We start from the raw sequence: 141,651 nt of genomic DNA, 5'->3' as shown, positions 1-141,651 counted from the left end.
CTTGTATTGCGGTACTTTCTAAAGCGAGGAGTTGGGTTGGTGCTCCACTGGGTGCGTTTGCCTACCGTCTGGGTAAATCTGAGAGTTGTAGCTGGAAAGACAAGTTGTGTGCTGGCATAGGCGTATAATCAATAAGTAAATTATGTGTGTGAAAAAGGACGTAGCTTTATTAAGTTTTATTTCTGAAATCTAAGCAAGCTGGGAAGAAGAACAGGAAAGGGGAAGAAGGAACATGTCATGTATTGAGTCTGTGTCTACAGAAGTGTTTTGAAACCAAATAGAGTTATAAGTCTCAGTTGTATCAGGGAGTCTTTCCATACCACAAAAAGAGTGGTTGAGGAGAAAATATGACGAAGCCTTGGGGGGACAAGTTGGCTGTTGTGTGATGAAGGTTGTGAATTTGGGAATAAAGCCAAAGCTTATCTGAGTTTCTGCTCTTATGGCCTGAATGCTCTTGATTACAAACCTGTCTGGTCTGTTGCTTTCATTTCGCTTCCTATCTTTTTGCTCTGAGGTTAGGTGAGCATAGGCAGGACACAGGTGTTGCTGGTTGGACTGTTGACTTCTGTGGACAACAAAGTTATCCAGGTTAACAGCAACTTCAAGTAATTCCGGACCGAGGTGTCAAGCCATGAGTGTATTAATACAGGGTATGTGTAGTGACTGTATGACTGTCTTTTAGTGGAAGAGTAGGTGTGTAGTTGCTCAGAGAGAAAAGGAATGACTTAGAAAACGGAACTTGTAAGCTTAGAAAGAATTTTGGCTTTTTTTTTTTTTTGTCATGGCAACAGCTCTTTTTACCCTCTGGATGATATACATGTGAAATGCAGCGGAAAACTGAAAATGTTAAAGGAGTCTTATTGGAATTGGTTTCTAGTAAAAGCAACTCTGAATTAAAAACATTAGTTCTGTTAAATGGGTTTATAATGGTTGTATGTTTCAGAAGTATGGAATGGTAATTTCCCAAGTTTTCCTGGTTTGTATGAGGCAGAGGGGTAGCATTTGGATCCTGTGAGCTGAGAAAAGTTTTCTGAGTTCATTCCCAGAATGAGTCGGCATTAGTTTAGGAGCATATGAAAAGCCTGTGCAGAGCGCAGTGGAAAACTAGGCCGTTTCAGGAGCTTCTAGGTGGTAAATGGCAGTGTTAAAATCGGGAAACGTTGTTGGAAGACCGTATGTACAAATGGAGAAGATTCATTTGGCGCCAGTTGAACAACGGAAACAATCTTAGAAGAGAAAGAAGTTGGAAGCGACACTTGAACTTTGGCTAATTGTGCAGCAAGCTGTGTAGCGTATTTCTGCTTCCCTCATAACAGTCCTCAAGACTTGGAGCAGCAAGAATTGGAACAATCAAAGCGCTTGCGATAGTCCTTCGAGTAGGAGAGAAGACTGGAAATTTGATTTGATTTAGAGGGAATCTGAAACAGGAAATGACAGTGGTCTAAATTGCTCCGGGTGCTTCTAAGATTAGAATTCTCGTGAGCAAGATGAAAGGTAAATTGTGGAGCAGGTCGCCAGGCAGAGTAGTGGCAACAAGTGCTTGATAGGGGAGAGGAGAAACCTTTGGGGCTTTGGGGTTTGGTTATTTTTCCCCACCTCTGGGGGTAAAAATAGAAGATAAAAAATGGACTACCTTGTGAAGTTCACTCCCTTGCTTTATTTTCCTGTAACAGTTTGTTGTTGATGTAAAGCTTCCTGTTTGCATTGGGTTGCATTTTGTGAGAGGGCTAAACGATAGCCTGTGTCCTTCTGTTGTATAGCTTCAGTGCAGGAGTCTTCCTGTGCTTGTGCTCTGCTCTGGCAGTGGGTATTGTCCTGGGACGTGTTGCAACACGTGCTGAAAAATCTGTCCTCACCTTGTAATAGAGGTACATGCCGACTGCTTGGCATGTTAGAGAGCAGCGCGCGCTTCTTCCTTCCGTAGTTCATTATTTCTAAGTAGGAAATGGAAGTTGGTAAGCTGTAATAATAGACTGCACCTTTTCAGCTGAAGTTAATTCCGTGAAATAGCTGTAGGAAATACAGTAAAGGGAAGGCAATAAGAGATTTTTGTACAGGGCTGTTTTCTTTTTCTTTTTCCTTGATAGAATCGGAAACCATGCTTTGTTTTTAAGTCTTATGCTCCTGTATTTACTTTCTTGTTTGTGATGTGCCAGTTCTGGCTTCCCTTTTGAATGATTTCGACTTGGGTTGTCAAACAGCTGAAATATTAACTTGTAGTTTTCCTGCAGGTAACTGCTATAGAGCCCATAACGAGTCACGGAGGAGCCAGTGTGAGCACTCAGCACCTTCATCAGAGCCTGCAATGGCTCTTTGGAGTGGCAGCAGTGGCTACAGATGTTGGTCATCTACTTCTGGTTGACCTTTGTTTGGATGATTTGTCTTGCAGTGAGAACGATATCGAAGCATTGGGTAAGCTTCAGTTTTTAAACATGAATTGAGGTGTAAGAAAATGTGTGTCTTTTAAAGAAGCAGTATGCATCCCGCTTTGAAGATACTAGTGTGCAGACATTTGTGAGTACTGACTGCAGGTGGCGGTCTGACATTGTATAGTCCTGAACTGATTAAAGCTAGGAGTGGCTGATTACTCCTCCTAGTGTTATAAATGCCCCCTCCCACCGAGATCGCTGTGTCACTATGGTTCTTGCCAGTGAGGTGTGGGAGTTTTACCATCTGAGTCGGTGCAGCTGCCTGGTAGGAAGTTGTGTCGGAGGTGCCCTATTTCTTGGGAACGTTCTTTGGCTCGTCTTAAGTGACCTGGGGCAAATTCTAGGCTTGTTTTCTAAAAAAAATCCAACTTGTCAAAACCCCTGCATTTGGATGAATGAAATCTCTGATTGGTGTATTCAGATTGCATCCACTGTTTCAACTATTACAACAGTGGCTTCAGGAGTTGGTGTCACTTCAAATAGCTTCACTGTGAGGCCCAAACTCCTGATGTATGGAGTCCAAGAGGAATTTGTCTATGAAGGTTACGCTTCTACTTGATTTTTGCCTACGAGTGAGAATGCGTGTCCGATCAGAGAGTTCTTATGTTCTTTGAAGACGTACAAAATGGAAATGGCAAAAAAAGTGCTGCATAAATTGGTATTTTGCCTGGGACGGTCGACTTAGATTATGGGTTTTGTGACGTCAGCGTATAAAATGCACGCTAAATGGCATCACGCATTCCTTGTTTTGTGTGTGTAGATCTGGAAGTTGTCACTAGAAGTCCTGCTCAAGTCCCACAGAGGAGAGAAGCTGTGACCAGAGAAGGGAGACGTCTCTGTTTTTATTTAGAAAATCCTTCCGGAACAGCAGTGTCAACGCTGTGCTACATAAGCAGAAGCAATCAGCTCGCTGTGGGTTTTTCAGACGGCTACCTGTCACTGTGGAACATGAAGACTTTGAAGAGGGAGTAAGTAGGCCTTTACCCTTGGCCACGCCTGGAGGGGCAGCGGTCTCCATTTTTTGCCTAAGGAAGTATGTGAATTTAAAGAGGACTTTTTCAGGGACTGAACCCAGTATGAGTACAATCTTGGAATGTGTAGAAATCCTCTTCTGCAATACCTTTTAAGTCACACCTGCATTAAGTGGATGGCCTTCTCCTGCGTGCACTGGGATTGTTTTCCTTATTGTGCCTGTGGATTGAGGAATTGTAACCCAAAGAAGCATGCTTTCCACGTCAAGCAGCTGGGATGCGATAGAGCCGATTTTTATCAGACAGTCTGTTCTACCAGTAGTATTCAGTGAAACCGTTGTTTCCCTGTGTGCGCATTTTGATGAAACTGATTTGAGGAACTCTTTTTCAGATCCAGTAACTGCACCTAGGGCATACTTTGAAAGGCTGAAGTATGTTAGTGGTGTGATTTTGGTGATGCTAGTCGTTAAAATGTGCAGGAGGAAACAAGTGAGAGACGAAAAATCAGTAGCTGATCTGTGTCTGAAAATATATTCTTTCCTCCACGTCAGCTTTGGCTGAAATCAGAGATTGACCCATTCCGAGGCAACGATGCATGTGAATGAAAGTTTGCTTGCAACACTTGGCGGTGAGAATAAGGGAGGTGTAAATTTATAAGTAAGAAAAATTAAGAGGTGATTTAAGATCTGCCAAAGAGCAATCTCACTTGAAATATTTGGCCAGCTTCAGACAGGGATTCACTTCAGCACGTCTGCAGCGACTCACCAGAAGCTGTTGGATGCATAGCCAGTGGAGGAATAATTAGGTGGCAAGAATGGACTGTGAAGGTACCAATAAGATTCACAAGTCTGGAAGAAAAATGCTTTGTGTAGTCCAAGAAATGAGAAGCTACTTGTGTTTGGCACTGTTTTAAATTTGTTCAGAAGATATGCTGCATCTGAAGTTCAATATTGAAGTAGGCTACAACAGTAGGAGCAATCTTTTGCCTGGCTGCTGAAGTAATCCTTTATGATGTTCCTCCTCCTGAGGCAGGGGAGGACATAAGCCCAGGTTATTGCGTTTGCTGGACAGGAGTTTCCTCACCTCTTGACTGTTGCATATACAGTTGTCTCTTCCTTGACTCACTTTTTGAGATGTATGACTTTCTGTACTTTGAGGATAAGCTCGTAAGGTCTTCTTTTCATGGAAGAAGCTGCTACCCTTCTACAAACAGTTAGGGCCGGTAGGCTCACCTTTTCTTTTTTCTTTTTCTTTTTTTCTTTTTCTTTTTTTTTTTTTTTTAACGTTGTAGGCACCACTCTCAGCTTGAAGGAGGAAGGATTCCTGTCTATGCTGTCACTTTTCAAGAGCCTGAGAATGATCCTCTCAATTGTTGCTACTTGTGGGCTGTTCAGTCTACACAGGAAAGGTGAATAAACACTTCAGTGTCACTTCAGTGAGCCACTGAATTTTATTTTTTTTTTAATATGTTTGTCGGCATACAGTCGATACAGGTATATTTGTTTTGTTTCTTGAGCTATGCAGGAGATTCGGTCAGGTAGGGAAGGTTTTAAGCTGACAATGCCATTTTTACAGGCTTTAAGAGATGTGAAGAGGGACCCGGTAGTTCCCGCCTTCGGAAAGAAGGCAAAGCAACTGTGGCTGCATTTTTGCGCTTGCATTCTTAAATGATTTCCTTTTGTTTCTTGCTGACTGCTTCACGGTTTGTTTGATGCTCCCAGCATGGTATTAAAATACCGTTAAAAGCAGCTGAGGCTGCAGATCTAGAAGACTAAAGGTGCCGATACAACAGCCCGCTGCCCCTAAAGGAGGGCGGTGACAGTATTGGCGATTGCCTTGTGCCAGCTTCGGCAGTCGTGAGCCAGTGAGCCTTCGTGAGCCAGTTCAGCTCACCTGGAGGGAAGGATTCAGCAGAGAAGTCAACGGTTTCCTGCTGGATGACTGCATCACATCAGAATGCGGGAGGGTGCAGTGGGTGCAGGAGAGGGACCGGAACTTTGGTGGGAAGGGAAGGGGAGAAAGATCTCTCTCTCTTTCAGCATCATCTCAGCCGTTCCGAGAGCGACAGTCTTTTTAAGTTTGACTTTAAAGCAGTTGTGATCGAGACCTCTTGGCTGTGAAGAAGTCTATCCAACAAGTTTTAGTCCATGCAACGTATTAAAGCTTTCAAAATGTATGGTTAGCATTTGCCCTTGGAGCTTTTAGTGCCAAAATGTCCTCTTATGTATTTTAGTGGCTAAATGTGGCCAGTTACCGTGTTTTGGGAAGCGGTGTTTTTCTTGTCAGCAAGAGCGTGCTATTAAGAAAACGTCGGTCTAGAACTAATGAAATGATTATGAGGATTATAAAGCATCTTTGTAATCTAATTTCCTCATTGATACCCTTTTCAGCGAAGGTGATGCGCTGAGTTTACATCTGTTGCAGTTAACATTTGGTGACAGAAAGTGCTTGGCATCAGGACAAGTCATGTATGAGGTAAGATGTGCACGCGTGTGAAAAGAAGTTATTTTCTGTGGGTGAGCATCAGCTGAGTTCGCAGGGCTAATATTGACCATCAAAATTCAGAGCTGACTGGAAAAAAAGTAGTCTTTTGCTGAGTCTTCTTGGGCCTGGCCTTTGTGCATGCTTTTTGAAAACAAGGCGTACAGTTTTGTGCTGCAGTGTCGTGTGTTGCAACTAGATTCGTCTGCAAAGAGCCCCTATCAATTCAATTCCTGAAGAGGAAGCAGCTTTTACAAATAAAATTATTCTTAAACAGCAAATTGAGGGCATGTAGGAAAAGACAGGGCCTCGAATAGCTTTGTTTAACCAACCTGCAGACTTGAATAAGCTTCCCTCTGTCTCCCTTTCTCCAAAGACGGTCATCTATACCTGTTTCTTCTTTGCTGATCTTTGGGTTTAGTTTCTTGGTTTCCTTTTGAGCTCTGTCAGCTGTACTTCACATGAAATGTACCTACAGCGTCTCTTACGTGGTGATGATCCTGAAACCTTGTAGCTGTAAAGATAACTTGTTCTTCTCTTGGGCTGGGTTACCTATTGAATCCACTCTCAGAGCCAGCAAAATATGTAAATACAGTAAACAGTGGGATGACTCGTTCAGAAGAGAATACAGCAATGTACAAGCTGGCTCCAAAGGTGGTGCGTTTAAAATGCAGGTGAGGTATCATTATATCTCTGGTATGTAACAGATATAGGGCGCATCTGTGTAATGTAGAATTCTATTCAGTAGTATGCTCGGAAGTCTTCCAAAACCTTTTTGAGGGGAAAGTAATCTTAATTCAGAGCAAGCCTTTCCTCCTATTTTGATCCTTTGTCTTGCATATTCTCAACAGGACAAACCCCAAAAGGTGCATTAGGCCAGGATCTGTACTCTACCGTGGGCACTTTTAGTCCCAGAACACTTCCTTGGAATCACAGCTTGGTCGGTACCACATGACTGTCTGCCTACACGGCTGTCTGAGACAAGTTTCTTTCCATCCTCAGTGGCAGAAAAGCGTCTACTTTCATATCGGAGTGTGACCAGTGCATCTCATTTGAAAACTCTCTTCCTGTTTTACTGGTCAATAAAGTCCCTCCTTCATCACTTCCATACAATGGAGTTCCTTAAGTGGGATTTGCTTGCCCCAGTGTGGGAAGTTTCAAATAGACTGCTTTGCTTCAGAAGTTGTCTTAGGCAGGAATTGTTTTGGTATTATTTTGCCCTTTCCCTCTGCGCCCTCTTTGTGGAGGACTGGCTCTTCATATATGAACGAAAGTCTAAATTTCTAGCTCTTAAAATTAGTCTCTGACAGGTTTCTGGAGTTTTAGTACTTTACCTGATGAAACTGTCTTTTGGAGTGGTGGATGTCTCGTTCAGGACAACATCTTTTATTAAAATTGGGTGTAGTGATCATTCATTCTGTACCAAAAATGAGGCTCTTTGCCTATGCTTCACATCAGTTTTTCAAAGAGATGGTTTTCATTTTCCTCATCTCCTCTGCACGTCTGTTATTTTTTTTAGGAGTGAAAACCATAATTTTTTGTAATTATTACTGGTTTTAGACAGCCTTGATATTTATTTGAAACATTTCCTGGAACTATGAAGAGAAAGCTTGCCTCTTCTCAGGTGAATTAGATGTATGTTATGAGATCATATGGGAATGTGTTGTTTCATGCTAATTTAGGAAAGTTTTAGGAAACTTGGGTAGAACGTGGTGTGATCCGTTTCTGGGTTGGCTTTTGTTTGGTGGTGGTGGATTTTTGTTGTTTTTTTGTTTGGTGTCCACAGTACGCCCAGTCTTGCACCGTACAGCAGACAGTTCGAAGCAATGCTGTGTTTGGAAAGACGGTTCATTTTAGTTAATGCTTACTTAGCAACTGGTGGCATCAGGGGTTGAACACAATCCTGCCGGGGTTTCAGTGTATCTCAAAGCAGTTTGCTTACTCTGTAGTGCTTTGTGATCCTAAATGCCTTGGCCACGTGCATCCCATGTCCTCTCTGTTTTCCTCTTTTGCTGTTGGCTGTGCTCGGTGAAGGACCTGAGGGCCATTCACCCATTTCACCCAATTCACCCATTAATCAGTCTCTGACAAGATGAGAAGAGGAGGTGGCAGGAGCTTATGTGGTTTGAAAGAAGATTGTTCATCAGTAAGAAGTTCTCGTAGTTCCCAGCGAGGGATGTGCGTTCACTCTGGCGATGTGCCTCTAGATCATACCTCTCGACAGAGCTTTAGCTGCTGCGATGGCGTGACTTCTCTGACTTCATCAGTTCTGTGACCAAGACACGGAGGAAAGAGCTTTGTGTGCATGCGTGCTGCGTTATTTCAGATATCTCTTTGTAGATATATATTTAGGTTTATAAAGAAACCTTGACATTGCAAGGAAGTCTGCAAAACACATTTAGATCTGAATGATGTTAGGGAAATGCTAGAGTTTGAAAACGTGCCTGGTCTGTACCGCCAAACTTAGCTGTTGGGGTTTGACACTGAATTCTCTTGCATGTCATTTGTAGTTTCTATTTATTGTCACAAATAAGCTCATGGGAAATATACACGGTAAAATATGCTTATTATATGATATATAGAGCGTCTTTCATATTTAGCTATAATGTATGTTTTTATCTCAAAATGACCCTTTGTCTCTTCTGTTGTTTCCCCAGGGTTTGAAAAACTGTGACGAGAGGTACACTTTAGATCTCACGGGAGGAGTCTTTCCCTTGAGAGGGCAGATCAGCAGTATTAAACTACTCAGCTGTCAGACCGTAGAAAAATTTCTCAGCCCTGTTGACAGAGAGGATAGCATTATTGAAGGTTTGTTCTGATGCCTGTGTTTGATTATTTTAAAATACGTGGGTTTGGAATGTAAGCAATGGATGCTGTTCTGGCCACAGGGTCTGAAAGCCTTAAATATCTGTACAGACTGGATTGTTGGGATTATTGAAAAAGACAAACCGTGTGCTTAAGTTATGTGAGACTTCTTTAAGGTAAAAACTAGGTGAGTTTTCACGCTTGCTGACATGCTCTAGCGATGTATGGTGGGGTCATCTGTATACTGCTGGTCAGGCATTTTATTCCTTCAGCTGTCACCTTGGAACAATAAGATCATTCTCTCCACTGCTTTGGAATGTTATCTGAATCTCTTTTTGCCCTGTTTAAACCTGTTTGCGTGTCTACTTCCAGATGGTAGTCCCTCACAGGTGGTGTTCCCCAGGGCTCAGTACTGGGGCCTGATGTCTTTAATACCTACCTTTATTAATGATCTGGACAGGGGAATGGAGCGCACCCTCAAGAATTTTTCAGAGGACACCAAGCTGAGTGGGAGCCTTGATCCGCTTGAGGGTAGGAAGGCTCCACAGAGGGATGTGGACAGGCTGGCTGGCTGGACTGAGGCCAATGGTCTGAGGTCCAACAAAGGCCAAGTGCCAGATCCTACGCTTGTGTCATAACAACCCCATGCAACAGTACAAGCTTGGGGAAGAAGTTCTCAGGATCACAGCCATCGAGGGGAGAGAGAGCACTTCACAGCAAAGTTTCTAATTGATATCGAATGTGATGTTCGTTGTATGAAATCGACTTGTTGGCCAGGTCGGGTCAAGTGCCCGGGTGTCGCTCCTCTATGATTCTAAGAGTGGCTGGAAAGCTGCCTGGTGGAAAAGGACCTGGGGGTGCTGGTCGACAGGCATCTGAATAGGAGCCGACAGTGTGCCCAGGTGGCCAAGAAGAGCAATAGCATCCTGGCATGTCTTAGAAATAGTGTGACCGGCAGGAGTCAGGAAGGGATTGTCCTGCTGTACTCGGCACTGGTGAGGCCACAGCTTGAAGACCGTGTTCAGTTTTGGGCCCCTCCCTGGAAGAAAGACCTTGAGGTGCTGGAGCATGTCCAAAGAAGGGCAATGAAGCTGGTGAGAGGTGGAGAGCACAAGTCTTGCGATGAGCGGCTGAGGGAACCGGGGTTGTTTAGCCTGCAGAAAAGAAGGCTGAGGGGAGAGCTTCTTGCTCTCTTCAGCTACCTGAAAGGAGGCTGTAGTGAGGTGGGGGTCAGTCTCTTGTCCCAAGTAACAGGATGAGAGGAAATGAGCTCAAGTTGTGCCAGGTCTGGTTTAGAATGAGTATTAGAAACAAATTCTTCACGGGAAAGGTTGTAAAGCGTTGGAACAGGCTGCCCAGGGAAATGGTTGAGTCACCATCCCTGGAGGTATGTAAGAGACCTGTCGCTGTTAGGTTAATGGTTGGACTCAACAATCTTAAGGGGCTTTGATCTTAAGGGTCTTCATCTGAAATGCCTTTGGATTAAGAGAACTGGTGTTGTGTGTGTAAGTGTGGAGGTGTGAATGTTGTGAATAGTTTATGTTAAAATCTCTATTCCAATTTCTGGTTTGTCAGGGTTTCTTTGTTTATTTGGTGTGATAATTGTGGTCTTTCGTTCGGAATATGCATGGAAAGGAGCTATTCTTAAAACTCGTCATTGAGTCAAAGCTGGAAGTGAATAATGCCAGCTGTGTGAGACAAGCATATACGATCGAAAAGTGGTGTTTTAAAAATATCGGATCTACCCTATTTTCTGCAAATAAAACAATGTCTTCTCTTTTACAGCAATATATCCTGACATCAGTGTAGCAGTCTTCAGTTGGCAAGTGCAAACATACGGTCAAGGCAAACCATCTACTTATTTGGGCGTATTTGACATTAACAGCTGGTATCATGCTCAAATGCCAGACTCGCTAAGGTAGATTTTTATTAAGTTGCTTTCAATATCCCTGCAAATAATTCATTTGAATGTCGGCGTTTAGCTGACGCCCTTGTTTTCTTTAAGGCCAGAAGAGTTCCTTCATGATTGCCCCTATTTTGCTTTGTGGTCACTGGAGACTGTGACAAGCATGACTTCTCCCGAGCTCCTTTTGGATATTCTGGTACATGAGCGCAGTCTACGTCGGGAAGTTCCTCCTTTTTATCCACCACCGGAGCAGTTTTTTAATCCGAGTGCCTGTACTTTTGGTAGGTATTTCAGTGCTTTTAAGAGCGATAAGCTTAAAATGAGATGCTATTTCTCGGTTCTCTTGTTCATTGTCTGTCACACAAAAACCAAACCCAACCCCCCACACCCCCAACCCAACTCTGATGACGTTGTACTAACGAGGTATTTCCTCTTGTGAAATATATCTGGCAGTCTGCGGAGTTTTGCTGCTTTTGTGACGTAGCCTGTGAAGTGGTGCTGGTTATAGAAGGAAATGACTTGGAACTGAAGCTCAAAGTACTCAGTTCTATCTTTCCAGATACTGCTATGTAAACAATGTAAACTGGTCATAACATAACTGAGAGAGTCTGGAAGGTTGTCAAACGTTTGTTGTTTCTGCAGATGGCACGTGCTTGCTGAACTCCGGAGTTGTTCACATGACTTGCACCAGCTTCCAGAAGGAGGTGACCTTTTATTCTGTCTCTGTTGAGAATGTCACGAGGTGGACATTTTCTAAGCTTTCTGTTGCACTGCTTTCAGTGTCTGAGACCATTTAATGCTCCTCCTGCCCATCCACACGCGTAATTGCAATTGTAGCCTGTCACCAGATTTATGCAAATGCTCATGCTTTAGGTCCGCTCTTGGGACTGTAAAACCACCACGGTCTCCTGTGGAAGCATGATCAGGGATTGGATGTCTAGAAAGGAATGCAATGTTGCTCTAGGAGCAAGAACAGAAATGTTGTGGAAGTCGGGGAAAGCTGTTACTTCTTTACGAGCCATCGGTCAAACTGCCTGCATAGTCTTGAGTTAGAGTTTTTATCCCCGATTAACTTGAAAAAAGGGAGCCAGAATGGAGAAAATGAGAAATTACTTAACTGTTTGAGAAGAACGGAAACTTTTTTTCTCCCAAACTTGGCCCAATTGCAACTTCCGAGCCACTGCCCAGATTGTGACAAATAATGTTGACTTAAGTTTCAGCTCGCTAAATATTTCCAACATAGATCAGCTTCTGCACAAACAAGCATCGAAAGGATCTTCCAAAGCGTGGTTTACAGTTGTGTGTTAGTTTAGCTGCTATAGAATGCATTTTGTGTCAGTGGTCAGGGAAAAAGAAAGGCGTGTGTATCGAGAGAGAAGCTAGAAAATACTCAATCATTGCAAGGGCTGCTCTTTTCTTTCACAGGATTTTTAAAATAAACTGTAACTGTTAGTTTGGCTGCCGTCTTTAAGACTCGGCATAGTAACGCTTACTCAGATGGCTAAGCCAAAGCACATTCCTGATGCAGGCTTTCTGACAGTTTAAGGGGACGTTTCTATAATTTCTCTTAGCGGTTACCCAGGCCCTTAGTGACTGACTAACAATGCGGCCTCTATCAGTAGTTTTGGATTGATGTTTCAGACCTTGAATTTTTTGAAGAAATCTGTCCCTTCAATGACTGAAGCCATTGGTGAGAGCTACCACAGGTGTCTGGTAGCTGGCTTGCTGTCTCCAAGACTCGTCGATGTCCAGCCATCCAGTTTGAGCCAGGTGAGCGCATATGAGGGAATCAAGGGGGAGATACAGCCCTCTGGTTTGGCGGGGCTGGAGAGGCTACAAGACATGATAACGTGGTTTTCGTATTATTTGCCAGTTGCCCTGAAATACGAGTGTTTGCTGGAGTTAGCAGAAGAAATAGTATGCTTAGCCGCAAACTATGGAGTTTGACTGGGAACAGCCCTAAGAGATTTGTCTTTAGAGACCCGTCTCTTAATTCTGGGCCACAGACACGCACAAGGAAGCGTGCGCTCAGTGCTGGTCACGCGCAACATCAAGCCTCTTTCCCTCAGAGCAACCTTCATCCCCATCATTTTCTCGAAGCATGAAGTTTAGTGCAGTAGCTGACGATGGGGGTGTCTCTCTGGGATGCGAGCTGTTGCAAACGTCAGCTTGCTGCACTACACACGACCGTTTGCTTCCAAGGAAGAGAGCTGTGGTAAAGGATTACTGGTGTCAGGTGAAAGCAGATCTTCACCTCTGCGGCCTTTGCCTCGTGCTTCAGTAGCCCAACGTACTCCTCTTAGACTGCCCTCTTGTTGCTGCGACACCGTCATCACCTTTATCTCATGACGCTCACTGCCTTCTGTCTCCTTTATCTCGCCATAGTGACTTCACCCCCTCTGTCACAGGTTTTCCTTTGGCACCGACCGTTCTCTCTCATCTGAAGAGTTTCATGAGAGATGGAGTCTTTGTGATGAACAGCCCGTCTGTTTTTTAATAGCCTTTGCTGGATTGTGACTGTGCCGTTCGGAGACTTGTTATGCATTTGAGCAGGGATTCCTTTGGAATGTTAGTGAGACAAATTGCAGCAGTAGGGTCGAGAAGCTTGGTTTGCAGTTTTGTTTGCCACTGTGAATAGCATTTGGTGTGTTTCCTTGCCTGCAACCAGTTTTCAGAAAAAGATGGAAATATCACATGTGTGTTCCACTGTGTAGAAATCCCTTGGAATGTAACGATTTTGCCTAGAAGGGAAAATGCTTTTGAATGTCTTTAAAAAAACCCAACTAAACAAAACCCCCAAAAGAACAAAGTAAAAGTTTATGGAGGAACCTTTCACCCTTCCTGCACTCCTGATGGCAACCTTACACGCACGGAATGCGTAATGGGGAGTGGCAGAGGATGTTACAGAAAAGAGCTAATTGGAAGTCAGTGCATGAAGCCTGTACTGCAGAGGCATGGATCTAAAGATCAGAATTAGCCTTCAGTAAGTTGAAATGTCAGAGGAAAAGTTACTGTGCTCCTCAGACCAAGGAGCAGTCCAGCCTGTGGCTCAAATTAAGACAAAGAGTGTGGAATGACTCGCATGTCTCCGAATTGACTTTGTGATGTCTGACTGAGTATACAGCTAGAAACAAACATTCACTGCTGATGGTTCAGGTGCTGAAAGTAAGTAAGATTCTCATTTTATTCTGTCTGTTATGTTTAGGAGGAGCAGGTGGAAGCAGTATTGTCAGCTGCTGTCCAGACAGGTTCTGCAGAACTTCTGAGAGGATGGACATCTGAAGGTAATACTTCTTGCCTTCTTTTAAGGTGACGTATTTTTTGAGTTTGAAATTTTTGATTCATTTCTGTTTTGTTCTCTTTTTTTCTAAAGTTGCCAGAAGTTCTGCAGTAGCCCAATCTGGCAAGATCCTTCCTCGAATTGAAAGGAAGCGGGCTGTTGAGAGAGCCAAGCCTTACCGTTTGCCTTCATTGGTATTAAGAGAAGGTAACTTTTAGGAGAGGGAATATAGCGGACAACTCACTGTCACTTTGATTACACAAGGCTGATATGTTTCCCTTCTTGCTTTACAGACTCAAGACCAAAGCCATTATCAACAATAACGAAACAAGCTCATGTGGGAAATGTGTGTAAAAGAGAAAATTTCCTCAGTCACGTATTGGCCAATATCAGAAAATTCTGGGAAGGAAATGAGCAGAAACCCAGTTTCTCCCAACGCGATGGGTAAGCAGCCTTTTGTCACAGTCTTGAGCTACATGTGTGGAGAGAGAGAGAAAAATCCATTTGCATTATGTGAGTGTTTTGGAGGGAAGGTGCACCTGCACAAAACTTTGGCTTTTTTGCACGTACAATATAGAACACTTGAGAAACTGTCCTTCATAAGGAGTATTTAGAGAGAGAGTTCTGCTATGAAAATCTCACTTATGCAAATACATATAGATATATGAATATATACACACACACATACATACCACATTGCCATTATGGTGAATGTGTTTACAGAATTTAAGAGGGCTGACACAAAAACTTTGATTACCACTAAGGTACCGTTGTACAGATTTTGATAGACTTGCTCGTGGGATCGAATAGTAATCTTTTACCGCTTCCTGCCCAGTTGCTGCTTCGTTTCTGTCTCTTTTACATCAACTTAAGCAGAATTCTAATGAGCAGGAAAGAGGCTTGCGGTTGTCCGATGATTTTCCTACGGGTGGCACGGTCAAATAAACTTGAATTCTGGTATGTGTGGACTTCAGGGGAATGGGAGTCAGTTACATTTTCCTTGTAATTCTAGTCCTAGAGCTACAGAACCGCCAGCCACAACATCAACTCCCCGTGATGCAGAGTTGTGCGATGCGTTTGCTGGGACACCAATTACAAAATCTTCACAAAAATGTTCCAGGAATAGTGGATCTAGCATGAATTTTTCCAAAAGGTGTTGCTTCTCGTATGTGGATGGATGGATGTGTGTGTGTAGACTTTCTGTGTTTTCCAAGTGCTTGCATTCCGCTTTGTCTCTGTGAAAGAAAAGGTCAACTTGGGCACACAAGTGAGGGGAGAATGTGAAGTGGTGCCAGTGTTGCAATGTAGATGATATTTCTTCTGGCGTGAGACTGACCTGACTTGCGCAATTTGCAAGGGATTCCTCTCTCCTCAGTGGCAGTGGTTTGGGAAATTAAGCATGAGATGTACCAAAATACTTGAGAAACTAGAAGATGCCTGTAGCTTGTTCTTGGGCCTGATACATCACCTGAACAGGGAGGGTTCACCTGTATTTCTTGTTCCTGGAATGTTTTTGTTATGTGTCGTGTCAGATTTCTTGACCGCAGCGTGATTTTTTCCCCCCATTTATTTATTACTTTTCATCTTTTAAATTGTGAATCTTCCAGATTGCTGGATTTGGTGGGCCGTCCCGTTCCTTCGTGTTCTCCCGTGCGGGCTTGTAGCTGGCAGTTCCCATGCAGACCACCTACTTCATCCGTGGCATCCAGCCCCTTTGGATCAAATATGTGTGGTCCCATCTCACACAAGAAATTCGCGGGAGCATCAGAGCTGAATGTACCTGAGACTCCTCCTGCGGTTAAGGTTTGTATTTTAAAAAAGCCAGCAACAACAACCGACCACACCAGACGCCGGTAAACTTGGTGTGAAATGAAACCACCAAAGAATTTAACGGAAACACTGTTGCGTTCACCTTGTGGAATATTTTCAGTGTGCGCGTGAGTATTGCATATACAGTCCTTTTGGAAGCAGCGCGTTAGGACCAGTCTTGAAGAGGGGAAGCTTAGTTCTAATTAAATTGCCGTGTGCCCATTGTCCCATAGCTTTGGGAAATACACTTCTTTATATTGCATGGAAGAAAGTGAGTTAACACTGGCATGTGGTCAGTACTCATTCAGGAAATCGCCTTGAGGAGAAGTGTATGGATTTCCCCAAGAATGTAGGCAGGAAGCAGCTGAAGTTGAAGGAAATATTCCTTTTCCGCAGGAAGAAATAACTGTTTCTAACAATTTTCCTAAAACTGAGGAAATTAATGTAAGTCAGCTATGTTCCCATTTTCGACAAAACAGAAAAACTCTTTGCAAATGGAGGACAGTCCTGTCTTACTGACAATTGGAAGGCACCCAAAACGGTCTCAGTTTCTTTAGCTGGTGAACGCAAGTTAAAGCCTCATTACATAAGGGCAGTTCTGTTTTTCTCCTATGCGTTTTGTGGACCTCTAACACCGAATAGAACCCGTCAAGACTGGGGCCTTTGAGGGCTGTAGTAGGAAAAACAAAAGTGCCTAAACTATTTTTTAAAATAACCATACATTCGTTTGGTTTGTTAGAACTTAAAAGTTTCTTAGTTGACTTAATAAAAGAAGTCGTTTAATTGTTAAAGACAACACAAAAAGTTGGGGAGTGCAGCTTTTCGATACTGGGGGCCGTTTACCAAATGACAAAATGCTGTGGGAACCAAACTCATTGTCGGAATGATTTAGGTGCTGAGATCGTTTACTCTCTGTTCCTTATTAACATAAACAGAATTCCCCATAATGAGTTAATTTCAGCATCAAGATACTTCAAGCTACTTAAAAGTCTTTTTTTTTTTTCTTAAACTACATTTTTTTACCATCTGAACTTTGTAAAATATGAATTTTGAAAGGTTGTTCACATGGACTGAAAATTAGAACTAGTGATTCTCCAGTTGTCCCAGGTTCTTCCCCATTGTTTTCACTTCTGCTGGCGCTGATGAGTTCTTCAGAAGACATCCACCATGAATCGTTAGTAACAGTTAGGAGTGAAATGCAAACTGAAGGGAAGGCGTACCACAAATAGATCGGTCTTAAGTAAGAGAAAGTGCTTTTCAGTGTCCCACATTTGAGATGAAGTTAAATGGGCAGTCACTTATTTAGCTGTCTCGGCTTTGGGATTTAGGATGACACTGTAGAGAAGAGGGTTACGGACTTGGGAATACGTAAATCCCTTATGGTGTAGACGGGAAATTTGTGATGGGAAGAAGGCAGCGGGTACATGAGACAGTCACAAAGCTTCTGCAGTCATTCGTGTGGCAGTACGGGGAAGGTTTTTCTGCTTTCGTTATAACTGTTTTGTCCTGATTTAGATGTAAACACCTGCTTTTGGCTCGTCTGCCTTCACTGAATTGAGGACAAAGTAGTCCCTGCTCTCTTGTTTGTAGATTTGTAAGCATGAAAGGAAAGCTTATGGCAGACTAGTATGTCTTGAGTTTAGTTGTGAAGCATGGTGTGTTGCTATCATAGGATGCTTTGGCAACTTTGGACAAGGCAGGAGGCAAGAAAACGAGCCGGTTCTATGGAGACTGCTGCAGAGGGGCTTCTTCCTTCTGCCATCGTTGGCTAGCACGATAACGTAGAGGGCTGGGCAAAGGTGCTTACACAGGGGTTAAATTCTCTTGAGCATCGGAGTCACTGGAAATAAGTCACAGATACTACTTTTGTTCTCACCATAAAAGCCTGAGTATCTCACTCAGGATCGTCAGATCTGAGGATCTAGAAGGAAAGAAGAATTGCTCCGTACAGGGAACTAGAAAGCACGAGGTGGAGGTAGTTAAAATATACGTGTTGTCTCGTGTAATCCAAGTGATTCCTGAAAGCGCAGTGTCGAGATGCCGAATGTGATACCTGGCCAGTTTGGCGCAGTGTTGCGGTCACACCTCTCATGACTGAAACTTCAGACGTTGGGGACATTTTGCCCCATTAGGTGCAGAGTCGGTCACTCCGTGTGGGTTAGTAATCGGTCCAGAAGGTACTGCAATGGGATGATTACTGGCAGTTGTGTATGCAGCTTGTATTGTAAAGCCGCTCACTTTGTCCACGAGTGGGGACAAATCGTTACTCGTGAAGAGGAACACCAGAAATGGAGCACTGAATGCTCTCTTCTATCCCTTCAACACATGAACTGTTATCTGTAGCAGAGAGTACCTTATACGTGTCTTAACTTTTTACACCCAGTGGTGATCTGAAAGGAAAAGCAGCATTTCACTGTCCTCGGTTTCATCTAGCTCGACTTGAAGTTAGTCTGTTTGGTAATGAATATTGCCTTAACGGACCTTTTTTAACTTCAGGGGATTGAAGATAGTGCAGCACTGGGAGCATCTCCGTGTCAAGGAATGGGCCAGATTGACACTGCTCATGAGATAAAAACGGCAGTCACTCCCAGAAGAAGTGCAAGAAAACGGAAAAACCTTAAGGTACAATTTGCTGAAAATACAGTCAGGGATGAAGAGGCGCAGCCTAGTGACCAACCTCTCTTAGCTGGGGAAGCAGACCATCCTGGGCAGCTTCAGGATTTAGACCCGGACTTGTCTTGCCAACCTGTCTTTTTGCCCCCTCTTTTGAGGTCGAGGGGAAAAAAATGTGTCTAGCATTTCCCGAATTGTGAAAGAACCAGTAAGCAAACCTCTGGTTGTCTCACGTTCTTGACTTTTGCTCTGTACCGCTTTTTCAAATCATACTTAGCAAGGCCTTGCCTTTTTCCTTGAAAGTATATCGAAAGAGAGCTTGAAATTAATCAGCTAAATGATTTGATTATTTTTTTCCTTCATGGAAACTAGCGACAAAAATCACCGTTGAATCTGTGTAAGTCAAGAATTAGGAAGCGTTGCTTTGCCTTTAACAAAAGGCAGAGTAGCTTTCTTTAAACTTACTTGGTGGGCTACCTCTTAATTGCAGACTTTCAGCTTGTAGGATGGTAGGAGAATTTGAGAGGGAAGGTTTGTTTTTGTGGAGAGAAACTGTCATGCTTTTGGGAATCACTCTGTCATGACTTCTTCATGAAAGAAACATTCATTTGTGTTCTGTAGAAGTGTAAGAACTTGTGCACGAGTAATGTTTTTGTTGCCTTGACACAGGAGCTTCCAACTCAAGAGGAGGAGGATACCAACTCCCGAGAGTCTGTAGGAAAGCCAAAACTCAAGAGAGGGAGAGCTGCAAAATCAAAAATGAAGCAAGCAAGCAAGTATGAAATTCTTTTTGAGCACTTATTTGCATTCCTTTGTCGTGCTAGCGATTCAGCTTTTAGCCACCGAACTGCCTCTTCCTCACTTGGCTCTACAGTTCTGCTCTGACTTTCTGAGCCTGTGCAGCTTGCTGGTCTGCTGGGCACCGTTTTCCCCACTTAGGGGTTTAGTTTTCTAATGGAAACAGAAGAGGGATGGGAGAGAAAAGGGCAAGTGGGCACTACTCTTTGCAACGATGGCACACTCTTCTATCCGTCTGTCTGTCTATCTGCCTATCTAAGGTCTTATTCCACCTTATGAAACCACACTCTTATGGTCTTTAGTTCCCTATAGAATGCAGGAGAAGGTCAGACAACGAGTAAAGAGAACTGCTTGTTTCTGGCCATGTTGTCCGGTTCCCTCTGGAAAACCGTTTGAGGACGGTTGCCTCTTAAAACCTGGGAGGTGGGAGGGGCTCTAAAAGCTCCTGCGAATAGTGACTGAGAATGCTCGGGGCAGTCTGGCAAGGAATGACAGCAGAAGGAAGCTTCTTGATGTACCTTTTCTGCCTTGATCCTGTCTACAAAGAAGGCCATAAATAATTCCTTGGCATTGATTTTGTAACTCCACGGGGTTTCTTTTCCTCTACTAAATACTGTTGGTAATAAAAGAATCAATTTGATACTTTTCTGTCTTTGCAGAACCACAAGAAAAGAAGGTCCTTGGTCACCTCCCCCAGTGGAAACAAGATTCACCTCTCCTTTTGGAAGCACACTAGCTAGAGCAATGGATCGTTTGGCAAGAACACGCCCAGTGTGCATGTCCGCAGCCAACCAAGTAGTTTAATTCCCCTTCAGAACTTCCTCTCGTAGAAGACTGCTCTCAGGGTTGTTACTGCATTACATTTATTTCCTGCCATTTCTTCAGTTCTCATGTAACTACCCCTAAATAGCTTTGTAGTTGATTTTAGAGGGGGTGGGGGGGTAGAAGCCAATCCATAGTTTCTCGTGAGTCGTTGCCTTTTAATTCTTATCCATAGTCTTGCTGTTAGAGAACAGGGTTTTTTTGGAGTTAGTTGGTCACCTCCACCAGTGGAAATCAAATTCATCTCTCCGTTTGGAAGTCCAGTGGATGGAACAAAAAGCAAACAGAAAGAAACCGCAGACATGGCAGAGAACACTCTGAAAGAACAAAAAAAGACTGTCTCATTTTCCACAGCCACTTGTGCGCCAGAAGATGCTGTAACTGTTTTTTAAGTTTATAATGAACACCACTGTTTGTAAAGTCATCCAAATGGTGTGGATTAGGAGAAAAGAAAAAAATCGTCTAATTTGGAAGAGATCATTTATAGAAATGACTGTAAAATTTCATAAACAAAAGGTCTTCGATCAGTAACTCCATATGGACTTTGATTTCCTCTGTCAATGCAGTTTTCTATTTTATATTAAGACTTCATTCATTTATGTAGTATGTAGATACAACTTATTTTAGGAATGTTAAATAAACATGTGTACTTCACCATATGCTTACTGCCTGATAGCTTTTTTAGGGAACAGTGGGTTGAACGGTCTGTATAGGTCAGAAATATTAATGTTGGTTTGCAGGAGTGTTTGGAGCCCTCAAAAGTGAGGCCAACAGCTTTTTAAGCTTTTTAAAGTTTGCTTACAAGTCCTGTAACAAGTTGACATTTAAAACATCCAGGTTTAAATTTTCTATGTGATGTTTGACCTTCTGCCACAAATAATTTGGCTCACAATGCAAAATGTTAATTCCTTACATTCACAGTTAAGCTGTACTGTACTGAAGTCAGAACGTAAACAATTGTATTTTAAGCTGTGCAATATTATTTGGTACTTGTCCTAAACTTTGGGAAAGCTGCTCTTCAGTTCCTAAAACTACATCACACCTCAGAGGTTTCCCTATTTTTTACAATTTGTTGTCAGCAAAAAATTGACTGTGTAGAGGGTGTGCTGCTTACAATAGCATATCAAATTTAAAGGGATACTGCCCACAGACTTTGGAATTTGAGTTCAAGAGTTGATTCTGATACAATATGTAGATGATTTACTAATTGCTGGAAAAACTCAAGAAGATGTTAGAACTGAAAGGATTAAGTTGCTAAATTTTCTAAGTCTCCAGGGACTAAAGGTGTCAAGATCTAAATTACAGTTTACAGAAGAAGTAAAATATCTAGAGCACTGGCTTACAAAGGGGCATTAGAAATTAAATCCCGAAAGAGTAAAGGGAATCTTGTCTCTAACAATACCTACTAATAAAAGGCAAATAAGACAATTAGAATTGTTAGGGTACTGTCAACAATGGATAAAAGATTAGAGCAATAAAGTAAAATATTTATATGAACGAAATTAACTAAAAATGAACTAGTAAAGTAGACCTCTGAGGACAAGAGGCGTTGGGAAGAGATAAAAAGAAAATTGATAGAAGCACCTGTCCTCAACTTACCTGATATCCGTAAACCCTTTCAAATTTTCATCAATGTAGAAAATAGAACAACATATGGGGTTTTGACCCAGGGATGGGCAGGGCAGAGAAAACCTGTAGGATATTATTCTAAAATCTTAGATCCTGTAAGCCAGGGGTGGACCACTTGCCTGCAAGTGGTAGTGGCAACCGCATTATTGATAGAGGAGGTCGGAAAAGTCACCTTAGGAGGTGAACTGAAAGTATATACCCCCCATAACATCCGGGGAGTGTTGCAACAACGAGCTGATAAATGCCTTACTGACAGTCGGTTGTTGAAGTATGAGAGAATTCTGATTAACTCCCCTAGATTAGAAATGGAAATGACTTCCATTCAAAATCCGGCCCAATTTTTATACGGAGAGCCCAAAGAAAGACTACTGTCTCCAGTTAATAAATCTACAGACCAAAGTAAGAGAAGATTTAGAAGAAGAAGAAGAAGAATTAGATGAAAGAGAAAAATTCTTTGTGGATGGCTCCTCATGGGTAGTGGAAGAGAAACAAAAATCAGAATATGCCATCGTGGATAGGTACACTTTTCAAATAATACAGCGGCCAAACTGGACTAATCAAGACACTGAACATAAAACTCATATGGTGGATCTGCGCACCAGAGTTGATCAAGAAATTAAAGAATCTGTTCCTCAAAGACAGAATATAAATAAAGCTAACCTATAACAGAGGAGGTGGGGGATGTCCGGTGGCTGGGTTACATTCATCGGGCGGTGCTGGGCGGCACGGCGGGAGCCTCCCTTGCTGTGCTGCGAGGCCGGGGCTCCCGGAGCGTGTTTCTGCTCCTGCTGCTTCACCTGCTGGAGCATTTCCCTCATCTTGCGCTGTGCAGTCTTGGGGAGGAGAAGGGAAAAGCAAGAGGTGGGGGTCAGGGCACCGCTTCTCCACCCCCACCGAGCATCTCAACGCTCGCAACTTCTCACTCCAGACAAGCTGTAACTAATTTCAAGTTTGGTTGGGGTTTGGGGTTTTTTTTTTGTTTGTTTGTTTTTTTAAATTGTGCTTCCTCCATCGCTCCTCAAGAGCACCTGAATTTTTTGGGGGGGCCGCCCTCCCTCTCAAGTGGACAGGAGACAAGGTTATGGAAGATGCACCCAGGTGCGATGTGCGTGGCTTTGCCAGCGCCGAAGATTCCATTCACACCCTGGGTGCTGCTCTGCACAGCATCCAAAACACCCATTATTAGCTCAAACAAGCCAATCTTTAATTTCAGCGCTCGCACAGCCGGGGGGAGCTGATGAAACACCTTCAGTGCCTCTTGGGGACACAGGGACCACCCAAAAGAAGAGCGGCGGGATGCTCGGGTGGTGCTGGGCTCAGCCACTCCGCGCCTTTCCTCGGTGGACGAAAGCAGCCGGGGAAGATCGGGTAAAGCCACGGCCAAACCATACCTGACTGGCAAAGAAATGCCCAATGATTTTAACGATGACCTCCTCGTTCTCGTCTGGGGTTTGGTCTTGTGGCACAAGGACTTCCACACTGGTTAAGTTTTGCAGTTCATTCACCTGGAGCAAACCACAAGAGGGTTTTGTTGTGGAAGAGCCAAAATCCTCCACTGCCGGTGTCCCCACGGCACCAGGCACCCTGTGTGTCTCTCCCTTCCTTGGGACCAACGAGAACCACCACCAGGACATGGGGGCTGAGGGTCAAGACGTCGCTGAAACCACTGAGCACCCGGGATTTGTCCCCCTGGGGTGGGCAGGGATGACGGCTGATGCCAAACTCTGTGTCCCCGGGGCAAAGGGGGGGGGGGGCACCCATGCACACACACACACCCCCCCCTACTGTCTTGCCACCTTTGCCTATCATGCAGCTGGAGGCAAAGGAAGGCACCTTGATGTGGGCTTCAAGCTTCACTTCTTTTGGATTAAAGAAGTTATCCTCTTTCAGCTTCCCAAATATTCACCCCTGGGCCTGGGGAGGACACGGACAGAAAGGAAAACCATCAGGCAGTGCCCGCTGTGCCTCTCCATCCCCAAAGCTGACAATGACCCCATGTCCAGCAGCATCAAAACCACGGTACCCTCTCTGGGAGGCCCCTCCGTCTCTGGAGGGCTTCTAGGGGGCCCCCTCCGGCCTCTGTGAGGGCCTCTCCCCGAGGGCAAACAGGCCTCTTCCTCTCCTCCGGGCACTCCCGGCCTCCCGGCTTTCGGAGAAGGGCCAGCGCCTCCCCCAGACACAGGAGGGCGGGGCGAGGCGGGACGGCGCCGGCCCGGCCCCACCGCAGGGCAGGGGCAGAAGCGGGCTGGGCGGCCCTCAACGGCTCCCTCAGGCAGAGCGCAGACGGCAACGCGCCTGCGCATATCCACCGCCCCCTCCCCCCCCCCTTCAGCCTCCCCTCCAGCTCGTAGGGGCCGGAACTCGGCGGCGGCAGCCAATGGGGAGGCGGCGCTGGGCGCGCGGGTCGGCCGCACTTCCGCCGGGGGCCGGCCGGGGCCTGTGTAGCAATGGCTGCTGGGGGCCCTCGTCGCCGTCCTCGCCGCCCCCGGCCCCGCCGCCGCGCAAGAGGCCGCCCCTCCCAGGTCAGCGAGCCGCCCCGCCGCCTCAGGGCCGCCCCCAGGCATCGCCCCGGCGCCCACTCCCCCCTCCGCCTCTCTCCCCCCCCCCGCCTGGGGCCTGCGGGACCCCCGGGGCCTCCTTGGCGGGAGCCCGCCCGGCGCCTCGGCCGGCTCTCCTCGGGCGGGAGCAGCGTTAGTTGCTCTGTGGGCTCGGGTGCAGGGTGGGGTCTTGCTCTGGGGTTCCCCTGGCTCTGGCTGCCCTCCCCTGGGCTGGGCTCGGCCCTTCTGCCCGCCCAGAGCCCCCCCTCCGGGGCGGTGGGGCTCGTGGTGGGCCCCCGGCAGCTCCGTGCCTCCCCCCGCCCTCTCCCAGCCCGGCATCCCCGTCCTTCCGGCCCTGTGCGGCGGCTGTGGCTCCTGCCGCTGTGGGCTCGCCCCGTGCCGCAGTCAGAGTTGTTCCCCTGTGATGCTGAGATGACTGTGGCTTCCAGACGTTCCCCCCAAATCCGTGGGCAAAGCCACCCCCTCGTTGGCTTTCTGTCTGCACAGCGGGGGCTTGAAAAGGAAAAAAGAGGGGGTGGAGACTTGGAGTGGTGAAGGAGCGGGGAGCAGCTTATTACAACTTCCCAAGAGAGAATTCTTCTTTTCTCGCCATCAAACTGATTCTAAACCTCCAAGTGGCTGGTAAGGTAAAAAAGGACAAAACAATGCTCTCCCAGGTGCTGGGTGTTCTGGTAAAGCTGGAGAAAGCGGCATTTCTGTTCACAGGCAGTTGCCGTAACCGCAGTCAGGTATTGAAACTGCGTTTCTCTCAGGACGTAGCCTTGAGCCTGGAGAGCAGCTCAGAAGGAGTTAGCTCCTGCTAACAATTGAGCAGGAGGATACAAAGATTTTGCCTTTTGAAGTATCAAATATGCTGAGTAAGAATGCATTTTTATGGGAAGATATTTCCCTCTAATGCCTACCCCCTAATATTTTCTGCCTGACTTTTAATAGCATAGTAATAGCCAATACTCTTGATGTTGTATGAAAGGTGCTTTTAGGGACTTCTTTGTGCTCCTGATACAGAGAGAGGGTAGTCCAGAAGCAATGATATCAGCAGGGTTTCGGGGCATAACAGTTTAAAAGAAATTCCTTTGTGTAAGAAAGACCAAAGAATTCTTCAAAGAATCCTTGGAGTCTGTCATGACATTTTGAGGGGGGCAAATAGAAGAAAAAAAAAAAAAAACAAATAGAGGAAAACCCACCTAGGAGCAACCTTTGTGCTCCATTCCCAAAGGAAAAATTTTTACTAGATGTTATCATTGTTATCAACTGATATAATACTTGGACTTATGCTTAGTAAGAAAGGGTGCAGCAAAGAATTATTTCAAGAACTCATTGACGAGCACTGATTTAGCAGTAAGTGATTGAAGTGGGTGTATGCAGTTGTTGCTTTCCCACCTTTTATTTCCTGTCCTACTTAGACTTTTCTTTGCAACTCGGTGTAGTGATTTATGAACTTAGATGGCGTAGTAATCTCTGGTGTGCTGCTTTCCCCGAGGAAAGAGGAAAACTTTACATATGAACTTAAGTTTTTGGCGATAGGAACAAATGTAAAATGTTAGGGAGCATTAACCGAACGAGAAAAAGAGGCCTAATGTGCTCCAGCGGGATAATTAGCTCTCTGAGAGCGGTCGTTGGCTGGGAGAGGTTGGGGGGTATTGAGGAGGGGTGCAGTTAGGTGTGTGTGTGCCTGAGATGATCCCAGGGGCGCTTGGAGGGGGAGACCTTCGGGATAGGAAAAGTAACTTTGGAAGTTTGGGCCCTGTGAAGGGAAGTCAGCCTCTTGGGAGCTTCCCTAGGGTTGCAAAACGCTGTTGTGTGTGTTCTTTCCTCAGCGTTTGGATACCTGTGGACGATGGTGACGAGAGTCCGCCGAAAAAGAAAACATCAGGTATTGCACATTACAGAAGTATTGAATATGCCTGATTTTTCTGAGGTTTTGTGTCCCTTCGAAAAGTCTGACTTTTGTGCTCTGGCAGTGAAAACAGTGGCTTTTCAAGCTGTTCTTTCCTTGTGGCTATCTATCCCTATAGCCAATGGCTTGAGGGTGTATGGTGGGGCTTAGCCCTCTGTATGACGTTATCTGCGGTGACTGTGGCAGGACACAATACTTTTACTGCCAGCAGGAGATAGCCCAGGTCTCTGGCGGTGAGCCCACGCGTGTCAGCAGAAAGAGTATTTTAAATCAAAGCTGTGTGCTCCCTCCTGGCTGTATTCGCAATGTAACTCTGTTGGTTTTCTATCATGTTCTTATATGGCCTGTCTTTGGTTTTTAGATTGTTCCATCTCCGAGCAGAAAGAGAAAGTTTCTGCTGTGCTGCAGTTGCCGACCAAGGCAACCAAACGCCCGGCGGCCTCCGTCAGCAAAGATGCTCCATTCACAGAGTCTGCGGAAGAGGTTAGCGAGGGGTTTGAAATATTAGGGTCTGTGCAAGGTGCGAGAGCAAGCAGCTCTCCCTAATGCATCTTGAGGTTGAGCCTGCTCTGAGCCTGTACAGCTGTAGGTGGTTCTTTTCCATTTCTAGCAGGCAGCTCTAATGTGGGCTGGGTTTGCCTTACTCAAGTCTGCGTTATTCTCTTTCTCGAGTTTGTGGTTAAGGAATCAAAATACACTACCTGGCAAGAAAAACTGCATACTTCCTGTGGATAAACCTCTTTCTGCTCATTAGCCACCAGCCCAGGAGAGGATTCCTGTAAGACTTTGGCTCTGTAAAAATGAGCCACCGACTGCTTGACTCCCTAGTTTGGTTCAAAGGTGTAGTGCTATTTTTCTTATTGCCCCATGGGATAAGAGGGCTAAGAGACTGTCGGGCTCTAATTCTTCATTCCTGAGAGCGTCATTAACTCTGATTTGTACAAAATATATTTTTCAAGGGCTGAACTATCACACTTTGGAATGTTTAGGAGCTGACTGAGTGATTACTGAGTGACAAGCTTGTATTCTTTTAATCGCTTCACGTATGAGAGCCTGTATTAAAAAATTAAAGCATACCCGTTAAAGGTCCTGCAAAGATTTGCATTCTTCTGCAATGTGAACCAGCGTGTCATGGTCCCCAAGTCATAGCAGAGCTGACTAAGTCTCAGGAAGTGTGTTTGCTTGGATTCACATTCAAGTTATACTCACGTTGGTACTTTTTTTTTGTTTTCTTTTAAGCCTCGGTCCACTTCTTTTGAGCCTTCAACTAAAAGACCACGATTTTCGTCGCTCGATGTATCAATGCTGCAAATTGGTAAGGCTGACATCAAGTTATACGACTTGTTTCATTTTCACCCTACCTTGTGTACTGTCCAAGCCTACCCCTAGGGTTCTGTACGGATTATTGCAGGCACAGGACGAGGCAGCATCTGGGAAGACTTGAGCGTGACCTCTGTTTCTTACCTGCATCCTTGCATTGCTTCTGGAGTGGGGCCGGGCGTTTATCTTGTCATCTCAGTGCCAGAGCTGCCTTGGATGCAGTCCTTCCGTTCTGATCCGTCCACTGTTAGCTTGCCAGAAGTAGATTGTTTTCAAGGCTCCTTTTAGGTAGTAGATCCCAAGAAGCCTTTTGTATTTCAGGTTTTTGACTGGCAATACCTTGTGCGCACAACTTGCTGTAGCTGCCAGTGTGAAAACCCGAAAATGTCCTCAAGTGACATAACACAAATAATACGATGATGTGAGAGAGAAAATGAGAATTTATCTTTGGTGAAGCTCGTTACTGTAAACTCATGAACCTCTTCAGTTTCCTTTGAGAGTTACTGATACCTTATGCTCTTCTCTCGTAGCTCAAATGCCGTGTGGAACCCATGCTCACCTGACGAAGGAAACACTATCCCGTCCTCACAAGAGAATTCCACGTCTGAGGTAAAAATCTTTCCGTTTTCTTTGACTTCTTCCCCGAAAGGTTTACTGCCTATGGTAAGGGAGGTCTCCAGCTGCTTCCTCCCCGAAGAACCAATTTTAAACTTTTTCTTTAAACCCAGCTACTTAATTGGTGCAGGAGACTAGCTAGAGATTAAAGGTCTGCAGTAAGAGGAAGTGTTGAACTTGAGAGGAGGCTGAGGACACAATCGACAGTGTATCTTCAAGGCAGTTGTTGTGATTTTCACTTTTACTTCTCTGTACTTCCCCATTAGCCAGTTGAAGACAGCAGGTCTTCATCTGAAAGTCACGAACATCTCGTGTCTGTCTCCATCGTCATCGGTGTACGTGCTTGACAAAGTAGTTGGTGGTGGAGGTGCATATTTAAATGTTCTCTGGATACGATTTCTTTTGCCGTTGATGTTTTCAGCACAAGCCGGAATGGCAAACAGAGCATCAAAGCTGCTCCAGACAGCTTCTTACCACTGAGGCCGCCCACTAAGGAGCGCACTGCGCCAGAATCCGCCACTTCAGATGAAAATCCATACCATGAAAATGATACAGAAAACATTTTCTCATGTAATTTTGGGTGCACTGAGTTTAAGTGCACCGCATTTGAGAGCGGGTCAAGACTCTGCTTTCGGCGTCTAATCTCCCAGTCGTTGCTTATTGTGGTTTGGCTCATATTTTGGAGCAGATCTGGAGCATGAGAAAGAGATTCTTTTCAGAGGAAGCTAAACTAGAGAAGGTTCCTGGGGAACGTGTCTAATGCACTCCAACTGCTACTGAGCATATAGTCCCTGAGGTCAGAGCAGGGCGGGTCTGAAGTAAAATGTCCCAGCAGTATGGATGTTGTGGACATTGCCATTCTCACTGTCAGCATGATCTTTAACAAATAGATTGAGCAGAATTGGTCAAGGCTGGTTGAAATGAACTCTGTCTTGTCCCACAGAGTAAAGTGGCCTCCTCAGGTTGATGCAGATATTTGTCGGATGTGCAAAGAATATTTTTTTATTTCTAAAGAAAAACCCAAAAAGCCACCGTGAATTGGTACGCACTGATAACAAATGCCCCACATATAAAAATTGTGATTCTCCTCTGTTGTTTTTTTCCTGCCCCAAAGCGTTCAAGCCTCCTCCAAGGAACCAGTGATGACTGTGAGTCACGTAGAAGAACCAAAACACAGTGGAGATGTCTGTCCACGTCCAACACTAAGGACCGGTGAGTATCCCCATGGTTCCAATCCGTTCCACTTTGTAGGTAGACTTCAAATCGGAACAGGGCATTTCCTATACACTGGCAGATGATGTTCAAAGTGCTTGCCAGAATTCAAACCTCCTGACCATACAGTCATCATTAAAAGTTTTGGGGTTTTTTATTTATCACCCAGAAATTGAGAGCTGTGTCTTTCTGATGGTGATTGAAAGTCGACTTCTTGTTTTCTTACTACTGCTTCTCTGTGCAGGTGTTGAATGTATAGATGTTTGCTGCCCGCAGTGGTCGCAGAGAGGTGATACGATCAGGTAGAGTCTCTTTTAATGATGGTTCTTGTTTCTTTTGGCTCTGCGTGAGTGTGTCTCTCAGCCGCTGGTAGAGTCCCGAAGATGACAAATGGTATTTGATCGTCTCAGTGCTGTGAAAGAGGAGTAGCTAGCTTGCGGCTCCGGAATTGCTCGCAAGCCAGGTGCATCTCCAACACAGCTCCCATGCGAGAGCTGTGCTGCGTGACAAAGAGGGTTGTGCTGGTGTGGTGTTTGCTGTGGGAAGAAAGCCAGTAAGGGTGCGAGTGGTGGCCGTACCAAGTTGTCCTTGGATTTGCAGAATCCGTTTTGGTTTGTGAGTCGTTCTGCCGAGCCATCAACGAGCTGACATTTCATTTCTTTCACTTGGAAACTCGCATCCTGAGCATAAGGATGAGAGAGCTTGCAAAGCCTGGTGGGACTTGAGGCAGTTTTTGGGACTTAGAGGATGCGTGGGGTTTGACTAGGAGGGGGAAAAAGGCAGCGTGCGGTTGGGTTTGAGAGGCCAGTGGCCTCATTGGTGTTGGCTGTCTGAGCTGGCAGGACTGTGAGTTCTGAGGGCTTTGTGGTGTTGAGGGAAACGGGTTTTGGGGGCAGTAGGTGCAGCTAGAGGGAGAGATTTTGTACGGCAGTAAGATGCACGCATCTTTCTGCAGTGACCTGCCCTTACATGAGAGAGGAGAAAGCGTAGATGGGAGCAGAGAGAGGTTCAGTTGCGGCAGTCCTGTTTTGTAGCTAATTCTGTCCCTGTTCTTCTCCCTGCTTTAAACACTAGCGCTATATTTAGCTGTGCGGCACTGTTGTGTGCTTAAAGTGTCAGTGGTTCCCCTAAGCTGGAGGGGAGAGATGGAGAGAAAATAACTCATGCGTTCAAGTAAAAGGGACATTTTCTTGCCTTTTTTTTTTTTTCGGATTTAGCTACTAACTGAAACGATTTGACAAAGCTTGTGATATCTCCTCTTACCATGCTGGACTGAAAGCCGTTAAAGCACAATGAGTGTAGAATACCGTGAGAGTCTGGTGTAGGTCTCCCTCCTGAAAAAAAGGGGTCTTTTGGTGACAATGCGAATTTGTGTTTTTGAAGCAGGGACATATATCTGGACAACTTCAATGTCTGTGTATTTGTTTGCTCTTCAGAGTCTGCGTGGATTGAATGACAATCCTCTCCAAATGGGGATAGTCACTCTCTTGACTGGCCTGTAGAAGGCAAGTAAACAGTGTGCTGATCTTAGTTTCCCGAAGCTCACTCTGTTTGGATGCAAGTCTAGTTGCAGATGTTCCTGTTACACCTTGCAGTAGAACACCCAGCGTGCAGTGTTTATCAGCAGTAGATCACAAAGCACTCGATAGAGGAAGTGCTGGTTGCTTCCCTGTTTTCCAAATAATGCAACTGATAAAGAGAAAGAAAAGGAGTCTTGTACAAGTAGATGGAAAAAAAAATAATTCCAGAGCTCCCAGCTCTTCATTCTATCCCAGTCTTGCTGCTAAGAAAGAACAGTGCTGGAAGTTGAGGCGATATTGTCACATGTTGATGTGCGCAACCGGGGCTGTAGTCAGAATAAGCCTTGAAAAAGCCTTTCTTGTCCAGAAGGTGAATTCCTGAGAATTCCATGGGACAGGACGGTTACACAGCTCACTTCTCTCTCTCCCTCTCCTGGCAGGTACTGCACACCAGAAGAAAACTCTCAGGAAGAGGAAGGAGCAGTGAAACAAACCATCGCAGGGGTAAGCTTGTGTTACTCACAAGGAAAATAGAGCTATTTGTGATCAGAAACTTCAGCACTCTCCACTTCACATGACTTACTCAACAATATCTGTATTTGCCCAGGTTGTTTTTTTCCCAGGAAAGTGGGAGCATTATTTGATGAGTAGCGCTGTTGCAAAGTGTTTTACGCTGCCGTTAATTTTGTTTCTGGACTATTAGGAGCACGCTACACTATACCGTTTTGATTCTTCCCCTTTCATGTGTTGGGTATAGCCTCAAAATCTTTAGCGCACAGCCTTAGTTGACCTGCAAAGCTGGACTGGGGTGTCTTTAGTCTTATCTTGTTTGCTGGGATGGGAAGTACATCTCTTTGACTTTCACCTCTGGTCAGGATTGAGGACAAAAATAAAATTTTAATAATGGAAATCAGAAATAGTAATCTCGCTCTCAACTTGATACCTACACGTGGAGGCTTTGCTGGGGTTCTTAACGCTAGCCCAAGCCAAACGAGCTTTCTGCCTCTCTTGCCTCTGAGTGCAGCACTCCATGGGTGCACAGTTGGAATGCAGTCGTCAATAAAAAGTAACTCTGGGGTTTGCTGGTTGGATGTGTATACAAAAACCCTTCCAGTTCCCTATATAAGCAAGATTTTCTGTCCTATCCCCGAGCAAACAAATCTGTGCTTGATTGCTAGCTTAACGTCTGTTTGTCTAACAGAGGCAGCGTGGCACTGAAATCTCAGAAGATGCGTTATTCCGAGGACACCCAACACATGTGCAGTCCAAAAAGTCAGCCAGCCTCAATGTGGAAGGAAAGAAAGTGCCAAGCTTGGGAAAAACAGCGGAACGCTTTCCTCCGCTCACGGAGGTACCATAGCCAACAGTTTGTTACACAAAACAGAAGGTTGCAACAGAGCTGCAGGGAACTCCTCTTATTCTAGGTGGTTCTTGAGGCTTTTTGAAATCTGAAGAACTTGCATTGAACCTGTTAGCGAGTGTCTGCGGCTGTGACTTCACAGTGCGAGGGTCAGCACTAAAGCTGGTTTGAAGGATTTCGTGTGCTCCAGCGCTCCTTCAGTTGTGCTGACCTGAGGGTTTGTGGGCCTTCTGTTACCAGGACAAAAAATGAGTCCAGGTTGAACACCAGTCTCCAGAGCAGTGCTTACTCGACTCATCCAGTTATATTGGATGTGCCTCTTGTCCTACCATGGTGATAGAACCTGAAAGATCAGCTTGCTGATCCATGGTGCCGACCACCGGGGAGTGGGAGTTCAGTTTCTCCTGCTTGTATGAATTTCGGCTGCTTTTATTCTTCAGAGTTGCAGTCTAATTGAGCTCCCCCCGCCTTTTCCTGCCTGTTGAGGATGGACTTGGAAAGGGCGAGCAAATGCAGAGTTTACAAAGTCTGCGGAGTTGATGCTGGGTACAAGGGAAACCGGGTGTTTTTCTTATTTTGCTCACCCAGATTCAAGCAAGAAGATGCTATTGCAGATCAGAGTATTTTATACTACCAGACATACTGATTTATTTGCATTCCTTAAGCAGACTTAGATGGGAACGTGCAAATTGCGACCAGTTGCGTGTACAACCTGGACTCCCCATTGCCTGACTCCAGTGTAGCTGCCTCAGTTTCCCCCTTTGCCGTTCCCTTTGAAGTCCCCCACCTTCACATTCTTTCAGGCTCCTGACTTAGCTGCCTCAGTACGGAGGATGCCCGCTGGGGTTGGCTTAAACCTGGGTATTGCGAGGGCCGCGGGAGCACGTGGGAAAGGGGTTTGCCAGAGTTGTGTTCCATTTTCAGCTGCTTTAGCGTGTTTGCTAAGTTGACGGGTTTTATCCCAACGTCCTTGGTGAAAAGAAATGGCAGCAAGCCTGGGCTCTAAAGTTCAAAGTTGGGATGCTGAAACCAAGCAAGCAAGGCAAAAGCGCTATCGCTCACTGAGCCAAGAAACTGTCGAAGGCAGTTGCTCTGTCAGCTGAGCTGAATTTACAGGCCGTGTTTCAGTGGAAAGCTGCCCCCAGGTCAGCGTGCTCCGTGCTCTGTTTCACAAGTCCTTCCCCATTGAATTGTTCCTTTCAGGCCATGGAGAGAGAGGTCAGTGCCGCATTTGGCAGAGGTGAGCCAGATGAGATCATGAGCAGTGCCTTCAAACTAAAGGTCACTCGTGAGGACATCCGCACGCTCAGGAACCTTTGCTGGCTAAATGATGAGGTAAAACCAGCTGCAGCACAGGGACAGTCTCATTCAGCCTTTATTGAAAAATACCCCTCCGCCGTGTACAGAAGTCTCATCAACGTTCTTTGACGACCTCCGCTGCAGAGCCTAGAAATCTCTGTACAGTTCTTACTTGAGGTATTGAAGGGTCGAGTGTTTCTGGAAGTTCCTTTACTTCTTGTATGACGCAGCTTCCAGGAGTTAGTTCGTGTTATTGGCGTGGGGGGCAGGTGTTTTGATCAAACTGCCGATGTAACCCCGTGTGAAATTCTGGGAACAAAAGCTGACAGCTGAGGCTGGAGTTCTCTCCGCTGCGTGCTTAAGGGTGGCCAGAAAAGACGTGGTGCTGTATTTTTCGTTGGGAAAGCCAGCGTCTTATTTTGACACCTCATGGTTACTCTTTATGGTACAGGTCGTTAATTTCTACATGGGTCTGCTGATGGAAAGAGGCAAGAAGGAAGGGTATCCAGCGGTCCACGCTTTCAGTACCTTCTTTTATCCCAAACTAACATCGGGGGGCTATGAAGCAGTCAGGAGGTGGACCAGGAGTGTGGATGTCTTCAAGCAGGACATCATCTTCATGCCTGTGAACTTGTGAGCGCACTGGACACTAGCTGTGAGTTCCACGGGCTTTTTCTCTGGAGTTGGATGGGGAGAAAAAACTGGCAAGAGAAGTCATTTAGGTGTTGGTGGGTGTGCGGCACAAGGTTGTGCTTTGTCTCACAGTCACCTTTTAATAACAGGTCATAGATGTCAGAAAGAAGACCATCACATACTTGAACTCACTGGCACAGAAAGGGGATGAAATTTGTCAGACTTTGCTGTAAGTAACCGCTCCGTCACTGCTTTTATGGTGTGAATGAGGAGAGGGTTTTTAGATTTAGTCCCTGTAAGGCGACTGCAAGTTTTCACATGGCTTGTAGATAACCAACCAGGAATCCTGGAGTTGCTTGCTGCGAGTTGTCTGGCATTGACTGCTTATCTGGTGTCACAGCGTCCCCTCCACCCAGGGTCTGGGGTGCCTGGATTCTGCCACCTTCCCGTGATAGGCACAGCCAAATACGCCATAGCCCCGTGGCACACGTGTGCCGACTTTGTTAGCTGGATCCCAGGATGTGGGATCAAGGCACCCGGTGGAATTATGGCATTACGGTTCCCTGCTTGGTTTGTCTCTTGGTCCTCTGGTAACATGTGATTTGGGGTTTTTTGACCTCTCCGAAGCAATGAACTTAGGTTTGTGTGGAAGTCTCTGTTGGAATTGTTGGCCTCGTTCTTGACCATTAGCTCACAGCCTCTCCCCATGTTTGTAAGTTTCAGATTGGGATTTTTCCTCCCAAATCAGCCTTAAATCAGCTGCTGTGAGGATCCTCTGACATTTTCCCGTCCTGCCATCCGTCTTCCTGTGATCCTTCAGCCGCTTTATTTTGTTGTTGGCCTAAATTACAGAGATGAAAAGGTATTTCTGTTTTTCCCTTTTGTTTTAACCAGCCAATACCTGCAAAAAGCCGGGAAAAAAGAAACCTGGAGCTGAATGTTTCGGAGTGGACTCTTCACAGCATGGAGCCACGTGTACGTGAGCACCACTTGGGTTTGAAATGGGAACTGTAAGTGCTTCTTTGGGGCCCAGATCCTGGCACGTGACAAAGCAAAGGGTTGAGCTGATGTTTCTCGAGGAGTTAATAGTAAAAAGCGGTCCCTACAGACTGGATTTAAGAAAGGTCACTTGAGAAAGACGCCGTGCGAACCTCGAGAGGCCTCGCAGGGAGGAGGGCTGCTGCCCCTTCTGGGCCTGCGAAGAATTTGGATTGTAGTGTCCGAGTCCGGGAGGCAGAGGGGAGGGATGGTGCGCAGTGAACTGGGTCTGTTCCTCGTGGGCGGGAGTGGGTATTGGGGATTAGGCAAGTAGGGTCAGGAGTGTGCGGTGAGCGCAGTGTCGGTGTGGGTAATGTGCGCTACTTCCAAGTTGCTTTTCTTTTGATACAGAGGGAAATCCTCCATCTTCTTTGCATTCCTTAGGAGATCCCTCAGCAGCTGAACGGAAGCGACTGCGTCGTCTTTATGTGCAAATACGCAGATTACATCTCCAGAGAGAAACCGTTCAACTTTAGCCAGGTGAGTGAAGGTCATAAACCCCTCCAGCCCCTTTCGCGCAGGGACAGGAGCCAGGGAGGTTACGCAGCAGCTCTTAATTGTGTCTGGGGCAGGGACTGAGGTTTTGTGCCCCGTTTCGGTGCGTAGTTGCTGGGGTCAGAACTTCCAAGTGGCCTGGGCAGGGCAGAGCTGTGGTTCTCCATCCCCGCCTTTGGGAGCTGCTGCCGGTGAGATTCCTCTTGGGCAAGATACTGCCGCTGCTTATTTTTATTTTATACTGGTCTTTTGTTAGCGTGCTTGTAAGCTGTCGCGCGGTCAAGTCAATCTGGTTTTGTTGGGTTGTCGTGTCACCCTCTTAGGAGCCGCGTGGGGTGTTGTACCCAAATGGCTGACAGTTCTTAAAGGGAACATCCTATTAAGGACTCCGCTGGGCGTTTATGCGTGTTTTCCGCCTCTTTCTGCCGTGATGTCGTTATTTAATGGATTTCTCTTCTCTTTTCAGACTCACATGCCATACTTGCGCAAGAAGATGGTGTGGGAGATAATCCATCAACAGCTGCTGTGACACGTGGACAATTAGAGTTCTTATTTTAGTCACTTTTCTTAGATCTTAGTTACATTTCTTAGATCTTAGTTACATTTCTTAGATCTTAGTTACATTTCTTAGATCTTAGTTACATTTCTTAGATCTTAGTTACATTTCTTAGATCTTTAGTTACATTTCTTAGAGCTTTAGTTACATTTCTTAGAGCTTTAGTTACATTTCTTAGAGCTTTAGTTACATTTCTTAGAGCTTTAGTTACATTTCTTAGACAAATTTTCCTCTTTAGGTTATGAAGTAGAAGTTAAGATGGTTTATTCCCCTCCCACCCTCCTTATTTTGGAGACAGTAACTCTGGGTTGTTTTTTTTTTTTTGCTGTCTCCAGGGAGTTATTTAATGTGAAAAGAGAAATATTTATTTCTTTATATAATTTAAATATTTATTTTAATAAAAAGAGCCTGACTGGAACGAAACTCTACCTGATAATGACAGAGGGTGATTTATTCTTTTTTTTTTATTTAACTGAAGAAAAAGTTGGATGTAGCGATGTGGTCTTTTGCTCCCTCACAATCCCCCAGGAAGAGGATTGGAGCCAGGATGAGTATCGGAGCACAAAAGCCACGAAGCGATGGTCACAACGTGCTGAAGGGGCAATCGGGGAGTTGTTCAGCGGTGAGATGAGCAAGCAGCATCCCGAAAATCCGCCCCTGGAGAGGGGTTAGTGGTGTACGGACGCTCTCTGTGCTCTGTAAACCCCCCGTGGGGAGCCCCTGCTGCCCCCTTGGCAGCGCCCGGGTGGCTGTGACTGCTGAAAGCCTCCGTGTGTGAGGCGGTGGGGACATTGTCCAGGTACCACTGTCCCCTCTGCCTACAGCGTCACAGGGTGGGCTCTGGCCCTTCGGCATGTCCATATGTGCCCACCAGCTCCCCTGAGACCACCCCAGGGGGCAGAATCAGCCCGCTTTGGGCCAGCCGTGTTGTGCAGGAGCTGGGCCTCGCTTCTCGTTAGGAAGTGGCCTTTGGGAGGTGACGAGCTTGCGCTTTCCTGTGCTGCCAGGAGAGCATGGGTAGAGCCACAGTGCGAGTGACACTGTTGCTGCCCTCAGCGCGGCTGGAGGAGATGTTCCTCCTCCAAGCTTTGCACACTTGGCACGCTGCCATGTGCCCCGTGACATGGTCCTTGCGCACAGGGTGGCCGTGGTGGGGGCTCAGCCCCATCCTTACAGTGCTGGGGAGCATGGGGCTACCAGGCACAGAGTCCCTCCCCCAGTGCGGTGCTTTGGTGCGTTGAGGTGTTAGATGGGGTGGCACAGCCCCTGCCCACCCCAGGAGGGGGGACACCACCTCTCCGGTGGCACTGGATGGGTGGGAGGGAGGGAGGGAGCAGAGCTCTGGGAGCCATGGAGAAAGGTGTGGGGGTGTCCCTCATCGTGGCAGCCCCCAGCAGCCCTACCCCGCCACCCGGCCACCCCAAGGGACACCCAAGCCCCATCTTGGTCCTCTCCCCGTTGGGTGATGCCCTTCCACCCACCTCAGAGGTGTGCTCCTCTCCTGCGGGGGGGACGTCCAGCACTCGCCTGGCTAGAGAAGCACCGGGGGGGTGCTTAGGGGGCATCTGAGCTTCCCAGTTACATGGGCGTAATTAGTGTGCTGTTAATAACCATTAATAACCACTTTGGCTTTGCTAACCAACTGCCCCCACCCCGCTTTAGCACAGGCTTCGTGATGCCAACACCTCCTTGTGTGGGAGCAGCCAGCCAAGCCGGTTTCAGAGCACAAGAGGTGAGAGGCAGGGAGCTGCCATCCCACTCAGCTCCATCCCCGCCGTGCCTTGGCTGTGCAGAGAGAACTTGGGGGCAGCTGCAAAACAGCTCAGCCCGGGCTTATCTCAAGATGGCACAGAACAACCAAAACCAAATGGCCCTTAACAAACAAAATGCCCCGAGTCCCATCCCACCACTCTTCCCGTGAGGTTGAGCGCCGGACATCACAAATTGGCGACAGAGACTTCGCTATGGCACCACCAGAGGGAAATATCCCAGACAGTGTAATCCACTCGGGCATAATCCTGCACCCTCACCGAGTCAGGAAATATAAACCGCAGGGTCTGGGGAGACAAATGGGGAATCCTCCAAGGATACAGCTGGCCCCTAGGAGATCCGTCCCCCCCCATCCAGGACGCTGTACAGGGTAACTTCCCCGGGATGGAGCGACCTCACCTGAGAGAGAGAGGGTAAGTGACTAAGAAACATCCGTACGGAATAGGGCATGCAATTGAGTTTGTGACTGGTGCACTCTTCTAAGGCATTAATATCTAGCGCCCTTGTGGTTTGTGTTGCTACTTGTCGGGGGCATTTGTAGCTCGCAATAGTGGATCCCGCTAATTGCTTCTAAACTGCAATAGTGTAATCGCCATCGCACACACAGAACTTGCAATAGTGATGTATTGGACCCGTGAGCAAAGTCCAAAGAAATTGTTAATTTGAACCTCTCAGTGAAGCCCTTTTTCCCGTTTCGTCACAGAGTCACCTCCAGAGGGTGAGGGATTGTGGTGGTCCTCCAAGAGCCCTGTCAATACCCGAATCTTTAGCCAATGGTCCCAACCGCTTGGCTTCTCTACCATCTCACTCCAAACTCTCGGCTCCAGTATCCCAGCATCGGAGTAGCCAAGGAATCACTTGCTCGCCTTCCTGACAGCCGTAATCCTTACGTATGTCTCGCAGCTCACTTGGGGCTAATGATGGAGTAGTTTCCTCTGTTCCTTCGTTGTATGATGTCCCTGGTTGCCCATTGCTGTCTGGCCCTACTGCACGTTTCCTCTTATGCACAGAGGTGACTGATACCGGCACCGACTGACTGTGTCTGTAGCTCAGCTGCATCAGCCATCACCACGGTCAGAGTAGGTCTGGTCCTTGTTGCAGCTGCGGGTGCTGTCGTGGGAGGCGGTGGGGTCTGGATGGGATCAGTGTCTGTCACAGGGCCAACAGGGGCTGCGCAGGGATGATGTATGTCGCGGGGGCTGGCGGGGGCTGTGCAGGCGGGATGCCCATCGGGGTGGCTGGCGGGGGCTGTGCAGGCGGGATGCCCGTCGGGGGGGCTGGCGGGGGCTGTGCAGGCGGGATGCCCGTCGGGGGGGCTGGCGGGGGCTGTGCAGGCGGGATGCCCGTCGGGGGGGCTGGCGGGGGCTGTGCCGGTACGGTGTACAGCAGGGGGGCGGCGGGGGCTGTTGTAGGAGCTGGCAGGATCTCAGCCGGCGGAGTCTGGATGGGATCACTGCCCGCCATAGAGGCCGGCGGTGGCTGTGGCCGGTAGGAGCCGGCGGGGTCTCTGCCGGACGTTTCCCTCTACCGCAGATCCAGACAATGACAAAGGTCAAACCCGCAAAACTTAACAATGCAAGCACAACCATCCAAAGATTCCCAGGGTATTCTAATGGCAACCCCTATTAATGAGCGCAATGGAAAGCTGGCCAGATGAGAAGGCCCTGTTAAATCTCAGCCCCGAGGGAAAAGAAATGTGCCCGAGGAGGTGCTAAAAGGCGCTCTGGCACACACAACCCACCCCCAAAACTGCAGTGCCGCCGCTGGGTGCCCAGCTGACAAGTTTTCTTCCTTTGCGGCCTCAGTGAGGCTGTGGATTATTTCTTTCTTTTTGTTGGTTTTCCAGATGGGAAATGCGGGGTTTCTCCCAGCTTCCCTGCTGCAAAAAGCAGTTTGGAACCCTCCTGAAAGGGGTTTTGAACACTACTTAAAGAAGTTTGTTAACCCTTCCAAAGCAGTTTTTCAGCCCCCCTAAAGCAGTTTTGAACCCTTCTTAAGTACAATTTCTTTTCTGGTAAGTGAATATCCATAAAGATACTGTTCATAGTGTTTTAAATCAGTGCCAAGTCCCTGCAGCGCTGCCTCCGTCTGCTTTTTTCTGGCTTCGCACACGGGATCAGACAAATAGAAGGAGCAGTGCCCGTCTCACTGGCAAACCCGCTCCTCCCTTCCTGCTTTCATTGCCCATTTCTTTAGGATTTTCAGCCACAATTCAGAGATATTGATTTGATGAAGGCGCGCAGAAGCTTTTTGGGGAGAAAGCCGTTAATTGTTGGAGGATGCAAATCCGATCGGTGACAGTCTCTGTCTCTGCTTTTGGCATTTTTGGCATCCCGTGCATGTGTTCTTTGTCCGGGTGATGCAGTCACAGCATATTAAAAGGAATTGAGAGTATTTTATTGGTTTATCGATCTCTACAATAACTTGGGGAACTGTAATTAACCTCCCCCCCCCCCCCCCCCCGAGTCCTTCAGAGCTGCCCGTGGGTCTCTGCCAGCCCGATTTGGGTTTTTTCTCTCCCCACCAGCTCTGTATCGATGCCCGTACCCAGCATCCGCCCCAAATGTTCCTGGAGTACCTTTGGATGGATTCCGTCTCTAAAATGGTGCTGACACCCCATTTTTTGTGGCGGCAGGGCCCGATCCCGTGCCAGGAGGCGAAGGGGTGGGCTCCTTCTCCCCCAGTGCTGGGGGGGGGGGGTCGCCCCGCAGGAACCGCCTGTTCAGGGGGTCCAAAGACCCCATGAACTCCCCCATTTTGGGCCGTTTTGGTGCCCCTGGCCGCCCCCGCGGTGACGCATCCCAGCCGGGAGGAGGGTGCCAGGGACACCCTCATTTTGGGGAGGGCTGGGCTGGTTTGGGGGATCCCGGCTCATTTTGGGGAGGGCTGGGCTGGTTTGGGGGATCCCGGCTCGTTTTGGGGAGGGCTGGGCTGGTTTCGGGGTGGTCCCGGCTCATTTTGGGGAGGGCTGGGCTGGTTTCGGGGTGGTCCCGGCTCATTTTGGGGAGGGCTGGGCTGGTTTCGGGGGGGTCCCGGCTAATTTTGGGGAGGGCTGGGCTGGTTTCTTCGGCCTCGCAGTGCCCGGGGCGGAGGGAAGCGGCGGCGCGGGGCTGAGGGGGCCTCGTTCTCCTCGGCGCGGCCCCCTCCTCCGCTGGGGGGCGTGGCCCGGGTCTGCCCCTCGGCGCATGCGCGGGTGGGCGGACGCGAAGGAGAACGTTTCCGGTGTGCGGCGGCGGTCGGTACCGGGGGAGACGGGGGACCGGGGGAGTGTGGCGGCAGGAGGGGTGCGGAGGTGTCCAGGGCCAGTTCGGAGGGTTTGTGGGGTGGCGGGACCGGGCTGGGGGGCTCGGGGGGCGGTCTGGGCCTGTTTGGGGGGGCAGACCGAGTGGGGGGTCCCCGGGGAGAACAGGGCCGATTCAGGCCCCCCCCCCGTCCCCCGCTGCCGCCCCCTCACCCCCCGCTCGCTCCCCGCAGGTGGCGGCAGCCCCGGCCGCAGCGCAGGGTGCCCGGGGCCGGCCTGGCCGGGCGCTTGGCTCCGCTCTGGGCTCCGCTCTCAGCCCCCCCCTTCCTCCGGCAGGTCAGCCCGGCCGTGCCCCCTTCGCCCGCCTCCAGCCCACGGCCGAGTCCCCCCAGGTACCCCCGAGATGGGTCGGGGGGTGTCAGCGCCGGGCCCCCTGAAGCGGGGGTGTGTGGTGGGCACGGGCATTGCTGGGAGCCCGTGGGCAGCCCTGGGACCCCCTTAAAGCCCACGGAGACCCCCGGGGCCCCCTTGTCTCCCCCAGAGCCGACGGGGAGCCATAGCTGTGGAGTCAGCTTAAGGAGTCTGCCCTAAGGACTGCTGCTTTTTGGAGCGTTGGGGGAGGGGGAGGGTTGTCGGTGTGTGGGAGGAATCCCGTGTCTTGAGGGAGGTTTGGGGATGTTGAGCAGATTTGGGGGAGTGGGGGAGGGGTCCCCTCACTTGGAGCTCCCTGGTTGGTTTCTTCTAAACTGTGGGAGGCAGCGGGCGTAGGGGGAACGGCGATAGAGTGGGTTGCTGTGTTTCAGTCCTTGGTTGAGAGTCAGCAACTGTGCTCCCTTGCTGCTCAGCAGACTATTAGCTCCGTGGGGCTCTTTCTCCAGGCAGACTACGACTACAGAAACGGCCCGACTTGCTCGGAAGAGTTGATAGCAGTGACATCTCCTGTGAATGTACTGCCTGACGTTGGATAGACCTGACACCACGCAGCAGCTCAGAGCCCCACAGCATATGCTTCCACATTCAGTTCCGTCCCCTGCCTGGGAACCCACTCTTTCTCGGTCCCTGCTGGCAGATCCTGTGGAGGCTCCTGGCTCAGGACCAGTCCCGGTTTCCCCACTGCCCCACTAGCAGCCATGGGAGAGCGGGGTTGTCCCGAGTGTGTGAGCACCACTGGCTCTGTTGCTGCACTGGGCCAGGGCTCCAGGAAGTGGTAGAGGGAGCTCTGGGAAGAGGAGCTGCTCCTCAACAGGCTGCTGCAGTCCTCCGAGTTGGCCAGCGAGCACAGGCTGCAGGGGCTCTTGCGGTGGCCCTCGGGGGGCCCAGGAGCCCGGGGGGTGCCTGGACCAGAAGGAGCTGTCCCCACTGATAGGACCTATAGGCGGGAGAGGAGGGCAGGGGGACCTGGGGGCTTGGGGGGGGGCAGGGGGTAGAGAGAGGCATCTCTGCTCGGATGGTATATGGTTGGCAGGGAGCCCAGTGGGTCCTGTGGGGCCCGGTGCTCCCTCCTCGCTGCCTCCTCAGTTGCCCTGCAGAGGAGGAGAGAGAAGAGAGCCCGCTGCACCCCGTCTCCTCCGCTGGAGCCCACGGGCAGCACCCCCTCCTCAGCAGGCGGGCAGGGCTGCCCAGCACAGGCAGGGCAGGGCACGGGCTGAGGGTCTGGGGCAGGATCTGGGGGTCTCCCCCACACTCCCTGCTTCTCCTGCATCGACTTGAGCTCCCATCCTTCATCTGCTAGTCAAGAAGCTGCTGAGGGAGGGGACGGAGTGAGCGGCCGGCAGCCCCCGGCACAGCCCCGGCTCAGGGCTGCCGTGGGGTGTGGGCTGTTTGCATGGTGCTCGGTGCCAGGGCCACTCACCGCTCTGCTCCTCTGGGCGGGCTCTCGTGTCCGTCGTCCCTTGCTTTGGCTTCTTCCAGTCCCTCTGCAGGACCCCGGGAGCTGGGTGAGACGGGAGCAGCTCCCAGCCCCGCGCCGCAGCCCCCCACACCACCCCACGCTGCGGCACAGTGCGGTGCAGCAGTCGCCTACCTGGAGCCGCTTGGTCCGTAGCACAGAAGAGACTGCGCTGAGCCCCATCAAAAGCATCACGAGCGGAGCCAGGTGAGCTGTGGGAGGGACATTGGAGTCCCTCCTGGCACCAGCTGCGGTGCAGCCGCGCAACCCTGGGGTGCCCCCCATGGGAAATGTTAAAGAAATAAAATGTTGGTCTCTATCCCTGGTGCTGTGGTTCCTCCTCCCATCCCGCGGCTGGGGCGGTGCCCCCCTCAGTGCCCGACCCAGTGGGACAGGCTGGCACTGCTGGCACCCACCAACCTGGGGGGTGGTGGTGTCGGGGGAGCTGGGTGGGCTGGAGAAAGAGAGGAAGCACCTCTTGAAACCAGCTTGGCCCTCCCCAGCCACAAAACCCTCCCCAGAGGCACCAGAGGGGACCCCCAGATCCTTGAAGGGCTGCCCCAGACTCCCTCTGGCCTGCAAGAGACACCCCCCAGGACCACATAAGGGCAGCCCAGGACCCCTTACGGACACCACAGTGGCGTCCCAAATCTGGGTTCTTTACCTGCTGGGCAAGCCAGTAACACACGGTGTGGGAGCAGCCAGCCAAGCCGGTTTCAGAGCACAAGAGGTGAGAGGCAGGGAGCTGCCATCCCACTCAGCTCCATCTCCGCCGTGCCTTGGCTGTGCAGAGAGAACTTGGGGGGAGCTGCAAAACAGCTCAGCCCGGGCTTATCTCAAGATGGCACAGAACAACCAAAACCAAATGGCCCTTAACAAACAAAATGCCCCGAGTCCCATCCCACCACTATTCCCGTGAGGTTGAGCGCCAGACATCACAAATTGGCAACAGAGACTTCGCTATCACCCCACCAGAGGGAAATATCCCAGACAGTGTAATCCACTCTGGCATAATCCTGCACCCTCACCGAGTCAGGAAATATAAACCGCAGGGTCTGGGGAGACAAATGGGGAATCCTCCACGGATACAGCTGGCCCCTAGGAGATCCGTTCCCCCCCCATCCAGGACGCTGTACAGGGTAACTTCCCCGGGATGGAGCGACCTCACCTGAGAGAGAGAGGGTAAGTGACTAAGAAACATCTGTACAGTATATGCCATGTGATTGAGTTTGTGACTGGTGCACTCTTTTAAGGCATTAATATCTAGCGCCCTTGTGGTTTGTGTTGCTATTGTTCAGGGGCATTTGTAGCTCGCAATAGTGGATCCCGCTAATTTCTTTTAAATTGCAATAGTGTAATCGCCATCGCACACACAGAACTTGCAATAGTGACGTATTGGACCCGTGAGCGAAGTCCAAAGAAATTGTTAATTTGAACCTCTCAGTGAAGCCCTTTTTCCCGTTTCGTCACACTCCCCGAGCCACTGGGTAAAGCGACACCTGGCAAAAAAACCACCACCACCACCCCAAAAAAAACCCCACAGCACATCCCCCACTCCCCACCCACCCCTTCTCCCCCCATCACAGCCATGGGGCAAACTCCCACCCCCACCCCCCCAATCTCAGCTCGGCCGTGACCCCCCCGAGACACTGGAACAAAAGCAACGGAGAGCGAGCTCAGGCTCGTGTGAGCTGGAGAGATTTCTCTTTGTTTTTTGATGTTGTCATTGGGTGGGTTTTGGTTGGTTTTTTTCACAGAACACTTTGCAGTGTGGTGTCGCAGCCCCCAGGGCCGGCGCTGGCACCGCCACCTCACCCCCGGCTCTCGTCCCTCTTGCCCGATGGCTTTCACCACTTTCCTTGCTTGGTTTGGTTGGTTTTTTTTTTTTCCTTTTTACCTTTCTTTTTTTATATTTGGGGTTTTGTTTCCTTTTCCTTTTTTTTTTCTCTTCCCTCCCCTTTTTTCATTTTCCCTTTTTTTCTTTTTCCCCTTTTTTTCTTCCCCCCCTTTTATCTCCTTTTTCTCTTTGTTCTTCTTTCCCCTCTTTTTTTTTCTCCCCCCATTTTTTTCTTTTGGTTTTTTTCTTTTTCTCTTTTCAAACATCTCTCAAGCTTTCTCCGAAGGAACGGCCCCTGGCTCTCAGCCAGCGGAAGGAGACTATGGAAGAGCTCTGGCACCCGTGGGATTGCTTTCCTTCTCCCGCCTCGCACTCAGTAAGAGTGTGTTTTCCAACTCATTTTTTTTTTTATTAAGAAAATAAACAAAAATAATGCTCCAGCTATCAGTTTTACAAGGCATAGAAAATCTGTAAAAGGGAAACAGAAGCGCAATGTGCTGAGGTATGAAAACCTGAGGTAGTTTTTGTGTGTGGATGTGTGTGTGTCATTTGGGGTTGGGGGTTGTGTGTGTTTTATTTTTGAAATTAAAAAAATAATAATAATTTTGCTAGTGTTTTGGTTTTTTTTTCCCCCAGCCCTGGGCTGACAACCTCTTAGAAATCTGTTTTCCCCCCCTGCCCCTCTTTTCCCACCTTCTCTCCTTCCAACCGGGATCTTTCCCCAAAGCGTTTACGGCCGAGCACGGCCTTTCTTTAACCTCTAGAAAAGCCGGCTTTGCTAAAAAACAAACATCCCCCTCCCGCCCCCACCCCCTCTGAAATGAAATAAATAAATAAATAAATAAAATCCTTACAAAACTTAAAAATCGCCGTTAGTTTTGTTATCGTTACATTAATTCTAAAAACTGATGAGCCGCTGCGCTGTGTGCCGCAGCCCAACCTCCCCCCCTCAACGCTGGGTGAGCTCCTCTGGCCATGCCTGGGATGAAAAACCGGTGGCTTTTAGGAAATAAAAAATAAAAAATAATAAAAAAAAAGAATAATAAAACCTCTCTTTCTCTCTCTCTCTGCCTGTGTTAGTCCAACTAAAGGGAGAGCGTCGGGAGGCGAGGGAGGAGGAAGGGGGAGGCTGTGGGATGGAGAGAGCCCTCCCCGTACCCCTCGGCTGTGCATCCTCGCAGCGCTGCGGGGAATGGGGGGGGTGTGTGTTTGGGGGGGTCTTTGGTTTGCACAGGGTGGCCGTGGTGGGGGCTCAGCCCCATCCTTACAGTGCTGGGGAGCACGGGGCTACCAGGCGCAGAGTCCCTCCCCCAGTGCGGTGCTTTGGTGCATTGAGGTGTTAGATGGGGTGGCACAGCCCCTGCCCGCCCCGGGAGGGGGGACACCACCTCTCCGGTGGCACTGGATGGGTGGGAGGGAGGGAGGGAGCAGAGCTCTGGGAGCCATGGAGAAAGGTGTGGGGGTGTCCCTCATCGTGGCAGTCCCCAGCAGCCCTACCCCGCCACCCGGCAACCCCAAGGGACACCCAGGCCCCATCTTGGTCCTCTCCCCGTTGGGTGATGCCCTTCCACCCACCCCAGAGGTGCTCTCCTCTCCTGTGGGGGGACGCCCAGCGCTCGCCTGGCTAGAGAAGCACCGGGGGGGTGCTTAGGGGGCATCTGAGCTTCCCCGTTACAAGGGCGTAATTAGTGCACCATTAATAACCATTAATAACGACTTTGGCTTTGCTAACCAACTGCGGCGAGGCCCCCACCCCGCTTTAGCACAGGCTTCCTGATGCCAACGCCTCCCCGAGCCACTGGGTAAAGCGACACCTGGCAAAAGACCACCACCACCCCAAAAAAAAACCCCACACCACATCCCCCACTCCCCACCCACCCCTTCTCCCCCCATCACAGCCATGGGGCAAACTCCCACCACCACCACCCCCAATCTCAGCTCGGCCGTGACCCCCCCGAGACACTGGAACGAGAGCAGCGGAGAGCAGCTCAGGCTCGTGTGAGCTGGAGAGATTTCTCTTTGGGTTTTGATGTTGTCGGTGGGTGGGATTTGGTTGGTTGTTTTTCACAGAACACTTTGCAGTAGAGGACAAAAACGTGGTGTCGCAGCCCCCGGGGCCGGCGCTGGCACCGCCACCTCCCCCCACCTCCCCCCACCTCCCCCCTCCCCCGGCTCCTGTCCCTCCTCCTGCCCGGGGGATGTTCCCACTTTCCTTCCTTGGTTTGTTTGTTTGTTTTTTTCCTTTCTACCTTTCTTTTTTAATATGTGTTTTTTTTTTTTCTTTTGCCCTTTTTCTTCTTTCTCCCTTTTGTTTTTCGCTTCCCCCTCCTTTTTTCTCTTTTTCCCCTTTTTTTTCCGATTTTTTTTGCCTTTTCCCCCATTTTTCTCTGTTTCCCCTTTCCCCCCCATTTTTATTTTTCTCTTTTTTCACTTCTTCCCCCTTTTTTCTCTTTTTCCCCTTTGTTCTTTTTCCCTTTTTTTCTTTTTCCCCCTTTTTTCTCTGTTTCTCCCTTTTCCCCCGTTTTACTTTTTCTCTTTTTTTACTTTTTTCCCCTTTTTTTATCTTTTTCCTCTTTTTTCTTTTCCCACTTCCCCCCCCCCCCCCCCCCTTTTTTTTTTTCTCTTTTTAAACAAGCTCTCTCCTGAAGGAGCGGCCCCTGGCTCTCCGCTGGCAGAAGGAGCCTACGGAAGAGCTCTGGCACTGACACGGGCGGGAACACCCACTCACACATCGCAGCACAGCAGTTAGTTTGGCAACACCCCCACACCCTGTCACAAGTGAGACCCGCACAGACAAAAGGCTCCTGAGTGAGGGCACTGGGGCAGCCCCACCTTAGAAGCAGCAGAGGAGCAGAGCCGTCCGGAGCCATCAAGAGCACAGGAAGGGCTATTCAGGGCCTCATTGTCTGCGCCGAGTGACCGTCTGCTGAGAACCGCTCTGGCGGCTCAGAGCTCAGCCCCAGCAGCAGTCTGGAGCCAACGGGGAAAAGTACACCGGGAGGAAGACTGGCAGCCTTCCTCCACAACGCCCCGGAGAGAATGACCAGAGTGCTGCCTATCCCCATCGCTTTTCCAACTCGGTTCTTTTTTTATTAGAAAATTAATTAAAAAAGGATCTCCAACTCTCAGGTTTCCAAGGCACACAAAATCTCTAAAAGGGAGACACAAGCGTGAGGTGCTGAGGTACCCAAACCTGCCCACGTTAGTCCAACTAAAGGGAGAGCGTCGGGAGGCGAGGGAGGAGGAAGGGGGAGGCTGTGGGATGGAGAGAGCCCTCCCCGTACCCCTCGGCTGTGCATCCTCGCAGCGCCGTGGGGAATGGAGGGCTGTGTGTTTGGGGGGGTCTTTGGTTTGCTCCCCTGACCTGCTGGGGGTGGGGGAGGAGGATTTGGGAGGGGGGGATGTCCGGCTGGGGGGTTACATTCATCGGGCGGTGCTGGGCGGCACGGCGGGAGCCTCCCTTGCTGTGCTGCGGGGCCGGGGCTCCCGGAGCGTGTTTCTGCTCCTGCTGCTTCACCTGCTGGAGCATTTCCCTCATCTTGCGCTGTGCAGTCTTGGGGAGGAGAGGGGAAAAGCAAGAGGTGGGGGTCAGGGCACCGCTTCTCCCCCCACCACCCACCCCCGAGCCCCCACCGAGCATCTCGACACTCCCAACAAGCTGTAATTAATTTCAGGTTTGTTATGGGTTAGTCCCACAAATTGATGCAAGGAGACGGAGCCAATTAAGACTGAAGTATTTATTAGCAAGCGGCAGCAAGCAAAACAGCGCTGGGCGGCCCGGGAGTCTCACTCCGCCGACGGCTCGCACCCGTTTCCCGAAAGTCCCTGGTTTTATACTCTTCTTTTTCCGGTAGAGGGGTACTCTGTGCTGTGGGATCCGTCTAAAATGTCTTTTGTTCCCTCCTAGTGCAACAGTGAAAGAGCTAAAGAAGAAGCATCTCAGAGTTTTGAGAAATTATCTCATGTCCTGGAAGAGAAGAAATCCGCAGCTCTTAGGGCAATTGAAGCTTCTAAGAATTTAAGGCTGGAAAAATTGCAAACACAAGCAGAAGAATCTCAAGGGCTCCTGGAAAATAATGGCCTTGTAGGACTTGCTCAAGAACTGCTTAAAGAAACCGATCCATCTTGTTTTGTTCAAACAGCAAAACAACTTCACGTCAGGTATCTTATTAATTATCTTCCGTTCGAGGTACAGGTACTGTTCCAGGGATGTCTGGTCAGTCATATTCTTTGGACACCTGCTAGGAAAGTACTGAATGCAAGTACTTTGTGTTGCAGAGCCTCAGAGGCGGTCCCGGTACCATTCAGTAGAAATTCCTATATTACAGTGTGCGTTAAAAAACAGCCCAGAGGAGGGGCTCTGTCCTGCGCCAACGCCTCGCCTTCTTCAGTAGGACTGCAGTGGAAGGGTAACCCATTCAGCTCACTGATACAGTCCTTTGCTCAGAGATTGCATCGGGTATTTGCAAGTTAATCTAACAGGTCTCTTCTGGCTTTAAACTCTTTGATCTGAATAGTTGTGCTCCATTAGCGCTTCACACTTATTTTGTTCTTTGAATGTAATGCCCCAAATTGTTAAAATGCTCTGCCAACCAAAAGATTCCCTGTTAGTTAACTTTACACTGATGTACAAAAGGCCTTTAAATTTTGCATTTTAATTCTGTCTAGAGAGACAAGTTTCTGGGACACATGAGTAAGTACCTGAAAAGAGAACTTTTTTTAAAGCAAAACCTAGCGGTTTTGCTTTAAGGAATGCACCCATGTGAATTCCTTTTTCCCTCTTCTGCCATCCCTCTGCTTCTGTGCTTTCAGAATCCAAAAAGCTACTGAATCTCTCAAGAGCTTCAAGCCAGCAGCTGAAACTACTTTCGAGGACTTTGTGATGGACATAGCCAAGCAAGAAGAGATCCTTGGTGACTTGTCCTTCCATTCCAATGGTAAATTATGAGAGCATCACATCTTTCTTGAGTTACAGCTTTAAGGGCTTCTCTGGAAAGAGGCAAAACTTGTGCAGGGCTGCAGTAGCAGAACTCAATCTTGTGACTTGCATTGTCCCTTCTGCCTCTGTGATTCACAAGGCGTTACCTGGCAGCAATGCTAGCTTCAGCTTTGATAAAGAAGCTAAGATGCCATGGCACTCAGAACCAGTTTACATTGGCTTCCAAAATATTGTAGTTAAGTAATACTAGGTCTTCCTAGCAGCTTTTTGTCGTGATTGCATGACAGAAAAGAATAGGTTTTTATATGGTTTTTTAGTTGCCAGCAAAAATAAATAATACAACTTTCAAAGTAAAACCAGAAAGGATTTAAGTGCATGAACAGACCCATCCTCATCTGCACTCTTTGACTGAGTCAGATTCCCCCCCCCCACTGTCCCCCCAGTGCTGTAGCCACTCAACAAAGGGCTTCTGTGTTTAATTCTAAAACAACATGTATCTACATTTGAGGTTTTTTTCTCCCGAATCTCTGTCATTCCAGGTCTAGAAATACCAGAAATCAATGAAGAGCAGAGCAAAATGTACAACAAAGCTCTGATCAGTTGGGAATGCCCTGGGAAGACAGACTCAGCTGATATCTATGTTCTTGAGTATCATAAGCTTCATAGAGAAGAGGAGAGTACAACGTGGCAGGAGATCGAAGTTTGCAGCAAGAGCAAAGTAATATCTGATCTCGATGACAACAGCAGCTATGCCTTCAGAGTTCGAGGATATAAAGGATCCATCTCTAGCCCTTGGAGCCGAGAAGTTATCTTGCGTACGCCTCCAGCCCCAGGTATTGGGTTTTCTTATGTCCACGAGCTGCTGGTGGTGTTAAGAGCTGTAGGTGGTTTCCAGTAGCTCCCAGACTTCTACTACACTGTTACCGGTTGTATACATGTTTAAAAGCACTGTTAACAAACAGGTTAAGTAGGTAGCATACTGAGACTGTGTTAGCTTGCGTAATGTTCCTGGTAGCCTTTAAAAGCGAGGAATTCTAGTGCCAGCGTGACTTAAAATATAGTTTATAAGCACAGAAATACTTAACTAAGAGAAAATTTTTTGGGATGCTGTTTTTCAGTTCTCAGTTTTCTTTTTGATGACAAATGCGGGTACAACAGTGAACATCTCCTGCTGAACCCAGGAAGAACCTCTGTGGAAAGTAGGGCTGGATTTCCTCTACTGCTGGGGTCTGAGCGCATGCAGGCCGGATGCTACGCAACCCTGGATTACATCATTGGCGACACCGGGATTGCCAAAGGGAAGCACTTCTGGGCTTTTCACGTGGAAGCCTATTCCTACCTGGTGAAAGTGGGAGTTGTTTCTAGCAACAAGATACAGAAGTTGTTCCATAATACCCATGATGTGACCAGCCCAAGGTAAATTGCAGACTCTTGCTTAATACATGTTTTGTATAAGGAGATGGCTTTTTAAAAAATAAATTAAGAGCGAGCCTGGTCTCAATTAGTATACAAGATGAACCTAAGCAGTGGGAAGTGGCTTGAAGGATATAGTGTAAGCAGGTTGTCCTCTTCATCCTCTACTATTAGTAGGAAGATGTTCTAATTGTCCAGAATCCTATTTTCTTTCTTTCTGGGAAAGAAATCGGGTTTCTACAGATATCAAGATATGTCAGTTAAAGCAAGAAGGTTGAAAAAGAGAAAAAAAAGCATCATTTGCAAGATTGAAGCAATGCTTAGTTGTCAATAGTAAGATTCTGCCTTAATTCCCTTAGCATACTAGGTTTGGCAGCCACTCAGAGGTACAATGTTCACTGTGCATATCTGTGTGTCTTTGCTGTAGCTTGCGTCATGGTGGATTCCAAGTCACTGGCTCATCCCAGGCTATAGATTTGCATACGACACTGGAGTGCTACTGAGCACAAGCCAAAGTGCAGTGGATAAACCAGCAAAAAGATTTCCAGCTCTCAATTACAGTTGTAGTAAGCCTGGATGTGTCTAGGAACTGCAGGCTGGGAGGCTATCTCCCAGGGGCTCTTAACTTTTTCATGAATCTAACAAAAGTGTTGGCCTTCTGCTGTATAACATACTGAAATTGTAAAAACGCCAGTGTCTCAAGCTTCTGAAAGTCAGATGGAGACTTTTTGAAAAATGAGAAATTAGATCCTGATTTTCTCATTTCTCCCGGTCCCTGCCAGGAGGGAGTGAAGCTCAGCCCCGCTCCCTCCTTTTACAGGGAGGAAAACAAAATGGAAAAAAGAAAACCAAATTGTCCTATATTAGAAGTGTATAATTCCATTTTAAGGGTAGGGCAGCAATAGGGCTGGTACCACAGCCCCCCAGCCCCACAGCCACTGTGGGTCACCGGCGTAATAATGTACCTCTCCGGTAATTAAAGTTTCTTTTGGGAAGGGGGGAGAGATGGGGACTCTCCTGCGCCGGGACCTTTCCCCTCCAGGGAGGCAGAGCCGGAGCAGGAGCACGGTCCTGCCCGGAGGGCAGCGTGGAGGGGACGCGCACGGGCATCCCGGAGGAACAGCAGCAAGGAAACCCCGGCACTGCACCTTTCCCTTCCTCCGAGCCTTTTTCTTTTCCTCTTTTTAAGGGCTCAACCAGTTTCTTCCCCCCTCTGACCGTCACCATGGGGCACTGGCACCAGCAGCTTTGCAAAACCCCATCCTGTAAAAGCCGCCTGATTTTAGCCCTGTTTGGGGATGCGCTGCTTCCATCCTTACAGAGCAAACTGATAGATTTGGTTTTCTCCCCCCTCCCCATTTAGACAGAAGCACCAACGTGCCATTGTCGGTTTGGGTCGGTTTGCTGCAGAAAAAGGCTCCCGCAGGGGACGGGATAAGCCGATGGCAGGAGGGTCCCTGCACCCATCCCACCGCTGCTGGTGGAGGGCGGCAAGGGGACCTTTTCTTCGGGGTTGTCCTCTCCTCCCGGGCTCTGCAGCCCCACGCCGCAGCCCAACGACCCCCCCGAGATGGGAAGAGAGCACGAGAACCATCTCTGCTCAACAGCTTCTTCCTGCAAAGGGGCAGGAAAAAGGAGGAGGAAAAGGCACCTTCCCACTTGCCTCCGGGCTCATCCCACCCTGCGAGAGAGACGCGGCTTTGTGAGGAGAGGGGAGGAGGAAAAAACACCACAGAGAGAGAGCCAGGGAGGGAAAAGGAAGGAAAGCGGAGGGACAGCGGAGGGGCAGCCCGGGGACACAGAGCCCCAGGTCTCGCCTGGCCGCTCCCACCACCACCCGGCGGATTGAAGGGGTTTGATCTGAAGCGCTGCCTTATATTAATTTAACAGCCGGGGGAGGAGAAGGCGCCGTTTCTGCCTTTTGCAGCTTCCAGGCTGATGGCAGAGCCGAAACAAGAAAAATAATTATCATAAAACAAACAAACAAACAAACAAACAAAAATTCCCCCAAAACTCCAATGTAAAACTGGAGCGCAGGGAGCAAATGCTTTTCCTTCGTCTCGGCCCAAGCACCTTGCATGAAAATCTGGCAGGAGTTCAGACCAAGTGGACTTGGGAGGTTTGTACAATAGCTACTTCTCAAAAAAAAAAAAAAAACAAACAAAAAAGACTATTTTCATTCATAAAGAAAGTTCTACCACTGGCAAGCAAGGCGTGACCCCGAGTTATCCCTGGCAGCGTGTCAAAACGATAAAAAAAGTTTAATAAAAGCCAATAAATATTAAAAAATAAGGAAACAGATGTCTGCCACTACAGCTGCACTCACAGCTACAATGGGAATAAGGCACTGAGGCATCATTTACTCCTCAAAAGGAAGAAACAGTGTCTTTTGTGTCTTTTTCTATGGCAGCTCCTCATTTGAATCAACTTTCCCCTTGGGCACACCAGGTGAAAAAAAAACACAAACAAAAAAACAACAACCAACCAACTTTGGAAGACCTGATTTCCCACTGCCTGGGCAAAAAACCGCTCCAGGACAGGTTGCGAGGCAGGTGGGAAACGCTACGATCGTTTTGCACTCCTGGAAATGAGTGAGGGACATGCAAGTTTGGCCTTCAAGGTCAACATTTCCCAGTTTGACCAAGCGGTGGCAAACACTGCTTAGTGCTCCGGGAAAGCCATTTTGGGAAATGAGTGTGGAGACTGCTGCTGGCCACTGTCTTCTACCTACTCTGGTTGGGAAGTAACGGCTGGTTTTAAACTTCTTCAATAAGCTCGACAGGACAAAGGTGGAGAAGAAGAGGATGCAGCACCAGAAGAGGACTTCAGGTGTGTAGGGGCCATCGTGTCCACAGGCAGGTCCATGAAACTCTCCACGACAGCGGAGACAGGAGATGTGATGGGACACCGTACCACAGACCTATGGCACATCCTCCGCTTGAACAGCAGGTAACCGTGGCTGAAGAAGACACCAGAGGGGAAGGAAACACTGGAAACTCTTGGGGAGAGTGAAAGAGGGAACGGGGAAGGAGGGCTAAGACAACAGTGACAGGAAAGGAGAAGAGACAAATTGTCCCTTCCCAGGGGCGGGCTCACAGGACACAGCCAAGGGGGGTGAAGATGTCCATAAGAGCATCCCACCCTGTGCCTGAGCTCTGCTTCCAGCAACAATGGCCCAAGGAGCTGCTCAGACATGCAAGTTTATGCACGTACCTTCAGACAGCGCTGAGTAAGAAAGCAAGGCCTGGAGTTACTAGGAACCAATTAAGGAAGCTAATTATGGCCTTCAAGCATGAACTGAAGTCCTCCAACTTCTCCAATAACCAAAGCACCCACTGAACCTTGCTCCCAGACAGAACCGCTGTCCTGAGGATAACAGTTATTGCCCACCATGTCAGGGATGAGGTGGACCCTCCTTCCCAGGCCCAAGGGGGTTAAACCCACACCTTAGACTGAAATAACGACTTTTCAGAGCAGCACTGGCACAGTTGGAAGCCCATCATCACCTGAAGGGCTCTGAGCTTTGCACCAGGCCAGTGCCCCTGGACGCCACGGCCGCGGCACGAGGAAGCAGTGACTTGGGGCACTTACAGTCACCGTGAGGTTCTCCCAGGTGATGCCAGACACATTGATCTTGTTGCTCTCCCAGAACTGCAGGGTTTCGTTGCTGGGATGGGTCGGTGCCTCACACTTACAGCTGGGAGGAGAGAAGCCAAGACAGAGGTGAGGGGAAGGCGATGGAGGTGCAGCCCTGAGCTCCTGCCAAGGGGCAGCGGCACTTTAGGAGGAAGAAACCCACTAGGAGATGGTGAGGAAGTCCAGCTTGCTGTGCGTGTGCACAGGGTAGGCCTCTCGCAGGTGACTCAGCTTCTCCAGAGCCTCATAGATGAAGATGATGCAGATGAGGGAGGCGAAGGCTTCTTCGGTGAAGCGGGTGATGTAGCACACCAAAGAGCTAGCGTCAGTGGCCACCAGCACCATGCAGAAGAAGGCGGTCCACAGCCCAATGCATGCCCGTAGAGAGAGGTAGAAGAGTGCGTAGTCCCTGGGAAAGCAAAAGAAAACGCAGGGTGGAGAGGGCAGCAAGAGGCTCCGAGCCGTGCCTTCCTTTGGGGAAAGTCGGCAGCAATTCAGGAGCGTGTCAAGGCTGCGGATGGTAAATGCAGTTTCCACGTCCTACGACAGACAGCCTCGGGGCTGCGGCGCAGGGTGTGGGCCCGCAGGAGGAGAGGCCAATTATTTAATTATCATTCTTTAACAATTACCTTGTGTTAATGCCTCGGAGGCTAATTGAGGTCAGGTCCCTGTTGTGGAAGGTGGTGTTCTCCCACATCACCCCGATGCCCTAACAGTGAAACCGGCTGGGTTTGCACCCAGTTACCTGCTGCCAGCAAGTTGGGGCTTCATAATAAATTTAATTGCAATAAGAGGGGTTAATCTCCCATCACAGTTGCCACAACAAAAAGACTGTCATGGAAAATATCCATTTTGCCTGAAAAGCTCCTGCTTTTTCAAAAGTCATCAAAACATTTGACCAGAAAACTGTTTGGATATGTGGGTAAAATATATTTCCACTTCCAGCAAAAAACATGCAAAAAAGTGCCCGAGTTTGTACTGAGAGGAAAGCAAATCTTCCCTCATTCCCAAACCAGAGTCATTTGTCTCATCTTCCCTGTGCAGCCCATCTCGGGCATCCATATCCTTGTGGTTTCTCCTCCTCCTGCTCTTTCACTTTAACTAAAAACCCTGAACCACCCATCCATCCTTCAGAGACCGAGGGCTCCTGCACCGTCACATACTAAAGCAGCAGCGCGTGATGTCTGTGACACAGAAGACAACTTAAATCTACCAACTACCACTAAGAAAAACATCTTTTCTCCATCCCTGCCTTCTTCTGAAGGCGCTCGCAGCACCTGGCCGCAGCAGCCAGCCTTACTTGCAGAATTTGTAGAGGATCTTCTCGAACACGAGGACGGGGCCGGTGCTGCCGAGGATGGCGAGAGGTTGGCCAGCAAAGAGGAAATACACCACGCCGGTCACGGATGCGCCCAGCAGCGACTCCATGGCACTCTGTCCAGGGAAGAGAGGCAGCAGCGAGTAATTAAATCATTAGAGGGAAAACCACAAGTGCAAATTCACTGCAGCAAGGACTTTTGCATGAGTGTTGTCCTCCCTCGTGCCACCCAACAGAGGGAGGTGCTCACTATGTGGCTGTTGGTCGCCTCCCCCAGCAGTCCCCCAAAGGTGATTGATGACGGGGGACATGCAGGCACAGTAGAGGAAGAGGAAGGACGCCAGACACTGCAGGCTCAGACCATCCCGAAAGTCACTCCAGAACCAGGGGGCTTTTCGCTTCACATCCCGGATCAAACCTCCAAAGAGCCTGGAGGAAGGAAAAAAAATTAAACCATTTTCGTGGAAGACCACGTTAAGTTTTCTTGGCTGAGGAAGGACAATCGCAAGCACAGAGTAACTTCCATTGCTAAAAAGAAGTCTCCTTCTCCCATTTTAGCCCCAGTAGAAACTGAGGCATACAAAAAAACCCACAGAATCACAGAATAGTCAGGGTTGGAAGGGACCTCTGGAGATCATCTAGTCCAACCCCCCTGCCAGAGCAGGGTCACCTACAACAGGTTGCACAGGACAGCGTCCAGGCGGGTTTTGAACATCTCCAGAGTGGGAGACTCCACAACCTCTCTGGGCAGCCTGTTCCAGTGCTCCACTACCCTCAAACTGAAGAAGTTCCTCCTCATGTTAAGATGGAACTTCCTATGTTCAAGCTTGTGCCCATTACCCCTCGTCCTATCAATGGGCACCACTGAAAAAAGACTCCTCCCATCCCTCTGGCATCCTCCCTTTAAGTATTTGAAAGCATTAATAAGATCCCCCCTCAGTCTTCTTTTCTCTACACTAAAGAGACCCAAGTTCCTCAGCCTTTCCTCATATGAAAGATGTTCTAATCCCCTAATCATCTTCGTAGCCCTTTGCTGGACCCTCTCCAGCAGATCCCTGTCTTTCTTGAACTGGGGAGCCCAGAACTGGATGCAGTACTCCAGATGCGGCCTCACCAGGGCAGAGTAGAGGGGGAGGATGACCTCCCTCCACCTGCTGACCACACTCTTTTTGATGCCCCCCAGGATGCCATTGGCCCTCTTGGCCACCAGGGCACATTGCTGGCTCATGGTCATCCTGTTGTCCACCAGGACTCCCAGGTCCCTTTCCACAGAGCTGCTCTCCAGGAGAGAGTCAGCCCCCAACCTGTACTGATGCGTGGGGTTATTCCCCCCCAGATACAGTACCCTACATTCACCCTTGTTGAATTTCATTAGGTTCCTCCCTGCCCAACTCTCCAGCCTGTCCAGGTCACGCTGTAAAGCAGCACAGCCTTCTGGCCTGTCAGCCACTCCTCCCAGTTTAGTGTCATCAGCAAACTTGCCGATGGTACACTCTATCCCTTCATCCAGATCATCGATGAATATATTGAACAGGACTGGACCCAGTACTGACCCCTGAGGGACACCACTTGTTACTGACCTCCAACTAGACTGCACCACTAACCACAACCCTCTGAGCTCTATCTGTCAGCCAGTTCTCAATCCACCCCACTGTCCATCCTCCAACAAAAAGAAAAAGAGACCAAACCTGAGAGCCCGTCCCCTCTTATTGCAACAGTCCCTCACTTTGAGAAGCAGCACAGCTCTACCTGGAGGTACTTACACATCTGCTTCCACCCCAAAGCAAGACAACCTGTGTGCAACCACGCTGCGGCTGAGCCCAGCTGCCCAAATCTCCCACCCACCCAGCCCAAGGGACCAAGCTGGTAACCTGGAGCCCCTTCACTGACCCACTTCACCCCAAAACTCTGCTAGAAGGGAGGTGCGCACTCAGATTTTAGGGGCAAACAGAAAAACACCCCACCAAACTATTGCAGTTCACACCTTCCTGTCCGCTCCAGTTACTAAAAGGGGAGACAGTTGAGTGTTTCAAACCAAAACCAAACCTCCTGCTTCATTCTTGTGGTTCCTTTCGAAAAATTAAAATAGGGATTTCCAAACTGGGGGTGGGGTGGGGAGACCCAACCCCACACTTTTGAGCACAGCCAGTTTCATTCTCCAAACGTGATACCTGCAGGACTCACTAGATGGCACTTGGCCACAGGACATGGCCACCACCAACCTCCAAAGGCCCTCAGAACCTACAAGGGTGAAGCTTCGTCTTCAGCCCAACCAGGCTCAGGCTTCTCTTGCTGCAAGCCCGCTTTCCACACAAAACTGCATTTTTCTCCTCAAAAAAAAAAAGCCAAGGGCTGACAGCTAATGCCCTCCTTGGCTGAAATACCACTGCCAGCGCTGCACAAAGAGCATCTGTGCCTTAAAAGCTGAAGGAGAACTACAGGAGTTCTCTTCTCTCCTTGCCCCCGGGGCTGGGGAAGCATCACTGGGATCACCGCGCTCAAAGAAATAAAAAACCAACCACGTCTCACACTCGAGTCGCAACTGCAGCTTTGAAAGGGCCTCCAGGAAATCCTTCTCTTTAGAGAAGAGCAAAATACCGCAAATCTGCTTTTTATCCCCCAAATTCCTGCTTCGACCGAATGGCATCGCCTGCCGCCGCGCAGCAGCGACGCTCGGGGAAGCTCACACCTCCCACTCGCCAGCCAATTTAACGAGCAAAAGGAACAAACGTTCCCATCTGGGAATGAGCTTTTTCTGGCCCCCAAGTACTTTGTCCTTCGCCGCCGCTGCCAGGTGCCTGGAAAACATCAAAGCATCGAAACTGGGCTGGGAAAGGGGATGGCGAGCTCACTTTTGAGTTTCGGAGCAGAGAGTGTTGTTCCATCTCAAGAAAACTTCTCCAAATTATTATTTTGCTGCAGCGGTTTTTTTGTCCCAGCAGGAGAGAGAGGGATTTTTGACTGTCCTGCCTCAGTTTACCTGTCTCAGTGCAACTCCTCCAGTTAGAAAGAAAAATCTTTCCCTGGGGAAGCGTTGGTGTAATTGAGGATGAGGAAAAGTACAAAGCAGAGGTTCACGTCCGGCTTTGAGTCCTCCCGGTGCCGGGGGAGGCCAAAAGCATCGCACGAGCACGCAAACTTCCCACCTCGGCCCCCTCGGCCCGTCACACGCAAGCTGGACTGGCCACCAGCAGCAGGAGGGAGGATTAATGTAATTAATCTCGCGCAAAGTGTAATTAATAACACTGATCCCAGTGTTATAAGGGGATGAGGGGCCAAACTGGGGGAGCTGCTCTGGTGGCGGAGCAGGAGACCCCCCTCCTTACCCCTCTCCATCTCCATCCTACCCAGACGAAGCCACCGGTCCTGTGGCTCCCTCCTTTGCTATCGTGGGGGTCAGCACCGTCCCCTGCGGGGACCCCTCTGGCTCCTGAGCCAGGATTTGGGCTGTGACGGGGACTGGACCCGGGAGAGGACACATCTCCAGAGCCCCAAAGTGGGGCTGTGAGGGGGGGGGACACGCAGGTCACAGCTGAGCATCACCAGGACGTGACCGTCATCCCTTGCTGGTGGAGACGCAAATTCCTCTCAGTCTTTGCCGTGAGCTGTAATTTCAGGCCAGATTAATTAATTCCCCACCTCTCGTTTGCCCCCGAGAGCAGCTCCTGCAGCCGGGTCCCATGGGTGCAGCAGGGGGGCGGACAGGCCCTCCCCCAGGCTAAGGAAATGCAGAAAGATGGGGGGACCACCCAGCCACCTCCTGCCTGCACCCCAACACCAGGCGCATCCGCACAAGCGCCCGGTGGGACAATAGCTGAGGTGACCGGGTGGCATGGGGCTCTGTGGGGACAGTGGCCTTTGTCCCCCTGCTCTGAAGGGCCACAGCATCACCAGGGGGTCACATCGAGATGCGGAGGAGGGGACAAGGAGGGGGGGTCTGGTGGGGAGACCCCCAACAGGCATCGCCCAGGTGCCTGCCTCCCACACCCACCTTGGGTACCCCTCACCTCCCCCTTTGAGCCCCCACCCCTCCGCCTTGCAGATGCCTTACACCCCCCTTCAGCGGCCTGCTGCCCCCCCTCCTTGCACACCCCCAGCACCCCATTTTAGACACCTACCACCCTCCTTACCCCCTCCAACCTTGCAGATGCCCTTCACTCCCCTTTCCATGGCCCTCACAGCCCCCCCCTCCCCCCCGTGCAGATGCTTTGCCTCCCCCATTTGCCCCCACCCCCTGCTCCCCCTGTGTTTCCTCCCTGCCATGGGAAATGCCGCAGTGAGCAGCCATGGAGCATCCTCCAGCCACACCGGCGGCACGGCCCGCCCGGGGGTACCGGGCATCCCCCTCCCTGCCCCGGTGCCGCTGCCTCCCACCTGACAGCTGAGGACCCCATCGGCCCATTGCTGCCGGCGGGCATGGCAGGGCTGGGGGGAGATAATTGCTTGATAACGATACTCTTAAGACATCCAAACAAAACACCAACAAAAATCACTACGATCACAAAAATGAATAGGTTTCGCAATAGGCTTTGCAGCCGTCAGCTCAGGGCAAACTCAAAGCCATGCAAGATTTTGTTCAACCATCCGACTTCTATTGCCTCTCGTAGATTTCTGCCATCCAAGTAGAAGGCAAATTAATTTTTCTTATTTTCTCTTTTGACTGATTCCCTGTCCAATCAACACACCAAGGAGTAGATCGCATGTAATGCCATTCTCCGTGTTCTGCCGTCTTCCAAACTGAAGGGAACTGCATTCGAGAAAGTGCTCGAAAGCCCAGCAGTTATCACCTCTGTTTTGGACCCGCGCTTCAAGGAGATGCAGTTTCTCAGCCCCAGCCTGAGAAGCGAGCTGCACCAGCCAGTGAGAACCACGCTGTTGTGGGTTTGCAACCACCAGTCCCCATCTGCCACCCAGTCTGGGGTGCCAAACTCGGATTCCAAAGCCACAGGCGCAGATGCTGGCAGCCAGCTGCCTGCTCGCAAGGACCCATGCACCAGCGCCCCATCTCAGAGCATCTATGACATCCTTTTGGGGTAGGACCCGATGGAGAGCATACCCGAGATCCACCAGCAACTGGAAAACTACATCCTGGAGCCCCTCTGCAAGCGCAGCACCAGCTGCTGCGCTGGTGGAAGAAGAACGAGCATCGCTTCCCGGCAATGGGGCGGCTGAGCTGGCAGTACCTCGCCATCCCCACCACCGCCTTCCTGCCAGACCAGGCCTTCGCTGCCGGGGAAAGCACCCTGGAGCATCGGTGCACTGTCCTGGCGCCGGAGAATCTGGTCCAAATTCTGTTCTTGCATCCGCATTCTGATTTTTCAGAATGCACAATTTTTGGGATGGCGACCGAGAAATTAGGTCTTGTGGTTCCCATTGAAACACCCATTAATTCATACAACCAAAACCCAGCCACATGAAAAGGCGATGTTAAACCTCAGCCCCGAGGGAAAAGAAATGTGCCCGACCAGGTGCTAAAAGGCGCTCTGGCAAACCACCCCCCTCTCCAAACTGCAGTTTGCTCCAGGAAACTGACAAGTTTTCTTCCTCTGCAGCCTTAGCGAGGCTGTAGATTTTTCCACCCTGCAGGGAAAGAAACAATCCTCAAAAGCAGATGTTATTCTGCCTGCAAGGAAAGCTTTAAAATATTTTTCTTTTTTTAAAGGCAGAATGCCTAAATGGAACATCCGAGCTGGTTTCTCCATGAAAATAACACTTTGCACTTGCACAGCAAAGCAACGCTCATTAACCAATCTCGGAAAGCTTCGCAGGCATTAAGAAACACTCCAAGTAACACACCTGCGTGCACCCTGTAAGCACACGTGCAAAGAGGAATCCCCATTTACACACCCCGGCTATATCAAACCGCACTATTTCCCTCACAAGCCATGATGCAAACGGGCCACGCTCCCATTCCTCGGCTCCAGAGCTCCGGCGATGCCGGGATCATGCCAACCCTCAGCCGCTGCGGGCATCAGCTCTGCTAACACCCCGCTGATGGGTCAGCGACAGGAATCTGGGAGCAGGAAGGGGATTGTACCACCCAGGCTCCCCAAAATCCCACGCACTTAAGAGGAATGCGAATCTCAGGCTCCCCTAAGCCAACACATTTCTCACCGTGACCACTGCACTAACACCCAGAGCAGTTTTTAAGCAGCACGCACCAGGTTTAACCTCCACGCCTGAGAAAGTCCCTGTCCTAAGGGCTGCCGGTCCCCTCGGCCCAATGCAGGAGGCAGCAGCAAACCCCTCCAGACAGGGCAAGAGGTGCTTGTAAGAGTGACATCCAGCTAATAACCAAAAAGCACTTAAACCAACCCCAAACTTTGGAGACATTTAGTCTTGGGCCAGCAGCAGCATGTTGCTCAGTAAAGCACGCTTCCACGACTCCCCTCAATTAACCGTCACCTCCAGAGCCCGATCTCTGAAGGTGAGAAGTTCCTTTAGGTTGACTCTTGACGTCCCTTTCCCTCCCACAGGCAACGAGACCCCGAGTATTTCCACTTGAGAGTGCAGTTCCCCTTCCACGGGCACCCAGCTCGCTCTGCAGTTTTGGATTATCACTCAGCAGGGAGTGCGGGAGTCGCGGCAGCAGTTGCATCGATAAGCAATCTGTGCAACAGTTCCTAAAACAGGGGCTGCCCACAATCAGAAGTTGACTCTTTGGTACAAACTCCCTCCACACCAGTCATCACACAGGGGGAAAAAAAACAACCAAGCTATTGTAGGGCTCAGTATTACCTATTTCTCCGCAGCTGGGCAGAAATACACACTTTTGCGGCTTTTCCCACACTGGAAAATTCAAAGCATTACTACTAATCAAAAGACTTCTTTTTCTAATGCCTCTGTTGGAGGGCTCCGGCACGTGGTCTGCAACGAGCAAATATCCACACAAAAACAAGCCCCAAAAGTCCCACAAAGCTGCTCTACCTCTTACGGTTTATTGCTGGGGTTCCCACCAACACCTAAACCCACGTCCCACCCCCCACACGGTACATCCTTTGCCATTTTGAACTTTGCTGCAAAACATTTTACCATTTTCCACCCCTCTTTCTTGGGAAAAGAAAGAGGGAACGAGACAACTCCAAACCGCTCGCTTTTATTTGATTTGCAGTGATCTGACAACCCCAGCCCTTCCCGCTGCCTTAGGCTTTGGGAAACAATTCAAGGGTCCTCAGCCACCAGTAAGGAACGAGCTGTTATTCATGGGCCAATCAGTAGAAACAGCAGCCCCGATCATTAGGAGAAAGTCTCATTTTTCAGTCATGGATTTTCACAGGTTTTGTTTTCAGGCCACCCAAACAGGGCGCGCTTTTATAGCCATCAGCAATTAAATTCTCTGTCCCCTCCAGAAAAGCCTTTTCCCCTTCCAAGGGCAGACCCACAAAAAGAAGCCCACACTGCTTAATCCATTTCACAGAGAATTTCAAATGCAAACAACAATTAAACAGGACGTCTTTTCCCCGCTTCAGGGAAAGCCAGTAATATAGACCTTGGCAACAGATTTAGCAAATCTATCATTGTAATGCCTTTGCATTTCCCATTTCCACCTGGAGAGCAGGCTGAAAGGACTCTCATAAAAAAAAACCCAAACCAACCACAAAACATATTCCTGTCTAGGGGGTAATTTTATGAAACGATTTGAACACCTTAACGATTTGAACATCTTTTTACAGGTACAAGGCAACAAGAAACAGTCTCGAGGTGAAAAAAAAGAAAACAACACCTATTCACCTCTTTACCCCAAAGATCTTTTCACCACATGGATTCCACCACCAATACGCAGCTGCTAAATATCCCCGGCTGCTGCCGATCCGTAAGAAACCCTTCAAAATACAAGAGAACGCCGAGCCCGGCATGCTGACGGTGCTGCCAGGGCTGTGAGTCAGAGCTGGACAGAGTTGCAGCCCCTGAGGTTGAAATCAGACCCACGTTTAGGCACAACCCGGGGTTTTAAGCCTCGCTACAAACCAGACCCCCGCTTTTCAAGAAAAACAGGGAGATTCACCTCAAAATAAACCACGTTCTCGACGCCAAAGGGGTGCTGGTCCATGAGGGCGTGAGGACAACAAGCCCCTACACAAAATCTAAAAAAAAGGAAAATTTAAATAAGATTTGCTGTTACTCACCCACCAAAGCCTAACCACTACAACTGGCCCTTTCACAACCAGGCCTGATCGCAGAAGAAAACTGAAATATCCCAATTCCCGGTTCAAACACAAGCCGTGGAGCTGCCCAGACCCCACGTGTGGGCTGGGGAGATGGGGGGCTCTTCTCAAATCCCGCAGGAAGAGAAAGAGCAGGAGTGTTTTCCCAGCCCTGGAAGAGGTGTGGGGAGAAGGTGGGAGGGAGGAAAAGGCTGCCCAGGTGTGGAGTCGGGGGAAGGAGAGGGCTCCATCCATAGGGGAAACGCCATTCCTGGCCACACAGGCTGGATTTGGGGGCTCTCCCTGAGGGAAACACTGCTCCCAGCCATGCAGGAGGCTGTAGGGCAACGACAGAGATGGATTTGGGGGCTCTCCCTGAGGGAAACACCATTCCCGCCAACGCAGGAGGCTGTGGGGACACCCCGGGAATAGGTTTGGAGACACTCCCTGAAGGAAACCCCATTCCCGGACACACAGGAGGCTGTGGGGCCGCCCGGGGGACAGATTTGGGGGCTCTCCCTGAGGAGAGCCTGTGGGGAGGAGGGAGGCGGGGGCCGCCCCAGGGCCGGGGCCACTCCCGGAAGGGGAGGGGGGGATCTCCAGCCGCCCACGCGGGGCTGCCCGAAGCCTGAGGAGATGAAAAGAAGAGGAGAAAAGCCAAGAGTTCCCTCACCGCCATTGCCTCTCACAGCCCCGGCCCTCCCCGCCGCGCCTCATGGCGGCTGTGTGCGGTGTCACCTGAGCGGGGGGCGGCGGCTGTGGCAGGAAAAGGCGAGAGGGGAAGGGAAGGGCGGCGCCATTTTGAATGGGAGGAGAGGGGAAAGGGGGGGCGAGAGATGGAGGGGGGTGTGGGAGCGAGGGTGTGAGGGGAGTAGGTGTTGTGTGAGGGGGGAGTGAGGGGGGAATGGGTTTTCGGGAGAGGGAGGTTTGCAGGGCTGTGAGGTGCCTGTGAGAGAGGAGACCCCGGAGGGAGGTGAGTGGAAAGGGCTGTGTGTGGAAAGGTTTAAGGACAGGCTGGGCTGGGGAAAGGTGGTGGGCCCTGAGGGAGGGCTTGGGGACCGGGGCCGGAAGCGTGGGTTTGGGGGCAAAACTCTGGGAAATAAAATGCAGGACAGGGCCAATCTGAGTATACAGTTTAGCGAAGCTTCTAGGAAAAGGTGACCAAAGGTGCCTCTTGTCCTTTTGTGGGCTGGTTTTGTCTAAGTTATTCATGCGAGTGGACTTTTGCCACATGGGATGGGAACTTTCGCTTCCCGGGATAGCTGATGCCCCTGGATAACCACTGCCCGCGAAGCACTGCGAAACCCCGTGATCAAAAATGAGAACAAAGGCCGGGTTTTGCCTCTCAAGGATCTCTAAGCCCCATCTCCAAGCTATTTTCAGTACCTTTCTGGTTGTTTTCTTCCCCCCCATCCCCGTGATGCCCGTCGGAGGGGCTGGCGGAGCTCTTCAGGCGGATGTCCGGCTCATTTTGGGAAGGACTGGGATGGTTTCGGGCTCGCATTGCCCGACGCGGAGAGAAGCTGTGGTGCGGGGCTCGTTCTCCTCGGCGCGGCCCCGTCCCCTCGCTCGCGTTTGCCGCGGCGACGCAGGGGGGCGTGGCCCGGGTTTTCGCCTCGGCACATGCGCGGGTGGGCGGACGTGAGGGGGAGCACTTCCGGTGTACGGCGTCGGGCGGGAGCTGCGACGGTCGGTACCGGGGGAGACGGGGGGACCGGAGCCGAGGAGGGCGGGAGCGGGCGGGCGGGCGGGGTGGCGGCGGCGGCGCGGAGGTGTGCAGGGCCAGTTCGGGGGGTTTGTGGGGTGGCGGGACCGGGCTGGGGGGCTCGGGGGGCGGTCTGGGCCTGTTTGGGGGTGCAGAGCCGAGTGGGGGGTCCCCGGGGGGAACAGGGCCGATTCAGGCTCCCCCGTCCCCCGCTGCCGCCCCCTCACCCCCCGCTCGCTCCCCGCAGGTGGCGGCAGCCCCGGCCGCAGCGCAGGGTGCCCGGGGCCGGCCTGGCGGGGCGCTTGGCTCCGCTCTGGGCTCCGCTCCCAGCACCCCCCGGCAGGTCAGCCCGGCCGTGCCCCCTTCGCCCGCCTCCAGCCCACGGCCGAGTCCCCCCAGGTATCCCCGAGATGGGTCGGGTGGTGGGCACGGGCATTGCTGGGAGCCCGTGGGCAGCCCTGGGACCCCCTTAAAGCCCACGGAGACCCGCGGGGCCCCCTTGTCTCCCCCGGAGCCGACGGGGAGCCGTAGCTGTGGAGTCAGCTTAAGGAGTCTGCCCTAAGGACTGCTGCTTTTTGGAGCGTTGGGGGAGGGGGAGGGTTGTCGGTGTGGGGAGTGGAGGTGTGTGGGAGGAGTCCCGTGTCTTGAGGGAGGTTGGGGGATGTTGAGCAGATTTGGGGGAGTGGGGGAGGGGTCCCCTCACTTGGAATTCCCTGGTTCTTCTAAACTGTGGGAGGCAGCGGGCGTAGGGGGAAGGCAGTAGAGTGGGTTGCTGTGTTTCAGTCCTTGGTTGAGAGTCAGCGACTCTGCTCCCTTGCTGCTCAGCAGACTATTAGCTCCGTGGGGCTGTTTCTCCAGGCAGGCTACGACTACAGAAACGGCCCCACTTCCTCAGAAGAGTTGTTAGCGGTGACGTCTCCTGGGAACGTACTGCCTGACGTTGGATAGACCTGGCACCACGCAGCAGCTCAGAGCCCCACAGCGTACGCTGCCACTCTCAGTTGGCTCCATCAAATCCTCCGATCTGAGAATACCAAAGGTACGGAGTTGAAACGGGCCCTTCCTCACCTGCTGGGTCAGATGAACCTTTTTGCGCCCAAGTCGGCTGGGGACTGCTCCTGCCTCGCCGCCTTCAGGCGGAGCATGGCTGTGAGCAGGGGAGCTCAACACACAGTGCTTGCTGATTGCAGCCTGCTCCCTCGGGGGAGCACCCGCAGCGGTGGGATGGGAGGAGGGAGGACAGCACGAGGGCTAGAGACAAACATTTTATTTCTTTAACGTTTCACATAGGGGGTACCCCAGAGGGGTTCCCGGCCCCACACCCCACAGCCGCTCAGTATTCGGGGCACTGTTGGTCTTCTGGGCCTGGCGCTGTCACCACTTGCAGGGCTGGCAGAAGCAGACACGGCTAGTGGCATCTCCACCAGCCCTTCAGGTAGCCCCACAGCCAGGCGCAGCCCTGCCGTGGGCATCTTCCTGCCCTGCACAGCCCTGGGTCTGCCTGGCCACACTCCCTGCCCGTGGTCTTGCAGGACTCCTCCCTCTTTACCTTCAAGGCCTGGAAAGCGCAGGTGATCTCCCGCACCCGCTCCACCTTGTCCATGTCCATGGCTGGGGGCTTTCCGGGGGACAGGTGCTCATCCGTGGGCCTCTGTGTCCTGTCCATCCCCTGCCGGGGAACCCACTCTTTCTCGGTCCCTGCTGGCAGCTCCTGTGGAGGCTCCTGGCTGAGGACCAGCCCCAGTTTCCCCACTGCCCCACCAGCAGCCATGGGAGAGCGGGGTTGTCCTGAGTGTGTGAGCACCACTGGCTCTGTTGCTGCACTGGGCCAGGGCTCCAGGGAGTGGTAGAGGGAGCTCTGGGAAGAGGAGCTGCTCCTCAACAGGCTGCTGCAGTCCTCCGAGTTGGCCAGCGAGCACAGGCTGCAGGGGCTCTTGCGGTGGCCCTCGGGGGGCCCAGGAGCCCGGGGGGTGCCTGGACCAGAAGGAGCTGTCCCCACTGATAGGACCTATAGGCGGGAGAGGAGGGCAGGGGGACCTGGGGGCTTGGGGGGGACAGGGGGTAGAGACAGGCATCTCTGCTCGGATGGTATATGGTTGGCAGGGAGCCCAGTGGGTCCTGTGGGGCCCGGTGCTCCCTCCTCGCTGCCTCCTCGGTTGCCCTGCAGAGGAGGAGAGAGAAGAAACCCGCTGCACCCCGTCTCCTCCGCTGGAGCCCACGGGCAGCACCCCCTCCTCAGCAGGCGGGCAGGGCTGCCCAGCGCAGGCAGGGCAGGGCACAGGCTGAGGGTCTGGGGCAGGATCTGGGGGTCTCCCCCACACTCCCTGCTTCTCCTGCATCGACTTGAGCTCCCATCCTTCATCTGCTAGTCAAGAAGCTGCTGAGGGAGGGGACGGAGTGAGCGGCCGGCAGCCCCCGGCACAGCCCCGGCTCAGGGCTGCCGTGGGGTGTGGGCTGTTTGCATGGTGCTCGGTGCCAGGGCCACTCACCGCTCTGCTCCTCTGGGCGGGCTCTCGTGTCCGTCGTCCCTTGCTTTGGCTTCTTCCAGTCCCTCTGCAGGACCCCGGGAGCTGGGTGAGATGGGAGCAGCTCCCAGCCCTGCGCCGCAGCCCCCCACCCCACCCCACGCTGTGGCACAGTGCGGTGCAGCAGTCGCCTACCTGGAGCCGCTTGGTCTGTAGCACAGAAGAGACCGCGCTGAGCCCCATCAAAAGCATCACGAGCGGAGCCAGGTGAGCTGTGGGGGGGACGTTGGAGTCCCTCCTGGCACCAGCTGCGGTGTAGCCGCGCAACCCTGGGTCCCCCCATGGGAAATGTTAAAGAAATAAAATGTTGGTCTCTATCCCTGGTGCTGTGGTTCCTCCTCCCATCCCGCGGCTGGGGCTGTGCCCCCCTCAGTGCCCGACCCAGTGGGACAGGCTGGCACTGCTGGCACCCACCAACCTGGGGGGGTGGTGGTGTCGGGGGAGGTGGGTGGGCTGGAGAAAGGGAGGAAGCACCTCTTGAAACCATCTTGGCCCTCTCCAGACACAAAACCCTCCCCAGAGGCACCAGAGGGGACCCCCAGATCCTTGAAGGGCTGCCCCAGACTCCCTCTGGCCTGCAAGATTCCCCCCCCAGGACCCCATAAGGGCCGCCCAGGACCTCTAACGGACACCCCAGTGGCGTCCCAAATCTGGGTTCTTTACCTGCTGGGCAAGCCAGTAACACACTGCGTGGGAGCAGCCAGCCAAGCCGGTTTCAGAGCACAAGAGGTGAGAGGCAGGGAGCTGCCCTCCCACTCAGCTCCATCCCCGCTGTGCCTTGGCTGTGCAGAGAGAACTTGGGGGGAGCTGCAAAACAGCTCAGCCCGGGCTTATCTCAAGATGGCACAGAACAACCAAAACCAAATGGCCCTTAACAAACAAAATGCCCCGAGTCCCATCCCACCACTCTTCCCGTGACGTTGAGCGCCGGACATCACAAATTGGCAACAGAGACTTCACTATCGCCCCACCAGAGGGAAATATCCCAGACAGTGTAATCCACTTGGGCATAATCCTGCACCTTCACCGAGTCAGGAAATATAAATGTCAGGGTCTGGGGAGACAAATGGGGAATCCTCCAAGGATACAGCTGGCCCCTCGGAGATCCGTTCCCCCCCATCCAGGACGCTCTACAGGGTAACTTCCCAGGGATGGAGCGACCTCACCTGAGAGAGAGAGGGTAAGTGACTAAGAAACATCCGTACGGTATAGGGCATGCGATTGAGTTTGTGACTGGTGCACTCTTCTAAGGTATTAATATCTAGCGCCCTTGTGGTTTGTGTTGCTATTGTTCAGGGGCATTTGTAGCTCGCAATAGTGGATCCCGCTAATTTATTTTAAATTGCAATAGTGTAATCACCATCGCACACACAGAACTTGCAATAGTGACATATTGGACCCGTGAGCGAAGTCCAAAGAAATTGTTAATTTGAACCTCTCAGTGAAGCCCTTTTTCCCGTTTCGTCACACTCCCCGAGCCACTGGGTAAAGCGACACCTGGCAAAAAAACCACCACCACCACCCCAAAAAAAACCCCACAGCACATCCCCCACTCCCCACCCACCCCTTCTCCCCCCATCACAGCCACGGGGCAAACTCCCACCACCACCCCCCCAATCTCAGCTCGGCCGTGACCCCCCCGAGACACTGGAACGAAAGCAACGGAGAGCGAGCTCAGGCTCTTGTGAGCTGGAGAGATTTCTCTTTGTTTTTTGATGTTGTCGTTGGGTGGGTTTTGGTTGGTTTTTTTCACAGAACACTTTGCAGTGTGGTGTCGCAGCCCCCGGGGCCGGCGCTGGCACCGCCACCTCACCCCCGGCTCTCGTCCCTCATCTTGCCCGGTGGCTTTCACCACTTTCCTTGCTTGGTTTGTTTTTTTTTTTTTTTCCTTTTTACCTTTCTTTTTTTATATTTGGGGTTTTGTTTCCTTTTCCTTTTTTTTTCTCTTCCCTCCCCTTTTTTCATTTTCCCTTTTTTTCTTTTTCCCCTTTTTTTCTTCCCCCCCTTTTATCTCCTTTTTCTCTTTGTTCTTTTTTCCCCTCTTTTTTTTCTCCCCCCATTTTTTTTCTTTTGGTTTTTTTCTTTTTCTCTTTTCAAACATTTCTCAAACTTTCTCCGAAGGAACAGCCCCTGGCTCTCAGCCAGCGGAAGGAGACTATGGAAGAGCTCTGGCACCCGTGGGATTGCTTTCCTTCTCCCGCCTCGCACTCAGTAAGAGTGTGTTTTCCAACCCGTCTCTTTTTTTTTAATTAAAAAAATAAAACTGATAGCTGGAGCATTATTTTTGTTTACAAGGCATACAAAATCTCTAAAAGGGAAACACAAGCGCAATCTGCTGAGGTATGAAAGCCTGAGGTAGTTTTTGTGTGTGGATGTGTGTGTGTCATTTGGGGTTGGGGGTTGTGCGTGTTTTATTTTTGAAATTTAAAAAAAAAAAAAAATTTGCTAGGTTTTTTTTTTTTTTTCTCCAGCCCTGGGCTGACAACCTCTTGGAAATCTGTTTTCCCCCCCTGCCCCTCTTTTCCCACCTTCTCTCCTTGCAACCGGGATCTTTCTGCAAAGCATTTACAGCCGAGCACGGCCTTTCTTTAACCTCTAGAAAAGCCGGCTTGTGCTATAAAACAAACGTCCCCCTCCCGCCCCCACCCCCTCTGAAATGAAATAAATAAAAAATTAAAATCCTTACAAAACTTAAAAATTGCTGTTTGTTTCGTTATCGTTACGTTAATTCTAAAAACTGATGAGCCGCTGCGCTGTGTGCCGCAGCCCAACCTCCCCCCCTCAACGCTGGGTGAGCTCCTCTGGCCATGCCTGGGATGAAAAACCGGTGGCTTTTAGGAAATAAAAAATAAAAAATTAAAAAAAAAAGAATAATAAAACCTCTCTTTCTCTCTGCCTGTGTTAGTCCAACTGAAGGGATAACGTCGGGAGGCGAGGGAGGAGGAAGGGGGAGGCTGTGGGATGGAGAGAGCCCTCCCCATACCTCTCGGCTGTGCATCCTCGCAGCGCTGCGGGGAATGGGGGAGGGGGTGTTTGGGGGGGTCTTTGGTTTGCACAGGGTGGCCGTTGGTGGGGGCTCAGCCCCATCCTTACAGTGCTGGGGAGCACGGGGCTACCAGGCGCAGAGTCCCTCCCCCAGTGAGGTGCTTTGGTGCACTGAGGTGTTAGATGGGGTGGCACAGCCCCTGCCCGCCCCGGGAGGGGGGACACCACCTCTCCGGTGGCACTGGATGGGTGGTTGGGAGGGAGCAGAGCTCTGGGAGCCATGGAGAAAGGTGTGGGGGTGTCCCTCATCGTGGCAGCCCCCAGCAGCCCTACCCCGCCACCCGGCCACCCCAAGGGACACCCAAGCCCCATCTTGGTCCTCTCCCCGTTGGGTGATGCCCTTCCACCCACCCCGGAGGTGCTCTCCTCTCCTGTGGGGGGACGCCCAGCGCTCGCCTGGCTAGAGAAGCACCGGGGGGGTGCTTAGGGGGCATCTGAGCTTCCCAGTTACAAGGGCGTAATTAGTGCACCATTAATAACCATTAATAACGACTTTGGCTCTGCTAACCAACTGCGGCGAGGCCCCCACCCCGCTTTAGCACAGGCTTCCTGATGCCAACGCCTCCCCGAGCCACTGGGTAAAGCGACACCTGGCAAAAAAACACCACCACCCCAAAAAACAGCCCCACACCACATCCCCCACTCCCCACCCACCCCTCCTCCCCCCATCACAGCCATGGGGCAAACTCCCACCCCCACCACCCCCAATCTCAGCTCGGCCGTGACCCCCCCGAGACACTGGAACGAGAGCAGCGGAGAGCAGCTCAGGCTCGTGTGAGCTGGAGAGATTTCTCTTTGGGTTTTGATGTTGTCGTTGGGTGGGATTTGGTTGGTTGTTTTTCACAGAACACTTTGCAGTAGAGGACAAAAACGTGGTGTCGCAGCCCCCGGGGCCGGCGCTGGCACCGCCACCTCCCCCCACCTCCCCCCACCTCCCCCCTCCCCCGGCTCCTGTCCCTCCTCCTGCCCGGGGGATGTTCCCACTTTCCTTCCTTGGTTGGTTTGTTTGTTTTTTTCCTTTCTACCTTTCTTTTTTAATATGTGGGGTTTTTTTATTTTCCCCTTTTTCTTCTTACTCCCTTTTGTTTTCCCTTCCCCCTCCTTTTTTGTCTTTTTCCCCTTTTTTCCTCTTTTTTCACTTTTTTCCCCTTTTCTCTCTTTTTCCCTTTTTTTTTGCCCCCCTTTTTTTTTGTTTTTTCCCCCTTTTTTGTTTCCCCTTTCCCCCGTTTTTATTTTTCTCTTTTTTCACTTTTTCCTCCTTTTTCTCTTTATCCCCTTTTTTCTTTTTCCCTTTTTTTTTTCTTTTTCCCCCTTTTTTCTGTTTCCCCTTTCCCACCCACCCCGTTTTTCTTTTTCTCTTTTTTCTCTTTTTCCCCTTTTTTTTTCCGATTATTTTTTTGCCTTTTCCCCCATTTTTCTCTGTTTCCCCTTTCCCCCCCCATTTTTATTTTTCTCTTTTTTCACTTCTTCCCCCTTTTTTCTCTTTTTCCCCTTTTTCTTTTTCCCTTTTTGTTTTTTGCTTTTTCCCCCTTTTTTCTGTTTCCCGTCCCCCCCGTTTTACTTTTTCTCTTTTTTTACTTTTTTCCCCTTTTTTTATCTTTTTCCTCTTTTTTCTTTTCCCACTTCCCCCCCCCCCCTTTTTTTTTTCTCTTTTTAAACAAGCTCTCTCCCGAAGGAGCGGCCCCTGGCTCTCCGCTGGCAGAAGAGCCTACGGAAGAGCTCTGGCACTGACACGGGCGGGAACACCCACTCACACATCGCAGCACAGCAGTTAGTTTGGCAACACCCCCACCCCCTGTCACAAGTGAGACCTGCACAGACAAAAGGCTCCTGAGTGAGGGCACTGGGGCAGCCCCACCTTAGAAGCAGCAGAGGAGCAGAGCCGTCCGGAGCCATCAAGAGCACAGGAAGGGCTATTCAGGGCCTCATTGTCTGCGCCGAGTGACCGTCTGCTGAGAACCGCTCTGGCGGCTCAGAGCTCAGCCCCAGCAGCAGTCTGGAGCCAACGGGGAAAAGTACACTGGGAGGAAGACTGGCAGCCTTCCTCCACAACGCCCCGGAGAGAATGACCAGAGTGCTGCCTATCCCCATCGCTTTTCCAACTCGGTTCCTTTTTTATTAGAAAATTAATTAAAAAAAGATCTCCAACTCTCAGGTTACCAAGGCACACAAAATCTCTAAAAGGGAGACACAAGCGTGAGGTGCTGAGGTACCCAAACCTGCCCACGTTAGTCCAACTGAAGGGATAGCGTCGGGAGGCGAGGGAGGAGGAAGGGGGAGGCTGTGGGATGGAGAGAGCGCTCCCCGTACCCCTCGACTGTGCATCCTCGCAGCGCTGCGGGGAATGGGGGGCTGTGTGTTTGGGGGGGTCTTTGGTTTGCTCCCCTGACCCGCTGGGGGTGGGGGAGGAGGGTTTGGGAGGGGGGGATGTCCGGCTGGGGGGTTACATTCATCGGGCGGTGCTGGGCGGCACGGCGGGAGCCTCCCTTGCTGTGCTGCGAGGCCGGGGCTCCCGGAGCGTGTTTCTGCTCCTGCTGCTTCACCTGCTGGAGCATTTCCCTCATCTTGCGCTGTGCAGTCTTGGGGAGGAGAGGGGAAAAGCAAGAGGTGGGGGTCAGGGCACCGCTTCTCCCCCCACCACCCACCCCCGAGCCCCCACCGAGCATCTCGACACTCCCAACAAGCTGTAATTAATTTCAGGTTTGTTATGGGTTAGTCCCACAAATTGATGCGAGGAGACGGAGCCAATTAAGACTGAAGTATTTATTAGCAAGCGGCAGCAAGCAAAACAGCGCTGGGCGGCCCGGGAGTCTCACTCCGCCGACGGCTCGCACCCGTTTCCCGAAAGTCCCTGGTTTTATACTCTTCTTTTTCCGGTAGAGGGGTACTCTGCATCTGCACGACACGACTTGTTGCTAGGGGGTCGTTTTCTGCTTTCCTTTTCCTCCTGGTGGTCGCAGGGATGAAAGATTCATGTCTTCCTCACATCATGTACTCTTCATCTTCATGATCCCCCCTCCCCTCCTCCAAGTCTTTTTCACATCCTACTTTGTTTGCATAACCTGACCTTTGCAGTTTTAGCCTTGCCCGCTCACAGGATGCGGGCTATCTTGCAACAGCAGGTTCAGCAATTGCCTTTTTGTAAAACAATGTGACAATGCGAGTTTCTAGGTTTGGTGAACAAACAGCGCTGAGCTTATCACAATTCCCCCCTTTTACTTTTCACTATTTTGTTCATCAAACCGCTTAAGCGCTTGTGCTTGAGCTTTTATTGTGCTTGAGATAACCTCCTGTCCAGACGGTCCTTGAGCGACTGGTTGGATCAGCAAATGATCTTCTGTTACTTATTACAATCCTTCCCCTCTTTTTCTTTTATTTACAAGAAATTTGCTGATCAAACCTGGACAGTACTTCACAAGCTGCATTTAACTCAGAGTTTTCATCTGGTATAATCTTCATTTCTAGTTTTGATTGCTTTATTACCATTAGTTGCACTGTTTTTAACCTGTTCTTAACAAAAGCTACAAATCTGTTAACAATAACAAGGCCCCAAGGTTAGAATTAACCACAGTACTATGAGGGGCCCCGCCAGGGTGGAAATTAAGGTAGTTAACTATGGTGCCAGTTGAAGGGTTGGTGCTCATTTCTTGAGGCCGTGGTAGTGAAAGGATACCAGCTTTCATTGCCCCACTGTTTAATACCTCTCTGCCTGTCCTCGTCTACTCTCGTGCAGAGAGCAACGGGATATCAACATCTTCTCGGCAGCAGCAGGTAGTCTTCAGGGGAATTTTCTGGCTTTCCTTTCACCACGCCTCTCTCACTTTAGTAACTCTGCTGTTAATTTATCAATAATTCTTAAATATATTTCCACCTGTTTTGTTGCTGGGCCTGTTTCCAGAGGAATCTTACAGCACACTGTCTTAAGGCTCAATACCAGTTCATTTCATATACCTCCCAGGGTTCAGATATTGATAGTTCCCACCCCCAAAATAATTTACAGATTTTTGCTTGACTTTCTGATTCCTGATACGTCAGATTTTTGCGACAATTCATACAGCAAGATTGCATGTTAAACGAGACACATGACCACTTCTTACCAAACTGCACACTTGCAAACAACCCAACATAGGTGTCCAGAAGTATGGTGCTTTATACATGGTTAAACTATCCGTTACTTCTCTTCTGGAAAAGTGCATTTACCAGTCTTGTTCCTTAATCTTACTCAAAGGTCTCTCGGTTCCGACGTCATAGTCCACCTTTCTGGGAAGATAGGTCTTTTTATTCTGCTAGTGTGGGTCTATCCTTTCTCCGCTGTCCGTACTGCTGTATCTGTGTTAAGTAAAACAACAAAAAGGTCCCTCCCAGCGGGGCGTTAAAGATGTTTCTTTTCTGGTTTTGGTCAACACCTGATCTCCAGGTTGGATTCGGTGTATGGAAATGTTCAAGGGAGGTCTCTTCTTTTAGTGAGTTCTAAAATATACTCCGTTAAGATTTCATCTTCGACTTTCAGGTGTTTTACTAATATTCTGAAATCGTAAGGCATCCCATACAACAATTTAAAGGGGGATATACCAGTATCTGTTCTTGGCTGAGTTCTAATATGTAGTAAGGCTAATGGCAAACATATAACCCAATTCATTCTCGTCTCTACCTTTAGCTTGGTTAGATGTTTCTTTATCTCCTCATTCATTCTTTCTACTTTCCCAGAACTTTGAGGATACCAGGGAGGGTGGTATTCCCATTTTGTCCCAAATAATTTAGTTGCTTCTTGATTATTTTGGAGGTAAAATGTGGGCCTTTCTTCCAAGAGGACTTTAATAACTGTTTTCGCCGTAGTTCTTACCACCGAGAAGGCTTCTACAAAGATCATCAACCAAGACTAATAGATACTGATATCTCTCAACCTTCGGTAATTCAGTAAAATCTACTTGGGTTTTTTTTGTTTTTTTTTTTTTTTTTTCAAATGGTCTTTTAGCCAATTCACGCCCTTCTTGTACTTTTTCTCTAAGTTGTCTCTTATTCACTTTGTGACAGGTTAAACATCCTTCTAAGAGCCTTTTTGCTAAACCGTATATCTCGACACAGGCATAGTTGTCTCGACACATCCCATAGTAATAGGGATATATATATTACTATGGGATGTGTCTCGACACATCCCATAGTAATAGGGATATATTTAGCTGAGTATTACAAGATTCCGTACCGTCTCGAACACCAATCAACAAAAACTGTGTCTTCACCTCAGCAAAATGAGCTATTACCCTTGGAAGCGACCGGGCGAGACTTGCAGAAAGGCAAGTACTTTCCATCTTCTCAGACAATGTTTACCAGTTTTTAAATTACTGTTAGAGGAAGAAACTATGACATCATTTGCCCATCCTCCCCGCTTTTTGAACTTAGTGATGATGAAAGATAGCATATTACAAAGAGGATAGAAATACTTTTAATTTCCCCCCATATATATAGGGGATCAGGCCTAGTACCAGGGGATCAGGCCTAGTTACCAGGGGGTGAGGCCTAGTCAGCATGGGTTTATGGAAGGCAGGTCCTGCCAAACGAACCTCATCTCCTTCTATGACAAGATAACCAGAATCTTGGACGAGGGAAAGGCTGTTGGTATTGTATACCTGGACTTTCGAAAAGCATTCGATACTGTCCCCCATACAATTCTCGTGGAAAAACTGGCTTCGCAGGGCCTGGATGAGCATACGATCCGCTGGATCAAGCACTGGCTGACTGGAAGGTCCCAAAGAGTGGTGCTCAATGGATTTAAATCCAGCTGGCGGCCGGTCACAAGTGGTGTGCCTCAGGGCTCAGTGTTGGGACCATTTCTGTTTAACGTCTTTATTGATGATCTCAATAAGGACATAGGGTGTATCATCAGCACGTTTGCAGATGACACCACGTTAAGCAGGAGTGTTGATTCCCAGGAGGATAGGGAAGCTCTACAGAGAGACTTAGATTGGATCATTGGGCCAACATCAATGGTATGAGTTTCAACAAGGGCAAGTGCCAGGTCCTGCACTTGGGCCACAATAACCCCGTGCAGCGCTACAGGCTTGGGGAGGTGTGGCTGGAAAGCTGCCGGGCAGAAAGAGACCTGGGGGTTCTAATTGACAAGCGGCTGAATATGAGCCGGCAGTGCGCCCAGGTGGCCAGGAAAGCCACCGGCATCCTGGCTGGTCTTAGAAATAGCGTGGCCAGCAGAAGTAGGGAGGTGATTGTGCCCCTGTACTCAGCACTGGTGAGGCCACACCTCGAGTATTGTGTCCAGTTTTGGGCACCTCAATACAAGAGAGATATCGAGGTGCTGGAGGGAGTGCAGAGGAGGGCAACGAAGCTGGTGAAGGGCCTAGCAAACAAATCATACGAAGAGCGGTTGAAGAAGCTGGGACTGTTTAGTTTGAGGCGGAGGAGGCTGAGGGGAGACCTCATCACTCTCTACAACTATTTGAAAGGACACTGTAGAGAGGTTGGTGCTGGTCTCTTCTCACAGGTAATTAATGACAGAACAAGAGGGAATGGCTTCAAGCTCCAACAGGGTAGAGTTAGACTGAACATTAGGAAAGAATTTTTCACAGCAAGAGTGGTCGGGCATTGGAATAGACTGCCCAGGGAGGCAGTTGAGTCACTATCCCTGGATGTGTTTAAGAGACGTTTAGATGTGGTGTTGGGGGATATGGTGTAGGGGAGAACTTTGTAGAGTAGGGTAGATGGTTGGACTCGATGATCCTAAGTGTCTCTTCCAACCTAGACAATTCTATGATTCTATGATTCAATGATTCTACATATATTGTCACACACGTGGTGACTCCCTGTAACAATTAAGTGTAGATAGAAAAGGTGGAAATGGGCTGTTAACCCTTCGTGTACTTTCCTGAGATATACAACATACGTCTTTCATAGAGTTTTTCTTCGTGATCAAGATTTGTGTAGTCTAAGTTTAGCCACCCTAAGGTTAGGAATGTAGTTTAAATTTCTCGTGTAGGCTCTCTGTTGGAAATGGAGAGATATAGGCACTCTTTTGGGGCTATTTATTGAATCATAGGACAGTGCCAAAGACAGGTGAGAGGACTCACTTTCCCAGAGGTGCTCCGTGCTCTCTGCTGGCTGTCTTGAGTGTCTACAGGATTAGATGCAGTGATACACCAAACTTTTATATTACTAAATGTAGATTAAATAAATACCCCCTTGAAGTGTCTTGTAAAAGGTAGTAACAAGAAAGTTCCGTTTTGTTTTGAATGTTGGGCTTTATCCAACATAATTAAGGTCAGAGGAAGACAAGCTAATAAATATTTACCTCCCTTAATATGTTTCTCCTTATTCTTGGCCAAGTGGCATGACTGAAGAAAATATAATTAGTTTATTCAATGAATCAGTAACAATATAATTCCACTATAGGAGGGAGAGTTATGTTCTTAACATGACAAGACACCAGAGTAATCAGTAGATTAGGCATGAAGAATTGCCACTGACCTGCCACGTGTAATAAAAAAGATTATTATTGTTTGTTTTGTGTAAATGTGCGGGATAAAATCTTGATAATACTGAGTCGTTGTTGGGACGGACACGACACTGGACATCAAGTTGCAGCAATCCAATTTCTTTACTTAACAAGCAGTGCTTTTTTATAGTCTTTTACCCAGGTGCTTATCTATGCATATATTCTAGCATTCTACTTTTGCCCGATACGCTCTCACATCACACACTGTTCATGCTCTGGTCAAAGCCAGGATGTTTGCCAACCCTTATCTTTTTACTTAGCTCTTCTCAGGACTCCCCAGTCTCTTCAAGGGTACACGGATATCTGCTCAAGGTCAACGTTAAACTCGTATTCTGATCCCTCGGACCAGCCAAGGTTTCCCACAGGATAGAATACCCTGTTGGTCAGTTTTGGGTCACCTGTCCTGTCCGCTCCTCCCTCCAGGTGGGACCCCACTATGCTTTTCCGCTTCCGACCCTCCGACGGGGCAAATAACAAAGTTGGTTGGCCTTGGGGGTTATAGCAATAAGTATAAGCAGGAGCCTCTCTGCATCCCATGCCTGGGCATCAGCTATAAACAATTGGTCTGATCTCTCTGAGAGAGTGAACACTGTCTGCACAATATGCAGTTATTTTAGTAGTTAGAAGAGGCCCCGCTAAGAAGCGAAGTTACTGAACAAAATTGGTTCTGTTTTACCTCAAACCAGGACAGTCTCCATCCACAACCTTGGGGGATTCCTCATATACAGGGGTGAAGAGGTGGAGGGTCAGATGTACACATGCGGCACGGGCTGCGTTAACCCCCGCGCCTCCCACTGCAGGAATGACCGCAGGCAGACGCACTGTGAACCAAACATCAAACCTTTAATGAATTAAGAAAGAGAGAGAGATGTGGGAGAGTGGGGCTGGGGCTGGAGTGGGTGGGTGCGGGTCGCATGCGGTGGGGATGCGTGCTCCACGCCTTCTCTATCAGCCCATGAAGAGAGGCTGGGGGAGCGTGGGGCACTTTGCCCCCCAGCATCCCCCAGGGTTCTGGGTCGCTTGGTGGCCATGGTGTTGCCATCTGCCCTCCATTTGTTGCTGCCCATGTGCTGCCTGCTGCTGCCCACTGCAGCACCGTCCCGCTCCGGCGTTCCCTCCCACAGGGTTTTGGAGTGTTTTTCCACCTGGCACACCACCATCTTCCTCTTCTTGGGTGGGATGTTGTCCCACGGGGAGGTCTCTTGCGTCCTGGGGGTGCCGTGTGGCGCGGGGCGCTTGGCCTGCTTGCCACCCGCCTCTCCCGATCTAGGCACAGCCTGGCAGGAGACAACGGCTGGTGGCAGCAGCGAGCGGGTCAGAACCTCCTGGGACTGCCTCCTCAGCAGCTCCTCCAACAGTTGGGCCATGCGGGGTGGCCGATGCTGGGGGACAGCCGGGGGTCTGGCCAGGGTTCTTGGCAGCGGGTGACAGAGGGTTCTCAGCAGGGAACTCTCTGGAGGACTCTTCAGGGGATCCTTCCAGGGACTCTTCACAGGACTGTCCTTTAAAGTCTTCTCTGAACTCTCCATGGAGGGACAGCTTTGCTGGTTTTGCTGCCTCGGCTCGGTGGTGGCCGTTGGAGGGCCCCGTAGGCGGGCTCCTTGAGCAGGCTGACCTCAGAACTCGTTGCCGATAATACGGCTATTACAGACATTATGAAGGCCGAGGCTTCGCGAGGATGGGAGGACTCGGCCTTCACCGCCTTCAGCACTGTGCGTTCGGTGAGGATTTTCTCCACTATTCCTTCTTCTTCTCTTCCTCTTTCTCCTCCTTCTCTTCCTCCTTCTCTTCCTCCTTCTCCTCCTCTTCCTCCTCTATCGGACTGAGGGTTGGCTGCCATCTCTTGGCTCTGCGTCCATGTTGTCTTTTGGGCATTGCTTTGCCCTTGGGTTGGCTGGTCATGGGTTGGTTTGTGTCGGAGGAGACCCTTGGGACCACCAACCGCCGCCTGGAAGGACACAAAGGGAGAGGTCTACCTGAGGACACAATGGGTTTGGGGCTGCTTTCTGCCCCTCCCCATGAGCCACGTGCCTCCTCATGTAGCCAGCAGTAGGTTGGCTGAGGAAACCCCCTGTGCCGGGACCCTCATCTGACACACAGCTGTCCCATTGTCCCTAGACCACGCTGGGACTCTCCTGAAGAGCTGGCGAAGATCCAGCCCTGTGAAATGGGGGTGTTCCCGGCAGCCACATCCCACCCCTCCAGGTGCTGCCTTCACCACTCTTGGGTGGTGATGACCAAGGAGCGTTCAGGGCTGGGGAACGGGCTCTTGCTGGGTCAGAAAATCATGGAATGGTTTGGGTTGGAAGGGACATTTAGAGGTTCATCTAGTCCAACGCTCCCCGCTGTCATCGGCAGGGCCACCTTCCAGTAGACCAGGTTGGTTCCAGCCCCATCCAACCTGACCTTGAACACCTCCAGTCAGGCTGATGGAATGGTTTGGGTGGGAAGGGACCTTTGAAGGTCCATCTAGTCCAACACCCCTGCCATGAGCAGGGAGGTCTTCAACCAGATCAGGTTGCTCAAAGCCCCATCCAACCTGGCCTGGAATGTCTCCAGGGATGGAGCGTCTCCCACCTCTCCGGGTAAAATGGCCCCGTGCGGCCGCCCACCCTGAGCCTTCAGCCTCACCTGGCCAGAGACCTTGTCCTCTTCTTCTGCAGCTCCAAGATTTCCCCGAACTGCGGTGTTTTGCTTTGAGTCGGGCTCGGAGCAGCAGGAAAGGGAAAACCGGGAAACCCCACTGGAACCAGAAAGAAGACACCTCCTCAGAAGAGCGTCGCTGTGACGCTGCCAGACCACCCAGGGACACGCAGGGGGTGCTCAGGCCCCTTCCCAAAATGTCTGAGGGTTGGACATTCTGCTCCTCTAGCAGCCCCATCGTGTCCTCCCCAACACCAGCACCATTTCCAATGTGGTTTTCCGACTTCATCATCATCATGATGGTCAGGAAGGAGGAGCCGGGTGGTGCCGGGGAGGGGACAGGTGTCATTTCTGAGGGGAAGAGGGGGAGGAGAAGGCCTTGGCCCACCATCCTCCCACTGTACCCTTGGGCACATCCCACCCCGGGGCTCTCTTTTGGTGACACCAACAAATCGTTAGGACAAAAGGCCCTCAGGAGTTGGCCTGAAGCTTTGGGACAAGTCGGAGCCTTTTGGCGCTCAGCGTCGGCCATTTCCCCACAACATGGCAGAAGTTGGCTGCCCGTCCCATGGAGAAGAGCTGGGAGCTGCTTTACCTTTCCCACCTTGCTGGAGAGGTGGCAAACTGTCTTTTCTCGTCTGCACATCCTCACCAGGGACTTGTCTCGAGGTCTTGAGGAGAGCCCTGGGTGGGTGTTTGGGCACACACTCCATCACAAACCTGGAAAGAAGGAGAAGACACCCATATGACCCATGGCACCACCAGCACTTGCCACTTCCTGCGGCCACTTGCCCGCAGGCAGAGTTTGGCATTGCCATGAAGGCCATTGACTTCCCAAGTCTACCACATCCCATCCCCAAGGACGGGCCTGGGAAATGGAGTCGCCCAGCAAAGAAGTCCAGGCCACCACGGGAAGAAATGTCATCCAAATTCCTCTGTCTTTCCCCTCAGAGCTGCCTTATGGGAGTGACTGCGGCCTGGGGACATCATCAAGAGTCGCCGCCTGGTGTCCCCAGGACACCCGCAGTGGCACAAGGAAGAGATGCTACCTTGGGCGTTGGCATCAAAGAGCGGCTACAGCCGCCAACGTACTCACTTGGGAAAGAGGATGACACGGCCGGAGAAGCTCAGTGAGGCCACGGGTACCACTGGGGACACAATCATGTCCTGCAATGGAGGAACACAAAGATTCAGGACATCCTCAACGTGGTTGAAGCACTGCACACTGGAGGATGCCAAAGACAGCAGGACATCCTCAATGTGGTTGAGGGTCTCAGTGTTGGAGGAGGCCAAAGATGGCAGGACATCCCTCCACGTGGTTAAAGCACCCCACATTGGAAGAGGCCAAAAACGGTGGGACATCCCCCACATGGCTGAGGCACTCAAGTGTCGGAGGAGCTTGAGGCAGCAAGTGTTGGCAGGACCGTAACTCTCACCTGGACCGAGTGGCTGAACGTGTCCTGAGGGACCCCACACAAGCAGTGCCAGAACACTGCCGTGGGACCGCACGCACCACAGAGAAACCAAAATGCTTACCTTGAAGACAACCTTCTCCAAGTTCTCCTTCCCAGACAGCCTCTCCAGGAAGCTGCGGTAGAATTTCACGTGCACTTTCGTGCCTTCGATGAGGAGCACCCCCACCTCCCTCAGGATGAGGGCCACATTCTCCCCCTTCCCCAGGCAGTGTGAGAGGAGGGTCGTGGTGCCTTGGATGCAGTCCACCACTTTCTGCCGGGACACGGCGGCTGCCACGGCCACCTTGGAGTACTTGAGGGGCTCCAGCTCCTTGTTGCCTGGAAGAACCACAGGAGAAGGATGGAGACGCTCACCCGGTGGCCCGTGTCCTACAGCTTGTGCGTCACAATCATTGCATTGCCCCAAAAAAACTCAAAACCACTCAATTATTGGACTTTGGAGTTGCTTCAGAGAAGATGACTGTGCAGTCAGCCATCTTACCGGGCAGGTAGTCCTTGTTGTCCATCAGGTTGTGGACAACAGCAAGGTTCCTGGCCAGGTGGAACACCGGCTTCTGGATAGTCAGGGTTTCATCTCCGACCTGGACGTGTTCGAGGACAGTACCGAAGGAGCCAAGGGTGGGAATTCGGACGCCCTGCAAGTGGACGAGAAGGGTGGGAGGGTGAGGACTGGCTAGAGGGAAGATCTGGAGGTGACCTCCCCCATCCAGGGATGGTGCTTCAGGCTGGATCCTGCCCTCTCCCACCGTTTGGAGGCACGAGCTGGGCGGTGGGGAGAACTTTGGGGAGGAGATGTTGAGTCCTTCCCCTCCTCAGGAGAAAAAAACAGCACTGGAGTTTGGGCAGAACCAGGACAAGGCCATCCTGGGGGGTCTCCAGTGACCTGGATCAGCCCTACCAGAAGTGACACCAACATTGCACAGGCCCCGTTTGGCCATCAGTGGGGACTTTTGGGGTGAGATTCCTGTTTTCTGAGGAGTTGAAGGGTGAGAGCAGGCCACGCCCCAGGGGGATCCCACCACCCATCATGGTGCATGAGGAGGACGCGGGTGTTGCACCACCTTGTGGAGCAGGAGTTGGTCTTGAACGTAGCCAGCCACTGCATCCCAGACGGCTGTTCGCTCTGAAAAAACAAAGAAGAACCAGGTCAGGCCCCATCTCCACCAGCTCTCAGGTCCACCCCAAACATCTCCCCCTTGAGCCGCGACGCGGTGGCAGACGCCAAGTGTCAGGGCTGGCTCCGAAATGGTGACAAGGCCTTGAGTCTTGGCTGCCGGAGAGGTGGCTGCGGTTGGCCATACCTTCAGCGGTGACGCTGGACATAGCGAAGGTGTGCTCCATCCCATCCCAGAAGTCCATCTTGGTCCGCCTCACGCTGGCGGGTCGGTTCTTGGTGGCGACAGCCATGTTAGAGGTCATCTTATGGACGTTCCTCCAAAGTGTGGGACCCACCACCCGGTGGGCCCTTTTATACCCCCTGAGTGGGTGTGCCACGCACCTCTTGTGACATCAGGGTGACATGTTCATCGCTGATTGACTGACCGTGGTGACACGGCAACCGCCAACCTCTGGTGGGGTGGCCATTAGCAGGGAGAGCTTCAAGCAGCTCAGGATGCTCCAAGCCCCGTCCAACCTGACCTCGGACCTTCCAGTCATGGACACACAGATTGGTTTGGCTTGGAGGAGACATTTGAAGGTCCATCTCGTCCAACCTCCCCTGTCTTCGGCAGGGGCATATTCCAGTAGAGCAGGTTACTCAACGCCCCATCCAACCGGACCTTGGATACATCCACTCAGACCCACAGAATGGTTTGCATTGGTTGAGTTGGATTTTTGGGTGGTTTGGGTTCCAACAGACCAGGTTGGTCCCAGCCCTGTCCAATCTGACCTTGAACCCCTCCAATCAGACTCATAGAAGGTTTGGGTTGGTTGAGTTGGATTTTTGGGCTGGAAGGTTTGGGAACCAGTAGAGAAGGTTGGTCCCAGTCTCATCCAGCCTTACGTTGGACACTTCCAGTCATAGACCCACAGAACGGTTTGTGTTGAAGGGGACCTTTGAAGGTCCATCCAGTCCAACCTCCCCATCATCGGCTGGGACACCTTCCAGTAGACCAGGTTGGTCCCAGCCCCATCCAACCTGACCTTGAACACCTCCAACCGGACCCAAAGAACAGTTTGGATTGGATTTCTGGGTGGTTTGGGATCCAGTAGACGGGGTGGGTTGCAGCCCCATCCAACCTGACCTCAGACACTTCCAGTCATGGACCCAAAGACTGGTTTGGGTGGGAGGGGACCTTGGAAGGTCCATCCTGTCAAACCCCCCAATCACTGCAGTGGCCGAGAATAAAAGTAGTGCCACGAGTGGGGCGGGTGCTGCTGCGTTATTGTATCTCATCCTATTGTATTATTTTATCTCTTTCGTTTATTTTGTTTTTTCCTCTTGAGCTGTTGAGCAGAGATGGTTCTCGTGCTCTCTTCCCATCTCGGGGGGGTCGTTGGGCTGCGGCGTGGGGCTGCAGAGCCCGGGAGGAGAGGACAACCCCGAAGAAAAGGTCCCCTTGCCGCCCTCCACCAGCAGCGGTGGGATGGGTGCAGGGACCCTCCTGCCATCGGCTTATCCCGTCCCCTGCGGGAGCCTTTTTCTGCAGCAAACCGACCCAAACCGACAATGGCACGTTGGTGCTTCTGTCTAAATGGGGAGGGGGGAGAAAACCAAATCTATCAGTTTGCTCTGTAAGGATGGAAGCAGCGCATCCCCAAACAGGGCTAAAATCAGGCGGCTTTTACAGGATGGGGTTTTGCAAAGCTGCTGGTGCCAGTGCCCCATGGTGACGGTCAGAGGGGGGAAGAAACTGGTTGAGCCCTTAAAAAGAGGAAAAGAAAAAGGCTCGGAGGAAGGGAAAGGTGCAGTGCCGGGGTTTCCTTGCTGCTGTTCCTCCGGGATGCCCGTGCGCGTCCCCTCCACGCTGCCCTCCGGGCAGGACCGTGCTCCTGCTCCGGCTCTGCCTCCCTGGAGGGGAAAGGTCCCGGCGCAGGAGAGTCCCCATCTCTCCCCCCTTCCCAAAAGAAACTTTAATTACCGGAGAGGTACATTATTACGCCGGTGACCCACAGTGGCTGTGGGGCTGGGGGGCTGTGGTACCAGCCCTATTGCTGCCCTACCCTTAAAATGGAATTATACACTTCTAATATAGGACAATTTGGTTTTCTTTTTTCCATTTTGTTTTCCTCCCTGTAAAAGGAGGGAGCGGGGCTGAGCTTCACTCCCTCCTGGCAGGGACCGGGAGAAATGAGAAAATCAGGATCTAATTTCTCATTTTTCAAAAAGTCTCCATCTGACTTTCAGAAGCTTGAGACACTGGCGTTTTTACAATTTCAGTATGTTATACAGCAGAAGGCCAACACTTTTGTTAGATTCATGAAAAAGTTAAGAGCCCCTGGGAGATAGCCTCCCAGCCTGCAGTTCCTAGACACATCCAGGCTTACTACAACTGTAATTGAGAGCTGGAAATCTTTTTGCTGGTTTGTCCACTGCACTTTGGCTTGTGCTCAGTAGCACTCCAGTGTCATATGCAAATCTATAGCCTGGGATGAGCCAGTGACTTGGAATCCACCATGACGCAAGCTACAGCAAAGACACACAGATATGCACAGTGAACATTGTACCTCTGAGTGGCTGCCAAACCTAGTATGCTAAGGGAATTAAGGCAGAATCTTACTATTGACAACTAAGCATTGCTTCAATCTTGCAAATGATGCTTTTTTTTCTCTTTTTCAACCTTCTTGCTTTAACTGACATATCTTGATATCTGTAGAAACCCGATTTCTTTCCCAGAAAGAAAGAAAATAGGATTCTGGACAATTAGAACATCTTCCTACTAATAGTAGAGGATGAAGAGGACAACCTGCTTACACTATATCCTTCAAGCCACTTCCCACTGCTTAGGTTCATCTTGTATACTAATTGAGACCAGGCTCGCTCTTAATTTATTTTTTAAAAAGCCATCTCCTTATACAAAACATGTATTAAGCAAGAGTCTGCAATTTACCTTGGGCTGGTCACATCATGGGTATTATGGAACAACTTCTGTATCTTGTTGCTAGAAACAACTCCCACTTTCACCAGGTAGGAATAGGCTTCCACGTGAAAAGCCCAGAAGTGCTTCCCTTTGGCAATCCCGGTGTCGCCAATGATGTAATCCAGGGTTGCGTAGCATCCGGCCTGCATGCGCTCAGACCCCAGCAGTAGAGGAAATCCAGCCCTACTTTCCACAGAGGTTCTTCCTGGGTTCAGCAGGAGATGTTCACTGTTGTACCCGCATTTGTCATCAAAAAGAAAACTGAGAACTGAAAAACAGCATCCCAAAAAATTTTCTCTTAGTTAAGTATTTCTGTGCTTATAAACTATATTTTAAGTCACGCTGGCACTAGAATTCCTCGCTTTTAAAGGCTACCAGGAACATTACGCAAGCTAACACAGTCTCAGTATGCTACCTACTTAACCTGTTTGTTAACAGTGCTTTTAAACATGTATACAACCGGTAACAGTGTAGTAGAAGTCTGGGAGCTACTGGAAACCACCTACAGCTCTTAACACCACCAGCAGCTCGTGGACATAAGAAAACCCAATACCTGGGGCTGGAGGCGTACGCAAGATAACTTCTCGGCTCCAAGGGCTAGAGATGGATCCTTTATATCCTCGAACTCTGAAGGCATAGCTGCTGTCGTCATCGAGATCAGATATTACTTTGCTCTTGCTGCAAACTTCGATCTCCTGCCACGTTGTACTCTCCTCTTCTCTATGAAGCTTATGATACTCAAGAACATAGATATCAGCTGAGTCTGTCTTCCCAGGGCATTCCCAACTGATCAGAGCTTTGTTGTACATTTTGCTCTGCTCTTCATTGATTTCTGGTATTTCTAGACCTGGAATGACAGAGATTCGGGAGAAAAAAACCTCAAATGTAGATACATGTTGTTTTAGAATTAAACACAGAAGCCCTTTGTTGAGTGGCTACAGCACTGGGGGGACAGTGGGGGGGGGGAATCTGACTCAGTCAAAGAGTGCAGATGAGGATGGGTCTGTTCATGCACTTAAATCCTTTCTGGTTTTACTTTGAAAGTTGTATTATTTATTTTTGCTGGCAACTAAAAAACCATATAAAAACCTATTCTTTTCTGTCATGCAATCACGACAAAAAGCTGCTAGGAAGACCTAGTATTACTTAACTACAATATTTTGGAAGCCAATGTAAACTGGTTCTGAGTGCCATGGCATCTTAGCTTCTTTATCAAAGCTGAAGCTAGCATTGCTGCCAGGTAACGCCTTGTGAATCACAGAGGCAGAAGGGACAATGCAAGTCACAAGATTGAGTTCTGCTACTGCAGCCCTGCACAAGTTTTGCCTCTTTCCAGAGAAGCCCTTAAAGCTGTAACTCAAGAAAGATGTGATGCTCTCATAATTTACCATTGGAATGGAAGGACAAGTCACCAAGGATCTCTTCTTGCTTGGCTATGTCCATCACAAAGTCCTCGAAAGTAGTTTCAGCTGCTGGCTTGAAGCTCTTCAGAGATTCAGTAGCTTTTTGGATTCTGAAAGCACAGAAGCAGAGGGATGGCAGAAGAGGGAAAAAGGAATTCACATGGGTGCATTCCTTAAAGCAAAACCGCTAGGTTTTGCTTTAAAAAAAGTTCTCTTTTCAGGTACTTACTCATGTGTCCCAGAAACTTGTCTCTCTAGACAGAATTAAAATGCAAAATTTAAAGGCCTTTTGTACATCAGTGTAAAGTTAACTAACAGGGAATCTTTTGGTTGGCAGAGCATTTTAACAATTTGGGGCATTACATTCAAAGAACAAAATAAGTGTGAAGCGCTAATGGAGCACAACTATTCAGATCAAAGAGTTTAAAGCCAGAAGAGACCTGTTAGATTAACTTGCAAATACCCGATGCAATCTCTGAGCAAAGGACTGTATCAGTGAGCTGAATGGGTTACCCTTCCACTGCAGTCCTACTGAAGAAGGCTAGGCGTTGGCGCAGGACAGAGCCCCTCCTCTGGGCTGTTTTTTAACGCACACTGTAATATAGGAATTTCTACTGAATGGTACCGGGACCGCCTCTGAGGCTCTGCAACACAAAGTACTTGCATTCAGTACTTTCCTAGCAGGTGTCCAAAGAATATGACTGACCAGACATCCCTGGAACAGTACCTGTACCTCGAACGGAAGATAATTAATAAGATACCTGACGTGAAGTTGTTTTGCTGTTTGAACAAAACAAGATGGATCGGTTTCTTTAAGCAGTTCTTGAGCAAGTCCTACAAGGCCATTATTTTCCAGGAGCCCTTGAGATTCTTCTGCTTGTGTTTGCAATTTTTCCAGCCTTAAATTCTTAGAAGCTTCAATTGCCCTAAGAGCTGCGGATTTCTTCTCTTCCAGGACATGAGATAATTTCTCAAAACTCTGAGATGCTTCTTCTTTAGCTCTTTCACTGTTGCACTAGGAGGGAACAAAAGACATTTTAGACGGATCCCACAGCACAGAGTACCCCTCTACCGGAAAAAGAAGAGTATAAAACCAGGGACTTTCGGGAAACGGGTGCAAGCCGTCGGCGGAGTGAGACTCCCGGGCCGCCCAGCGCTGTTTTGCTTGCTGCCGCTTGCTAATAAATACTTCAGTCTTAATTGGCTCCGTCTCCTCGCATCAATTTGTGGGACTAACCCATAACAAACCTGAAATTAATTACAGCTTGTTGGGAGTGTCGAGATGCTCGGTGGGGGCTCGGGGGTGGGTGGTGGGGGGAGAAGCGGTGCCCTGACCCCCACCTCTTGCTTTTCCCCTCTCCTCCCCAAGACTGCACAGCGCAAGATGAGGGAAATGCTCCAGCAGGTGAAGCAGCAGGAGCAGAAACACGCTCCGGGAGCCCCGGCCTCGCAGCACAGCAAGGGAGGCTCCCGCCGTGCCGCCCAGCACCGCCCGATGAATGTAACCCCCCAGCCGGACATCCCCCCCTCCCAAATCCTCCTCCCCCACCCCCAGCAGGTCAGGGGAGCAAACCAAAGACCCCACCAAACACACAGCCCTCCATTCCCCACGGCGCTGCGAGGATGCACAGCCGAGGGGTACGGGGAGGGCTCTCTCCATCCCACAGCCTCCCCCTTCCTCCTCCCTCGCCTCCCGACGCTCTCCCTTTAGTTGGACTAAGGTGGGCAGGTTTGGGTACCTCAGCACCTCACGCTTGTGTCTCCCTTTTAGAGATTTTGTGTGCCTTGGTAACCTGAGAGTTGGAGATCCTTTTTTAATTAATTTTCTAATAAAAAAAGAACCGAGTTGGAAAAGCGATGGGGATAGGCAGCACTCTGGTCATTCTCTCCGGGGCGTTGTGGAGGAAGGCTGCCAGTCTTCCTCCCAGTGTACTTTTCCCCGTTGGCTCCAGACTGCTGCTGGGGCTGAGCTCTGAGCCGCCAGAGCGGTTCTCAGCAGACGGTCACTCGGCGCAGACAATGAGGCCCTGAATAGCCCTTCCTGTGCTCTTGATGGCTCCGGACGGCTCTGCTCCTCTGCTGCTTCTAAGGTGGGGCTGCCCCAGTGCCCTCACTCAGGAGCCTTTTGTCTGTGCGGGTCTCACTTGTGACAGGGTGTGGGGGTGTTGCCAAACTAACTGCTGTGCTGCGATGTGTGAGTGGGTGTTCCCGCCCGTGTCAGTGCCAGAGCTCTTCCGTAGGCTCCTTCTGCCAGCGGAGAGCCAGGGGCCGCTCCTTCAGGAGAGAGCTTGTTTAAAAAGAGAAAAAAAAAAAGGGGGGGGGGGGGGGGAAGTGGGAAAAGAAAAAAGAGGAAAAAGATAAAAAAAGGGGAAAAAAGTAAAAAAAGAGAAAAAGTAAAACGGGGGAAAAGGGAGAAACAGAGAAAAAAGGGGGAAAAAGAAAAAAAGGGAAAAAGAACAAAGGGGAAAAAGAGAAAAAAGGGGGAAGAAGTGAAAAAAGAGAAAAATAAAAATGGGGGGGAAAGGGGAAACAGAGAAAAATGGGGGAAAAGGCAAAAAAAATCGGAAAAAAAAGGGGAAAAAGAGAAAAAAGGAGGGGGAAGCGAAAAACAAAAGGGAGAAAGAAGAAAAAGGGCAAAAGAAAAAAAAAAACACATATTAAAAAAGAAAGGTAGAAAGGAAAAAAACAAACAAACAAACCAAGGAAGGAAAGTGGGAACATCCCCCGGGCAGGAGGAGGGACAGGAGCCGGGGGAGGGGGGAGGTGGGGGGAGGTGGGGGGAGGTGGCGGTGCCAGCGCCGGCCCCGGGGGCTGCGACACCACGTTTTTGTCCTCTACTGCAAAGTGTTCTGTGAAAAACAACCAACCAAATCCCACCCACCGACAACATCAAAAACCAAAGAGAAATCTCTCCAGCTCACACGAGCCTGAGCTGCTCTCCGCTGCTCTCTTTCCAGTGTCTCGGGGGGGTCACGGCCGAGCTGAGATTGGGGGTGGTGGTGGTGGGAGTTTGCCCCATGGCTGTGATGGGGGGAGAAGGGGTGGGTGGGGAGTGGGGGATGTGGTGTGGGGTTTTTTTTTGGGGTGGTGGTGGTCTTTTGCCAGGTGTCGCTTTACCCAGTGGCTCGGGGAGGCGTTGGCATCAGGAAGCCTGTGCTAAAGCGGGGTGGGGGCCTCGCCGCAGTTGGTTAGCAAAGCCAAAGTCGTTATTAATGGTTATTAATGGTGCACTAATTACGCCCTTGTAACGGGGAAGCTCAGATGCCCCCTAAGCACCCCCCCGGTGCTTCTCTAGCCAGGCGAGCGCTGGGCGTCCCCCCACAGGAGAGGAGAGCACCTCTGGGGTGGGTGGAAGGGCATCACCCAACGGGGAGAGGACCAAGATGGGGCCTGGGTGTCCCTTGGGGTTGCCGGGTGGCGGGGTAGGGCTGCTGGGGACTGCCACGATGAGGGACACCCCCACACCTTTCTCCATGGCTCCCAGAGCTCTGCTCCCTCCCTCCCTCCCACCCATCCAGTGCCACCGGAGAGGTGGTGTCCCCCCTCCCGGGGCGGGCAGGGGCTGTGCCACCCCATCTAACACCTCAATGCACCAAAGCACCGCACTGGGGGAGGGACTCTGCGCCTGGTAGCCCCGTGCTCCCCAGCACTGTAAGGATGGGGCTGAGCCCCCACCACGGCCACCCTGTGCAAACCAAAGACCCCCCCAAACACACACCCCCCCCATTCCCCGCAGCGCTGCGAGGATGCACAGCCGAGGGGTACGGGGAGGGCTCTCTTCATCCCACAGCCTCCCCCTTCCTCCTCCCTCGCCTCCCGACGCTCTCCCTTTAGTTGGACTAACACAGGCAGAGAGAGAGAGAAAGAGAGGTTTTATTATTCTTTTTTTTTATTATTTTTTATTTTTTATTTCCTAAAAGCCACCGGTTTTTCATCCCAGGCATGGCCAGAGGAGCTCACCCAGCGTTGAGGGGGGGAGGTTGGGCTGCGGCACACAGCGCAGCGGCTCATCAGTTTTTAGAATTAATGTAACGATAACAAAACTAACGGCGATTTTTAAGTTTTGTAAGGATTTTATTTATTTATTTATTTATTTCATTTCAGAGGGGGTGGGGGCGGGAGGGGGATGTTTGTTTTTTAGCACAAGCCGGCTTTTCTAGAGGTTAAAGAAAGGCCGTGCTCGGCCGTAAACGCTTTGGGGAAAGATCCCGGTTGCAAGGAGAGAAGGTGGGAAAAGAGGGGCAGGGGGGGAAAACAGATTTCTAAGAGGTTGTCAGCCCAGGGCTGGGGGAAAAAAAAAACAAAACACTAGCAAAATTATTATTTTTTTTTTAATTTCAAAAATAAAACACACACAACCCCCAACCCCAAATGACACACACACATCCACACACAAAAACTACCTCAGGTTTTCATACCTCAGCACATCGCGCTTCTGTTTCCCTTTTAGAGATTTCCTATGCCTTGTAAAACTGATAGCTGGAGCATTATTTTTGTTTATTTTCTTAATAAAAAAAAAACGAGTTGGAAAACAAACTCTCTACTGAGTGCGAGGCGGGAGAAGGAAAGCAATCCCACGGGTGCCAGAGCTCTTCCATAGTCTCCTTCTGCTGGCTGAGAGCCAGGGGCCGTTCCTTCGGAGAAAGCTTGAGAGATATTTGAAAAGAGAAAAAGAAAAAAAAAAAAACAAAAGAAAACAATGGGGGAAGAAAAAAAAAAGGGGAAAGAAGAACAAACAGAAAAAGAGATAAAAGGGGGGGAAGAAAAAAAGGGGAAAAAGAAAAAAGGGAAGAGGAAAAAGGGGGGGGAAGAGAAAAAAAAGGAAAAGGAAACAAAACCCCCAAATATAAAAAAAGAAAGGTACAAAGGAAAAAAAAAAAACTAACCAAGCAAGGAAAGTGGTGAAAGCCACCGGGCAGGAGGAGGGACGAGAGCCGGGGGTGAGGTGGCGGTGCCAGCGCCGGCCCTGGGGGCTGCGACACCACACTGCAAAGTGTTCTGTGAAAAAAACCAACCAAATCCCACCCAACGACAACATCAAAAAACAAAGAGAAATCTCTCCAGCTCACACGAGCCTGAGCTCGCTCTCCGTTGCTTTCGTTCCAGTGTCTCGGGGGGGTCACGGCCGAGCTGAGATTGGGGTGGTGGGAGTTTGCCCCATGGCTGTGATGGGGGGAGAAGGGGTGGGTGGGGAGTGGGGAATGTGGTGTGGGGTTTTTTTTGGGGTGGTGGTGGGTTTTTTGCCAGGTGTCGCTTTACCCAGTGGCTCGGGGAGTGTGACGAAACGGGAAAAGGGGCTTCACTGAGAGGTTCAAATTAACAATTTGTTTGGACTTCGCTCACGGGTCCAATACGTCACTATTGGAAGTTCTGTGTGTGCGATGGCGATTTCACTATTGCAATTTAAAAGAAATTAGCGGGATCCACTATTGCGAGCTACAAATGCCCCTGAAAAATAGCAACACAAACCACAAGGGCGCTAGATATTAATACCTTAGAAGAGTGCACCAGTCACAAACTCAATCGCATGCCCTATTCCGTACGGATGTTTCTTAGTCACTTACCCTCTCTCTCTCAGGTGAGGTCGCTCCATCCCGGGGAAGTTACCCTGTACAGCGTCCTGGATGGGGGGGGGGGCGGATCTCCGAGGGGCCAGCTGTATCCTTGGAGGATTCCCCATTTGTCTCCCCAGACCCTGCGGTTTATATTTCCTGACTCGGTGAGGGTGCAGGATTATGCCTGAGTGGATTACGCTGTCTGGGATATTTCCCTCTGGTGGTGCCATAGCAAAGTCTCTGTTGCCAATTTGTGATGTCCGGCGCTCAACGTCACAGGCGGAGTGGTGGGATGGGACTCGGGACATTTTGTTTGTTAAGGGCCATTTGGTTTTGGTTGTTCTGTGCCATCTGGAGATAAGCCCGGGCTGAGCTGTTTTGCAGCTCCCCCCAAGTTCTCTCTGCACAGCCAAGGCACGGCGGAGATGGAGCTGAGTGGGACGGCAGCTCCCTGCCTCTCACCTCTGGTGCTCTGAAACCGGCTTGGCTGGCTGCTCCCACACAGTGTGTTACTGGCTTGCCCAGCAGGTAAAGAACCCAGATTTGGGACGCCACTGGGGTGTCCGTAAGGGGTCCTGGGCGACACTCTTGCAGGCCAGAGGGAGTCTGGGGCAGCCCTTCAAGGATCTGGGGGGTCCCCTCTGGTGCCTCTGGGGAGGGTTTTGTGGCTGGGGAGGGCCGAGATGGTTTCAAGAGGTGCTTCCTCCCTTTCTCCAGCCCACCCACCTCCCCCGACACCCCCACCCCCCCAGGTTGGTGCGTGCCAGCAGTGCCAGCCTGTCCCACTGGGTCGGGCACTGAGGGGGGCACAGCCCCAGCCGCGGGATGGGAGGATGAACCACAGCACCAGGGATAGAGACCAACATTTTATTTCTTTAACATTTCCCATGGGGGGCACCCCAGGGTTGCGCGGCTGCACCGCAGCTGGTGCCAGGAGGGACTCCAATGTCCCTCCCACAGCTCACCTGGCTCCGCTCGTGATGCTTTTGATGGGGCTCAGCGCGGTCTCTTCTGTGCTACGGACCTAGCGGCTCCAGGTAGGCGACTGCTGCACCGCACTGTGCCGCAGCGTGGGGTGGGGTGGGGGGCTGCGGCGCGGGGCTGGGAGCTGCTCCCATCTCACCCAGCTCCCGGGGTCCTGCAGAGGGACTGGAAGAAGCCAAAGCAAGGGACGACGGACACGAGAGCCCGCCCAGAGGAGCAGAGCGGTGAGTGGCCCTGGCACCGAGCACCACGCAAACAGCCCACACCCCACGGCAGCCCTGAGCCGGGGCTGTGCCAGGGGCTGCCGGCCGCTCACTCCGTCCCCTCCCTCAGCAGCTTCTCGGCTAGCGGATGAAGGATGGGAGCTCAAGTCGATGCAGGAGAAGCAGGGAGTGTGTGGGAGACCCCCAGATCCTGCCCCAGACCCTCAGCCTGTGCCCTGCCCTGCCTGCGCTGGGCAGCCCTGCCCGCCTGCTGAGGAGGGGGTGCTGCCCGCGGGCTCCAGCGGAGGAGACGGGGTGCAGCGGGCTCTCTTCTCTCTCCTCCTCTGCAGGGCAACCGAGGAGGCAGCGAGGAGGCAGCACCGGGCCCCACAGGACCCACTGGGCTCCCTGCCAACCATATACCATCTGAGCAGTGATGCCCCTCTCTACCCCCTGTCCCTCCCAAGCCCCCAGGTCCCCCTGCCCTCCTCTCCCGCCTATAGGTCCTATCAGTGGGGACAGCTCCTTCTGGTCCAGGCACCCCCCGGGCTCCTGGGCCCCCCGAGGGCCACCGCAAGAGACCCTGCAGCCTGTGCTCGCTGGCCAACTCGGAGGACTGCAGCAGCCTGTTGAGGAGCAGCTCCTCTTCCCAGAGCTCCCTCTACCACTTCCTGGAGCCCTGGCCCAGTGCAGCAACAGAGCCAGTGGTGCTCACACACTCGGGACACCCCCGCTCTCCCATGGCTGCTGGTGGGGCAGTGGGGAAACTGGGGCTGGTCCTCAGCCAGGAGTCTCCACAGGAGCTGCCAGCCAGGACCGAGAAAGAGTGGGTTCCCAGGCAGGGGACAGAACTGAATGTGGAAGCATATGCTGTGGGGCTCTGAGCTGCTGTGTGGTGCCAGGTCTATCCAACGTCAGGCAGTACGTTCACAGGAGACGTCACCGCTAACAACCCTTCCGAGGAAGTGGGGCCGTTTCTGTAGTCGTAGCCTGCCTGGAGAAACAGCCCCACGGAGCTAATAGTCTGCTGAGCAGCAAGGGAGCAGAGTCGCTGACTCTCAACCAAGGACTGAAACACAGCAACCCACTCTACTGCCTTCCCCCTACGCCCGCTGCCTCCCACAGTTTAGAAGAACCAGGGAGTTCCAAGTGAGGGGACTCCTCCCCCACTCCCCCAAATCTGCTCAACATCCCCAAAGCTCCCTCAAGACACGGGACTCCTCCCACACACCTCCACTCCCCACACCGACAACCCTCCCCCTCCCCCAACGCTCCAAAAAGCAGCAGTCCTTAGGGCAGACTCCTTAAGATGACTCCACAGCTACGGCTCCCCGTCGGCTCCGGGGGAGACAAGGGGGCCCCGCGGGTCTCCGTGGGCTTTAAGGGGGTCCCAGGGCTGCCCACGGGCTCCCAGCAATGCCCGTGCCCACCACACACCCCCGCTTCAGGGGGCCCAGCGCTGACAAACCCCGACCCATCTCGGGGGTACCTGAGGGGACTCGGCCGTGGGCTGGAGGCGGGCGAAGGGGGCACGGCCGGGCTGACCTGCCGGGGGCGGGGGGGTGCTGAGAGCGGAGCCCAGAGCGGAGCCAAGCGCCCCGCCAGGCCGGCCCCGGGCACCCTGCGCTGCGGCCGGGGCTGCCGCCACCTGCGGGGAGCGAGCGGGGGGTGAGGGTGCGGCAGCGGGGGACGTGGCCTGAATCGGCTCTGTTTCCCCCGGGGACCCCCCACTCGGCTCCGCCACCCCCAAACAGGCCCAGACCGCCCCCCGAACCCCCCAGCCCGGTCCCGCTACCCCACAAACCCCCCGAACTGGCCCTGCACACCTCCGCGCCGCCGCCGCCGCCGCCGCCACCCCGCCCGCCCGCTCCCGCCCTCCTCGGCTACGGTCCCCCCGTCTCCCCCGGTACCGACCGTCGCAGCTCCCGCCCGACGCCGTACACCGGAAGTGCTCCCCCTCACGTCCGCCCACCCGCGCATGTGCCGAGGCGAAAACCCGGGCCACGCCCCCCTGCGTCGCCGCGGCAAACGCGAGCGAGGGGGCGGGGCCGCGCCGAGGAGAACGAGTCGCGCACCACAGCTTCTCTCCGCGTCGGGCAATGCGAGGCCGAGACCATCCCAGCCCTCCCCAAAATGAGCCGGATATCTGCCTGCAGAGCTCCGCCAGCCCCCCCGACGAACATCACGGGGATGGGGGGGAAGAAAACAACCAGAAAGGTACTGAAAATAGCTTGGAGATGGGGCTTAGAGATCCTTCTGAGAGGCAAAACCCGGCCTTTGTTCTCATTTTTGATCACGGGGTTTCGCAGTGCTTCGCGGGCAGTGGTTATCCAGGGGCATCAGCTATCCCGGGAAGCGAAAGTTCCCATCCCATGTGGCAAAAGTCCACTCGCATGAATAACTTAGACAAAACCAGCCCACAAAAGGACAAGAGGCGCGTTTGGTCACCTTTTCCTAGAAGCTTCGCTAAACTGTATACTCAGATTGGCCCTGTCCTGCAGTTTCTTTCCCAGAGTTTTGACCCCAAACCCACGCTTCTAGCCCCGGTCCCCAAGCCCTCCCTCAGGGCCCACCACCTTTCCCCAGCCCGGCCTGTCCTTAAAGCTTTTCTTTTCACACACAGCCCTTTCCACTCACCTCCCTGCGGGACCTCCTCTCTCACAGGCACCTCACAGCCCTGCAAACCGCCCTCTCCCGAAAACCCATTCCCCCCTCGCTCCCCCCTCACACAACACCTACTCCCCTCACACCCTCGCTCCCCCCCCCCCCCCCCATCTCTCGCCCCCCCTTTCCCCTCTCCTCCCATTCAAAATGGCGCCGCCCTTCCCTTCCCTTCCCCTCTCGCCTTTTCCTGCCACAGCCGCCGCCCCCCCCTCAGGTGACACCGCACGCAGCCGCCATGAGGCGCGGCGGGGAGGGCCGGGGCTGTGAGAGGCGATGGCGGTGAGGGAACTCTTGGCTTTTCTCCTCTTCTTTTCATCTCCTCAGGCTTCGGGCAGCCCCGCGTGGGCGGCTGGAGATCCCCCCCTCCCCTTCCGGGAGTGGCCCCGGCCCTGGGGCGGCCCCCGCCTCCCTCCTCCCCACAGGCTCTCCTCAGGGAGAGCCCCCAAATCTGTCCCCCGGGCGGCCCCACAGCCTCCTGTGTGTCCGGGAATGGGGTTTCCTTCAGGGAGTGTCTCCAAACCTATTCCCGGGGTGTCCCCACAGCCTCCTGCGTTGGCGGGAATGGTGTTTCCCTCAGGGAGAGCCCCCAAATCCATCTCTGTCGTTGCCCTACAGCCTCCTGCATGGCTGGGAGCAGTGTTTCCCTCAGGGAGAGCCCCCAAATCCAGCCTGTGTGGCCAGGAATGGCGTTTCCCCTATGGATGGAGCCCTCTCCTTCCCCTGACTCCACTCCTGGGCAGCCTTTTCCTCCCTCCCACCTTCTCCCCACAGCCTCTTCCAGGGCTGGGAAAAAACTCCTGCCCTTTCTCTTCCTGCGGGTTTTGAGAAGAAGAGCCCCCCCGTCTGCCCAGCCCACACGTGGGGTCTGGGCAGCTCCACGCCTTGTGTTTGAACTGGGAATTGGGATATTTCAGTTTTCTTCTGCGATCAGGCCTGGTTGTGAAAGGGCCAGTTGTAGTGGTTAGGCTTTGGTGGGTGAGTAACAGCAAATCTTATTTAAATTTTCCTTTTTTTTAGATTTTGTGTAGGGGGCTTGTTGTCCTCATGCCCTCGAGTTCTGCTCCAGGTGAAGCGAAGCCCCATGGAACTGGCCCTAAGGGCGGCGGCGGCCATGGACCAGCGCCCCTTTGGCGTCGAGAACGTGGTTTATTTTGAGGTGAATCTCCCTGTTTTTCTTGAAAAGCGGGGGTCTGGTTTGTAGCGAGGCTTAAAACCCCGGGTTGTGCCTAAACGTGGGTCTGATTTCAACCTCAGGGGCTGCAACTCTGTCCAGCTCTGACTCACAGCCCTGGCAGCACCGTCAGCATGCCGGGCTCGGCGTTCTCTTGTATTTTGAAGGGTTTCTTACGGATCGGCAGCAGCCGGGGATATTTAGCAGCTGTGTATTGGTGGCGGAATCCGTGTGGTGAAAAGATCTTTGGGGTAAAGAGGTGAATAGGTGTTGTTTTCTTTTTTTTCACCTGGAGACTGTTTCTTGTTGCCTTGTACCTGTAAAAAGATGTTCAAATTGTTAAGGTGTTCAAATCGTTTCATAAAATTACCCCCTAGACAGGAATTTGGTTTGGGTTTTTTTTTATGAGAGTCCTTTCAGCCTGCTCTCCAGGTGGAAATGGGAAATGCAAAGGCATTATAATGATAGATTTGCTAAATCTGTTGCCAAGGTCTATATTACTGGCTTTCCCTGGAGCGGGGAAAAGACGTCCTGTTTAATTGTTGTTTGCATTTGAAATTCTCTGTGAAATGGATTAAGCAGTGTGGGCTTCTTTTTGTGGGTCTGCCCTTGGAAGGAGAGCGCCTTTAGGAAAAGGCTTTTCTGGAGGGGACAGAGAATTTAATTGCTGATGGCTATAAAAGCGCGCCCTGTTTGGGTGGCCTGAAAACAAAACCCGTGAAAATCCATGACTGAAAAATGAGACTTTCTCCTAATGATCGGGGCTGCTGTTTCTACTGATTCGCCCATGAATAACAGCTCGTTCCTTACTGGTGGCTGAGGACCCTTGAATTGTTTCCCAAAGCCTAAGGCAGCGGGAAGGGCTGGGGTTGTCAGATCACTGCAAATCAAATAAAAGAGAGCGGTTTGGAGTTGTCTCGTTCCCTCTTTCTTTTCCCAAGAAAGAGGGGTGGAAAATGGTAAAATGTTTTGCGGCAAAGTTCAAAATGGCAAAGGATGTACCGTGTGGGGGGTGGGACGTGGGTTTAGGTGTTGGTGGGGACCCCAGCAATAAACCGTAAGAGGTAGAGCAGCTTTGTGGGACTTTTGGGGCTTGTTTTTGTGTGGATATTCGCTCGTTGCAGACCACGTTCCGGAGCCCTCCAACAGAGGCATTAGAAAAAGAAGTCTTTTTCTTAGTACTAATGCTTTGAATTTTCCAGTGTGGGAAAAGCCGCAAAAGTGTGTATTTCTGCCCAGCTGCGGAGAAATGGGTAATACTGAGCCCTACAATAGCTTGGTTGTTTTTTTTCCCCCTGTGTGATGACTGGTGTGGAGGGAGTTTGTACCAAAGAGTCAACTTCTGATTGTGGGCAGCCCCTGTTTTAGGAACTGTTGCACAGATTGCTTATCGATGCAACTGCTGCCATGACTCCCGCACTCCCTGCTGAGTGATAATCCAAAACTGCAGAGCGAGCTGGGTGCCCGTGGAAGGGGAACTGCACTCTCAATTGGAAATACTCGGGGTCTCGTTGCCTGTGGGAGGGAAAGGGACGTCAAGAGTCAATCTAAAGGAACTTCTCACCTTCAGAGATCGGGCTCTGGAGGTGACGGTTAATTGAGGGGAGTCGTGGAAGCGTGCTTTACTGAGCAACATGCTGCTGCTGGCCCGAGACTAAATGTCTCCAAAGTTTGGGGTTGGTTTAAGTGCTTTTTGGTTATTAGCTGGATGTCACTCTTACAAGCACCTCTTGCCCTGTCTGGAGGGGTTTGCTGCTGCCTCCTGCATTGGGCCGAGGGGACCGGCAGCCCTTAGGACAGGGACTTTCTCAGGCGTGGAGGTTAAACCTGGTGCGTGCTGCTTAAAAACTGCTCTGGGTGTTAGTGCAGTGGTCACGGTGAGAAATGTGTTGGCTTAGGGGAGCCTGAGATTCGCATTCCTCTTAAGTGCGTGGGATTTTGGGGAGCCTGGGTGGTACAATCCCCTTCCTGCTCCCAGATTCCTGTCGCTGACCCATCAGCGGGGTGTTAGCAGAGCTGATGCCCGCAGCGGCTGAGGGTCGGCATGATCCCGGCATCGCCGGAGCTCTGGAGCCGAGGAATGGGAGCGTGGCCCGTTTCCATCATGGCTTGTGAGGGAAATAGTGCGGTTTGATATAGCCGGGGTGTGTAAACAGGGATTCCTCTTTGCACGTGTGCTTACAGGGTGCACGCAGGTGTGTTACTTGGAGTGTTTCTTAATGCCTGCGAAGCTTTCCGAGATTGGTTAATGAGCGTTGCTTTGCTGTGCAAGTGCAAAGTGTTATTTTCATGGAGAAACCAGCTCGGATGTTCCATTTAGGCATTCTGCCTTTAAAAAAAGAAAAATATTTTAAAGCTTTCCTTGCAGGCAGAATAACATCTGCTTTTGAGGATTGTTTCTTTCCCTGCAGGGTGGAAAAATCTACAGCCTCGCTAAGGCTGCAGAGGAAGAAAACTTGTCAGTTTCCTAGAGCAAACTGCAGTTTGGAGAGGGGGGTGGTTTGCCAGAGCGCCTTTTAGCACCTGGTCGGGCACATTTCTTTTCCCTCGGGGCTGAGGTTTAACATCGCCTTTTCATGTGGCTGGGTTTTGGTTGTATGAATTAATGGGTGTTTCAATGGGAACCACAAGACCTAATTTCTCGGTCGCCATCCCAAAAATTGTGCATTCTAAAAAATCAGAATGCGGATGCAAGAACAGAATTTGGACCAGATTCTCCGGCGCCAGGACAGTGCACCGATGCTCCAGGGTGCTTTCCCCGGCAGCGAAGGCCTGGTCTGGCAGGAAGGCGGTGGTGGGGATGGCGAGGTACTGCTGGCTCAGCCGCCCCACGGCCGGGAAGCGATGCTCATTCTTCTTCCACCAGCGCAGCAGCTGGTGCTGCGCTTGCAGAGGGGCTCCGGGATGTAGTTTTCCAGTTGCTGGTGGATCTCGGGTATGCTCTCCATCGGGTCCTACCCCAAAAGGATGTCATAGATGCTCTGAGATGGGGCGCTGGTGCATGGGTCCTTGCGAGCAGGCAGCTGGCTGCCGGCATCTGTGCCTGTGGCTTTGGAATCCGAGTTTGGCACCCCACACTGGGTGGCAGATGGGGACTGGTGGTTGCAAACCCACAACAGCGTGGTTCTCACTGGCTGGTGCAGCTCGCTTCTCAGGCTGGGACTGAGAAACTGCATCTCCTTGAAGCGCGGGTCCAAAACAGAGGTGATAACTGCTGGGCTTTCGAGCACTTTCTCGAATGCAGTTCCCTTCCGTTTGGAAGACGGCAGAACACGGAGAATGGCATTACATGCGATCTACTCCTTGGTGTGTTGATTGGACAGGGAATCAGTCAAAAGAGAAAATAAGAAAAATTAATTTGCCTTCTACTTGGATGGCAGAAATCTACGAGAGGCAATAGAAGTCGGATGGTTGAACAAAATCTTGCATGGCTTTGAGTTTGCCCTGAGCTGACGGCTGCAAAGCCTATTGCGAAACCTATTCATTTTTGTGATGGTAGTGATTTTTGTTGGTGTTTTGTTTGGATGTCTTAAGAGTATCGTTATCAAGCAATTATCTCCCCCTAGCCCCGCCGTGCCCGCCGGCAGCAATGGGCCGATGGGGTCCTCAGCTGTCAGGTGGGAGGCAGCGGCACCGGGGCAGGGAGGGGGATGCCCGGTACCCCCGGGCGGGCCGTGCCGCCGGTGTGGCTGGAGGATGCTCCATGGCTGCTCACTGTGGCATTTCCCATGGCAGGGAGGAAACACAGGGGGAGCAGGGGGTGGGGGCAAATGGGGGAGGCAAAGCATCTGCACGGGGGGGAGGGGGGGGGCTGTGAGGGCCATGGAAAGGGGAGTGAAGGGCATCTGCAAGGTTGGAGGGGGTAAGGAGGGTGGTAGGTGTCTAAAATGGGGTGCTGGGGGTGTGCAAGGAGGGGGAGCAGCAGGCCGCTGAAGGGGGGTGTAAGGCATCTGCAAGGCGGAGGGGTGGGGGCTCAAAGGGGGAGGTGAGGGGTACCCAAGGTGGGTGTGGGAGGGAGGCACCTGGGTGATGCCTGTTGGGGGTCTCCCCACCAGACCCCCCCTCCTTGTCCCCTCCTCCGCATCTCGATGTGACCCCCTGGTGATGCTGTGGCCCTTCAGAGCAGGGGGACAAAGGCCACTGTCCCCACAGAGCCCCATGCCACCCGGTCACCTCAGCTATTGTCCCACCGGGCGCTTGTGCGGATGCGCCTGGTGTTGGGGTGCAGGCAGGAGGTGGCTGGGTGGTCCCCCCATCTTTCTGCATTTCCTTAGCCTGGGGGAGGGCCTGTCCGCCCCCCCGCTGCACCCATGGGACCCGGCTGCAGGAGCTGCTCTCGGGGGCAAACGAGAGGTGGGGAATTAATTAATCTGCTCTGAAATTACAGCTCACGGCAAAGACGGAGAGGAATTTGCGTCTCCGCCAGCAAGGGATGACGGTCACGTCCTGGTGATGCTCAGCTGTGACCTGCGTGTCCCCCCCCCTCACAGCCCCACTTTGGGGCTCTGGAGATGTGTCCTCTCCCGGGTCCAGTCCCCGTCACAGCCCAAATCCTGGCTCAGGAGCCAGAGGGGTCCCCGCAGGGACGGTGCTGACCCCCACGATAGCAAAGGAGGGAGCCACAGGACCGGTGGCGTCGTCTGGGTAGGATGGAGATGGAGAGGGGCAAGGAGGGGGGTCTCCTGCTCCGCCACCAGAGCAGCTCCCCCAGTTTGGCCCCTCATCCCCTTATAACACTGGGATCAGTGTTATTAATTACACTTTGCGCGAGATTAATTACATTAATCCTCCCTCCTGCTGCTGGTGGCCAGTCCAGCTTGCGTGTGACAGGACGAGGGGGCCGAGGTGGGAAGTTTGCGTGCTCGTGCGATGCTTTTGGCCTCCCCCGGCACCGGGAGGACTCAAAGCCGGACGTGAACCTCTGCTTTGTACTTTTCCTCATCCTCAATTACACCAACGCTTCCCCAGGGAAAGATTTTTCTTTCTAACTGGAGGAGTTGCACTGAGACAGGTAAACTGAGGCAGGACAGTCAAAAATCCCTCTCTCTCCTGCTGGGACAAAAAAAACGCTGCAGCAAAATAATAATTTGGAGAAGTTTTCTTGAGATGGAACAACACTCTCTGCTCCAAAACTCAAAAGTGAGCTCGCCATCCCCTTTCCCAGCCCAGTTTCGATGCTTTGATGTTTTCCAGGCACCTGGCAGCGGCGGCAAAGGACAAAGTACTTGGGGGCCAGAAAAAGCTCATTCCCAGATGGGAACGTTTGTTCCTTTTGCTCGTTAAATTGGCTGGCGAGTGGGAGGTGTGAGCTTCCCCGAGCGTCGCTGCTGCGCGGCGGCAGGTGATGCCATTGGGTCGAAGCAGGAATTTGGGGGATAAAAAGCAGATTTCCGGTATTTTGCTCTTCTCTAAAGAGAAGGGTTTCCTGGAGGCCCTTTGAAAGCTGCAGTTGTGACTCGAGTGTGAGACGTGGTTGGTTTTTTATTTCTTTGAGCGCGGTGATCCCAGTGATGCTTCCCCAGCCCCGGGGGCAAGGGGAGAAGAGAACTCCTGTAGTTCTCCTTCAGCTTTTAAGGCACAGATGCTCTTTGTGCAGCGCTGGCAGTGGTATTTCAGCCAAGGAGGGCATTAGCTGTCAGCCCTTGGCTTTTTTTTTTTGAGGAGAAAAATGCAGTTTTGTGTGGAAAGCGGGCTTGCAGCAAGAGAAGCCTGAGCCTGGTTGGGCTGAAGACGAAGCTTCACCCTTGTAGGTTCTGAGGGCCTTTGGAGGTTGGTGGTGGCCATGTCCTGTGGCCAAGTGCCATCTAGTGAGTCCTGCAGGTATCACGTTTGGAGAATGAAACTGGCTGTGCTCAAAAGTGTGGGGTTGGGTCTCCCCACCCCACCCCACCCCCAGTTTGGAAATCCCTATTTTAATTTTTCGAAAGGAACCACAAGAATGAAGCAGGAGGCTTGGTTTTGGTTTGAAACACTCAACTGTCTCCCCTTTTAGTAAATCCTTCCAGACTCACGGTGTATACAATACAGGTGACATTACAGGTGGTTTTATTTGGGTAGGGGAAAAAAAACCTCCTCCAAGTCCGTGTTTTTAGGGCTGTGCCTGGAGGGGGAGACACGCAGAGGTGTGATGCTCGTTGGCTCGCGTGGCCGCGGGGATGGGTGATGACTGGGAGGACGTAAGGGAGCTCTCCTCACCTGGCCCCAACTTGTACCTTCTTCTTCTCGCTAAACAGAGACACGACGAGGAGGCGGTGATGGACCAGGGAAGAACGAGCACCGTTGCCAATATTCACTATGAGAAGGAGGAGCTGGAAGGTGAGTCGGGAGAGGTGGCACCAGCCCCACGCGTTTTCCCGTTGCGCAAAGTCCCTGCCGCGTCCTGTGCTCAGTGTACGCATCACCTGCAGCGAAACGTGGCGTGCTTCTAAATAAACAAGCACAGTTATTTTCACATTTTTTTTAATGTTGTGGCTTTTAGACAGAGGGGAAAAAGCCCCCGCGGCATCTGTGGTGTGAGTGTTGGCCACGGAGCTGGGCAGTTCCCAGCTTGTTTTCTCAGAGGCTGCTCTTGGCTTGGAGAGGTCAGGAGAATAATTTGATGGCTGCAGACACAGGGCTGTGATTTTCTTTTTTTTTGTTCCAGACTTAATTATCACGGGACTAATTGGATCTCCTCTTGTCGCCTTGTGCCTTCTGTCGCTGCTTAATGAGCAGGTCTGAGTGTTGTCCAGCCGAAGCTGGAATTTGAGACGAGGGTTGATACTTTCAGGGCACTTTTAGGTGACCCGGAGCCATCGCTTGTTGTTGCTCTGTTGTTGCAAAGTTAGAGTAAAACAGGCTTGGAAAAAGGGACGGGTCTCTGACATTCAGGAATGCAGTGAAACTAAAATGAAGAGAAGTTGGTGTTTCCTCCTGGGATGGCTGTGCTGGTTTAATCATGGCAGCGGCGTCAACCGTCTCCGCAATATCGAGAGTGATGAGAACGCTGCTTTTTTTGCAGGCCACCACACCCTGTCCGTGGGCATGCGGATGCCGCTGGTGAGGCAAAGCCACCGGCACCACCGACCCCACCGCCAGAAGCATCGGAAGAAGGAACGGGAGGACTGTGCCCCGATGGAGCAGGGCTACCACTGTAAGACCCGCCGCAGCATTCATGAGCCTCCTCGGGGCTGCGTGGGTGCCGGGGTCCTCTGCAAGCAGGTCCGTGTGGCTGATTGGTGTGGTTTGCTGTTCTTCTGAGGGAAAGTGGCATTATTTGGGAGGCAGTTGAAGGCATAATGGATTGAGGCTGGTCTTCCTTAGAGGGATCCTGCCTTTAAAAATGGAAACGTGGGGAAGGAAAGTGGCCCATCCTTATGCAGAGGTGGAACAGATGGTTCTCCTTCTCCATGACTCTGTGCAAGCCTGGCCAGACCCGGGGGAGAGGGGCCAGCCCAATATTTAGGGCTGAACTGGTGCCAATCGATGGCCACGTAGGGCTTGCTCCAGCGCTCGCTGCCGTCTTCCACGTCCTCCTCAAACTTCAGCTACCTGCGGACATCGGGCACGATCAGCCCCGTTGCAAGAAAACAGCCTCAGCTCTGCAACCCCCTTGGTGCAGCTACGGGGCGGCAAGAGGAGAAGGCTCCGCGCATCGGCACCTGCAGCTGCAAAAGCTTTGCGTCCCAGAGAGCGGAAGGCAGAGCCCGCGGCCGCCACCGCAGCTGGCAGCAGGGATTTACCTTGCCGTTTCCTTCCACTCGGCATCTTCACCCTCCTTCAGGAAGATCTCATCCAGCTTGGTGAACAAGTGGTGGGGAATGTGCTGCTCATCCTCCTCGGTGCCGAGGATGAACTACACCCGCTGGGATGGGGTGTCTGGGGGCAGAAGATAAATCCTGTTACCACACCTGCATTTGGCCTGTCACGCTCACATGCAAAGCGGCCATCGATTGGCACCAGTTCAGCCCTAAATACTGGGCTAGCCCCTCTCCCCCGGGTCTGGCCAGGCTTGCACAGAGCCATGGAGAAGGAGAAACGCCAGATCGGGCAAAAAATGTCATTATCTAGGATGGGAAATAATTATCTGAGCGGAGTGATGAATAAGCACTTTGATGATGGCTTTTAGCAAAAGAGAATTCTTCCTTTTGCTGCAAAGGCTGAACTGCAGGTCCATGGCTACTATCATGACGGATGAGGTGTGACGAGATCAGAGATATCTCCGGGTCATTTTGGGGGCTTTCTTCACCTCTCCCTGTCTCTGTAGTAGTGAGGAAGAGGGTTTGTTGTCCCTCTTAGCTGCCTGCAGGAGGCTAAAATCCCACCTGGGCTGCAGCCCGCGCCTCATCCTTCTCCCCAGGGTCCCCAGCATGCTGCCCCCAGTGGTGGCATTGCCAGGGCCAGTGAAACTTCTCCTCTTGAAGCAGAAGGCTGTGGGGTGCCATGGGGGACGGGAGCCTGGTGGAGATGGTTACAAATACTGTGATGCACAGATTTTTCCTTTGGGGGGAATATTTCCTGCCATTTCCAACAGGCGATTTGTGGAAAATGACCTTGCATTTAGCCAAGAGCTTATTGCACTGGTTAGGACATCCAAGATGGGTCATCCTCTCACCTGGTTGTCTCCTACGGCAGGTCTTCCACGATGTTGCCTATAAAGCCAAGAACCGGGCTGACCTGGTGGCTGGCATCAATGAGTTTCTGGATCAGGTCATGGTTTTGCTGCCAGGAGAGTGGGATCCCTCCATCCGAATTGAGCCCCCGAAAAACGTCCCTTAGCAGGTGGGTGCTGCGGCAGAAGGAGGCACGATGGGGACGGGCAGGAGGGCAGCACGGCTGGGGGTGCTGCTCAGGGGCCCAAATTTACAGGTCACATACCCAGCCCAAAAAGCAAAACAAGCCAGTGGCTTAAAAGACATATCTTTATCTTATTTCCATTTTACCAGGAAAAAAGGAAGGTGCCAGAAGCTCTCGATGACAGTGCTTCTTGCAGCAAGCCGGAGAAACACAGCGGTCCTGAACTGGAGCGGACAGGAAGGTGTGAACTGCAATAGTTTGGTGGGGTGTTTTTCTCTTTGCCCCTAAAATCTGAGTGCGCACCTCCCTTCTAGCAGAGTTTTGGGGTGAAGTGGGTCAGTGAAGGGGCTCCAGGTTACCAGCTTGGTCCCTTGGGCTGGGTGGGTGGGAGATTTGGGCAGCTGGACTCAGCCGCAGCGTGGTTGCACACAGGTTTTCTTGCTTTGGGGTGGAAGCAGATGTGTAAGTACCTCCAGGTAGAGCTCTGCTGCTTCTCAAAGTGAGGGACTGTTGCAATAAGAGGGGACGGGCTCTCAGGTTTGGTCTCTTTTTCTTTTTGTTGGAGGATGGACAGTGGGGTGGATTGAGAACTGGCTGACAGATAGAGCTCAGAGGGTTGTGGTTAGTGGTGCAGTCTAGTTGGAGGTCAGTAACAAGTGGTGTCCCTCAGGGGTCAGTACTGGGTCCAGTCCTGTTCAATATATTCATCGATGATCTGGATGAAGGGATAGAGTGTACCATCGGCAAGTTTGCTGATGACACTAAACTGGGAGGAGTGGCTGACAGGCCAGAAGGCTGTGCTGCTTTACAGCGTGACCTGGACAGGCTGGAGAGTTGGGCAGGGAGGAACCTAATGAAATTCAACAAGGGTGAATGTAGGGTACTGTATCTGGGGAGGAATAACCCCACGCATCAGTACAGATTGGGGGCTGACTCTCTCCTGGAGAGCAGCTCTGTGGAAAGGGACCTGGGAGTCCTGGTGGACAACAGCATGACCATGAGCCAGCAATGTGCCCTGGCGGCCAAGAGGGCCAATGGCATCCTGGGGTGCATCAAAAAGAGTGTGGCCAGCAGGTGGAGGGAGGTCATCCTCCCCCTCTACTCTGCCCTGGTGAGGCCGCAACTGGAGTACTGCGTCCAGTTCTGGGCTCCCCAGTTCAAGAAAGACAGGGATCTGCTGGAGAGGGTCCAGCAAAGGGCTACGAAGATGATTAGGGGATTAGAACATCTTTCATATGAGGAAAGGCTGAGGAACTTGGGTCTCTTTAGTGTAGAGAAAAGAAGACTGAGGGGGTATCTTATTAATGCTTTCAAATACTTAAAGGGAGGATGCCAGAGGGATGGGAGGAGTCTTTTTTCAGTGGTGCCCATTGATAGGACGAGGGGTAATGGGCACAAGCTTGAACATAGGAAGTTCCATCTTAACATGAGGAGGAACTTCTTCAGTTTGAGGGTAGTGGAGCACTGGAACAGGCTGCCCAGAGAGGTTGTGGAGTCTCCCACTCTGGAGATGTTCAAAACCCGCCTGGACGCTGTCCTGTGCAACCTGTTGTAGGTGACCCTGCTCTGGCAGGGGGGTTGGACTAGATGATCTCCAGAGGTCCCTTCCAACCCTGACTATTCTGTGATTCTGTGGTTTTTTTGTATGCCTCAGTTTCTACTGGGGCTAAAATGGGAGAAGGAGACTTCTTTTTAGCAATGGAAGTTACTCTGTGCTTGCGATTGTCCTTCCTCAGCCAAGAAAACTTAACGTGGTCTTCCACGAAAATGGTTTAATTTTTTTTCCTTCCTCCAGGCTCTTTGGAGGTTTGATCCGGGATGTGAAGCGAAAAGCCCCCTGGTTCTGGAGGGACTTTCGGGATGGTCTGAGCCTGCAGTGTCTGGCGTCCTTCCTCTCCCTCTACTGTGCCTGCATGTCCCCCGTCATCAATCACCTTTGGGGGACTGCTGGGGGAGGCGACCAACAGCCACATAGTGAGCACCTCCCTCTGTTGGGTGGCACGAGGGAGGACAACACTCATGCAAAAGTCCTTGCTGCAGTGAATTTGCACTTGTGGTTTTCCCTCTAATGATTTAATTACTCGCTGCTGCCTCTCTTCCCTGGACAGAGTGCCATGGAGTCGCTGCTGGGCGCATCCATGACTGGCGTGGTGTATTTCCTCTTTGCTGGCCAACCTCTCGCCATCCTCGGCAGCACCGGCCCCGTCCTCGTGTTCGAGAAGATCCTCTACAAATTCTGCAAGTAAGGCTGGCTGCTGCGGCCAGGTGCTGCGAGCGCCTTCAGAAGAAGGCAGGGATGGAGAAAAGATGTTTTTCTTAGTGGTAGTTGGTAGATTTAAGTTGTCTTCTGTGTCACAGACATCACGCGCTGCTGCTTTAGTATGTGACGGTGCAGGAGCCCTCGGTCTCTGAAGGATGGATGGGTGGTTCAGGGTTTTTAGTTAAAGTGAAAGAGCAGGAGGAGGAGAAACCACAAGGATATGGATGCCCGAGATGGGCTGCACAGGGAAGATGAGACAAATGACTCTGGTTTGGGAATGAGGGAAGATTTGCTTTCCTCTCAGTACAAACTCGGGCACTTTTTTGCATGTTTTTTGCTGGAAGTGGAAATATATTTTACCCACATATCCAAACAGTTCTCTGGTCAAATGTTTTGATGATTTTTGAAAAAGCAGGAGCTTTCCAGGCAAAATGGATATTTTCCATGACAGTCTTTTTGTTGTGGCAACTGTGATGGGAGATTAACCTCTCTTATTGCAATTAAATTTATTATGAAGCCCCAACTTGCTGGCAGCAGGTAACTGGGTGCAAACCCAGCCGCTTTCGCTGTTAGGGCATCGGGGTGATGTGGGAGAACACCACCTTCCACAACAGGGACCTGACCTCAATTAGCCTCCGAGGCATTAACACAAGGTAATTGTTAAAGAATGATAATTAAATAATTGGCCTCTCCTCCTGCGGGCCCACACCCTGCACCGCAGCCCCGAGGCTGTCTGTCGTAGGACGTGGAAACTGCATTTACCATGCGCAGCCTTGACACGCTCCTGAATTGCTGCCGACTTTCCCCAAAGGAAGGCACGGCTCGGAGCCTCTTGCTGCCCTTTCCACCCTGCGTTTTCTTTTGCTTTCCCAGGGACTACGCACTCTTCTACCTCTCTCTACAGGCGTGCATTGGGCTGTGGACCGCCTTCTTCTGCATGGTGCTGGTGGCCACTGACGCTAGCTCTTTGGTGTGCTACATCACCCGCTTCACCGAAGAAGCCTTCGCCTCCCTCATCTGCATCATCTTCATCTATGAGGCTCTGGAGAAGCTGAGTCACCTGCGAGAGGCCTACCCTGTGCACACGCACAGCAAGCTGGACTTCCTCACCATCTCCTAGTGGGTTTCTTCCTCCTAAAGTGCCGCTGCCCCTTGGCAGGTGCTCAGGGCTGCACCTCCATCGCCTTCCCCTCACCTCTGTCTTGGCTTCTCTCCTCCCAGCTGTAAGGGTGAGGCACCGACCCATCCCAGCAACGAAACCCTGCAGTTCTGGGAGAGCAACAAGATCAATGTGTCTGGCATCACCTGGGAGAACCTCACGGTGACTGTAAGTGCCCCGAGTCACTGCTTCCTCGTGCTGCGGCCGTGGCGTCCAGGGGCACTGGCCTGGTGCAAAGCTCAGAGCCCTTCAGGTGATGATGGGCTTCCAACTGTGCCAGTGCTGCTCTGAAAAGTCGTTATTTCAGTCTAAGGTGTGGGTTTAACCCCCTTGGGCCTGGGAAGGAGAGTCCACCTCATCCCTGACATGGTGGGCAATAACTGTTATCCTCAGGACAGCGGTTCTGTCTGGGAGCAAGGTTCAGTGGGTGCTTTGGTTATTGCAGAAGTTGGAGGACTTCAGTTCATGCTTGAAGGCCATAATTAGCTTCCTTAATTGGTTCCTAGTAACTCCAGGCCTTGCTTTCTTACTCAGCGCTGTCTGAAGGTACGTGCATAAACTTGCATGTCTGAGCAGCTCCTTGGGCCATTGTTGCTGGAAGCAGAGCTCAGGCACAGGGTGGGACGCTCTTATAGACATCTTCACCCCCCTTGGCTGTGTCCTGTGAGCCCGCCCCCTGTGAGCCCGCCCCTGGGAAGGGACAATTTGTCTCTTCTCCTTTCCTGTCACTGTTGTCTTAGCCCTCCTTCCCCGTTCCCTCTTTCACTCTCCCCAAGAGTTTCCAGTGTTTCCTTCCCCTCTGGTGTCTTCTTCAGCCACGGTTACCTGCTGTTCAAGCGGAGGATGTGCCATAGGTCTGTGGTACGGTGTCCCATCACATCTCCTGTCTCCGCTGTCGTGGAGAGTTTCATGGACCTGCCTGTGGACACGATGGCCCCTACACACCTGAAGTCCTCTTCAGGCTGAGAGATCTGGGGCTGTTCAGTGTGGAGAAAAAATGGCTCAGGGAGACCTTATTAAGGTGTCTCAATGCCTGATGGGAGGGAATGAAGGCAAGGGAGCCAACTGTACCTCAGGAGTTCCCAGTGAGTAGACTCGGAAGGTTGTCAAACCCTGGAACCACTGGAACACTGCAACCGCCCAAAGAGGTTGTTAACTCTCCACCAATGGAGATCTTCCAAACCCTCAGGAGTTCCCAGTGAGCTTTGAATTTTGAGGGTGAACAAACACTGGAACAGGTGTCTCAGAGAGGTGGTGGAGTCTCTAATAACGGAGTTATTCAAAACCCACCGAGAGAAGGTCCTGAGCAACCTGCTGTAGCTGACCCTGCCTCAGCTGGGGCTTGGACTACACGGTCTCCAGAGGTGCCTTCCAACCTCACCCATTCTGTGAGTGTAGAGGACAAAAGTAAGACAGAAAGAAATGAGAACAGATCCCCTTGGCCACAAACACCTTGGTCTCCTGTGGAGAGGACCTGTGATGAAGAGAGGAAACTTATAATGAGGAAGGAGTAGCAGAGATGGAGTGTTATGCACTGACTGTAATCCTCCATTTCCCATCCCTCGTGTGCCTCTCCAGGCGGGAGTGAGAAGAAGAAATGCAAATGCAAATGAAGGAGTAATTTGAGCCTAGGGGAAAAAAAAAAAAAAGTGGGGTGGGGGAATGGTCTAAAATATTTAGTCATAGTTTCTGACTATCCAAGTCTACTTGACTTGGCAATGAACTGATAATTTGTAAGTGATTTCCCTGTCTTTGTTTTGACCCATGATCATCTTTCCCCTCGTATCATCTTGAGGACGGGGAGCGAGTGAGCAGCTTGGTTGTTGTCTGGCTGCTGGTCAAGGTTAACCCACCTTTCATAAACCCGCTTTCATTCACAACCAGACTGGAGAGCACTTTGTAACGTGTGTGGTGGGGATGGGAGAAGCAGATACTGGGCTGATTGTTCTTGAATTCTGAGAGAACTAGACGAGGTAATCTGCTGACCTCTTCGGTCTCTAGCTTGCAGGCTGTAATTCTTACTTACACGAGGAGATGAATAAAAGTGTGCAGTTTCCGTTAGGTGTGACTGTGCACTGCTGTGGAAAAACTGCTTCCACAGACTAACAGCATGACTGCAGTTTTTGGAGATGTCTGCCTGCACAGCTAATTTTCCTGAACATTTCCTTTGTCTTTGGGCTTTTCACCATAGCCTAAGATAACATTTGGAGCTTGAGAGTTGGTTTTGGAGATGGTCTGCAACCTTAGCTTTGAGTGTCCGTGTTTATGCTACTTTATGTGCCTTTTAGATGGCTTTATCTGTTGCACGATCTTGGAGTTGAGCGGCACTTTTTCCCTCTTTGAGCAGTTATTTCAACACGCTCAGTTTTTGAAAGATGAGTTTTAGTGAACACCAGGTTTTTTACAGTGCTGTTTAAGCTGTTGCTGGAATTAGCGCTCAGCATGAGCAACTTGTAATTGGAGTCAGACAGAAAAATTGAAACACTGGGGCCTTTTGTCTTTAAGATGGCTGTGACTGGTGGTGGTGGCTGCGTTTCATTTGTTGCTCCAAGAGCAATGGCTATGTGGCTGGTCAGAGTCTAGCTTAGACCTCAGTCATTACAGTATTATGTCAACTCTTGCTTTAAGAAACAGTTCATAGCTGTTTCAAGAGATGCCGGTGTGAACAGGGTTAAATTTGACAGGGTGGACATGTTCTGTATTGCATTTACATCTCCGAACTGGAGTGCGGGGAGCTTGAGGTGTGCAGACAGCTTCAGGGATTAGCAAAATGGTTGATTGCAGTATGGAGGCTATGTGATGTGTACACAGACATTGCTACAGGTTCACTCACTGTAAACCTGGTGAAACTGTTTGTTTTCATCTGCTGGCTTTCACTGGCATGGACAAATGTAAAAGGTGGAAGATAAACAGAATATAAAAAATACCCACTGATAAGTCAGACGCTGCTGTGGGATAATTGAGTGTTTTGGTGGTTTGTTGAGCACCTCCGTTTTTGGAAGGACACCTGCATTCTCTCTGCTCTCTTTTTTTTTCTTCCAGATTTTGATGTGTCCAGAACATGAAATGGAGAGGGTAAACATGTACTGTGAAACCTGCAGAAGGCCTGTTTGTCGTCTATGTAAACCGGGTGGATGTCAAGCAAACCACAGAGTAACAACCATAAGCACCGCCTACAAAACCTTTAAGGTAAAAGTAAATACTGTTGGACCTGGCCTTAAGAAGGGGGAAGAGCACTGAGCCTCGGGTTTAAGGGCAAACTTCCCCTGGCAGGATGCCAGGACGTGTGTTTGGAGGACACTGAACGAGTCATGAGGCATGCTGCTGTGCAACATCTGTTAATGTATATATTAGTGTGACATAGTGTGCGGCTAAGAAACTAAACTATATTTTCTATGAGGCTTCAAACAGAACCCCTTAAAAGCGCTTCCACCTTATGTTAGCCAACTGTGCATCAGTACTGACCAATGCAGAAGGTTTAAGAAGTTAATGGTTTACAATCTGGCTTTTTTAAGGCAAGTGTCCTTGTGGCTTGGGTTAGCTTATACTTCAGAAGCACTCCTGAAGAATCTGCATCGGCAGTTATCTGCTGGGACGCTGTATGTTTTTGAAGTTGCAGAGCTGTTGATTCCCTAAGCACCATACAACAGGGCAGACTTGCAAACACTGCTTTGTTATTAAAGAATGATTGCTGCTGCCTCCTCTTCTTCCTTTGCTTCCTCTCTTGCTCACAGGAGAGAAAAAAAAAAAAAAAAGCCCATCCCAGCCTGCCTTCTGCTCTTTGGCCTCCTCGCCTGTTTGCAAGGCTTTTCCTGTACAGCTGTTAACTCTTGCAACTAAGGAAGTGCAGAGACACTCCTAAGTTCAAGTTTCCAACCACTCATTTTTCTAGCAAACCTTACTACAGATGAGTTAATAACCTATGAGGCTTTTCTATTAGTTCTGGTAATGTCTTGAAGACTCGTGTTCCTAGCCTAAGAGAGAAGGTGACTGCTGTGGCTGGGGAAGGATGAGCCAGCTGAGGCTGTCACCTCTTCTCCTCAGAGGCTGTGCCACCAGTCCTGCACATGGCAGTGGCCTGATGTCCCGGGCCAGTCATGGCGGGTCACTGAGCAGTTCTCCGCAGGGTTGCTGCTCATAACTGATGGCAGGCTCTTGTCCTCGTAACTACAGAAACTGAGTGCTGGCTGGGTGGCCCACCTGTGCTTGTTGTCAGTTTGGGTGGGATGCCCTTGTTCTGCCTGCCAGTTTGCTGTTTTATTTTAACAGGAGAAGCTTTCAAAAGATATCGAGTACCTCATCAGTAAGGAGAGCCAGGTGAAAGCTCGCATCACGCAGCTGGATCTGCTGCTGAAAGAAACAGAGGTGAGAGTGGCTTGTGGGTTGTCTGGGGATGGACCTTGCAAGGACACAGCAGGGACTCCAAATGGAACAGTGAAGTGTTCCAGATCCTTTGGTTTTTTTTTTTGTTAGCCAGCAAAACCATTTCTGAACAGTTTGTGTTGGTTCTGAGTCACAGACGGTAAGACCTAATCCTGACAGTGTGGGAAATTTGGGCAACCTACAGAGGGAAGTTAAGTTTTGGGTGCTGCTGTGAATTTAATTGACATAAAGCTTATTTGATACCTTACCCAAAGAGAGGTGGGTTAGACTTACAGCTCTTGCATATGAGTGGTGCTGCACAATTTATGCTGTCTGTTTACCTTGAGGATGTTGCAGTGAAGTCAGAATTAAGGGCAAAATCTCCCTGCAGAAGAGTCAGAGCTGGGAGCTCACATACGAGCTGAAAAACGCAATGGCAAAAATTGGCAGGAGCTCCTGGCCCTGCCTGTATCTTGCTGCAGATGGCCTTTGTGCTTCATAGTTCCTTTTATCCAGGGCACTCATCAGAGGTGGCACTACAGGGCATAGGGGAGAAACTGGGCTGGACTCCCAGTTCAGGGTGACTGGGGAAGGTGGAAGAGCACCTAGGTCTTGGGCATGAAGACTTCAGACGCTGACTTGCTTTTACAGTGCTTTTCCATGAACTATTTAGACAAACGCTGTGCGTAACTCAATACATAATCGGAGGAATAATTTCCTGCTCTTTCCTCTCTGTGTTAACGTAGGAGACGCTTACTAGCTTGGGTGCAGTGCTGATTGCATTTTCAGTGTTGAAGAGCATAACAAAGCTCGTTAGTCTTGTCAGTCAAACAGATGACTAGTTTGCTCTGATCTCTTGAACAACCCTAAGTACATTTCTGTACACAGCCACAGTGCTGTGGGATCCGTCTAAAATGTCTTTTGTTCCCTCCTAGTGCAACAGTGAAAGAGCTAAAGAAGAAGCATCTCAGAGTTTTGAGAAATTATCTCATGTCCTGGAAGAGAAGAAATCCGCAGCTCTTAGGGCAATTGAAGCTTCTAAGAATTTAAGGCTGGAAAAATTGCAAACACAAGCAGAAGAATCTCAAGGGCTCCTGGAAAATAATGGCCTTGTAGGACTTGCTCAAGAACTGCTTAAAGAAACCGATCCATCTTGTTTTGTTCAAACAGCAAAACAACTTCATGTCAGGTATCTTATTAATTATCTTCCGTTTGAGGTACAGGTACTGTTCCAGGGATGTCTGGTCAGTCATATTCTTTGGACACCTGCTAGGAAAGTACTGAATGCAAGTACTTTGTGCTGCAGAGCCTCAGAGGCGGTCCCGGTACCATTCAGTAGAAATTCCTATATTACAGTGTGCGTTAAAAAACAGCCCAGAGGAGGGGCTCTGTCCTGCGCCAACGCCTAGCCTTCTTCAGTAGGACTGCAGTGGAAGGGTAACCCATTCAGCTCACTGATACAGTCCTTTGCTCAGAGATTGCATCGGGTATTTGCAAGTTAATCTAACAGGTCTCTTCTGGCTTTAAACTCTTTGATCTGAATAGTTGTGCTCCATTAGCGCTTCACACCTCTTTTGTTCTTTGAATGTAATGCCCCAAATTGTTAAAATGCTCTGCCAACCAAAAGATTCCCTGTTAGTTATCTTTACACTGATGTACAAAAGGCCTTTAAATTTTGCATTTTAATTCTGTCTAGAGAGACAAGTTTCTGGGACACGTGAGTAAGTACCTGAAAAGAGAACTTTTTTTAAAGCAAAACCTAGCGGTTTTGCTTTAAGGAATACACCCATGTGAATTCCTTTTTCCCTCTTCTGCCATCCCTCTGCTTCTGTGCTTTCAGAATCCAAAAAGCTACTGAATCTCTGAAGAGCTTCAAGCCAGCAGCTGAAACTACTTTCGAGGACTTTGTGATGGACATAGCCAAGCAAGAAGAGATCCTTGGTGACTTGTCCTTCCATTCCAATGGTAAATTATGAGAGCATCACGTCTTTCTTGAGTTATAGCTTTAAGGGCTTCTCTGGAAAGAGGCAAAACTTGTGCAGGGCTGCAGTAGCAGAACTCAATCTTGTGACTTGCATTGTCCCTTCTGCCTCTGTGATTCACAAGGCGTTACCTGGCAGCAATGCTAGCTTCAGCTTTGATAAAGAAGCTAAGATGCCATGGCACTCAGAACCAGTTTACATTGGCTTCCAAAATATTGTAGTTAAGTAATACTAGGTCTTCCTAGCAGCTTTTTGTCGTGATTGCATGACAGAAAAGAATAGGTTTTTATATGGTTTTTTAGTTGCCAGCAAAAATAAATAATACAACTTTCAAAGTAAAACCAGAAAGGATTTAAGTGCATGAACAGACCCATCCTCATCTGCACTCTTTGACTGAGTCAGATTCCCCCCCCCCACTGTCCCCCCAGTGCTGTAGCCACTCAACAAAGGGCTTCTGTGTTTAATTCTAAAACAACATGTATCTACATTTGAGGTTTTTTTCTCCCGAATCTCTGTCATTCCAGGTCTAGAAATACCAGAAATCAATGAAGAGCAGAGCAAAATGTACAACAAAGCTCTGATCAGTTGGGAATGCCCTGGGAAGACAGACTCAGCTGATATCTATGTTCTTGAGTATCATAAGCTTCATAGAGAAGAGGAGAGTACAACGTGGCAGGAGATCGAAGTTTGCAGCAAGAGCAAAGTAATATCTGATCTCGATGACGACAGCAGCTATGCCTTCAGAGTTCGAGGATATAAAGGATCCATCTCTAGCCCTTGGAGCCGAGAAGTTATCTTGCGTACGCCTCCAGCCCCAGGTATTGGGTTTTCTTATGTCCACGAGCTGCTGGTGGTGTTAAGAGCTGTAGGTGGTTTCCAGTAGCTCCCAGACTTCTACTACACTGTTACCGGTTGTATAAATGTTTAAAAGCACTGTTAACAAACAGGTTAAGTAGGTAGCATACTGAGACTGTGTTAGCTTGCGTAATGTTCCCGGTAGCCTTTAAAAGCGAGGAATTCTAGTGCCAGCATGACTTAAAATATAGTTTATAAGCACAGAAATACTTAACTAAGAGAAAATTTTTTGGGATGCTGTTTTTCAGTTCTCAGTTTTCTTTTCGATGACAAATGCGGGTACAACAGTGAACATCTCCTGCTGAACCCAGGAAGAACCTCTGTGGAAAGTAGGGCTGGATTTCCTCTACTGCTGGGGTCTGAGCGCATGCAGGTCGGATGCTACACAACCCTGGATTACATCATTGGCGACACTGGGATTGCCAAAGGGAAGCACTTCTGGGCTTTTCACGTGGAAGCCTATTCCTACCTGGTGAAAGTGGGAGTTGTTTCTAGCAACAAGATACAGAAGTTGTTCCATAATACCCATGATGTGACCAGCCCAAGGTAAATTGCAGACTCTTGCTTAATACATGTTTTGTATAAGGAGATGGCTTTTTAAAAAATAAATTAAGAGTGAGCCTGGTCTCAATTAGTATAGAAGATGAACCTAAGCAGTGGGAAGTGGCTTGAAGGATATAGTGTAAGCAGGTTGTCCTGTTCATCCTCTACTATTAGTAGGAAGATGTTCTAATTGTCCAGAGTCCTATTTTCTTTCTTTCTGGGAAAGAAATCGGGTTTCTACAGATATCAAGATATGTCAGTTAAAGCAAGAAGGTTAAAAAAGAGAAAAAAAAGCATCATTTGCAAGATTGAAGCAATGCTTAGTTGTCAATAGTAAGATTCTGCCTTAATTCCCTTAGCATACTAGGTTTGGCAGCCACTCAGAGGTACAATGTTCACTGTGCATATCTGTGTGTCTTTGCTGTAGCTTGCGTCATGGTGGATTCCAAGTCACTGGCTCATCCCAGGCTATAGATTTGCATATGACACTGGAGTGCTACTGAGCACAAGCCAAAGTGCAGTGGATAAACCAGCAAAAAGATTTCCAGCTCTCAATTACAGTTGTAGTAAGCCTGGATGTGTCTAGGAACTGCAGGCTGGGAGGCTATCTCCCAGGGGCTCTTAACTTTTTCATGAATCTAACAAAAGTGTTGGCCTTCTGCTGTATAACATACTGAAATTATAAAAACGCCAGTGTCTCAAGCTTCTGAAAGTCAGATGGAGACTTTTTGAAAAATGAGAAATTAGATCCTGATTTTCTCATTTCTCCCGGTCCCTGCCAGGAGGGAGCGAAGCTCAGCCCCGCTCCCTCCTTTTACAGGGAGGAAAACAAAATGGAAAAAAGAAAACCAAATTGTCCTATATTAGAAGTGTATAATTCCATTTTAAGGGTAGGGCAGCAATAGGGCTGGTACCACAGCCCCCCAGCCCCACAGCCACTGTGGGTCACCGGCGTAATAATGTACCTCTCCGGTAATTAAAGTTTCTTTTGGGAAGGGGGGAGAGATGGGGACTCTCCTGCGCCGGGACCTTTCCCCTCCAGGGAGGCAGAGCCGGAGCAGCGAGCACGGTCCTGCCCGGAGGGCAGCGTGGAGGGGACGCGCACGGGCATCCCGGAGGAACAGCAGCAAGGAAACCCCGGCACTGCACCTTTCCCTTCCTCCGAGCCTTTTTCTTTTCCTCTTTTTAAGGGCTCAACCAGTTTCTTCCCCCTCTGACCGTCACCATGGGGTACTGGCACCAGCAGCTTTGCAAAACCCCATCCTGTAAAAGCCGCCTGATTTTGGCCCTGTTTGGGGATGCGCTGCTTCCATCCTTACAGAGCAAACTGATAGATTTGGTTTTCTCCCCCCTCCCCATTTAGCAAGAAGCACCAACGTGCCGTTGTCGTTTTGGGTCGGTTTGCTGCAGAAAAAGGCTCCCGCAGGGGACGGGATAAGCCGATGGCAGGAGGGTCCCTGCACCCATCCCACCGCTGCTGGTGGAGGGCGGCAAGGGGACCTTTTCTTCGGGGTTGTCCTCTCCTCCCGGGCTCTGCAGCCCCACGCCGCAGCCCAACGACCCCCCCGAGATGGGAAGAGAGCACGAGAACCATCTCTGCTCAACAGCTCAAGAGGAAAAAACAAAATAAACGAAAGAGATAAAATAATACAATAGGATGAGATACAATAACGCAGCAGCACCCGCCCCACTCGTGGCACTACTTTTATTCTCGGCCACTGCAGTGATTGGGGGGTTTGACAGGATGGACCTTCCAAGGTCCCCTCCCACCCAAACCAGTCTTTGGGTCCATGACTGGAAGTGTCTGAGGTCAGGTTGGATGGGGCTGCAACCCACCCCGTCTACTGGATCCCAAACCACCCAGAAATCCAATCCAAACTGTTCTTTGGGTCCGGTTGGAGGTGTTCAAGGTCAGGTTGGATGGGGCTGGGACCAACCTGGTCTACTGGAAGGTGTCCCAGCCGATGATGGGGAGGTTGGACTGGATGGACCTTCAAAGGTCCCCTTCAACACAAACCGTTCTGTGGGTCTATGACTGGAAGTGTCCAACGTAAGGCTGGATGAGACTGGGACCAACCTTCTCTACTGGTTCCCAAACCTTCCAGCCCAAAAATCCAACTCAACCAACCCAAACCTTCTATGAGTCTGATTGGAGGGGTTCAAGGTCAGATTGGACAGGGCTGGGACCAACCTGGTCTGTTGGAACCCAAACCACCCAAAAATCCAACTCAACCAATGCAAACCATTCTGTGGGTCTGAGTGGATGTATCCAAGGTCCGGTTGGATGGGGCGTTGAGTAACCTGCTCTACTGGAATATGCCCCTGCCGAAGACAGGGGAGGTTGGACGAGATGGACCTTCAAATGTCTCCTCCAAGCCAAACCAATCTGTGTGTCCATGACTGGAAGGTCCGAGGTCAGGTTGGACGGGGCTTGGAGCATCCTGAGCTGCTTGAAGCTCTCCCTGCTAATGGCCACCCCACCAGAGGTTGGCGGTTGCCGTGTCACCACGGTCAGTCAATCAGCGATGAACATGTCACCCTGATGTCACAAGAGGTGCGTGGCACACCCACTCAGGGGGTATAAAAGGGCCCACCGGGTGGTGGGTCCCACACTTTGGAGGAACGTCCATAAGATGACCTCTAACATGGCTGTCGCCACCAAGAACCGACCCGCCAGCGTGAGGCGGACCAAGATGGACTTCTGGGATGGGATGGAGCACACCTTCGCTATGTCCAGCGTCACCGCTGAAGGTATGGCCAACCGCAGCCACCTCTCCGGCAGCCAAGACTCAAGGCCTTGTCACCATTTCGGAGCCAGCCCTGACACTTGGCGTCTGCCACCGCGTCGCGGCTCAAGGGGGAGATGTTTGGGGTGGACCTGAGAGCTGGTGGAGATGGGGCCTGACCTGGTTCTTCTTTGTTTTTTCAGAGCGAACAGCCGTCTGGGATGCAGTGGCTGGCTACGTTCAAGACCAACTCCTGCTCCACAAGGTGGTGCAACACCCGCGTCCTCCTCATGCACCATGATGGGTGGTGGGATCCCCCTGGGGCGTGGCCTGCTCTCACCCTTCAACTCCTCAGAAAACAGGAATCTCACCCCAAAAGTCCCCACTGATGGCCAAACGGGGCCTGTGCAATGTTGGTGTCACTTCTGGTAGGGCTGATCCAGGTCACTGGAGACCCCCCAGGATGGCCTTGTCCTGGTTCTGCCCAAACTCCAGTGCTGTTTTTTTCTCCTGAGGAGGGGAAGGACTCAACATCTCCTCCCCAAAGTTCTCCCCACCGCCCAGCTCGTGCCTCCAAACGGTGGGAGAGGGCAGGATCCAGCCTGAAGCACCATCCCTGGATGGGGGAGGTCACCTCCAGATCTTCCCTCTAGCCAGTCCTCACCCTCCCACCCTTCTCGTCCACTTGCAGGGCGTCCGAATTCCCACCCTTGGCTCCTTCGGTACTGTCCTCGAACACGTCCAGGTCGGAGATGAAACCCTGACTATCCAGAAGCCGGTGTTCCACCTGGCCAGGAACCTTGCTGTTGTCCACAACCTGATGGACAACAAGGACTACCTGCCCGGTAAGATGGCTGACTGCACAGTCATCTTCTCTGAAGCAACTCCAAAGTCCAATAATTGAGTGGTTTTGAGTTTTTTTGGGGCAATGCAATGATTGTGACGCACAAGCTGTAGGACACGGGCCACCGGGTGAGCGTCTCCATCCTTCTCCTGTGGTTCTTCCAGGCAACAAGGAGCTGGAGCCCCTCAAGTACTCCAAGGTGGCCGTGGCAGCCGCCGTGTCCCGGCAGAAAGTGGTGGACTGCATCCAAGGCACCACGACCCTCCTCTCACACTGCCTGGGGAAGGGGGAGAATGTGGCCCTCATCCTGAGGGAGGTGGGGGTGCTCCTCATCGAAGGCACGAAAGTGCACGTGAAATTCTACCGCAGCTTCCTGGAGAGGCTGTCTGGGAAGGAGAACTTGGAGAAGGTTGTCTTCAAGGTAAGCATTTTGGTTTCTCTGTGGTGCGTGCGGTCCCACGGCAGTGTTCTGGCACTGCTTGTGTGGGGTCCCTCAGGACACGTTCAGCCACTCGGTCCAGGTGAGAGTTACGGTCCTGCCAACACTTGCTGCCTCAAGCTCCTCCGACACTTGAGTGCCTCAGCCATGGGGGGGATGTCCCACCGTTTTTGGCCTCTTCCAATGTGGGGTGCTTTAACCACGTGGAGGGATGTCCTGCCATCTTTGGCCTCCTCCAACACTGAGACCCTCAACCACATTGAGGATGTCCTGCTGTCTTTGGCATCCTCCAGTGTGCAGTGCTTCAACCACGTTGAGGATGTCCTGAATCTTTGTGTTCCTCCATTGCAGGTCCCCCATCTGCTGGACATGATTGTGTCCCCAGTGGTACCCGTGGCCTCACTGAGCTTCTCCGGCCATGTCATCCTCTTTCCCAAGTGAGTATGTTGGCGGCTGTAGCCGCTCTTTGATGCCAACGCCCAAGGTAGCATCTCTTCCTTGTGCCGCTGCGGGTGTCCTGGGGACACCAGGCGGCGACTCTTGATGATGTCCCCAGGCCGCAGTCACTCCCATAAGGCAGCTCTGAGGGGAAAGACAGAGGAATTTGGGTGACATTTCTTCCCGTGGTGGCCTGGACTTCTTTGCTGGGCGACTCCATTTCCCAGGCCCGTCCTTGGGGATGGGATGTGGTAGACTTGGGAAGACAATGGCCTTCATGGCAATGCCAAACTCTGCCTGCGGGCAAGTGGCCGCAGCAAGTGGCAAGTGCTGGTGGTGCCATGGGTCATATGGGTGTCTTCTCCTTCTTTCCAGGTTTGTGATGGAGTGTGTGCCCAAACACCGACCCAGGGCTCTCCTCAAGACCTCGAGACAAGTCCCTGGTGAGGATGTGCAGATGAGAAAAGACAGTTTGCCAGCTCTCCAGCAAGGTGGGAAAGGTAAAGCAGCTCCCAGCTCTTCTCCATGGGACGGGTAACCAACTTCTGCCATGTTGTGGGGAAATGGCCGACGCTGAGCGCCAAAAGTCTCCGACTTGTCCTAAAGCTTCAGGCCAACTTTTGAGGGCCTTTTGTCCTAACGATTTGTTGGTGTCACCAAAAGAGAGCCCCGGGGTGGGATGTGCCCAAGGGTACAGTGGGAGGATGGTGGGCCAAGGCCTTCTCCTCCCCCTCTTCCCCTCAGAAATGACACCTGTCCCCTCCCCGGCACCACCCGGCTCCTCCTTCCTCACCATCATGATGATGATGAAGTCGGAAAACCACATTGGAAATGGTGCTGGTGTTGGGGAGGACACGATGGGGCTGCTAGAGGAGCAGAATGTCCAACCCTCAGACATTTTGGGAAGAGGCCTGAGCACTCCCTGCGTGTCCCTGGGTGGTCTGGCAGCGTCACAGCGACGCTCTTCTGAGGAGGTGTCTTCTTTCTGGTTCCAGTGGGGTTTCCCGGTTTTCCCTTTCCTGCTGCTCCGAGCCCGACTCAAAGCAAAACACCGCAGTTTGGGGAAATCTTGGAGCTGCAGAAGAAGAGGACAAGGTCTCTGGCCAGGTGAGGCTGAAGGCTCAGGGTGGGCGGCCACACGGGGCCATTTTACCCGGAGAGGTGGGAGACGCTCCATCCCTGGAGACATTCCAGGCCAGGTTGGATGGGGCTTTGAGCAACCTGATCTGGTTGAAGACCTCCCTGCTCATGGCAGGGGTGTTGGACTAGATGGACCTTCAAAGGTCCCTTCCCACCCAAACCATTCCATCAGCCTGACTGGAGGTGTTCAAGGTCAGGTTGGATGGGGCTGGAACCAACCTGGTCTACTGGAAGGTGGCCCTGCCGATGACAGCGGGGGGCGTTGGACTAGATGAACCTCTAAATGTCCCTTCCAACCCAAACCATTCCATGATTTTCTGACCCAGCAAGAGCCCGTTCCCCAGCCCTGAACGCTCCTTGGTCATCACCACCCAAGAGTGGTGAAGGCAGCACCTGGAGGGGTGGGATGTGGCTGCTGGGAACACCCCCATTTCACAGGGCTGGATCTTCTCCAGCTCTTCAGGAGAGTCCCAGCGTGGTCTAGGTACAATGGGACAGCTGTGTGTCAGATGAGGGTCCCGGCACAGGGGGTTTCCTCAGCCAACCTGCTGCTGGCTACATGAGGAGGCACGTGGCTCATGGGGAGGGGCAGAAAGCAGCCCCAAACCCATTGTGTCCTCAGGTAGACCTCTCCCTTTGTGTCCTTCCAGGCGGCGGTTGGTGGTCCCAAGGGTCTCCTCCGACACAAACCAACCCATGACCAGCCAACCCAAGGGCAAAGCAATGCCCAAAAGACAACATAGACGCAGAGCCAAGAGATGGCAGCCAACCCTCAGTCCTATAGAGGAGGAAGAGGAGGAGAAGGAGGAAGAGAAGGAGGAAGAGAAGGAGTAGAAAGAGGAAGAGAAGAAGAACGAGGAGGAGAAGGAGGAGAAAGAGGAAGAGAAGGAGGAAGAGAAGGAGAAGGAGGAAGAGAAGGAGTAGTGGAGAAAATCCTCACCGAACGCACAGTGCTGAAGGCGGTGAAGGCCGAGTCCTCCCATCCTCGCGAAGCCTCGGCCTTCATAATGTCTGTAATAGCCGTATTATCGGCAACGAGTTCTGAGGTCAGCCTGCTCAAGGAGCCCGCCTACGGGGCCCTCCAACGGCCACCACCGAGCCGAGGCAGCAAAACCAGCAAAGCTGTCCCTCCATGGAGAGTTCAGAGAAGACTTTAAAGGACAGTCCTGTGAAGAGTCCCTGGAAGGATCCCCGGAAGAGTCCTCCAGAGAGTTCCCTGCTGAGAACCCTCTGTCACCCGCTGCCAAGAACCCTGGCCAGACCCCCGGCTGTCCCCCAGCATCGGCCACCCCGCATGGCCCAACTGTTGGAGGAGCTGCTGAGGAGGCAGTCCCAGGAGGTTTTGACCCGCTCGCTGCTGCCACCAGCCGTTGTCTCCTGCCAGGCTGTGCCTAGATCGGGAGAGGCGGGTGGCAAGCAGGCCAAGCGCCCCGCACCACACGGCACCCCCAGGACGCAAGAGACCTCCCCGTGGGACAACATCCCACCCAAGAAGAGGAAGATGGTGGTGTGCCAGGTGGAAAAACACTCCAAACCCCTGTGGGAGGGGACGCCGGAGCGGGACGGTGCCGCAGTGGGCAGCAGCAGGCAGCACATGGGCAGCAACAAATGGAGGGCAGATGGCAACACCATGGCCACCACGCGACCCAGAACCCTGGGGGATGCTGGGGGGCAAAGTGCCCCACGCTCCCCCAGCCTCTCTTCATGGGCTGATAGAGAAGGCGTGGAGCACGCATCCCCACCGCATGCGACCCGCACCCACCCACTCCAGCCCCAGCCCCACTCTCCCACATCTCTCTCTCTTTCTTAATTCATTAAAGGTTTGATGTTTGGTTCACAGTGTGCCTGCCTGCGGTCATTCCTGCAGTGGGAGGCGCGGGGGTTAACGCAGCCCGTGCCGCATGTGTACATCTGACCCTCCACCTCTTCACCCCTGTATATGAGGAATCCCCCAAGGTTGTGGATGGAGACTGTCCTGGTTTGAGGTAAAACAGAACCAATTTTGTTCAGTAACTTCGCTTCTTAGCGGGGCCTCTTCTAACTACTAAAATAACTGCATATTGTGCAGACAGTGTTCACTCTCTCAGAGAGATCAGACCAATTGTTTATAGCTGATGCCCAGGCATGGGATGCAGAGAGGCTCCTGCTTACACTTATTGCTATAACCCCCACGGCCAACCAACTTTGTTATTTGCCCCATCGGAGGGTCGGAAGCGGAAAAGCATAGTGGGGTCCCACCTGGAGGGAGGAGCGGACAGGACAGGTGACCCAAAACTGACCAACAGGGTATTCCATCCTGTGGGAAACCTTGGCTGGTCCGAGGGATCAGAATGCGAGTTTAACGTTGACCTTGAGCAGATATCCGTGTACCCTTGAAGAGACTGGGGAGTCCTGAGAAGAGCTAAGTAAAAAGATAAAGGTTGGCAAACATCCTGGCTTTGACCAGAGCATGAACATTGTGTGATGTGAGAGCGTATCGGACAAAAGTAGAATGCTAGAATATATGCATAGATAAGCACCTGGGTAAAAGAATATAAAAAAGCACTGCTTGTTAAGTAAAGAAATTGGATTGCTGCAACTTGATGTCCAGTGTCGTGTCCGTCCCAACAACGACACAGTATTATCAAGATTTTATCCCGCACATTTACACAAAACAAACAATAATAATCTTTTTTATTACACGTGGCAGGTCAGTGGCAATTCTTCATGCCTAATCTACTGATTACTCTGGTGTCTTGTCATGTTAAGAACATAACTCTCCCTCCTATAGTGGAATTATATTGTTACTGATTCATTGAATAAACTAATTATATTTTCTTGAGTCATGCCACTTGGCCAAGAATAAGGAGAAACATATTAAGGGAGGTAAATATTTATTAGCTTGTCTTCCTCTGACCTTAATTATGTTGGATAAAGCCCAACATTCAAAACAAAACGGAACTTTCTTGTTACTACCTTTTACAAGACACTTCAAGGGGGTATTTATTTAATCTACATTTAGTAATATAAAAGTTTGGTGTATCACTGCATCTAATCCTGTAGACACTCAAGACAGCCAGCAGAGAGCACGGAGCACCTCTGGGAAAGTGAGTCCTCTCACCTGTCTTTGGCACTGTCTTATGATTCAATAAATAGCCCCAAAAGAGTGCCTATATCTCTCCCTTTCCAACAGAGAGCCTACATGAGAAATTTAAACTACATTCCTAACCTTAGGGTGGCTAAACTTAGACTACACAAATCTTGCTCACGAAGAAAAACTCTATGAAAGACGTATGTTGTATATCTCGGGAAAGTACACGAAGGGTTAACAGCCCATTTCCACCTTTTCTATCTACACTCAATTGTTGCAGGGAGTCACCATGTGTGTGACAATATATGTAGAATCATTGAATCATAGAATCATAGACTTGTCTAGGTTGGATGAAACCCTTGGGATCATCGAGTCCAACCATCTACCCTACTCTACAAAGTTCTCCCCTACACCATATCCCCCAACACCACATCTAAACGTCTCTTAAACACATCCAGGGATGGTGACTCAACTGCCTCCCTGGGCAGTCTATTCCAATGCCCGACCACTCTTGCTGTGAAAAATTCTTTCCTAATGTTCAGTCTAACTCTACCCTGTTGGAGCTTGAAGCCATTCCCTCTTGTTCTGTCATTAATTACCTGTGAGAAGAGACCAGCACCAACCTCTCTACAGTGCCCTTTCAAATAGTTGTAGAGAGTGATGAGGTCTCCCCTCAGCCTCCTCCTCCTCAAACTAAACAGACCCAGCTTCTTCAACCGCTCTTCGTATGATTTGTTTGCTAGGCCCTTCACCAGCTTCGTTGCCCTCCTCTGCACTCCCTCCAGCACCTCGATATCTCTCTTGTATTGAGGTGCCCAAAACTGGACACAATACTCGAGGTGTGGCCTCACCAGTGCTGAGTACAGGGGCACAATCACCTCCCTACTTCTGCTGGCCACGCTATTTCTAAGACCAGCCAGGATGCCGGTGGCTTTCTTGGCCACCTGGGCGCACTGCCGGCTCATATTCAGCCCCTTGTCAATTAGAACCCCCAGGTCTCTTTCTGCCCGGCAGCTTTCCAGCCACACCTCCCCAAGCCTGTAGCGCTGCACGGGGTTATTGTGGCCCAAGTGCAGGACCTGGCACTTGCCCTTGTTGAAACTCATACCATTGATGTTGGCCTAATGATCCAATCTATCTAAGTCTCTCTGTAGAGCTTCCCTATCCTCCTGGGAATCAACACTCCTGCTTAACGTGGTGTCATCTGCAAACGTGCTGATGATACACCCTATGTCCTTATTGAGATCATCAATAAAGACGTTAAACAGAAATGGTCCCAACACTGAGCCCTGAGGCACACCACTTGTGACCGGCCGCCAGCTGGATTTAAATCCATTGAGCACCACTCTTTGGGACCTTCCAGTCAGCCAGTGCTTGATCCAGCGGATCGTATGCTCATCCAGGCCCTGCGAAGCCAGTTTTTCCACGAGAATTGTATGGGGGATAGTATCGAATGCTTTTCGAAAGTCCAGGTATACAATACCAACAGCCTTTCCCTCGTCCAAGATTCTGGTTATCTTGTCATAGAAGGAGATGAGGTTCGTTTGGCAGGACCTGCTTTCCATAAACCCATGCTGACTAGGCCTCACCCCCTGGTAACTAGGCCTGATCCCCTGGTACTAGGCCTGATCCCCTATATATATGGGGGGAAATTAAAAGTGTTTCTATCCTCTTTGTAATATGCTATCTTTCATCATCACTAAGTTCAAAAAGCGGGGAGCATGGGCAAATGATGTCATAGTTTCTCCCTCTAACAGTAATTTAAAAACTGGTAAACATTGTCTGAGAAGATGGAAAGTACTTGCCTTTCTGCAAGTCTCGCCTGGTCGCTTCCAATGGTAATAGCTCATTTTCCTGAGGTGAAGACACAGTTTTTGTTGATTGGTGTTCGTGAGGGTATGGAATCTTGTAATACTCAGCTAAATATATCCCAAGAGGGAAAAAAAATGCAAAGTTTACTATATTGGCAGCACTGCTGTTTAGGAAGGAGTGACTAATTCCATACTTACCAGATTTATAGCACATTTCCTTTATTGCTCTTTCCTCTTCAATATCTGCAGCAGTCTTAGGCACCCAATTAGAAACATCTATAGGACAGGCTTTTAAAAGATTAACAGTTATCTATACAAAGGCCTCCAATAATTCTTAAGAATCAAATACCATAATGAATTTCATTTCTGTCATGGGTGTTTCTTTTCTCACTGCAACCTCTGCTTCTGGGCAGAAAAATGATTCCGTAATATTAGGTATTGCCAAGTGCCATGGAATTGCAGTTGCAACACCTATTAAGAAGTTAATGTTTGTTGATTTAAAATGAGTGAAAAAAAATCTTCAGTACTTATTTGCAAAACAGTCCTTCATTTACACCCAAAAGGAAATCTTGTGACTAAACATGTCCCCAGGGAGCGCTTGTCACAAAACCTCTGCCCAAAGTTACTGTCCTGTAACGCCTGCCAGCAGAGCTGGTGAAATGAGCGCTCCTTATCTGTCTCAGTTCAGGCTACTAAGACGAGCAAAGCCCTGCTCTTTCTGTTGTTGAAGTTAACGTGGCCAACTCAGACTGAAACTGAGTTTGGAGGCCCTAACAGGCAGCCCTGCCCGCTCACCCGAAGGACAGCGGGAAAAGCAAAGGCGGCTCGGGGCTGCCTGAGAACTAACACCGTCATTTGCAGGGTGCACACAGGAGAGTAGGTTGTTCTCTCACGCTCTGGGAATGTGCAATTCGTTCCATCACTATGAATCTCTCATCTCTGAGTGAGATACAGTCAACGGTTTAACTACAGTTCACAAAAAGGGAATAAATAATAATGTGAATATATACATATAGACACTGCAGTAATTCTAGTGAAGAGTTTTGTCTGGTTTCTCTTCGCTAGACTCGAGAGTAACTTTCTGCAATAAAATGAGACCGCCTTCAGAGTTTAGGAAATCAGTCAAACAAATTATTTAAGTTGAAGTCACTCGGCTATCTTTTGTAAACAAACCTGTGACTTCACCTTCAGTGATGAGTGTCTACAGCCCCTGTTCCAAAGTTTGTTTCCCGGGAAAGAAGTACCTCCTGAATTTGTGATTTCATCCCCAAATTCTGAGAATTTTTGAATGGTGGATCACATCATCTGAATAGTGGATCACATTTTAAACTTCATTGAACGAAAAAGAAGTGAATTGTACCACCATTGAAATATACAGCTAGGCATTTCACAGGGGTTAGAAAACATTGCCTCACTCACATCTGGGGACTACCAGTTCCAATATTTTGAGGATTAGCTGGAAGCTATTTCCAAAACTTGTCAACAACTCTTTTCTAACAATGTAATTGTTATTATAATACATCAGTTGTGATGTATACACTGCAGGAGTCCAAAAAACCCATTCTGCTTCCTTGTAAAAGAGAGAAAAAAACTCTTTACAGTTCTCCTCCTCTTCGTCATCCTCTTCATCCTCCTCGTCGTTGAGGTTTATAATCAGTGGAGGGTGAACGGGTAGTAAAATATTCTTTTGATTCTTGATGATGGGCCGGAGGCAGAATCCCTTCTTGTACACCCTGTGGCAATGGGGCATCTGCAGACAAGAACATTATATTTATTTTATTTGGAGGGAACTAGAATATCAAGTCCAGGTTCAGACCAGCAGGTACAGTTTTTAAATCATTATATTGAAAGAATCATTAAATAGACAGATTGTGCCTTTTAGGAAAAATCTTCTGCGGAGGTTGACGTCTTCCAACTACAAGAAAGTAGGAAAGACGCTCTCTTCCGAGAGCATCTTCCAACTACAGAGAGTAGGAAGAATCACAGGCACTCACTCCTCTGACTGGACAGATGAGGCAGTGCTGAATAAGGCCTTTTGAAAAGAGGAACACTTTGACCATTCTACGCTATTTTAAAAAGGCTGGCTGTCTCTTCCAGCTGGTGGATAGATTAATTTGAGGCAGAAACCTTCTTTCTTCCAATACCTTTTAAGATATTTACAGCTGAGGGAAACACACAATCAGTAATACCTGGGCTGAAGTGAGTGAGTTCAGGACCCCACCTGTGAAACTCGTTTAAACATGCTGAATAATAGGCAGGCCTGTATCGCTCCTCATGGCATCAGTTTTGGAGGATTTAGCAATGCTAAGATTACCTTTTTTTGGCTTGTAGACGTTCTTTTGCTACCAATTTTCTGAATCAGAATTCTCTTTACTAAGTGCAAAATGTAGATTTTGAGAAAGAATATCAAGTTCACAAAAATAATTTGCACTTAATTAGAAGAAAATCAGAAAAGATATTCTTTTCCTTAGGAATTTATATCTACCCGTAATATTTGCAGCAAAACCATTCCAGTACAGGGATAGCATTTTCTGAGAGCCAGGAAATGCAACGGACTGAAAATAAAAATGATGAAAAATGGTAAGTCTATTTGTACTGTTCAAGCTGACCAATTTGCAGCTCTATATACAATCAGGATTCTGTGCATTATATTAAAAATATCAAAGAAATAAGATGAAGCGTGGGCATTTTCTGTTATTCCACTTGCTGTTATTCTTCCGCATCTCTTGCTTGCCTAGGAGCAGCATGTGTATCCTAGCAAACCCATTTTAATAACACTCCTGCAGATCAGATTTGTTGTATTTCATGCCAGAGAAAGTAAGATACAACACTTTACCTTGATAGAGCCTTTGTCAGTGTCCAGAATAGGATATTATTAGCCCTGGGTAGTGTAAGCCAAATCAAACTTGAATTCGTTTAATCACAAAGCGGGAATGTGCCTTTGAAAAACTGTTCTATGGGACTCTAATAAAAGAAGCAGCAACTTGGAACTTGGTGTTATTTTAATCAGTCTTTAATCAGTCTTACCCCGGCAGAAAACACTCATTCCCTCCAAGAAGCAGCAGAGGTTTCTAGTATGAGCCGGGCCTCTGCTTCCCAGCATGAAAAGGTCAAGATTGGTGAAGATACGGCGGCCTTGTGGAAGGAAAGGGAAAGGTAGTGGAAGCAGAGGAGCCGCAGCAAGGCAGCGGGGCTGCGTCTGGGGGCCTCTTCCCGCTCTTGCCCTCGGCATCCCGTCGGGGCGGGAAGAGGCGGACGCCTCCAGCGGCGCCTGTGCTGTCGGCACCGGTGACTCGGGGCCCGATGCTCCTGGCTGCCGCCGTCAGTGCCACCGGCCCCGAGCTCGCTGGCGGGAGCAGTCGGGGCGGGAAAAGGCTTCTGCGTTGCTCCTCTTGCGCAGACGTGGCTGTGCTACTTACCCGCCCCGACGGGGGCTCCCCCGGCCGGGGGCTGCCCCTCCTGCCGCCGCCTGTGCCGCTGCGCTGCGCTGCGGGGGCTGCTCTGGGCGGCCCCTCGGGCTCCTTTCGCTCCGCATCGGGCAACCTGCGGCGCTCGGTGACTCCCGGGCGCAGCCCCGCAGGGCTCTGCCCGCCCCGCGGTGGCCCCACCGCCCTCCCAGCGGGGGAGAGGGCGGGTACGGACGGGACGGTGTGTGCGGCACAGAGCCCGTGCGGCGGGGCCCGGGGCAGGCAGGAGGGTCCGGCCGTGCCCCCCGCCGGCTGCCCCGCCAAAGGGGGATGGCCGCCGGGACGGAGCGGCCCCAGCCCAGCCCCGGGGCTGCCCCGACGCCCGGACAGCGGGGACCCGAGGGACACCGAGCGGCTGCCCCGGACCGGCCGGGACCTCGGGGCAGCGCAGGAGGGGAGCGCCCCGCGGCCGCCTCCCGGGGCGGCTCGGCCCCTCCGCCCGCCGCTCCTCTGCCCGCCCTGCGCCAGCCCGGCCCCGCCGCCGCGCTCGGGGACGGCCCTGACCGGCCGAGAGGGGCCGCGAGATGACGAGCCGATCCGAGCGGGGCCGAGTGTTGCCGAGCGGGGCCGAGCGGCAGCCGGTACCTCTCGCCACAGCCGCTGGCGAGACCTGGGCGTTGCCCGGGCAACGGCGGGAGGCTCAAACGCGCCGCAGCGGAGGGAGCGGCCGGTGGCCGAGGGAGCCGCTCCGGGGCCGGCCCGCTCCGCGGCGGAGAGCAGCGCAGCGTGAGGGGGGAGCAGGGGGACGGTGCGCTCGGCCTGGCGGCAGAGCCGGGGGGGAAGGAGAAAGGCTGAGGAGCAGCCGGGAGCGTGAGCGAGAGAGAGAGGGGCCGCTGGAGCCGCGCTCTGCCCTCCCGGAGACGGGGACGGGAACGGAGGACCGGATCTGCCGGTGACATGCGGAAACGAAACTCCAGAGACTCCACAACCGGGAAGGTTGTAAAGTAGGTGTTTATTCAGCGCTGGGCAGCACGGGGGGGTCGCCCCACCACAATCGTGCGCGCCCAATGCAGCGGCCTTCTCAAATATATATAGTTCTTAATTACATAATCATAAGATTTCCCAATACGCCTATACATATGCATAACCTGTCCCCACTTCGTATTAAAATTAGCTCTACGAAGTCATTTCCATAAACTCCTCCCAACTGCGCTTGCGCAATGCCTCCTGGTGGTGGTCGCTGAGGGTCGTGACCACGAAGGCTGATGATTCCTCTTCATCACCGCAAGTAACTCTTTGTCCTTGCGCAGACTCAGTTCTTCTTTGGTCTTTGTCCAGACCGCAGGGTTGGTTTCAGCCGCTTTTCAAGGCATACTCTTATTCGTTATCAGGAGCTGTCCTTGGCAATCTCAAGACTTCTTGCTTTTTATCAGGCCTGTCCTTTAGGTTATGAATCACTGCTAGTCAATCAGTGCACAATGTGTTATTGTCTCTATCACATACCCCTGACTCACCGGGCAGACCCTCCTCTTGGGGAAGTCTGCTGCCCCCCTGGGCCCGGGTTAAGGACGTCACTAGGAAACTTCCCGGCCTGGTACGGCCCTCGGACTATTGCCCAGCGCTGCTCTTCCCTGTGGGTGGCCACGAAGCCACAATGCGTAGTCCGAGGGCGATCCGGAGAGACTTCAGGGCCTTGGGATGGGTGGTAAGGGAATCTGGAGCGCCGGCTATTTTTCCTCTCTCCTTCCAGTTATGTGCAGCGACACTGGAAGGAACAGGCGGACCTGGTCTCTTAATACATGGCTCCGTGGCTGCTGTCACCACCACAATTTTTGTTTTTTTGCACAAATAGGGTGGCCTCCATGGTGCCAGGCCTGCTGGGGTCAGATGGGATTGAGCTTTCTGAAAGGGGGAAGAGGGTCTTTGCTCAGGAGCCAGTGGGGTTCATTGGCAGAGCTTTAAACTAGACTTGAAGGGGTCAGGGATAGGATCAGGCTTGCCCGTGACAAGCTGCGGGAACATGCTAAGGTCAGGGAGACGGGGCGCCAGCGAGGACCCTCAGCCTGTAGGTCTGAGACGTGCTGGGTGCAGCAGACTCGCAGTCTTATGGAGATGAGCCAGGGGCTTCTGATGGAACAGAAGCCAACAGGGAAACATCAGTGAAATCACAGTATCATAGAATCATTTGGGTTGGAAGGGACCTTTAGAGGTTGTTGAGTCCAACCCCCTGCAATAAGCAGGGATGGGGCATCTGGGAAGATTATGTTTTTTGATGATGAGGGTGGGGAGACACTGGCCCAGGTTGCCCAAAGAGGTGGGAGATGGCCCATACCTGGAAACATTCCAGGTCAGGTTGGATGGGGCTCTGAGCAACCAGATCCAATTGAAGACGACCCAGACCATTCTATGATTAACTACCACATGGAAAAAACATACAAAGGAAAACTGAGTTAGAAGCAGGTTAGGCTGATTCACACAGAGACTGGAGACGCAAAGAGTAAGGAAGACCCTCCCATTGAGTCACGAGGTTCAGAGTGGATCCCCTTGCCTTCTAAACTCCTTATGGAGCCCCGGTCTCACACTTGGAGAACAGCTTATGTCTAACGGAATTATCTATACAATGTTTGCAATAATATTGAGTAGCTGCACGGATTAGTAATGTCTCATTAGTACTAATTCAGCACGCTCTCAGTCACTTACTGGGGATCTGCCGCAGCTAAGGCATCTCTCCGCCGTGGGTGAGGAAGGCTCTCAGTCTCAGGTAAGGAATCTCTAACCTTGAGAGTCGCCCCTGCCCACGGGGAGAGTCGCCTGGCGTGCAGTGCAGCTGCCATTCAGGGAGAGGTCAAATTGGGCTCCTCCTGACGGTGATATTTATCGAGGGGAGTAGTTGGCTGCTAGGCGATAGCACAGACGAGAGAGATGTCTTTTGTTTAGCTCGGGTATCTCCTTCTGTACTTTGGTTACCTTGCATTTTTAGGGTTTGAAACCACCTTTAGTTCTTAAAGCAAGCAAACAAATAAACTTCTCCTGTACAACAGAATTTTACATTGTGTAACAGAAAGGAGTGTCCTTTTCTATATCCAGTTCACCAATGCCACTTATCACACTCTGCAGCGTGGACCGATAGGATTCCCCAGCTCCTGTGTTGTTTATAAACAGGATTGGACTAGGTGTCACATCAGGGCTTCCTTTCCCATTTGTCCCTGCTGTGACTTCAGCATCTGGAGCAACAGAATCACCATCTTCCAGCTTGTGGATCTCCTCATTTGTCACTTCTAAGGTTTCATCAGATAGAGAGGCAACCTGGATGACCAACTGGGCAAAAGTAGTCACTTTCAGTCTTTTAAACAGCTCATCCTTTTTATACCTGTAATTTCTTTTGATCTCTTCCAACCTCTCGGTGTATTTTGTCAAACTGTTTCCAGTATCAAGGCGGGTTTTTATATGTTGGTATCTGGGATTCTGAGGGATGTGTCTGGTTAAATACTCCGGGTCCCCGACACTCCTCCCGCTCGACATCTTAACACCGCAAACACCCAACCGCGCCGCTATTCTCCCTCACTCCTGCTGCTGAGTTACTGTTACAGCCCCTTAGCGTGGGCTGTAGCCAAGTGAGATTCTGTAAGTAAAGAATTCCTGGATTGTTTCATTCAATTCGGTCATATTAGACTGCTTGCCCTCACTATCCCTCGGCAGCACTTTCACAGCCCGACCAACACTGGGGCTCTGCGCTTTCCTTGCACCGTAACGCTCCCAACACTCTCTCCCACACTCGCCAGAGCCCCGCTCCAAAATGGAAAACATCCAGCGACTGCTCCTACACAAAAGGAGCAAGGATGGAAAGCTGTTCCTGCCTTCACCATCCCGTAGCAGCGCTCTGACAGGCAGCTAATGGCAGCGTGGGCTGAGGCTGAGGTCCCCAGCAGCACGGGTGGCCCAGAGGAGAGAGGTGTCTGCTGCAGATGGAGCGATGCACTTCACTCGTAGAGAGAAGCAGCGACACGTTTATTGATACAAAACAGGGATTTAACAAAGTTTGAGAGTAAATGCGACAGTGCTTTAGCAGGATTCGATGGCAAGGTACACTTGGTTATTTCCTGCATGGAGGACAGGGTCAGGCAGAACTGCCAGGGAGACCCTCCTGTTGGGCTGAGGTTCGGAAAGGAGCCCCTTGCTTTCTAACCTCCTTCTCAGAGAGGAGTCTGGGTGCGGCTGGATCCAATCCTGGTCCCAGACTGGGTCAACGGTTTATGTCTAAGGGATTATATATGTGCAATCAATGCTTTCTATCACTTAGCTAAGATTTCACAGTTTCGCGTGCTATTAATCACTGACCGAGGATCTGTTGCGGCAAAGAATCTGTGAAGCTCGAGGAGTAACCTTGAGAGGCGTCCCCGCTCATGGGGAGATCCTGGCGTGCAGGGGAGCTCAAAGGGCTCTTGGGCTGTTCACTATTGATGTGGGTGAGATGATTGACCTATAGTCATATCTGCATATTGGCCACAGTACCAGCACTGCTCAAGTTAGCCCTTGGCTACTGTGGTGTTATGTGTTTCCCCGAAACCACATCGAGCCGGGGGCAGCCATCACATGTACACGTGCCCATTGTGACCACCACAGGTGTTAGTGCTTGGGCAGGGTCACGGGAGATAAAGGTCAGGTTGGAAGGCGGGGAGGGGGAGCACACCATCACAGTGTCAAGGAAGCGATGTTGGTGCAATACCGTTCCCTCCTCGACATATCTTTTCCAGCCAGGTGTCCCTGGAGCTGTGGGATTCTCATACAGAACTCACACCCTAACCTAACGCTAATGGGAGGGTTGGATGGATCCAGGAACAGAGACCTATTGGCAAAACAGAAGGAAGCTTCCTTGGAGGAGTCTTGGTAGCTACCTGTGATATCAGGTCCCTCAACTAGAGTTCAAAAGTCTGTGGGAGATCCCTGGGAGGAGTCATGGGTTTGTCGCAGGGTAAAAAGCTTTGCCTAAAAGAGAAAAAACATTTCCCAATGAGAAAAAGCCATCACAGTTATCTCCCTTTGGAGAGTCTGGAGGTCCTACAGGGATCTGAGGTCCCTAAAATACATGACAAAAGACAACACCAGAAGCCTGGAAGGAGTCTCGGGTGAAACCCAGAGGATGGAACATTGTCCAAGGAGAAAAATCATCTCAGGTATCTTCCCTGCAGGAGTCTGGGATTGGTACCCAGGATTACAGGGTCATAAACCAAAGGATAAACTGTGTGGGAGATGCCTAGGAGGAGTCTAAGGTGCATCCCGCAGGACGGACAATATTCCAAGGAGAAAAATCATCTCGGGTATCTTCCCTGGAGGAGTCTGGGGTTGCTACCTGGGATCACAGGGCCCTAAACCCCAGGAAGAAAACACTCAGAAACAGAGCTGGGAGGAGTCTCGGGTTCATCCCGAAGGATGGAGCATTGTCAAAGGAGAAAAATCCTCTCGGGGATCTTCCCTGGAGGAGTCTGGGGTTGCTACCTGGGATCACAGGGCCCTAAATCCCAGGAAGAAAACACTCAGAAACAGACCTGGGAGGAGTCTCGGGTGCATCCCGCAGGATGGAGCATTGTCCAAGGAGAAAAATCCTCTCGGATATCTTCCCTGGAGAAGTCTGGTCTTGCTATCCAGGATTATAGGGCCCCAAACCACAGGAAAAATGTCTGCGGGAGACGACAGGGAAGAATCTCGGATGTATCCCAGAGGTTGGAGAATTGCCCAAGGATAAAAATCATGTTGGGTATCTTCCCTGGAGGAGTCTGGGGTTGCTACCTGGGATCACAGGGCTATAAACCCCAGGAAGAAAACACTCAGAAACAGAGCTGGGAGGAGTCTCGGGTGTATCCCGAAGGATGGACAATAGTCCAAGGAGAAAAATCACCTTGGGTATCTTCCCTGGAGGAGTCTGGGGTTGCTACCCGGGATCACAGGGCCTCAAACCACAGGAAAAAAGACTCAGGGACATACCTGCGAGGAGTCTCCGGTGAATCCCAGAGGATGGAGCATTGTCCAAGGAGAAAAATCATCTCGGGTATCTTCCCTGGAGGAGTCTGGGGTTCCTACCCGGGATCACAGGGCCCTAAAGCATTGGAGAAAACTCTGCGGGAGATGCCTGGGAGGAGTTCTGGGTAGATCCCGCAGGATGGACCACTGTCAAGAGAGAAAAATCATCTCGGGTATCTTCCCTGGAGGAGTCTGGGGTTGCTACCTGGGATGACAGGACCCTAAACCACCGGAAAAATGTCTCAGGGACATAGCTGCGATATGTCTCGGATGCATCCCAGAGGATGGAACATTTTCTAAGGTGAAAATTCATCTCGGGTATCTTCCCTGGAGGAGTCTGGGGTTGCTACCCGGGATCACAGGACCCTAAACCACCGGAATAAAGACTCAGGGACATAGCTGTGATAAGTCTCAGATGCATCCCAGAGGATGGAGCATTTCCTAAAGAGAAAAATCATCTCGGGTATCTTCCCTGGAGGAGTCTGGGGTTGCTACCTGGGATAACAGGGCCCCAAACCACTGGAGAAAAGTCTGCAGGAGATGCCTGGGAAGAATCTCGGATGCATCCCAGAGGATGGAACATTTTCTAAAGAGAAAATTCATCTCGGGTATCTTCCCTGGAGGAGTCTGGGGTTGCTACCCGGGATCACAGGGCCCTAAAGCATTGGAGAAACCTCTGCGGGAGACGCCTGGGAAGAGTTCTGGGTAGATCCCGCAGGATGGACCACTGTCAAGAGAGAAATATCATCTTGGGTATCTTCCCTGGAGGAGTCTGGGGTTTCTACCCGGGATGACAGGACCCTAAATCACCGGAAAAAAGACTCAGGGACATACCTGCGAGGAGTATCCGGTGAATCCCAGACGATGCAGCATTGTCCAAGGAGAAAAATCACCTCGGGTATCTTCCCTGGAGGAGTCTGGGGTTGCTACCCAGGATTACAGGGCCCCAAACCACAGGAAAAATATATGCAGGAGATGCCTGGGAGAAATCTCAGGTGCATCCCAGAGGATGGAGCATTGCCCAAGGAGAAAAATCATCTCGGGTATCTTCCCTGGAGGAGTCTGGGGTTGTTACCCGGGATCACAGGGCCCTAAAGCATTGGAGAAAACTCTGCAGGAGATGCCTGGGAGGAGTTCTGGGTAGATCCCACAGGATGGACCACTGTCAAGAGAGAAAAATCATCTCGGGTATCTTCCCTGGAGGAGTCTGGGGTTGCTACCTGGGATGACAGGACCCTAAACCACCGGAAAAATGTCTCAGGGACATAGCTGCGATATGTCTCGGATGCATCCCAGAGGATGGAGCATTGCCGAAGGAGGAAAATCATCTCAGGTATCTTCCCTGGAGGAGTCTGGGGTTGCTACCCGAGATGACAGGACCCTAAATCACCGGAATAAAGACTCAGGGACATAGCTGGGATAAGTCTCGGATGCATCCCAGAGGATGGAGCATTTTCTAAAGAGAAAAATCATCTCGGGTATCTTCCCTGGAGGAGTCTGGGATTGCTACCCGGGAACACAGGCCCTAAACCACGGGAAATAAGACTCGGTGACATACATGCGAGGAGTCTCGGGTGCATCCCGCAGGATGGAGCATTGTCAAAGGAGAAAAATCATCTTGGGTATCTTCCCTGGAGGACTCTGGGGTTGCTATCCAGGATTACAGGGCCCCAAACCACAGGAAAAATGTCTGCGGGAGACGTCTGGGAGGAATCTCAGGTGCATCCCAGAGGATGGAGCACTGCCAAAGGAGGAAAATCATCTCAGGTATCTTCCCTGGAGCAGTCTGGGGTTGCTACCTGGGATGACAGGACCCTAAACCACCGGAAAAAAGACTCAGGGACATACCTGTGAGGAACCTCCGGTGATTTCCAGAGGATGGAGCATTGCCCAAGGAGAAAAATCATCTCGGGTATCTTCCCTGGAGGAGTCTGGGGTTGCTACCTGAGATTTCAGATACCTAAACCACTAGAGAAAAGTCTGCGGGAGACACCTGGGAGGAGTCAGGGGTACATCCCAGAGGATGGAGCATATTCTAAAGAGAAAAATCATCTTGGGTATCTTCCCTGGAGGAGTCTGGGGTTGCTACCTGGGATAACAGGGCCCAAAACCACTGGAGAAAAGTCTGCGGGAGATGCCTGGGAAGAATCTCAGATGCATCCCAGAGGATGGAACATTTTCTAAGGTGAAAATTCATCTCGGGTATCTTCCCTGGAGGAGTCTGGGGTTGCTACCCGGGATCACAGGACCCTAAACCACCGGAAATAAGACTCGGTGACATACCTGCGAGGAGTCTCGGGTGCATCCCGCAGGATGGAGCATTGTCCAAGGAGAAAAATCATCTCGGGTATCTTCCCTGAAGGACTCTGGGGTTGCTATCCGGGAACACAGGGCCCTAAACCACCGGAAATAAGACTCGGTGACATACCTGCGAGCAGTCTCGGGTGCATCCCGCAGGATGGAGCATTGTCAAAGGAGAAAAATCATCTTGGGTATCTTCCCTGGAGGAGTCCGGGGTTGCTACCTGGGATCACAGGGCCCTAAACCCCAGGAAGAAAACACTCAGAAACAGAGCTGGGAGGAGTCTCGGGTGCATCACGAAGGATGGACAATAGTCCAAGGATAAAAATTCAT

At 50.9% G+C, this 141,651-nt stretch overlaps 1 protein-coding gene and 2 long non-coding RNA genes across 3 annotated transcripts; all 3 read left to right on the top strand.

Moving 5' to 3' along the window:
- Positions 1-8,573: 8,573 nt before the first annotated feature.
- Positions 8,574-10,709, top strand: LOC309684511. Its single transcript, XR_014270301.1, has 3 exons — positions 8,574-8,689; positions 10,472-10,604; positions 10,692-10,709. It is a non-coding gene; the product is annotated as an uncharacterized lncRNA (long non-coding RNA).
- Positions 10,710-12,263: 1,554 nt separating this feature from the next.
- Positions 12,264-15,533, top strand: LOC309684507. Its single transcript, XR_014270299.1, has 5 exons — positions 12,264-12,362; positions 13,798-13,876; positions 13,966-14,079; positions 14,166-14,316; positions 15,480-15,533. It is a non-coding gene; the product is annotated as an uncharacterized lncRNA (long non-coding RNA).
- A 23,505-nt stretch (positions 15,534-39,038) lies between these two features.
- On the top strand, positions 39,039-119,131 carry LOC309684516 (E3 ubiquitin-protein ligase TRIM36-like; the record flags this gene model as incomplete). The annotated part of the gene is made up of 7 exons (XM_082500410.1): positions 39,039-39,050; positions 114,425-114,571; positions 115,652-115,747; positions 116,680-116,933; positions 117,585-117,709; positions 118,251-118,544; positions 118,830-119,131. The coding sequence occupies 7 exons, from the start codon at positions 39,039-39,041 to the stop codon at positions 119,129-119,131; spliced, it is 1,230 nt and encodes a 409-aa protein (XP_082356536.1).
- Positions 119,132-141,651: the final 22,520 nt, after the last annotated feature.

Source organism: Vanellus vanellus (assembly GCF_965231255.1).
Source record: "Vanellus vanellus genome assembly, contig: HAP1_SCAFFOLD_105, whole genome shotgun sequence".
Classification (NCBI taxonomy): domain Eukaryota; kingdom Metazoa; phylum Chordata; class Aves; order Charadriiformes; family Charadriidae; genus Vanellus; species Vanellus vanellus.
Note: the sequence above shows the minus strand (reverse complement) of the source record. Positions and strands in the feature narration are given on the sequence as shown.